Below are 116,246 nucleotides of genomic sequence, written 5' to 3'. Positions count from 1 at the left end.
CCACTACAAAGTCACAAAAAAGGAATAAAACTGGACAGACAACCCGGCATCAACCTAGGCACCAACAATGGCAATCTCAGCCCTGTCCACCTTGCAAAGTCCTCCTTACCAACATCTTGGGGCTAGTGCCAAAATTGGGAGAGCTGTCTCACAGATTAGTCAAGCAACAGCCTGACATAGTCATCCTCACGGAATCATACCTTACAGATAATGTCCCAGATACCACCATCACCATCCCTGCGTACGTCCTGTCCCACCGGCAGAGGTGGCGGCACAGTGGTATACAGTCGGGAGGGAGTTGCCCTGGGAGTCCTCAACATTGAAATGGCTGAAGGCACTGGATAGTGCAAAGGCTATGGGCCATGACAATATTCCAGCAATAATACTGAAGACTTGTGCTCCAGAACTTGCCACACCTTGTTCCAGTACAGCTACAACACTGGCATCTACCTAACTATGTGGAAAATTGCCCAGGTATATCCTGAACACAAAAAGCAGGACAATTCAACCCGGCCAATTACTGCCCCATCAGTCTACTCTCCATCATCAGTAAAGTAATGGAAGAGGTCATCAACAGTGCTATCATTTGGCACTTGCTTAGCAATAACCTGCTCGCTGAGGCTCAGTTTGAGTTCTGCCAGAGCTGCTCAGCTCCTGACCTCATTACAGCCTTGGTTCAAACATGGACAAAAAAGCTGAACTCCAGAGGTGAGGTGAGAGTGACTGCCCTTGACATCAAGGCCGCAATTGACAGATTGTTGCATCAAGGAGCTTGAGGAAAATTGGTGTCAATGGGAATCGGGGGAAAACTCTCCACTGGTTGGAGTCATACCTAGCACAAAGGAAGATGGTTGTGGTTGTTGGAGGTCAGTCATCTCAGCTCCAGGACATCACCACAGGAGTTCCTCAGGTTAATGCCCTCAGCCCAGTCATCTTCAGCTGCTTCATCAATGACATTCCTTCCATCATAAGGTCAGAAATGGGGATGTTTGCTGATGATTGCACGATATTCAGCATCATTCGCGACTCTTCAGATACTGAAGCAATCCATGTCCAAATGCAGCAAGACCTGGACATTATCCAGGCTTGAGCTGACAAGTGGCAAGTAACATTCACGCCACACAAGTGTCAGGCAATGAACATCTCCAAAAGGGAGAGAATCCAACCATCGCCCCTTGATGTTCAATGGCATTACCATCACTGAAGCCCCCACTATCAACATCCTGGGGGTTACCATTGACCAGAAACTGAACTGGACTAGCCATATAAATACTGTGGCTACAAGAGCAGGTCAGAGGCTGGGAATCATGCGATAAGTAACCCACTTCCTGACCTTCCCTAGGCCTGTCCACCATCTACAAGGCAGAAGTCAGGAGTGTGAAGGAATACTACTCACTTGCCTGGTTAAGTGCAGCTCCCACAGCACACAAGAAGCATGACACCATCCAGGACAAAGCAGCCCACTTGATTGGCATCACATCCACAAACATTTACTCCCTCCACCACCGACACATATTGCAGCAGCGTGTACCATCTACTAGATGCACTACAGGAATTCACCAAGGCTCCTTTGACAGCACCTCCCAAACCCATGACCACTACCATCTAGAAGGACAAGGGCAGCAGATAGATGGGAACACCATCACCTGGAAGTTCCCCTCCAAGTCACTCACCATCCTGACTTGGAAATATATCATCATTCCTTCAATGTCGCTGGGTCAAACTCCTGGAGCTCCCTTCCTAACAGCACTGTGGAGGTACCTACACCACATGGACTACAGCGCTTCAAGAAGGCAGCTCACCACCACCTTCTCAAGGATAACTAGGGATGGGCAATAAATGCTGGCCCAGCTAGCAAAGCTCAGATCCCATGAATAAACTTTTTAAAAGCCAATGAAATACTTTTGAACTTTAATCACTGTTGTAGGAAATGTGACAGCTAATTTGAGCGCAGGTAGCTTCCATAAAGAGCAATGTGGTAATGACCAGATAATCCATTTTGTGTTGTTGATTGAATGATAAATATTGGCCAACACCCTCAGGATAACTTCCCTTCAAAATAGAGCCATAGTAGCTTTTATGTCAATCTGAGAGAGCAGAGGGGACTTGGTTTAATGTCTCATTCAACAGTGCAGCAATTACTACAATGTCTGTTCAAGTTCTAAAATTGGATTTAAACCTACAACCTCCTGACTCTGAGGCATGAGTGTTACCAAGTGACCCATACCTGATACAGAAGATTGAAGCCATTGTCTGGTCCCTGCCACAAACTTCATTTCCTAGCCACCAACTCTAGCCCCCTTTTTGAGCAACTCCTTGAGGCTGAACCACACTTAACAACTTTGGAGTCATATTTTACCCTGAGGAAAGATTGAGCATGTTGGCTCTATTATTGGAGTTTAGAAGAATGAGAGGTGATCTTATTGAAACATATGCGATTCTGAGAGGGCTAGACAGAGTAGATGCTGTGAGGATGTTTACTCTCATAGGGGAACCTAGAATTAGGGGTCATAGTTTAGAACCTTACCATCACTAAGACTGCTTAGTTCTACCTGTTTAACACTGCCTGATTTCACCCCTACCTCAGTGCTTCTGGTGCTGAAAGAATAGTAGAAACACAGGGGGCAAAAGGGAGGGAGGAAATTAAAATAATCACGATCACTAGAGAAAAAGTACAGGAAAACCAATGGGACTAACATCTGACAAGTCCCCTGGATTTGCATCCTAGGGTCTGCAGAGATAGTGAATGATTGGTTGTAATCTTCCAAAATTCCCTAGATTCTGGAAAGGTCCCAATGGATTGGAAAACCACAAACATAACACCACTATTCAAGAAAGGAGGGAGACAGAAAGCAGGAAACCATAGGCCTGTTAGTCTACCATCAGGAAAATGCTAGAATCCATTATTAAGGAGGTAGTAGCAGGACACTTAGAAAATCATAATACAATCAGGCAGAGTCAACATGGTTTTGTGAAAGGGTAACCATGCTTGGCTAATTTATTTGGCTCTTTGTGGATGTAACAAGAAGGATGGATAAAGGGGAGCCAGTAGATGTAGTGTATTTGGATTTCCAAAAAACATTCGATTAGGTGCCACATAAAAGGTTATTGCACATGAAAGGAGCTCATAGTATTAGGGATGATATATTAACATGGATAGATAATTGGCTAACTAATAGGAAACAAAGAATTGCGATAAATGGGTCCTTTTCAGATTGGCAAACTGTAACTAATGGAGTGTCACAGGGATCATTGCTGGGACCCCAACTATTTAGGATCTATATTAATTACTTGGGTGAAGGAACAGACTTTATTGTAGCCAAATGTGCTAACATTACAAAGACAGGCAGGAAAGCAAGTTGTGAGGAAGATATAAAGAGTTTGCAAAGGGTTAAGTGAGTGGACAAAAATTTGACAGTTGGAGTATAATGCAGGAAAATGTGAAGCTCTCCACTTTGGCAGGAAGAACAGAAAACAGAATGTTATTTAAGTGGAGAGAGACTGCAGAATGCTGCAGTACAGAGGGACCTGCATGTTCTTGTAAATGAAACACAACAAGCATGCAGGTACAGCAAATAATTAGGAAAGCAAATGAAATGTTGGCCTTTATTACAAGAGGGATGGAGTATAAAAGTAGGGAAGTCTTGCTACAGTTGTACAGGCATTGGTGAGACTGCACCTGGAGTACTGTGTACAGTTTTAATCTCCTTACATAAGGGAGGATATATTTGCATTGGAAGCAGTCCAGAGAAGATTCCTGGGATAAAGGGGTTGTCTTATGAAGAAAGATTCAACAGGTTGATCCTATTACTGGAGTTGAGAAGAATGAGAGGTGATCTTATTGAAACAATTGCGATTCTGAGGGGGCTTGACAGAGTAGATGCTGTGAGGATGTTTCCTCTCATGGGGGAATCTAGAACCAGGGGGCATAGTTTAAAAATAGGGGCTCTCCCATTTGAGATGGAGATGAGGAGAAATTTCTTCTCAGAGGGTCTTGATGTTTGGAATTCTCTTTCACAAAGACCAGTGGAGGCTGAATCATTGAATATATTTAAGGTAGAGTTCAACAGATTTTTGATAGACGAGGAAGTCAAGAGTTATTGGGAGCAGGCAGGAAAGTGGAGTTAAGGCCACAATCAGATCAGCTATTATCTTATTGAATAGCGTAGCAGGCTTTCTGGACCGAATGGCCAACTTCTGCTCCTATTTCTTATGTTCTTAATGAGCCCTCATCCATGCCTTTGTTACCTATAGTCTTGACTATTTTAATGCACTCCTGGCTGGTCTCCCATGTTCTAGCCTACATAAACTTGAGGTCATCGAAAACTCTGCTGTGCGTGTGTTCTAATTCACAGCAAACCCTTTCACCATCATCCCTGTGTTTGTTGATTTACACTGGTTCCTGGTTAAGCAAACCTCAATTTTAAAATTCCGTGTCTTGTTTTCAAACCCATTCATGTGCTTGCCCCTCCCCCTCTCTGTAATCTCCTCCAGTTTTACAACTCTCAAAGATATCCACACTGCTCCAGGTCTAGCCTGTTGAGCGTCCTTGATTTTAATCATTCTAACATCCGCGACCATGCCTTCAGTTGGTAAAGCCCTAAGCTCTGGAATTTGCTCCCTGAATCTGTCCTTTAAAATGCTACTTAAAATGTCTTTGACCAGGCTTTTGGCAATCTTCCCTAATCCTTTATGCAATTTGATTTCAAATTTTGTTCCAATAACTCAACTGTGAAGTGACTTGGGACGTTTTATTTTGGAAAAGGCACTATATATGCAAATTGTTGCTGTTTTTCTCTAGAGGGTATTTAAAGGATATAAAAAATTGGCTGGAAATTGGAATTAAAGGCATAGGACTACTAAGTCAATCAGAGTTGCAAAGAAGATTTTGTAGATTGAATAGTATGTTTATATTCTGAAAGAGGGATGCCTGAAATCTCTGATAAAGAGATAAGACCATAAGACATAGGAGCAGAAATTAGGCCATTCAGCCCATCGAGTCTGCTCTGCCATTCAACCATGGCTGATAAGTTTCTTAACCCCATTCTCCCATCTTCTCCCCGTAACCTTTGATCCCCTTACCAATCAAGAACCTATCTATCTCAGTCTTAAATACATTCAATGACCTGGCCTCCACAGCCTTCTGTGGCAATGAATTCCATAGATTCACCACTCTGGCTAAAGAAGTTTCTCCTCATCTTTGTTCTAAAAGGTCTTCCCTTTACTCTGAGGCTGTGCCCTTGGGTCCTAGTCTCTCCTACTAGTGGAAACATCTTCCCCATGTCCACTCTATCCAGGCTTTTCAGTATTCTGTAAGTTTTTGTAATAACTTTGGCTGCATTAGCTTCTTATGGGACTATTAGAAAGTGAGAATCTGGCATATCTTGATTTTATTAATTTAAACAATTTGTCAACTCTTCATTGAGCCTGTTATTTCACTGGGAAATAACAGTACGTTAAATAATCCTGTCTAGCTGTCATCTGTAAAGCATGCCTAATCATTTTAATCTGTAATTTTCAAAATGGTGTGGCCATCTAACATTTTCAACAAATTGAAGAAACATTCCCAGTAAACTGCTATCAACACTGTGCCAGTTTTTGATCTCAAAATAAGGTTGTGGTGTATGATGCTCACTGTTAATTATGCGTAAGTGTAATAGCAACTTCAGTCAAGTGGCAGACACATGTTAAATGCCAATGTCCAAATGTGTTGTTCTACCTTAGCTTTCCAAAAACAGCATCTTGCTGACTGTCTTACCATTGAAATACATTGAATGCTGTAAGGTTGCTGCATTTGTGTGCAAGATACAAACTAAACTTGCCACAGTAAGTTAAGTCTTGTCATTTCAAGTCTAAATGCCCTTTCAATAATGGGATATTAATTACTCCCCATCACCCTCTCTGTCACTGAAAATAAAATGTTAATTATGTAGAGATTCATTCATTGAGGCATTTATTGTTGTTGATGTTTAATAAAAATGGTAATTTTTCAAAAAAACTTTCACTTTATCTTTTGTCTCTCTATCTAATTTTTCTTTCCCTCTCTTTATTTCACTTAGTCTCTGATTTGACACTGAATTCACCCATTCTAATTTACACTTCCCTCTCAGTCTTGTTCTATTTATTTCTCAATTCTACAATATGATTGTTTAAGGAGATAAACAATTGCTTGCCTTGTTCACTTAGGTCCCAGGTGCCCTGTTTCCCTCACTGTCCTGTTCTCATTTTCAACAACACACGATGCAAAAAACTTAAGAGCCTAAATATGCAAGGCCACAGTTAACTAAGGGAAGACAGCATTAGATGCATTGCTGCAGCAAAATTTGGTCCTATATGTTTAAGTCACATTTGTGCCTCAGTTGAAAGCATTGATGTTTGGACTGTACAGCTGAATCAAAAACTAGAATGAAAATCAGAAAAATATATCACAAAATATTGTGATGCTACAAGAGGGACATAGAATGCCCTACCAAAGACAATAGTGGAAATAGATTTAAAAATAATTTTTACAAGAGAACTGGATCAGTACTTGAAAAAGAAAAGAGATTGAAAGTGTTGGAGAATGGGCAGGGGAATGATAATAATCAGGAAGCTCTTTCAGATGTCAGCAGATACAATGGACTGAATGGCCTGCATTCTGTGATGTAAAACTCTGATTCTGTTATAGTTTCTCCCACAGCACGAACTTGCTCTGACAGCTAAATCTTAGCAAGATTTGAGTGTGAACTATTTCTGACGTTTCTGTACTACCTTTCATAAGAATAGAGGAGGAGACGCCAAACAATAGAGAGTGCGGATATCCAGGACTTCAAGGGATGCCCAGCCCTCCAGGTGAAACAGGAGTGAAAGGAGAACAGGTAAGGGCACGGTGATGTAAAGAACAGATGCTGAAAATAGAAAGGAGATGAGCCATGAGCTGAGGGAAAAACAAAGGAACAGTGAAGTAATCAAGAAAGAAAAAAAATTAGAAATGACAGGTCTGAATGAAAACTGATTGTTAGGACCAGCACTCATTGGATCATATGTTTGTTGGCCCTGATTATAGTTTAGCTGGTACAGGTGAACACCTTTTGCTGTTCGATGGACAATTCTTTCACCTCTAGCCTCCCTTCTCCTCTGAATCTCCTCATAACTTTCTTGTCCTCTTCATCCTTCACCCCACCCCACTCTCCTCCTCCCTGCATTTGAACATCGAAACAGGAGGAGGCCATTCAGCCCCTCAAGCCTGTCTGCTACTCAGTGAGATGATGGTCGATATGTATCCAAACTCCATCCACTCACCTTGTCTCCATGTCCCTCAATACCCTTAGATGGCAAAAAGCTATCAATCTCAGATTATAATTATCACTTGAGCTAGCATCTACTGCTTTTTTGTGAGAGAGAGTTCCACAATTCTAACATCCTCTGCATTAAGAAATATTTCCTGAATGGCCCAATCTGATTTTAAGATTATGTCCCCATCTCCTGAATTCCCCCACCTGTGAAAAATGATCCTCTAAGCAACCCATCAATTTGTTTCCAAAACCCTAAAAGTCTCAATAAAAGCACCCATTACCTTTCCATGTTTCAGGGAATATAAGTCTTGATTAAGTAATCTCGCCTCAGTATAATCCATTATCCTCCCTTTGTTGAATTTAAGATTCTTAGCTCCATCCCTTACTTTAGTCCATTCTTCCACAGGATCTACAAGTAGTACAAATCAGTTACCCCGAAGAACCCAGACACTTTTGAAATCCAAACTTGCTGACATCACTACTTGTTAAGTTTTCTCAACTGCTTTCCAATTCTCTTCAACTTGCCTGTTTCCTAGTTTCTCAACAACATCACGTTTTTTAAAAAAAGTACTGTTGCAAGTTCTGAGAGACAAAGGGGATATTCAGTCACTGCAGGGTGTGCAGGGAGGAAACACGAGGCGATCCCAGTGTCAGAGTGAAGAGGAGAGACTTGGATATGGATTTTCATGTCCCAAAAAAGTCAGGAATGTGTGCGATAATCACCCAAGCTGAGGCCGCAGGACCATAAATTTGAATTTTCCCCCTCAAAAATAGCCCACACAACTTCCCATGGGTGGGGAAAGGCTCTGTTTGCAAAACCTGTGACATGTTTGAAACTTGAAACCACCTGATTGAAACATATAAGATCCTGAGGGGTATTGACAGGTTGAATGTTTCCTCCTGTGGGAGAATCTAGTACTAGGGGTCACTGTTTAAAAATAAGGGGTCACCCATTTAGGACAGAGCTGAGGAGAATTTTTTTTCCTTTGTAGGGTTGTAGGTCTTTGGAACTCTCTTCCAAAAAGGCAGTGGAAGCAGGGTCTTTGAATATTTTTAAGGCAGATCTAGGTAGATTTTTGATGAGCAAGAGGGTGAAAGGTTATCAGGGTAGGCAGGAATATGGAGTTGAGGATACAACAGATCAGTCATGACCCTATTGAATGGCAAAGCAGGCTCGAGGGGCCGAGTGGCCTACTCTTGCTCTTAATTTGTATGTTCGTGTGACATCAGGATTGCCATTGACAGGCCAAGGGAAAACTTGTATTTAGTGTTCCGCAGTATTTTTATTGAGTTGGGTGGGTTTTGGAAGCTTTGGGAAACCCACCAGGTATGAGAGAAAACTTAAGCAAGGAGTCAGGAGGGCTAAAAGCGGTCAAAAAAGTCATTGGCAACCAGGATTAAGGAAAATCCCAAGGCTTTTTATACATATGTAAAACACAAGAGGGTAGCCAGGGAAAGGGTAGGCCCACTCAGGGACAGAGGTGGGAATCTGTGTGTGGAGCCAGAAGAAATGGGAGAGATACTAAATGAGTACTTCTCATCAGTATTCACCAAAGAGGACTTAGCGGTCGATTTGTCTAGGGAAGAGTGTGTAGATAGCCAGGATCATGTTGAGATCAAAAAAGAGGTGTTAGGCATCTTAAAGAATATTAAGGTGGATAAGTACCCAGGGCCAGATGGGATCTACCCCAGAGTACTGAGGGAGGCAAGGGAGGAGATTGCTGGGGCCTTGACGGAAATCTTTGTATCCTCACTGGCTATGGGTGAGGTCCCAGAGGACAGAAGAATGGCCAATGTTGTTCCATTGTTTAAGAAGGGTAGCAGGGATAATCCAGGAAATTATAGGCCGTTGTGCCTTACGTCAGTGGAAGGGAAATTATTGAAGATTCTTCGTGACAGGATTTACTACCATTTGGAAGCAAATGGGTGTATTAGTGAGAGGCAGCATGGTTTTTTGAAGGGGAAGTCGTGTCTCACTAACTTGATCGAGTTTTTCGAGGAAGTGACAAAGATGATTGACCATGAAAGGGCAGTGGATGTTAAATACATGGATTTCAGTAAGGCCTTTGACAAGGTCCCTCATGGCAGACTGGTACAGATGGTAAAGTCGCACGGGATCAGAGGTGAGCTGACAATATGGATACAGAATTGGCTTGGTCATAGAAGGCAGAGGGTAGCAGTGGAAGGGTGCTTTTCTGAATGGAGAACTGTGACTAGTGGTGTCCTGCAGGGATCAGTGCTGGGACCTTTGCTGTTTGTAGTATACATAAATGATTTGGAGGAAAATATAACTGGGATAATTAGTAAGTTTGCAGACGACACTAAGGTTGGAGGAGTTGCAGATAGTAAAGAGGATTGTCAAAGGATACAACGGGATATAGATCGGTTGGAGACTTGGGCCGAGAAATGACAGATGGAGTTTAATCTGGACAAATATGAGGTAATGCATTTTGGAAGGTCTAATACGGGTAGGAATTATACAGTAAATGGCAGAACCCTTAAGTGCATTGACAGGCAGAGGGATCTGGGTGTACAGGTCCACAGGTCACTGAAAGTGCAACACAGGTGGATGAGGTAGTCAAGAAGGCATATGGCATGCTTGCCGTCATCGGCAGGGGTATTGAGTGTAAAAGCTGGGAAGTCATGCTGCGGCTGTATAGAACCTTGGTTAGGCCACACTTGGAATATTGCGTGCAATTCTGGCATTACCAGAAGGATATGGAGGCATTGGAGAGGGTGCAGAGGAGGGTTACCAGGATGCTGCCTGGTCTAGAGGTTATTAGCTATGAGGAGAGGTTGGAGAAACTCGGATTGTTCTCACTAGAGTGACAGAGATTGAGGGGTGACTTGATAGAAGTTTACAAAATTATGAGTGGCATGGACAGAGTAGATAGTGAGAAGCTTTTTCCCAGGGTGGAAGAGTGAATTACTAGGGGACATAGATTTAAGGTGAGAGGAGAAAACTTTAGAGGAGATGTGCGGGGCAAGTTTTTTTACGCAGAGGGTAGTGAGTGTCTGGAATTCGCTGCCAGAGGAGGTGGTGGAAGGTACGATAGTGGTGTTTAAGAGGCAGCTTGACAAATACATGAATAGGATGGGAATAGAGGGATACAGATCCAGAAGTGCAAAATATTTTAGTTTGACGGGCAATACGATCGGCGCAGGCTTGGAGGGCCGAAGGGCCTGTTCCTGTGCTGTACTTTTTTTTTGTTCTTTGTAAAAATGACTAGTTTCTTGACTAAATCAGGAAAAGAGATTTATTGAACTGATTCAATTTTCACTGAAGAAATGAAGATCAAGTCGAAAGATGAGTAGAAGATTAAAATTTCGACAGGCGGATAATTTAAACATGTAACTTATTTTAATTGGACCTCGAGTTCAAACAAATATAAATTAACAAACTTCACGCAATGTTAACCAAGAAGTAGCCCCCTCCACCACCACAATCGATATGTGGAAAATCATTGTGTAATTCAATTAGCATATTTCAAAGAACTAAATGAGTATCTGGCAATGAATAGGACTCAGGGTTGAGAAGATAGGTGTAGACCAGTGGTAATTGCAAATCCTTTGAAAAAGTTGTTAATGCTGTCTTGGAATCTCATTGGCAAACATAATCAACATAAACATCCCACTCATGTTGTTTTCTAATAAATCTCTGTGTGCCAGTAACCATTTCTGTGGAAGGGTCATGAAGACTCGAAAAGTCAACTCTTTTCTTCTCCGCCGATGCTGCCAGACCTGCTGAGTTTTTCCAGGTAATTCTGTTTTTGTATCATATCACCATGTTGATTGTTCAATGCTTAATTGACAGGATTCTAGACAAAAGTTGGTAAAGGTAGAATAGGTAGGGCCAGAGTGTCAGTAGATTTGTTTATCCAGTAAAATCTTATTGGTTCCTAGATGCCATGGGGCAGTTTGAACAGTTTTTTTTAAATGATGCAACAAAAATTATATTTAAAAGTGTGAGACCAATGTTGTAAAGAGAAAATAAATTAGAGGAGGATTCAATATATTCTTCCCATTATAAAAGTGACGCAGTACAGTTAGGGGAGCCAATGGAACAGTAGGGAAAATCTCTCTAATCAAATGTGTCGAATCTAGATTGTGATCTGAAAGACATGTTTTAACTCTATGTTATAATTTTCGATAGATATAAATATTTTGAGTAAGTCATGTTGATTTACTGAAATAACCAGAAAGTTAATATTACCAATCAGAAACAATCTATGCAAAACCACCCAATTAAATCAATAATTAATCTGGAGACATCAATACCATAAAATGCATTAATCAATCACCCAAATAATGTTTACAACTCTTTCAAATATTTTAATTTCTGATCTAGCTGAATATATTCTTTTTGTTTGGCACTCAAGTGGTTCTGTTACTGGACTGTCTAGAAACCATGTCTTCAAATCCCACCATTGCAGTTTGAGAACTTGGACTGAGTATTAAATATCTGAAATGAACAGCTGAGATTAATAAACATGATCATGAGGCTATCAAATTTTCATAAAGAACCATCTGTTTTATTAATGTCTTTTAGGGAAGGAAACATGCCATCTTTACCTGGTCTGGCCTGTACATGACTCCAGTTCCACCTGAACATGGCTGACTCATAACTGTAATATTAAGTGACTTAGCAAGCCATCCAATAGTACCAAGTAGCTACAAAGAATAAGAGCATTTTGGAAGCACCTTCACCACAGTGATGACAACAGTTCTTTCTCAACATTTTTTCTCATGGCATCTAGGGATGGGCAATAAGTACCAATCTCATCAGTGGTGCCAATATCCCACAAATATGATTTAAAAAAAAGAATTGCCTTCATACAGATTACACTACGAAAGGCAACCATTCAGCCTGTTGTGCCTGCCACACAAGATTCGTGCTAAAAGCATTATCCCTTACCATACAATTCCTGAGTGATGTTTGAAATTCCTATAAGATTATTTTATAGACTTTTTAATATATTCATTTAAGGGGTGTGGGCACTGCTGGCAATGCCAGCATTTATTGTCCATCCCTATTTGCCCTAAGAAGCTGGTGGTGAACTGCCTTCTTGGACAACCGCAGTCCATGTATTGAAGGAGTTCTCATGGTGCCGCAGTCCATGTAGTGAAGGAGTTCTCATGGTGCTGTTACATCGGGAATTTAATTCAGCAACTATGAAGGAACAGTAACATACTTCCAAGTCAGGATGGTGTATGACTTCAGAGGGGAATTTGGAGGTGTTCTCATAGACTCACCACCCTTGTTCTTCTAGATGGCAGAGATCATGGCTGTGGGAAGTGATGCTAAAGTTTTGGCACGTTACATGTATTTATGACATTTACTCCCTGTAACACTTACATCTTGTAAAAACGTTAAATGATAGCATCTCTATTGTTGAAAAATAGTATATACTCCTGCTTACCCCAATTATTTCAACAGGTTTATGGAATCACAGAATAATTGTAGCAGTGAAGGAGACCCTTCAGCCTGTTATGTCTATGCCAGCTTTCTGCATGAGCAAATCAGCGAATTCCACTCCCAGTCCTTTCCTCATACCCCTATAAATGCTCTCTTCATGTGCTTATCCAACTCCCTTTTGAAAGCCACTATTAAATCAGCCTCCACCACAGTCTTAAGCAGTGCATTCTCGATCCTAATCACTCACTGGTATAAAAATGCTTTTATTCAATGCCATTGGTTCTTTTGCCATTTACCCTGTCCTCTGGTTCTTGGCCCTAACTCACTGGGAACAGTTTTTGGTATTGACTCTTGTTTAGAGCCATGATTTTGCACACCTCTATCAAATCTCTCTTCTCTAACAGCCCCAACTTCTCCAACCTATCCACATAACTGAAGTCCCTCAACCCTGGAAACATTCTCATAAATCTATTCTGCACCTTTTCTAAAGCCTTCCTGAAATGTTGTACCCAACTAGGCAGAATATTCCAGTTGAGGCTGAACTAGAGTTTTGAAAAGGTTCATCGTAGCTTCCTTACTTTGTAGTCTATGGGCAGAGTTTTGTTGCAGTGATGACTTTCCTGATGACAGGACCAGAAGTGTGCAGGAATTCTGCTTGAATGCAGGACATCTGGCCACAAGCTTTCAGATAGCAGTCAGCCAATTACGCATTCAGAGGCAAAGCGTCCGGCCAATTCCACGGCGGAGTGAGCAGTAAGTCGCCAACTCTGCCGTTTCCTTATGGGTTCGAATGTCTGGCCGCCCTATTTAAACAGCACCCTGCATGCCAGCATCATTATTCTGCCTCAGGGTTTTTTTACCCCCTGAATTTGCTTACAGTCCCTCCCCACCTGCCACATCTGGATCCCTGACATCTGCCACCTGATCTCCATGGACAGCTGCCACTTGAGCTCAGTGCAACAGATAAGCCTCCTCTCCCAGATCCAAAAAAGCTCCCATGCAAGAGAAACAACCCCTACTCACTCAAAATCCACTATGAAGACTACCTCATCTACTGCACGCCACCTGTAATCAGCCATGAATCTGAAGGTACATTTCATGTTGCCAACTTTATCGCAAAGATACAATTTAATCTGGTGACCATGTGCTTTAATGAGTATGCATAACATGTTACTCTATTAAAAACAGATTCCCACCACTTGTCATCAGGAGCCATGTTACCTTTAATCTGCTGCCAACTTAATTCACAACTTTCATACAATTGTTGGGAAGCTGACATTTTGCCTCCCACACAATTAAATGCTCACTTCCCACTCCCAGTGTCAGCATTAGATTCCATCTTACACCTCTAAAGATATTTATAAAATCCAGCATACCATATGTCCTTTCAACTGATTCAATGATTTGTACACATATATCCCCAGGTGTCTCTGTTCCCGCACTCTTTTTTGAACTGCACCCTCCATTTTATTTTGCCTCTCCTAATTCCTCCTACCAAATTGTATCACTTCACACTTGTCTGCATTAACTTTCATCTGCCATGTGTCTGTTCCACCAGCCTATGTTCTCTTTTAGTCCATCACAATTCTCCCCACAGACCTCACAATACTTCCAAGTTTTATGTCAAATGCAAAATTTAAAATTGTGTCTTATACACCCAAGCTTAGGTCATCAATATATTATCAGGAAAAGCAGGGGTCCCAACACCGACGCCTGGGGAACCCCATGCTATATCTTCCACTAGTCTGAAAACAACCATTGAACACTAATTTCTGTTTCTTGTCAGTCAGTCAGTCAATCTCATATCTATGCTGCTACTGTCCCTTATAGTCCTTAAGCTCTAACTTTACTGACTTAAGATTTATGTGGCACTTTATTAAATGCCCTTTAGAAGCCTATATAGACCACATTACACTGCATTATTCTTATCAATTCTCTTTTACCTCATGTGTACACCAGCGATAACTATTATGCTATCCGTCTAATTGTCAGGCATAGGTTTAAAATAAACATTCAATTTTTAACACAAACAAAAGCAAAATAATTTGATTTGAGCCAGGATTTTCTGGCCCTGTTGTGGGAGATTCAGCAGCCTACCTAAAAGTCTACTGACTTTAGGCAGGACCAGACGATCCCAACAGCAGGCAGGGCTGGAAAATCCTACCCCAGGTCTCACCAGACACACTGCTCCTGAAATCCAATCTGTACTCCTGCCTGGCAGTAGATACTATAATTTTGCAGTATGGAATTCTCTTGCAAAAAACTTCACTTTGCAACATCTCTCCTCCATCTTCCAAAGCTTCCTCAAAACTTCTATCTTCCATCAAGCTCTTAATTCCTGCTATGTTTGTTTTTCTTGCCCATTTCCTTTCATGAAGTGCCTTAGTACACTTAGCTATGTTAAAAGTACGATATAAAACGCAAGTTGCATCAAAGCTGTCCTGCAGTATCCCTGTTTGACTGCTTAATGAAAATACAAATTTATAGTTTGAGATACTCTAAAAACATCATTAATTTAAAAAATGCACAAACCACAGCTATAAAAGCAGTGTTTAAAAAGTTTCTTAATAAATAATGATTTGCTAGGAAGTATATGTCTTTGAAGGCAGCAAGTTTATAATGACACACTGGTGGAATCAATCAAAATACTCAAAGACTTATAACTTAACCACTAAATGTTTAACTCTTAATCAAATAAAGCCAAGATTTCCTACAACAATCTACATATTTTGTAAAACTAACCTTAGAGTTTTTTACATTATAGGCAACAATGCAGACTGGTTGTAGACTTTAGCTTTCAATATTTGACAACTTTTGATCTTCATTAAAGCAAGTTGACAGTGGAAAGGTAACTGCATTGATTTGTGTCTGGAATGTGCAGTCTCATGCACTGCACAAGCATGCAGTGCTGCATCAAGGAACCAGCTGTTTTATTTTCCCCTTAATGACCAGAATACAGAAGTTCGGCAGTGAGAGATAGGTCTTAGTACAAACACAATTCAAGAACTTGATTCTTAAGATTAGAAGTGGGGATGTTCGCTGATGATTGCACAATGGTCAGTATCATATGTAACGAATCAGATACTGAAGCAGTTGGTGTCCATATGCAGCAGGACCTGGACAACATTCAGGCTTGGATTTATAAGTGGCAAGTAACATTCACACCACACAATGTCCATCTCTAACGAGAGAACCTAATCATCTCCCCTTGACATTCAACGGCATTAGCATCACTGAATCCTCCTCCATCAACATTCTGGGGTGTTACCATTCATCAGAAACTGAACCGGATCAGCCATATAAATACTGTGGCAACAGCAGATCAGAAGCTGGGAATTCTGCAGTGAGAAACTCACCTTCTAACACCCAAAGCCTGTCCAGCATCCACAAGGTACAACTCAGGAGTGTGATGGAATACTCTCCACTTGCCTGGACACAATAAGCTTGACACAAACCAGGACAAAGCAGCCTGATGATCGGCTCCCCATTCACCACCGTCAACATTCAGTCCTTCCAATACTGATGCACAATGGCAGCAGTGTGTACCATCTACAAAATGCACTGCAGCAACTCATCAGGGTTCCTTCGACAGCACCTTCCAAACCTGGGGTAGCAGACAAATGGGAACCACCACTTGCAAGTTCCCCTCCTAGCCACATGTCATCCTGACTTGGAACTATAATTGCTGTTCCAGCAATGTTGTTGGGTCAAAATCCTGGAACTCCCTTCCTACACCAGAGTGACTGCATTGGTTCAAGAAGGTAGCTGACCACCACCTTCTCAAGGGCAATTAAGAAAAAGCAATAAATGTGGGCCTTGCCAGAGAAGCTCACACACCATGAAAGAAAAAAAAAATCGCAGGAATTGTGGCGTGGAGCTGCCCCATCTGCTGGGCGGCTTACTATCTGTAACTATGCTAGTTTTTATTTATTGTACATAAACAAATCAAATTTTATGTGCCCATATAAGACATAAGGAATTCATAGCTCATCTCTCCACAATTTTTGGTATATGGTGAGGAGATCAGAGAGTGGCTATTTAGGACTAAATGTAGTTAACCGAACTTGTTGGATACAGCCAAGTGTTCAGATTTCAGTCTCTGAGTGAATCCAGGAACCCAAGAGCAACCACTGTTGTTTAAAGACAGAACCAGTTTGTTATGAATCATTTATAGTCAAGTCAGATGTTTTGCAGTCATTTTGATCTCCAATTTCTAGTATAAGACTTAGTCCAAATTAATTTACAAACCATTTGTAATAATTATTTCCTTCCCTAAAAAGTGAACAGTTTGGGATCAAAACTCTCCACTTGTAAAAGAAATGAACCACTGGAGATACCTGCAACACTTGGATTATAACTCATGCTATATACCCAAATCAGTTCTTTACAAATATTATTACTTTACAAACATACAGTTCGGTACTTCTTGCAAGTTTTCAGCACAACTAGTATGACAATTTAATATATAACATATCTGGTGAAAGTATATTAGAATTGTATTTTACAAAACAAGTCTTAAAAAATCCACTATATCTATATATGCAGCGAGCCTACTTTGAAGTAAATTTGTTTTGAAAACTGTCCCGTAATAAATACAAATCTGATTCTAGGATCAAGTCAGATGAGCCCTGATAGACTAGATGCAACACTTTGCATCATGCTTACTGACAAATAAAACCAGATTAAATACAATTTGGTGTGTTTTGAATTACAAATGATAGCTTGAACTACTTTCAAGTAACTACTACAAACTAATCCCAAGTTACAAAGTTCAGCATATCACTCCTGCTATAAGTTCAGCTTCTAATTTCACATTTCATATAGTCAATTTGACACCACGAAGGTAGAATTAACATTTTACACAAAAGCAGCAATAGGCTTAGAGAGGGAAAAAAATTGTGGTGAATAATAGCTACTGAAAATGACATTCACGTCTAAATGTACATTACTTCAGGCCCTTTCTGGAAACAGTCTAAGAAAGAAAGAGAGATTTTTGCATACAAAATTAACAGAGGCAATGGTATTGATTACAATTAAAGTTCTTCCTTTATATTGGCTGTTCTCTTGCAATTACAGAAAGATTCATTATCAGTTGGCTGAAGAACATACTCCATTCCTTCTCGAATTTCAGGCTTAGTAGCCTGCCTTTTGGCATACTCCTAAACAGTAAAAATGAAAAATAATTTGAATTAGAAGAGTTGCTGCCAGTTTAACAATTGTGATTATAATATTGTAGTATAGAGAGGTTAAATTACTTTCTAAAGACAGGCAGTGACAAGACAGCACAAATATGTTAGGTGTCCCAAATCATGATCAATGTTGTGCTACTCCAAATGGAGGGATTTATTACAAGTGGAAAAATAACTTGTCCTGTTACAACCCCTAAACTTGATGGAAATTGAAAATTCTGATCATTTTGTCAATATATGAGTAATTTCTGAAGGGCAGAGATAGCGTTGTGATTTTGGTCAATCAGATATACCTACTATTTGCAGCACATCAAACAAACCATTGGAGAATAGCACAACGGAATCTATGACAATGGCATTAGTCAACATTTTCAAACAAATATTTGAATGATTAGCAGTCTGTAAAGAACAGAGAATCGCATTTAGTGAGAAAGGTAAGGAACCACTCTCTCCACTTCATAATGCTTATACAAAATAAAAACATGAATCATTGGGAGGGTCTTAGGAATCATTTGATCCAAAACCTTACTGGCAACAATTGAGAATACTACTTCCATGTCATATCAAACTAGTTAAATGATGTACATCCTCTTTTCTTTTCCTATTAACTCAAAGAATTATAGAAATATTAGTTACACCTTATTAACAGTCTAAAAGTTGTTCATAATAAATGAAAAGAAAGATTTTGTTAGTAATTTAGCAATCACTTTGCAATGTTATAGCCCCTTTCATAAACATTGGAGAAAAAAATCATTGCTAGATGTGAAACACCAGAATAGGATTCATAAAGCTCAAACCACAAGATTATAACTTCCCAAAGAAAATCAGATTTTGAAATACAAATTACTGTAACATTGGGACAAAAACAGAAAATGCTCAAAACAATAAGCGGGTTTATCTGTAATTATTATCCAGTTCTGATGATGGGTTCACAACTGAAGTATTAGCATAAACGTTCTCCCAATGATTCATGTTTTTATTTTGTATAAGCATTATGAAGTGGAGAGAGTGGTTCCTTACCTTTCTCACTAAATGCGATTCTCTGTTCTTTACAGACTGCTAATCATTCAAATATTTGTTTGAAAATGTTGACTAATGCCATTGTCTGACCTGCTGAGTGTTTTTGTTCCAGCTTTCCTGTATCCCCAGTTTTTGAATGGCCAATGACTTTGGAAATTTAAGTTCATGATCCAGAGAACTACTGTATCAGTGTGATCATCTATATAATGATCTTCTCTTTACTGTGTCAGCCATGGCCCAGTTGGTAGCAGTCTCGTTCCTGAATCAGAAGGTCCCACTGCAGAAACAGGAGCTCAAAAATCTAGGCTGACACTCAGTGCATTACTGAGGGAGGGCTGTGCTGTCACAAGTACTGTCTTTCGGATGACAAAACAAAAACAGAATTACCTGGAAAAACTCAGCAGGTCTGGCAGCATCGGCGGAGAAGAAAAGAGTTGACGTTTCGAGTCCTCATTACCCTTCGACAGAACTTGAGTGAGTCCAAGAAAGAGTTGAAATATAAGCTGGTTTAAGGTGTGTTGGGGTGGCGGGGGGGGAGAAGAGAGAGAGAGAGAGAGAGAGAGAGAAGTGGAGGGGGTTGGTGTGGTTGTAGGGACAAACAAGCAGTGATAGAAGCAGATCATCAAAAGATGTCACAAACAACAGAACAAAAGAACACAGGTGTTAAAGTTGGTGATATTATCTAAACGAATGTGCTAATTAAGAATGGATGGTAGGGCACTCAAGGTATAGCTCTAGTGGGGGTGGGGGGAGCATAAAAGATTTAAAAATATTTAAAAATAATGGAAATAGGTGGGAAAAGAAAAATCTATATAATTTATTGGAAAAAAACAAAAAGGAAGGGGGAAACAGAAAGGGGGTGGGGATGGAGGAGGGAGCTCAAGACCTAAAGTTGTTGAATTCAATATTCAGTCCATAGGCTGTAAAGTACCTAGTCAGAAGATGAGGTGTTGTTCCTCCAGTTTGCGTTGGGCTTCACTGGAACAATGCAGCAAGCCAAGGACAGACATGTGGGCAAGAGAGCAGGGTGGAGTGTTAAAATGGCAAGCGACAGGGAGGTTTGGGTCATTCTTGCGGACAGACCGCAGGTGTTCTGCAAAGCGGTCACCCAGTTTACATTTGGTCTCTCCAATGTAGAGGAGACCACATTGGGAGCAACGAATGCAGTAGACTAAGTTGGGGGAAATGCAAGTGAAATGCTGCTTCACTTGAAAGGAGTGTTTGGGCCCTTGGACGGTGAGGAGAGAGGAAGTGAAGGGGCAGGTGTTGCATCTTTTGCGTGGGCATAGGGTGGTGCCATAGGAGGGGGTTGAGGAGTAGGGGGTGATGGAGGAGTGGACCAGGGTGTCCCGGAGGGAACGATGCCTACGGAATGCCGCCGGGGGGGGTGAAGGGAAGATGTGTTTGGTGGTGGCATCATGCTGGAGTTGGCGGAAATGGCGGAGGATGATCCTTTGAATGCGGAGGCTGGTGGGGTGATAAGTGAGGACAAGGCGGACCCTATCATGTTTCTGGGAGGGAGGAGAAGGCGTGAGGCGGATGCACGGGAGATGGGCCGGACACGGTTGAGGGCCCTGTCAACGACCGTGGGTGGAAAACCTCGGTTAAGGAAGAAGGAGGACATGTCAGAGGAACTGTTTTTGAAGGTAGCATCATCGGAACAGATGTGACGGAGGCGAAGGAACTGAGAGAATGGGATGGAGTCCTTACAGGAAGCGGGGTGTGAGGAGCTGAGTCGAGGTAGCTGTGGGAGTCGGTGGGTTCGTAATGGATATTGGTGGACAGTCTATCACCAGAGATTGAGACAGAGAAGTCAGGGAAGGGAAGGGAAGTGTCAGAGATGGACCATGTGAAAATGATGGAGGGGTGGAGATTGGAAGCAAAATTAATAAATTTTTCCAAGTCCCGACGAGAGCATGAAGCAGCACCGAAGTAATCATCGATGCACCGGAGAAAGAGTTGTGGAAGGGGGCCGGAGTAGGACTGGAACAAGGAATGTTCCACATACCCCATAAAGAGACAGGCATAGCTGGGGCCCATGCGGGTAACCATAGCCACACCTTTTATTTGGAGGGAGTGAGAGGAGTTGAAGGAGAAATTGTTCAGTGTGAGAACAAGTTCAGCCAGACGGAGGAGATTAGTGGTGGATGGGGATTGTTCGGGCCTCTGTTCGAGGAAGAAGCTAAGGGCCCTCAGACCATCCTGGTGGGGGATGGAGGTGTAGAGGGATTGGACGTCCATGGTGAAGAGGAAGCGGTTGGGGCCAGGGAACTGGAAATTGTTGTTGTGACGTAAGGTGTCAGAGGAATCACGGATGTAGGTGGGAAGGGACTGGACAAGGGGAGAGAGAAGGGAGTCAAGATAACGAGAAATGAGTTCTGTGGGGCAGGAGCAAGCTGAGATGATCGGTCTACCAGGGCAGTTCTGTTTGTGGATTTAGGGTAGGAGATAGAAGCAGGCCGAGGTTGGGCGACTATCAGGTTGGAAGCTGTGGGAGGAAGATCCCCAGAGGAGATGAGGTCAGTGACAGTCCTGGAAACAATGGCTTCATGTTCAGTGTTGGGGTCATGGTCCAGGGAGAGGTAGGAGCAAGTGTCTGCGTGTTGACGCTCAGCCTCCGCGAGGTAGATGTCAGTGCGCCAGACAACAACAGCACCACCCTTGTCAGCGGGTTTGATGACAATGTCAGGGTTGGACCTGAGAGAATGGAGTGCAGTAAGTTCAGAGAGAGAGAGATTAGAATGGGTGAGAGGAACAGAGAAATTGAGACGACTAATGTCGTGCCGACAATTCTCAACGAAAAGATCAAGAGAAGGTAAGAATCCAGAGGGAGGCGTCCAGGTGGAGGGAGAATATTAGGCTGAGCATCAACTCGCAGACACTTACTCCTACCTCTCCCTGGACCATGACCCCAACACTGAACATCAAGCCACTGTTTCCAGGACTGTCACTGACCTCATCTCCTCTGGGGATCTTCCTCCCACAGCTTCCAACCTGATAGTCGCCCAACCTCGGACGGCCCACTTCTATCTCCTCGCCAAAATCCACAAACAGAACTGCCCCGGTAGACCAATCGTCTCAGCTTGCTCCTGCCCCACAGAACTCATTTCTCGTTATCTTGACTCCCTTCTCTCTCCCCTTGTCCAGTCCCTTCCCACCTACATCCGTGATTCCTCTGACACCTTACATCACATCAACAATTTCCAGTTCCCTGGCCCCAACCGCTTCCTCTTCATCATGGACGTCCAATCCCTCTACACCTCCATCCCCCACCAGGATGGTCTGAGGGCCCTTAGCTTCTTCCTCGAACAGAGGCCCGAATAATCCCCATCCACCACTACTCTCCGTCTGGCTGAACTTGTTCTCACACTGAACAATTTCTCCTTCAACTCCTCTCACTTCCTCCAAATAAAAGGTGTGGCTATGGGTACCCGCATGGGCCCCAGCTATGCCTGTCTCTTTATGGGGTATGTGGAACATTCCTTGTTCCAGTCCTACTCCGGCCCCCTTCCACTCTCCGGTACATCAATGATTACTTCGGTGCTGCTTCATGCTTTCGTCGGGACTTGGAAAAATTTATTAATTTTGCTTCCAATCTTCACCCCTCCATCATTTTCACGTGGTCCATCTCTGACACTTCCCTTCCCTTCCTTGACCTCTCTGTCTCAATCTCTGGTGATAGACTGTCCACCAATATCCATTACAAACCCACCGACTCCCACAGCTACCTCAACTACAGCTCCTCACACCCCGCTTCCTGTAAGGATTCCATCCCATTCTCTCAGTTCCTTCGCCTCCGTCGCATCTGTTCCGATGATGCTACCTTCAAAAACAGTTCCTCTAACATGTCCTCCTTCTTCCTTAACCGAGGTTTTCCACCCACGGTCGTTGACAGGGCCCTCAACCGTGTCCGGCCCATCTCCCGTGCATCCGCCTCACGCCTTCTCCTCCCTCCCAGAAACATGATAGGGTCCATCTTGTCCTCACTTATCACCTCACCAGCCTCCGCATTCAAAGGATCATCCTCCGCCATTTCCGCCAACTCCAGCATGATGCCACCACCAAACACATCTTCCCTTCACGCCACCCCCCCCCCACCCCCGTCAGCATTCCGTAGGCAGCGTCCCCTCCGGGACACCCTGGTCCACTCCTCCATCACCCCCTACTCCTCAACCCCCTCCTATGGCACCACCCCATGCCCACGCAAAAGATGCAACACCTGCCCCTTCACTTCCTCTCCTCACCGTCCAAGGGCCCAAACACTCCTTTCAAGTGAAGCAGCATTTCACTTGCATTTCCCCCAACTTAGTCTACTGCATTCGTTGCTCCCAATGTGGTCTCCTCTACATTGGTGAGACCAAACGTAAACTGGGTGACCGCTTTGCAGAACACCTGCGGTCTGTCCGCAAGAATGACCCAAACCTCCCTGTCGCTTGCCATTTTAACACTCCACCCTGCTCTCTTGCCCACATGTCTGTCCTTGGCTTGCTGCATTGTTCCAGTGAAGCCCAACGCAAACTGGAGGAACAACACCTCATCTCCCGACCAGGCACTTTACAGCCTTACGGACTGAATATTGAATTCAACAACTTTAGGTCTTGAGCTCCCTCCTCCATCCCCACCCACTTTCTGTTTCCCCCTTCCTTTTGTTTTTTTCCAATAAATTATATAGATTTTTCTTTTCCCACCTATTTCCATTATTTTTAAATATTTTTAAATCTTTTATGCTCCCCCCACCCCCACTAGAGCTATACCTTGAGTGCCCTACCATCCATTCTTAATTAGCACATTCGTTTAGATAATATCACCAACTTTAACACCTATGTGTTCTTTTGTTCTGTTGTTTGTGACATCTTTTGATGATCTGCTTCTATCACTGCTTGTTTGTTCCTACAACCACACCAACCCCCTCCACTTCTCTCTCTCTCTCTCTCTCCCCACCCCCCCAAACACACCTTAAACCAGCTTATATTTCAACTCTTTCCTGGACTCACTCAAGTTCTGTCGAAGGGTAATGAGGACTCGAAACGTCAACTCTTTTCTTCTCCGCCGATGCTGCCAGACCAGCTGAGTTTTTCCAGGTAATTCTGTTTTTGCTTTGGATTTCCAGCATCCGTAGTTTTTTTGTTTTTATCTCTGCCTTTCGGATGACCCATTAAACTGAGGCCCTGTCTGCTCATTCAGATAGACATAAAAAGATTCCACAGTATAATTTCAAAGAGCAAATAAATTCTCCTCATTGAGGGATAAACATTGGCCAGGACAATCAACATCATTAAGAGAGATAATCTGGCCATTGTCACATTGCTATTTGTGGAACCTTGTTTGTGTGCAGATTGGGTGCTGCAGTTCCTACATTTTAAGAGTAACTACACTTCATAAGGTTATTCACTGGCTTTGGGAAGGACTGAAGGTTATGAAGGCAAGTCTTTTTTTAAAACTTTTATGTTCGATCTGTCAATTTTGTCCGTCTCTTTTTGTCTCACCACCAGGAGGAACACAGAAAAGTAGAAGCAAGAACCTACTTCCAAGATCACTCACTCCCCAAATTATCTCTAAGCAGAAGAAAATTGAAGTCAAAAGTTGTCTTACTCCTTTAAAAAGGCCAGAAAGGTAGAAACATCCCATCCATTTCTATTAATGAGATCGTAATACAAAAGTTTTTCAGAAGGAATGTCAATTCACACCAAACCTACATCCAACAACTCACATTTTTGTGGAAGTGCAAGCGATGAGAATTAACTTATTTTCTTTATACGCAATTTTCATTAAGGGCGTATTTGGTACAATAATGTATTTTAATAATATCCTAGTATAAGGCATTTGCCCATCCTTTAGCACCAATACCCTCAATGGAAAAAAAATGACGTAATAGATTATTTTCCAATTTGGAAACAATTTAGCTTCGGCAGAAGCTTCACCTTGACACTCGGGGTATAAATGTACCAAGTGTGGATCATATTAGTACATCTTCATCTCTTTCTCTGCAGAGAGTGATGTCTCTTGGCTTCCAGGCCAATCCAACATCAAGTCACGCCACAATGGTGCAATTTCACACAAATTCCAAAGATTATCTCCTCCCCTCACCACTAGATGACCAAATGAGAAAATTAGCAAGTTATTAGTACATAGAAATGACTATAATTTAAACACCATCCTTAATTTTTGGCAGAGATTGAGAAGAGTATAAAACTGCAGTTTACAATCAAAAAAGACAAAATAGATGCAACACTGAAAAGTATAAGCATTCCAGTGACTTTCCCTTTGTTGATTTTATCCCAGTAAATCCACATGACTATTTTACTAACAAAATTAAGGATGTACAAGGTTCCATGTAGGAACCCCTAAGTTTGTAAATATTAAAACATATAAAAATGACAAAAAGTGTTTTTAAAGAAATTACCAAGGATCCATCCAGAATGAGTAGTTATCCCTAATGTTTCCTTCCATTAATGTTATCATCCACTGATCCAGTTGAATCAGAGTACCACATCCTAGATAATTCAGCAAAAAACTGCCTTGCAGGAGTATGCAATTTAATAAATGGATCTATTAAGTCTCTCAAACCTGTAAGACTATGTAATAGTAACAGTAAAGACTTGAAGGCTGCAGGAGCTCTCTAGCTAGAGCTTGTCCTGATCTGGCAATTTTCTGAGCTTCAGCATCATTATCCTAAGAGAAGACCAAGTAAATGAAAAAGATTTTAGCAAGATGTACATAGCATTCCATTCAGCAATTTCTGTTACCCATTGTGTTGTTACAAATATAAAACAAGCTTTTGATGCATACCTTGTGCTGGGATTGTATCCATCAAAAAACAAGATTACTATTTTTACTCATTGTGTATTCATGTTCTATATGTTATACTTTCCTACTATACTGTATTGCCAGAATTAATTTCATGTTAAAAGATGGAAAGTAAAGGTTTACAAAAAGAAAATATTCAACAATTCCACAAACATATTGCTCCATTAATATGTATAAAGAAATCACATGTTCCAAGCAACAACTGCAATAGAAAATTAAGTTGCTTCATAATGACAATCTGCTTCACTCTCTTGTGGTACAGATTAGTGCATTTATTGCAAATGAATAAGCCTAATAAGGTAAAAATTAAGTTAAAGTCTGGCCAAAGTGACAGAATGATATAGTACTATCCTAACATTTGTCCCAAGGGTAGATAACTTGCAGCTGTTATCAATAAAACTATGTATTCCTAGAGGAAACTGCAAAGTGATTATATTAACAGGCATTGGACTCAATAATTTATAAAAACTCAAGCCATTATTACACATGATTCATACTGAAGGAGTTTGCTAAATTTAATTATTGCCTTATAAACTTCACTTCAGAAAAGCTTTCTGGATAAAGTCTTTTGAGCTGTCTGAAGAAAAGTTTATAAAATCTAGATACTTTTCCTGATAAATGAATTGAAAAACAAATCTGGAAACACTTAGATATCAAAAGTGCTGACATTTTGAATAAATTTGCTTTAAAATATATTGCTCGGTTATGTTAATTATATCTAGGTTTTGAGAAGTACTGTATTTGTTCTGCTATTACATTTGTGCACAATTTGCTTTGTTTTACTGCATATTATATTAAGTAACATCAATAAATACTAACTTTTGCTCCTTTCCCACCCTCAGATATTTGTACAATTTTTAAGTTGAAATTAAACAGGACATAGTAATAATTAGTGCGGGAAGTGTAGTGAACTTCAGATTAAATGACAGGAGCCCTTCCCCATGGCTCAGTGGGTGAATAGCACTGAGACTTGAAGGATTGGAAGTCCTAAGTTTGACCCCTATGATTAAATTAGCCAATCACAAAGTCAGGTCTCAATTTCTCTTCCACTTTCTGTCCTTTCTTTCCTTTCCTTAAAAGGTGCTAATGCAGGTTGTGGTGTGGTGTGATTCTAGGTAACCAAATGAGTATCAAGAGACTACTACAAAATCAACTTCTGTTGTTATGTGGCCACTTGTTGAACTGTGGCCATTTTATTCCCTATCCAGCCTATGAGGTCAAAGCTTATTGTAGCACTTATATTGAATAGAGAGAGACTTCTCTCCTTCATGTGTGCTCTGCCTGAAAACAGGTTCTTCCATGGCTCTTTGTCTGCTGATGCTTCACTCTGAGCTGTTCTCAGTTGTTTTTTGGTCAGTGATGGCTTGCCATTGTCTTCTACTCTCAGGGTCAGGGAAGGAGGCAAATCCACCTCAGCTGGAATGAGAGTTGAACCCATGCTGTTGGTGCCAATCTGAACCACACGCAAACCATCTAATTAACTGAGCTAACCGGCCCCCAAAGAGAGACTAACTCAGCATAAATCGGAATCTGAGCAAGGCCTTCCAACGCATAGTTCAGTGACACATCACATTTACCCACTGAGCCCTTGGGGAGATTCTACGCATTAAAATTGAATAACATTGCAACTTGCTTACTTACCTTCACCCATTTAATCCTCTCAATAACATCACTCATATCTCTCTTCAGTGGAACATAATGTTTCCATGGCTTCAGAGATCTGTAGAAGTGCTCATAATATTTAGAATCCTGCTTCAATACAAGGCTGTCACCCAACATAAGGTATGGGAACCTGTAAGCTGCCACAGTACCATCCACATTCACTTGGTATTTATACTGGAAAAATGTTCAGAAACACATCTCATCTCAATAAAAAAAAAGTTCACATGAATATTAAAAAAAATTGCAACCACAAAAACCCTTCTAAAAGGTCTAATTTTTTTTAATAATAATGGTATTAATGAGGATTTACCTTAAAAAGTGCCTAAAAGTTCAATTTTAATAATTACAAGTCACTTAATATAATGAAAAATATAGTTGGCCTGATGTAACATTTTGATTTGAAGCTCATTCTTTGCGAAATTTTGTAAGTTTAGATTCACAACGGATAACAATATATGTTAATACAAAGCTTGCAAGAAAATTATTTGAACATCTTTTCCAGAAACATAAATTAACACATACAAGAGATAAAGCTGTTGGTGTTGCTGCTGAACTTCAGCACACTGATCTGTCTTTATCCCATAGATAGATCCTGCTTCATATTTAAAAAGGTGGGAAAAGGAAATGGAATATGGTCTAATTCAACATTGTTGCACCTGCTTTTCAGGTGTGAAGTGGGCACAATGATAACCAACTTATCAGCTAGAGACCCGCACGTGAACTGCAGGACGTTTGGTTTGATGCAGAACAGTTGGAGCTTCTATTTAAGGTGGTCTCAATATTTAATTAAAGGCTCCTGGGCCCATTTTTGACCCAGATATCCAAAACCATTTAGACTATTTGCTGATCATCATTTCTGAGTAATGAGTTGCCTACCTAGCAATCCCAAAAAGGACCACTACAAGCCATTCAAGAAGACAGCCTCAAATCTCCTTGTAATGCCCTTTTTGTGACTGGAAGGAGTAGCAATGCTTCTCCTGGCTCCATAGAACAATGGTGAGCAGCTACTGGCCTGCCATGCCCTGTCCTGATTGGGGAAGAGGGGAAAGCCAGTAGACCTACCTGTAGGTCTGACCAAAATTAGTTAGGTTTTCACAGCTCACCAGAACAAACGAGTCTAAGGACAAATGTTGGGTGATCCTCAGGCCTCTCTAATCTGGTGCATGATCGCTGTGCGTCACTGGAATTGTGCAGTTTCAGGTGTTACCAAATTCAGGATCCAATGGATTCATACTTTGGAAGGCTACTAATACTTATGAACCCCAGAAGTATTTTTCAGGCATAAAAGTAATTATTGATGACATCTTATGACTGCAGCTAATACAACACCTGGTTGTAGTGCAGAGTTAGTGGAAGGAGTGATAACATACATAGCAAATCATATCACACAAGGCAACACAATTCTCTCCCATGCCTGGTGCTCTCCCTATAGAATGCTTCAGAATTACTGTGTCCACTCAAACCCCTGCAATATTAATAGCTAGGCTACCAATTTGTAAAAGTAAACCTAGCATTTAATATCTTTTCTTTTTAAACACTCTGTCCATCCACCATCTGTGATCAGATCTGTACCAATAAGCCTACAACCCAAGCATTGACCATCCCTCCATCCCATACCTCTCTACATCTATGTGAGTGAGTTGAGGAATTCAGCAGGGTGAGGGAAATTGAAACCATGTCCACCAGTACATGTAAGTGTATGCTGATACTCCAATTTTGCATCCTAAATAACCTTGTAAAATGCAATCAACTTTGGAAATTAAAATAAAAACACAAGATTTTAAAATAATTGTTTCATTTGTCCATCAATTCATACCTTAAAGAAGTCAAAGAAACTGATCAATTGCGCTTTTCCAAGTTCTTTCTCTTCTTCACGAAAGAAGAAATAGGCAGTTATTCCAGCATCCAACAGCTCAGGATTGTTTCTGGAGATCCTGACTAGTTTCAGCCTCTCTTCGCGACTGTCCCTGCCTCGCCAAAAAGCTTGCTCTGTTTTATTACACCAGGCAGGACCTTGTATTTTGCAAGGAATAAAAATAATTTAAGCAATTTTAAATAAAGGGAAAAGTTCTTAATCTCTCAACTTCCCCTTCTGCTTCCCATTTCAACCAACAGTGTTAATAGTTCACTCTCTTAAGGTGTTGGCCCTCTCTTTTAAATCTGCTGTCAATGCCCCTCCAATCAAAAATAAACCCCTAACCCTACCATCCTTTCAAACTATCACCTTATCTCCAATCTCCCCTTGTTCTCCAAAATCCTTGACCGTATCGTCACCGCCCAAATCAGTGCCCATCCTTCCCGGAACTCCATGTTTGAATCCCTCAGGTTTCTGCCCTCACCACATTACTGAAAGTTCTTATCAAAGTCACAAATGACATCCTTTGTGGCTGTGACAAAGGTAAACTTTCTTGACCTGTCTGCAGTCTTTGACACAGTTGACCACACCATCCTTCTCCACTGTTACCCAGCTGGGTGGAACAACTCCCACATGGTTCCATTTTTATCTATCTAATCATAGCTAGGGTATTGCTCGCAATGGCTTCCTGATCCTGCAGAGTTATCTCCTATTTCTCATCTACATCTGCCCCTCAGCAACATTGTCCAAGAACACATTAGTTTTCACATGTATAATGATGACATCCAGCTCTTCTTCCCCAATTGACTCCATTGACTCCTCTACTGTTGCTAAATTATCAGACTGCTTACCCGACGCCGAGCACTGGATAAGCAAAAATTTCTTTAATTAAATATTGGGAAGACTGAAACCATTGGGCTGGATTTAATGAATTCCTCACCATATGGGGTGGGGCCCATCAAATAGAACAAGTGGCTCGCCCACTGCTTTCCTACCCACCTTGACCCAGTCCCCATGACGTAGTAGGTGGGCGGCCTACCAATTCCATTTTTAAAAAATCATTAACAGGCAATTGAACTGGTTAACAAGTCACTTGACCCAAATATTACACTGCCCGTGCCATAAAATGGTTGGTGTGGGCAAGCAGTCATTTTTAAAAAATAACTTTGTTGAAAAGGCGGGAAGGGTGGGGGTGGTGCCCTGCATGTATAGGGGACACTTCCCCTCCCCAAGCTTATGTCCCTCCTTTTTCCCTCCCCTTTTGGCCTCCAAAACCTGATCCCCCATCCCCCCTGATCCTGCTCCCTATGCTCCCAGGCTCTGTTCCAGCCTAAAAGCACGCAAATTATCTTAGTTCTTCCTAGGGTCTGCTTGCTGTCCTGGCAGTGCCCACAATCGAGTTCTGGTGCTGCTGGGACTGCTGGTCAATCGGATTGGCTGGCAGATCTCAAGTGCTGGACTTCCTCCCACTTGGAGTCGGAAGCCCCACTCTCAGGTACTTAAAGCTGCCCACAGCACGTTATTACTGTGGGGCAGAGTTTTTTTTTATGTCAGTCGGTTTGGAACTGACTTTTGAAACATGGGCGTGAGCAATACACTCCCCATAAACTTCAGCCCATTATTTTCCATCCACACTCCAAACTCTGTTTCCTAGCTAATGACTCAATCCCTCTCCTTGGTAACAGTCAAAGATTAAAACAGCCTGTTCACAACCTAGGTATCAGATTTGACCCCAAGATGATCTTCCTCACACATATTTGTGGTATCGCTATTACCAATTATTTCCAACTCCGTAACATCTCCTGACTTCGCACCAGCCTCAGCTCATCTGCTGGAGTCCTCATTAATGCTCCACGTGACATTTGAAAGCACTCCTGGCTGGTATCCACACTCTATCCTCAGTAAACTTGAAATCATCCAAAGCTCATACTAAGTCCTGTTTTCCTATCAGCCCTGTATTTGTTGGCGTACATTGGTTCTTGGTCAAGCAACACCTTGATTTTAAAATCCTTATCCTTGTTTTCAAATCCCTCCATGATCTTGTCCTTTCCTATCTTTGTAATCTCCTCCAGTCCCACAACCCTGCAACATATCTGTGTTCACCTAATTCTGGCCTCTTGAGCATCCCAAGTGTAATCTCACCACCACTGGTGGCCATATTCCTAGGATCTGGAATGCCCTCCCTATACCTCTTTCCTCTTTAAAGACAATGCTTAAAATGTACCTATTTGGTCAAGTTTTAGGTCATCTGATCTAATATTTCCGCATGTCGCTTAGTGTCATATTTTGTTTTATGCTGCTCTCTTGTGAAGCACCTTGGAGCATTTATTAAGTTAAAGGCGATATATAATTATAAGTTGTTGTTGCCCTCCAACAGTAACTTGGAATATAAAAGTGTCACCTGCAACTAATAAATGTCACATAGAATAAGTTCCCATTATGCAAGAGTTAGGAGGGACAACCAAGAGCTTGATCGAAGAGTTGTATTTTGAGAAGGTTTTTAAAGGTGGTTGGGAAGCTAGAGAGAAAGAGGAATTCCAAAAATTAGAGATGAAGAACAGTTGTATTTTTATGGAAGTACTTTAATTCAAATACATTGCTTCAAAAACATTTTTCTTCTGTTATACAGGATGTACATCTAGTATGACATTAAAAGGTCAGGAAATCTTGTTTTATGCTTATATTAGGCATCAACTAACAATCAACTGACAAATTATGTGACAAGTTATATAGCTAGTGGCTGAAGAACAGTTCATAGATCCATTCAGATCAAGGATCTGTCCTGCCTAATTTTAAACTATTGCCCAGATTTTGTGGTGGAAATAACAGTGAGGCAAATTATGCTCAACTTTATTAAGGAAGGAAAAGGACAGCGATTTCTGGCGTTCCACATGCACAGTTAAATGCAGGAATTAGGAAATTGCTGTCAGAATTGCCGTGCTTCTCAAAAAGCTTTGCTTCAACAGTATTGTACCGAGACACTTGGCATCGAAATTGAAATACTTACCCACTAGATACCCATTAAACACAACAGAAAAAAAGTAGTGTTTGTCCATTCAAGTGTAATTAAATTTTTAATAGTGGATAATTCTAAATTACTGTAAAATAACCTTCTGGCACTGAAAATGTGTTTTTACAAGCATGAAGCCACATTCCTACAGATTGCAACCATTGTTGGAAATTTTTTAAAAATTAAAACAAAAATGTTTTACATTTTCTTTGTCTCATATGTCTCCCATGTTTCTTTATTTCACTTTTTATACATTATTTTACATTAAATTGGGAGTTCAAACACACACTTCCTAGTTTAGACTGAGTTTATCAGTGAGGCTTTTTCAATCTGATTGTTTAGGAAGGTAGGTCCCAGATCCCCTGCAGAGGGTGTTGCACTGTTTTAACTGATAACTGCACATAGCAGACTAAAAGCCAGGACAAATTCTGTGGGCAACTCTAAGTGTAATGAATGGCAAATGGCAGTTATTCGGTGCTAACCATAAAATCTGGACCAAAATGTACATTGCAAGGATACATCAGTTGAATTACATTCTGGTGGCTTATTTAGAATACATTTAAGTTCTGAAAGAAACTTAAAATAGGGGATCAGAAACTATAATATTAATTAATTTAGAGTTTTTTCTTTACTTAATTCAGGAATGTGCAATTAGCTTTTGGAGAGGACACAATGACCACAAGTTTTTCCATTAACTCATGTGATATAGGTGTAGCTGGCATTTATTGACCACCCTTAATTGCTCAAAAAGGTGATGGTGAGCCACTATAGTCCATGTACTGTTAGGACTAGTAATCCCAAGGCCTGGACTAACGACTCTGCAATATGAGTTTAAATCCCACCAAGGCAGTGGGAATTTAAATTCAGTTAATTAAATAAATCTGGAATAAAAATCCTGCATCAGTAACGGTGACCATGAAACTCATCTGGTTCATTAATGATCTTTAGGGAAGGAAATCACCATCCTTACCTAGTCAGGCTCAAATGACCCCAGACCCACAGCAATGTGACTGACTCTTAATTGTCCTCTGCAATGGCCTAGCAAGCCTCTCTGTTGTACTCCACCTACTCAGAACAGTTAGGGATGGGCAATAAAAACAACATCCAAAAGTACCTCCCTCATCCCCTCCACTTCTACTGTGTGCTTCTCCTTGATGGGATCACCAAAATTCCATTGAGATTTTGCTACAACTGTCCAGGGCATTGGTGAGACCGCACCTGGAGTATTGTGTACAGTTTTGGTCTCCTTACTTAAGGAGGGCCATACTTGCATTGGAAACAGTTCAAAAAAGGCTCACTCGGCTGATTCCTGGGATGATTGGGTTGCCCTGTGAGGAAAGTTTGAGCAGGTTGGGCCAATACCCATTAGAAAAATGAGGGGTGATCTTATTGAAATATATGTTATTCTGAGGGGGCATAACATGGTAGATGCTGAGAGAATGTTTCCCCTCGTGACGGTATCTAGAACTAGGGGACACAGTTTAAAAATAAGGGACCTCCCATTAGGACAGAGATAAGGAGGAATTTCTTCTCTCAGAGGCTTGTTAGTTGTAAGAATTCTCTTCCACAGAAAGTAGTAGAGGCTGGGTCATTGCATATATTCAAGGTTGAGTTAGACAGATTTTTGATCAACAAAGGAGTCAACGGTTATTGGGGACAGGCAGGAAAATAGAGTTAAGGCCACAATCAGATCAGCCATGAATAGTTATTGAATGGCAGAGCAGGCTCAATGGGCCAAATGACCTATTCCTGCTCATACTTGTTATGATTTTATATTCCTTATTCAACAACCTTTAAGGAAGCCTATTATTTACAAAAGCAAGTTAACAATGACTTGCATTTTTATGGCACCTCTAACATAGAGAAATATCCCAAGGCATTTCATTGAATCATGATCAAATAAAAATTGGCGCCAAGGAAAGAGCGAGCTATTGGGGAAAAATGACTAGAAGCTAGGTCAGAGAGATAATATTAAGGGTCTTAAAAAGGACAGTGAGGTTTAGAGAGGCTATTTCAGAGGTTAGAGCCTCATGGCTGAAGGCACAGTCACTAATGGGTATGGCAAAGGGAAGGAGGGATGCAGAAGATGCCCAAATTGGAGCAAGGCTGAGTTCTTGGATGATGGTAGGAGTGGAGGTGGTTACAGAGGTAGGAGATGCAAGACCATAGGAGGGATTTGAACATGAGGATGAGAAGTTTTACATCATGTTGATGGACCAGGAGGTTAGTGAGCACAAGGATGATGTGAGACCCGGGTGGTTTCAGGAAACAAGCTCATTCAAAACTGTCGGTGTTTATGGAGAATGGAAAATTGGGTAAATCAGCAGGAAAGTATTGAAATAGAGTCTGGAAGTAACAAAAGCACAGGTCAGAGTTTCAGCAGCGGATAAAGTAAGGCAGACATGCAGACTTGTGATGTCTCAGAGGTGGAAGTAGGCTATATTTGTGACACAGAGGATAAGTGCTTGGACACTCAGTTCAGGGCTAAAGGACAGGAAGATTGCAAAGATTCTGGTTCAGCCCAAGGTAGTGGCCAAGGAGAGAGAATGGAATTGGTGACATAGGAATAAAGTTTGTGGAAGGAACCAAAGACAACAACTTCAGTCTTCCTAATGTTTAACTGGAAGAAATTGTAGCTTATCCAAGGCTAGATTCTTGGACAAGCAGTCTGACAACTCCGAGATAGTGCAGCGGTCTAGAGTGATGGCACTGGGTGTCATCAGCATACATGCAGAACTTGATGTCATATCTTTGAATAATGTCACTGATGGTAGCATGTAGAAAAGAAATAGGGGGAGAAGAAGGATGGGTCCTTCAGTAGATTGGGGTCTGAAGAGAACACCTTATGAAGCTTCTCTTGGCTGTGATTGGATAAGTAAGACAGGAACTAGGTGAAGGCAGAGTCATTTGGCTAGGCAATGGAAGAGAGAAACTGGGCAGGATGGTGTACCAATTGTGCAAAAAAAAAGTGGCAATGTTCTGCAGGAGCAGCAGCATTTGGTCACAGTCACATAGAATGTCATCTGTGACTTTGATTAAGGTGATTTCATGGCTGTGGCAGGTACAGAAACACGACTGAAGAAGTTCACACAAAGAATTAGAACAGCTAGGCATGAATTTGAAACATGACAATTTGTTCAAGGGCTTCAGTGGTTGGAGGTGGGGTGAAGTCTGCTGAGGTTGGATGAAATTGAGGCTAAAGTACAAGAAAGAGGGGATGGAGCACATGAAGATAGTGGCCACATTTAATAAAACAGAAAATACTGGAAAAACTCTTCAGGTCAGGCAGCATCTGCGGAGAGAGAAACAGAGTTAACGTTGCAAGCCCATGGCTCTTTATCAGAACTGAAAAAGCATCAGCCTAAAATGTTAACTCTGTTTCTCTCTCCACAGCTGCTGCCATAACTGGTATTTCCAGCATTTTCTGTTTTTATTTCAGATTTCCAGCATCTGCAGTATTTTGCTTTTGTATTGGTGGCTGTATTTCTCTGATTAAACCTCAACTGTGTTTAGCATAATGGAAAATCTCCAGCCTCTGCAGAACTGACCAATTTCTAAGTACAAAGTAAATGAAGAAAAGGGGAATGGGTGAATGGGAATGAGGGACAAATAAAATGGTTAGTAAATATGGTCCTGTATAGAAAATTTCATTTTAAATAAAAAAAAATCTGTTGCAACAGTAGGTGTCAGGTCATTGATAAAATTTAAAGGTAAAAATATACAATCAGATAGAAATATAAGCAAACAACCTACCAGTCTGTCCTTGAATGGAGAGAAGATCATTTGTTACACCACGCAGTGTTTCTAATGTAGAGCGTGTGATGTCATATGTTGGAAGGACAATATCTGCAGTATCCTCAGAGCCACACCAAGAAATGATGGGCAAGGGATTATCCTTCATCTGACGGGTTTCTAGTGGCCAATCTCCAACATTTACATAAAATTCAACATTGGGCAAGCGAACCTAAGGAAAGTCCATAAAAAAAAACAAAATAATGAGCCGTTTCGTAACAGATTACAGTGTAAAGAATAACGTTTTTAGATTGTGGTTTTATTAACACATACTTTCCTTGTTAAAGAAAGCAGCATTTCATCTGAAAACATTTTGAAGTCAGTGTATCGTCCCATGGTTCGTCGATAAATCTGGTTATCCAATATGGTGTAGTGAACAATTCCTCGATCACCAAATCTGTTTGGTACTTCTTCTAGAAGGAGTGTGAGATCTATACTGGGAAAATTAATGAAGTCGCTAGAAATCTGTTCCTCTTCTGCAGGACAAGATACAGTATCTTTCCATTTCTGGGGCTCTTCTTCTGGACAGTAACAGTATTCATGATAGACTGGTCCTGATAACAGAAGCAGGAATACAAAATATTACTGTTACATGCAACTACAAATTACCTCTAATAATAAGCTCTATCAGAAGTGATTGTTCAGCAGACGTTTCTTTATATTAATTCCCCACAAATATTAAGCTATGTAGTGGCAAAGCTCAAACAATTTTCATAGGTTAGCAAGGTAAATTGTTCACTAAATTTTATAAAAAAAAATGCCTCTACGCATATGCAAGAACAATCAACGATAATGCAACTTGTCAATTTGCAAGTCTTTTTCTCCTTGTTGCAGCCGGAAAGCAATTTGCCTGCAGCAAATTAGTAACAGGGCAGTAAAAGGGTGCACAAGATAACCTAAAAGTCATCTCTGTAACTTTACATTTTTGGACAAATATCTTCCCCGAATTTGGGGAAAAAGGATGAAAAGACCAATAACAACAGCTACAATAAAAATGAATTACTGTGTATGCTAGAAATCTTAAATAAAAACGAGTGTGGGAAAAAACTCAGCTGGTCTGGCAGCATCTGTAGGGAGAGAAGCAAGAGTTAATATTTCAATTTGAATATGATGCTTCTTCAGGACAACTGCAACTTGCATTTATATAGCACTTTCAATGTAATAAAAATAAATAAACAAAATAAATTGTTTAGCAAATCAATAGCTGTCAAAATATCATAATGGATTAAAGACCGAAGTCTAGATAGTAGGGTTTGACTGTGCAGGGTTAAAGGGCTCTGGGGAGAGAATATTTTCCAGGGTCCAGAATGAAGTGGGCTTGAGAGGGAGGAGGGGGATGTGGGCAGAGAACAATATGAGAGGACGATCAGAGGTTGCTTATCATTGTTGTTTTTTTAAATATTAAAAGTAAAGCAAGTTAAAAACAACTTGGCAGCTTTGACACCCAACCATTTATATTTCTTACTACTGGTAGTTTACCTTTGGAGACTAGGAGATCCAAGTCCCCATTAGAAGTTAGATTGTTACAGCACCTGAAGAGGACATTTGCCCACAAAGTCCCACTCAGCAATGTTCAACGTCAAACACCTGCATCCTTTGGAGAGTTTAAATAAAACTTGGCTGAAAAGAATTATCAGCTAATTAAAGTCTCACACAACCAGTTCCTGTTTGGGAGGGCGTATGCCCAGTATTCTGGCAAGATGCCCAAAGAGCTACAGGAACAGAAGAAAAATCTCATTAATATAGTTCTGTGTTCCTCAGAAGCAACTCAAAAGAAAGTCAGATGCAATTCTAATGTTGCCTCTGGTTCTTGCCAATCAGCTTAAAACTGTACCTTCTGGTCACCAACCCTTCTATCACTGGAAACAGTTACCCATCATTTACTTTATTAAAACTATTCCTGATTTTGAGGACCTCAATCAAATCTCCTCTTAACCTCTCAACTCTAAGGAGAATGACCCCACTTTTCCAGTCCATCATTCCTGGTACTATTCTAGTAAATCTCTTCGGCAGCCTCTCTAAGGTCCTGACCTTCTTTCTAAAGTGTGATGCTCAAAAATGACACCACTACTCCAGCTGAGGCCTACCTGTTTTACAAAGATTTGGCATTATTTCCTCACTTTTGTACTCTACGCTGCTATTAATAAAACCAAGAATCCCACAGGTATATTTTTTATTAAACAGTCTTCTCAACTTGTCCTGCCACCTCTAAAGATTTGTGTACTCGCCCCAGTCACTCAGTTCCTACACCTTCTTTAAACTGTGCCATTTAGTACACATTGCCTCTCCTCAGTCTTTCTTCTAACATGTATCACAACACTTTTCTGCATTAAATTTCATCTGCCATACACCCTACTGAAGTCTGTTATCCTTCTCAGTGCTTCCTATATTTCTGAGTTTTGTGTCATCTACAAACATTGATATGCTGCCCTGTAAACCCAAGTCCAGGTAATTAATATATATCAAAAAGAACAATGGTCCTAACACAGGCTGCTTGGAAATACCATTGTCTACCTCCCTCCAGTGTGAAAAACTGCCGCAAACCACTGATCTGCTTTCTGTCCCTTAGCCAATTTTGTATCCACACTGCCAGTGCCCCTTTAATCCCACATGGTACTTTGTCAAACGCCTTCTGGATCCTGAATTGGCTGAGTGGCAGGAATCAGAGGGTGATGGTGGAGGGCTGTTTTTGTGACTGGATGCCTGTGTCCAGTGGGGTTCCACAGTGATCGGTGTTGGTTCCCTTGATGTTTGCGGTATATATAAACGATTTAGACTTGAATGTAGGAGGGTTGATCAGTAAGTTCGCAGATGACACGAAAATTGGTGGGGTGGTAAATAGTGAGGAGGATAGCCTTAGATTACAGGAGGATATAGATGGGCTGGTCAGATGGGCTGATCAGTGGCAAATGGAATTTAATCCGGATAAGTGTGAGGTGATGCACTTGGGCAGGTCAAAAAAGGCACAGGAATACACAATGAATGGTAGGACCCTGGGAAGTACTAACGGTCAGAAGGACCTTGGTGAGCATGTCCACCAGGCCCTTAAGGTAGCGGGACAGGTAGATAAGGTGGTTAAGTAGCCATATGGGATACTTGCCTTTAAGAGCCGAGGCATAGAATATAAGAGCAGGGAGGTTATGCTGGGACTGTATAAAATGCTGGTTAGGCCACAACTAGAGTATTGGGCGCATTTCTGGAATCCGCATTATAGGAAGGATGTGATTGCACTAGAGAGAGTGCAGAAGAAATTTACCAGGATGTTGCCTGGGCTGGAGAGTTTTAGCTATGAGGAGAGATTGGATAGACTGGGGTTATTTTCCCTGGAGCAAAGGAGATTGAGGGGGGGCATGATTGAGGTGTATAAAATTATGAGGGGCATGGATAGGGTAGACAGGAGGGAATTGTTCCCCTTGGTGGAGGGATTAATAACCAGGGGGCATAGATTTAAGGTAAGGGGCAGGAGGTTTAGAGGGGATGAGAGGAAAAACGTTTTCATCCAGAGGGTGGGGGGAATCTGGAACTCACTACCTGAAAGGATGGTAGAGGCAGAAACCCTCATAACATTTAAGAAGTATTTGGATGTGCACTTGCAATGCCATGACATACAAGGCTATGGGCCTAGTGCTGGAAAATGGGATTAGAATAGTTAGGTACTTGTTTGACCAGTGCAGACCCGATGGGCCGAAGGGCCTTTTTCTGTGCTCTAGATCTCTATGACTCTATATACAACATCAAACTTGTCAACCATTTTCATTACTTCAAAGAACTGGTAAGTCAAACAAAATTTGCCCTTAACAAACTTGTGTTGACTTTTGTTTATTAGCCCATACTTGTCCAAATGTCAATTAATTTTGTCCTGGAGCATCATCTTTTAACTGGTTCTATGCCACCAATATTGGGCTGCCAAGGACATGGTGAGAGATGAAATAATTCAAACACTTGACGGGTTTAAAATTACTAAGGAGATGGTATCAGATAGCCTCTCTATACTTAAAGTTGTTAAGATACCAGGACTAAATGAGATGCATCCAAAGATACTGAAGGAAGTGAGAGTGAAAATTTCAGGAGCACTGGCCATAATTTCCCAATCTTCCTTAGATTCAGGAGTGATGCCAGAGGACTGGAGAATTGCAAATGTTACATCCTTGTTCAAAAAAGGGTGTAAAGATAATCCCAGCAACCATAAGGCAGTCAATTTAACCTTAGTGGCAGGGAAGCTTTTAGAAGCTACAATTCAGGACAAAATTAACAGTCCCTTGGGCAAATGCAGGTTAATTAAAGAAAGGCAGCATTGATTTGTTAAGGGAAAATCATGATTTACTAACTTGCTTGAGTTTTTGATGAGCTAACAGAGGGTCGATGAGGGGAATGCTGCTAATGTGGTGTACTTGGACTTCCAAAAGGCATTTGATGAAGTGCAGCATAATTTGTGAGCAAAGTTAGAGTTCATGGAATAAAAGGGAGTGGCAGCAACATGGATACAAAATTGGCTGAAACAAACAGTAGCGGTGAATGGTTGTTTTTCAGACTGGAGGAAGGTTTATGGTGGAGTTCCCCTGGGATTGGTGTAGGGATCCTTGGTCTTCCTAGTGTATGTTAATAACCTAGACCTGGGTGTTCAGGGCAAAATTTCAAAAGTTGCGGATGATACAAAACTTGGAAGTATTGTGAATCATGAAGAGAATGGTGTAGAACTTCAAAAGGACATAGACAAGTTGGTGTAATGTGGGGACAAGTGATGTGATGAAATTTAATACAGAGAAGTATGATGTGGTGCATTTTGGTAGGAAGAACACAGAGAGACAATGTAAAATAAAGAATACAACTCTAAAGGGGGTGCCGAAGCAGAAGGACCTGGGTGTATATTTGCATAAATAATTGAAGGTGGCAGGACAGGTTGAGAGAGTGGTGAATAAAGCATACAGCATCCTGGGCTTTATCAATAGGGGCAAGAGTACAAAAGCAAGGAAGTCATGTTAAACCTGTACTGGTTAAACTAGAGTACTGAGGCCAGTTCTAGACACCACACTTTAGGAAGAACGTGAAGGCATTAGAGAGAGTGCAGAAAAGATCCACAAAAATGGTTCCAAGGTGAGATACTTCAGTTACACAGGAAGATTGGAGAAGTTGAGACTATTTTCCTTGGAGAAGGTTGAGAAGAGATTTGTTACAGCGCATCAAAATCATGAGGAGCCTGGACAGAATAAATAGGGAGAAACTGTTTCCATTGGTGGAAGGGTCAAGAACAAGAGGGCACAGATTTAAGGCAATTGGCAAAAGCAGCAATGGAGACATGAGGAAAAACTTTAATGGAGCGAGTTGTTAGGATCTGAAATGCACTGAGTGTGTGGTGGAGGCAGGTTCAATCGAAGAATTCAAAAGGGAATTGGATCATTGTAAAAAATGGCAAGACTATGGAAAAAGTTATGGGCGTGGCACTAGATGGAGCGCTCCTTCAAAGGCCAGCACAGATATGACAGGCTGAATGGCCTCCCTTCCGTGCTGTAACCGTTTTATGATTCTACGATTCCGGTGGCACTTCCTCTTGTCCTGAGCCACCTCCAGAACATAACATTCCGGGCTCCTACAGCATGCAGTTTCCCCAATTATCTCTGGAACTCAATAACTCATCCGTGGTTTTCAGCACCCTCCCCCTCTTATGCGGTTCCACTGTCCCAGCATACCGAAATAGCATTGTTGTAACAATGTAACGTCAAACCAATTACATTTCAGTGCTGAGCTCCAGTTCAGGCCAACTTCCATTCACCAAGATATTTGCTTACTGCAGATTTCTCACAACTCCTCTACCCAAATGTTTTTTTTCCAATCTGAATTTACCTTTTAAAATATATGGAGACTGGCCTACATGTTGACCTTGAAGAAATACTTCAATCTTTAGCCCCTCACTGGCAGTTCCATACATTCGATACCTCATAAGAAAAGTTCCATCATTTCGATCCAAGGGTGCTGGTACGTAACGCCGAACATGTTCTCTGGAGGACAGCACTTTGATCACCACATTGAATGTATTACTTCCTGAATAAAAAGGGCAAAATGAATGACTTTACTTTTCCATCTTTATTAACTTATGCATATAGTTTTTTTAAAAAAAAATGTCTCGTTATAATTCTGTCATTTTAAAAGATTTTGGTCGGAGAGGAAAGTCTTTAAAAGGAAATCCACTTTAGAGTGGCTTTTAATTTACACAAACATGTGAGCATGGAAATTTGATTACAGTCTTTAAATGACTCCCAGATGTCTGATGGTGGTCATGATTCCGTTATAATTCAATGTGGGGAATCTATTCTACTGTACTACAACAGGGTAGATGCAGAGCAATACTGACAGAAATGCTTAAAAATTATGACTGTATTGTTGGACTTCAATGAAGTTAACCTACATCTGCCTGCTCGGAAATGTTACAATCAATATAGTTATTAAAGTGAATAACAGCAACAGACTCAAAACATGGTCCAAAATGCCCAAATTCCAAGGAACAATTTACATACCGGGAGAATAGGTGACATTTTCTCCTGTGTAGGTAACTGCCTGGATATAGAAATATCGAACCGGCAGCACAACATCAGCCCTCAGACCCGGCCCCCAGACTAAACTTTTTGCAGCACTCACTTCCTCTTTCCCTGTTTCACATTTGCCAACAGAAACCATCAAAAACAACCCCACCGAAAACACCCATAATAAACGCTGCCGCCGCATTTTTTGATTTGCCTCCAATTCACCCCGAATGCATTTGCAAGCCACACCACCCAAAAACTTCAATGCCACCCGGGACTGCTCAACATCGTTGGCCGCCTTTGAGTGGAGCGCGGAAACCCCAATGGCTGCTTCGGAATGAAAGGAAAACCTGGAACGGATCCCTGGTGGAGCCGAACCGAATAACAACAACTTGCATTTATATAGCGCCTTTAATAAGTAATATGGCCCAAGGCTCTTCACAGGTGTGTTATCAAACAAGAAGTTCTGAAGGAGATAGCTGAAGAGATAGTGGAGGCGTTAGTGGTGATCTTTCAGGAATCACTGGAGTCAGGGAGGGTCCCAGAGGACTGGAAAATCGTTAATGTAACCCCCCCTGTTTAAGAAGGGAGTGAGGCAAAAGACGCGAAATTACAGGCCGATTAGCCTGACCTTGGTCGTTGGTAAGATTTTAGAGTCCATTATTAAGGATGAGATTTCAGAATATTTGGAAGTGCATGGTAAAATAGGGCAAAGTCAGCATGGTTTCATCAAGGGGAGGTCATGTCTGACAAATCTGTTAGAATTCTTTGAGGAGGTAATGAGTAGGTTAGACAAAGGAGAGCCAATGGATGTTATCTACTTGGACTTTCAGAAGGCCTTTGATAAGGTGCCGCACAGGAGGCTGCTCAGTAAGATAAGAGCCCATGGTGCTAGAGGCAAGGTACTAGCATGGATAGAAGATTGGCTGTCTGGCAGAAGTCAGAGAGTGGGGATAAGGGGGTGCTTCTCAGGATGGCGGCCGGTGACTAATGGAGTTGTGGGACCACAACTTTTCACTTTTTACATTAATGATCTAGATGAAGGAACTGAGGGCATCCTGGCTAAGTTTGCAGATGATACAAAGATAGGTGGAGGGACAGGTAGTACTGAGGAGGTGGGGAGGCTGCAGAAGGATTTGGACAGGTTAGGAGAATGGGCAAAGAAGTGGCAGATGGAATATAACGTGGGGAAGTGTGAGGTCATGCACTTTGGTAGGAAGAATAGAGGCATAGACTATTTTCTAAATGGGGAGAGAATTCAGAAATCTGGAGCGCAAAGGAACTTGGGAGTCCAAGTCCAGGATTCTCTTAGGTTTAACTTGCAGGTTGAGTCGGTAGTTAGGAAGGCAAATGCAATGTTGGCATTTATTTTGAGAGGACTAGAATATAAAAGCAGGGATGTGCTGCTGAGGCTTTATAAGGCTCTGGTCAGACCACATTTAGAATATTGTAAGCATATTGTGAGAATTTTGGGCCCCATATCTCAGGAAGGATGTTCTGGCCCTGTAGAGGGTCCAGAGGAGGTTCACGAGAACAATCCCAGGAATGAAAGGTTTAATATATGAGGAACATTTGAGGACTCTGGGTCTATACTCGATGGAGTTTAGAAGGATGAGGGGGGATCTGATTGAAACTTACAGAATACTGAAAGGCCTGGATAGAGTAGATGTGGGGAAGATGTTTCCATTAGTAGAAGAGACTAGAACCCAGGGGCACAGCCTCAGAGTAAAGGGAAGACTTTTTAGAACAGAGATGAGGAGAAACTTCTTTAGCCAGAGAGTGGTGAATCTATGGAATTCATTGCCACAGAAGGCTGTGGAGGCCAGGTCTTTGAGTGTATTTAAGACCGAGATAGATAGGTTCTTGATTGATAAGGGGATCAAAGGTTACGGGGAGAAGGTGGGAGAATGGGGTTGAGAAACTTATCAGCCATGATTGAATGGCAGAGCAGACTTGATGGGCCGAATGGCCCAATTTCTGCTCCTATGTCTTATGTCTTATTTGACATCTCTGGTGCGAAAATGTCCTGACATTCCTGTTGTTGGGTGGAGGTAGGGGTCTGCAGTGGAGGGTGATCTATGCTGGAGTCCTCCCTGCCCGATTGGGGATCTGGCGTGGAGAGTGTTGCACGGTGAAGTGCTGTCTAATATGTGTTTATGTCAATTCACAGAGTCCAGGGCTGCCTGTAATTTTTTCCGGCCTGGATGAGTTTGTGTTTCATGATTACACTGAGTTTGAGAGGGTTGCTCCTCTACTGCTGACTGCTCTTTAGTCCCATGCTTCTGATCTTTGACCACCTGATAGAGAGAGGAGCAGGCGTCTCCAAGGACCCCCTTACAGACTTGCTCTTGGGCCTGTCCAGTTCGGTGAGCTTTAACAGATCCAGGCATAGCGCAGTTGATGGGGGTGCTCACTTAAGATACCTGTCTTTCTTCTCCAGGTATGTCCAAGTTCAGGTGTGCCTGGAAAGGGAGCATATGGTGTCTGCTGTTATACTTGAGGCTTTCTGCAACTGATAGGCAACTGAGGGATTGAAGTGCATTGTGAATAAAGGACATAAAATTATAATTTGAAAAGTTTTTATTAGTTAGTTTTGTTCTAATTTCAAACTTAGGTTTGTGTGCCTCTAAAAAGGGGGCAGTTATGGTTTATGTGTGCCTGTTTGATGATTTAATTATTCTTATCAACTAACTAAAAGCATCAAATAAAATTTGACATTGATACAGGCAGGAGATAGTAGGACAGGTAATCAATGATGGAGTAATATTATAATCGGGAAATGTGCAAGAGGGTAGTATTGGATGAGCACAGAGATCTCAGAGGCTTGTAGGGCTGGAGGAGGTTGCAGCTATAGGGAGGAATAAGACAATGGAGGGATTTGAAAACAAGGATGAGAATTTTAAAATTGAGATGTTGCCAAAGTGGATAAAGAAACACAAAATTGAGAGGTGAACTGGATTTGCTGTGTTTAGGATATGCAGTTTTAGATGAGTTTACGTTTGTGAAGGTCAGAAGATGGGAGCCTGGCCAGGAGAACATTGTAAGTAAGTCTGGGTATTAGATTTTAGTGTAAACCACCCATTTTCAGGTTAATTTAAGTTATATTCATTGTATTAAGCTAACAAGGTCAAAATGCCATTTTGTGCTAACACTGAAATAAGAAGCCATTTTGATGTTGTTAAACTTTTACAACGAACTAACCCAAAACAGTCACTGGCTAGCCATAGATGATTTCATTAGAAGGAAGTACATCAATTGAAGGATAAGTAATTAATAATCAGTAGTTAATTAGAAGTCACTTTATGCCATTTCTGTATTTCTCCATTAGATTTTCTTATGAGAAAATATGATTGAAATTTATATCCAGTTTGAAAGAGAAAAGAGTAGGTCAAAGACTAGTAACGTAAACTTAAATAAGGACAACTATGTGGGAATGAAAGCTGGGCTAGCTGAAGTGAACTGAAAAACTAGTCTAGAGGATAGATCAATAAAGAAGCAGTGGTAGACATTTAAGGGGATATGTCAGAGTATTCAGAATAAGTACATTCCTACTATAAAGAAAAATTCTAAGGGGAGGACCCACCATCCATAGTTAACTATAGATGTTCAGGAAAGCATCACACTTAAGGAAAAAACATACAAATCCACAAAGATGAGTGGCAGGACAGATGATTAGACAGAATATGAAGAACAGCAGAGAATCACTAAAAGGTTAATCAGGAGAAGGAAATTAGAGTATAAGAGGGAGCTAGCTAGAAATGTAAAAACAGATAGCAAGAGTTTCTACAGGTACTTAAAAAGGAAAAGAGTAAGTAAAGTGAGTTTTGGTCCTCTACAGAGTGACAGTGGGGAGTTAAGAGTAGATAATAAGGAAATGGCAGAAGAAATTAACAAATATTTTGCTTCTGTGTTCACTATAGAGGATAGAAAAAACATTCCAGTAATAGCTGCAAATCAGGAGATGAACAGGAGAAAGGAACTTGGTGAAATTGAAATCACTAGGGAAATGGTACTGAGCAGATTGATGGAGCTGTAGGCTGGCAAGTCTCCGGGTCCCAATGGACTACATCTTAGGATCTTAAAAGAGGTGCCAGTGCACTGGTGTTAATTTTCCAAAATTTGCTAGATTCTGGAAAGGTTCCATCGGATTGGAAAGTAGCAAATATAACCCCTCTATTCAAGAAGGGAGGGAGGCAGAAAACAGGAAACTGTAGGCCAGTTAGCTTGACATCTGTTGTGAGGAAGTTATTAGAATTAATCATTAAGGAGGTTATAGCTGGGCACTTAGAAGAGCTCAAGACAATTGGGAAAAGTCAGCATGGTTTTGTGAAAGGAAAATAATGTTTAACCAATTTATTGAAGTTTTTTGAAGTAGTAACATACGCAGTGGATAAAGGGGAGCCTGGAGATGTACTGTATGTAGATTTCCAGAAGGCACTTGATAAGATGCCATATCAAAGATTATTACAGAAAATAAAAGTGCATGGTGTAGTGGGTAACATGTTAGCATGGATAGCAGATGGCTGGTTGGCAGAAAGCAGAGAGTATGCATAAATGAGTCTTTTTCTGATTGCTAGGATATGACAAGTGGCATCCTACAGCGATCTGTACTGGGGCCTCAACTTTTTACGATTTACATCAATGTCTTAGATGAGGGGAGTGAAGACATGCTAGCTAAATTTGCAGATTACACAAAGATAGGTAGGAAAGTATGTTGTGAAGAGGATGTGAGGAGGTTGCAGATGGATATAGGTAGGTTGAGTGAGTGGGCAAAGATCTACCAAATTGAGTTTAGTGTAGGAAAATGTGAAGCTGTTCACTTTGGCAGGAGGAACAAAAAGCAGAGTATTACTTAAATGGAGAACGGCTGCATAATTCTGAGGTGCAGAGGGATTTGGGTGTTCTAGTACATGAGTCATGAAAAGTTAGTATGCAGGCACAGTAAGTAATTAAGAAGTCTAATAGAATGCTATCCTTTATTATGGGAGGGATTGAACATAAAAATAAGGATGTTATGCTTCAGTTATACAGGACTTTGATGAGACTGCACTTCGAATACTCTATGCAGTTTTGGTTTCCTTATTTAAGGAAGGATGTAAATGCTTTGGAGGCGGTTCAAAGGAGGTTTACTAGATTGATACCTGGAATGAGTGGGCTGTCTTATGAGGAAAGGTTGAACAGACTTGGCTTGTTTCTGCTGGAGTTTAGAAGAGTGAGGGGTGATTTGATTGAAGTATACAAGATCCTGAATGGACTTGACAAGATGGATGTCAAAAGGATGTTTTCTCTTATGGGTGAGTTGTGGGCAAGTCCAGAACTAGTTTTAAAACTTGGGGTCGCCCTTTTAGCACAGAGTTGAGGAGAATTATTTTTCTCTCAGAGGGTTGTGCAACTTTGGAATTCTCTGCCTCAGGTGGTGGTGGAGATGGGGTCATTGAATACTTTTAAGGCAGAGGTAGATAGATTCTTGTTAGGCAAGGGAATCAAAGGTTATCGGGGTTAGGTGGGAATGTGGAAATCGAAACACAAGCAGATCAGCCTTGATCTTATTGAATGGCAGAGGAGGCTCGAGGGGCTGAATGGTCTTCTCCTGTTCCTATTTCTTCTGTTCTTGTGTTCTTTTGTAAAATTAAAGTGCTGGGAAAGAAATGGGATAAGCCGTGGACTTCCTCCATATCAGGAATACAAACTGTCCTTGATTGTTGAGTCTGTCTTAATGAATGGGACTGATGTAAAAATATCAAGATAAGAGACATAGCTTAAAGGAAGGCATTGTCCTGAGTTTAAGACAATGTGCGTAATTAGCTAGAATCAATGGAGTTAATGCTTATCATATTATTGACAAATTACAGACCAATTAGTCATTTCCAACAACTTGGCTAAGGTGGGCTTACAACATCTATTAAGTTCTGGTATGATAGCCAAGTGGTTATGGTAAAGGGCTTGTAACCCCAAGATCAAGAGTTCAAATCTCACCATGGCAAATTGTGAAACAATGTAATTTCATCTGGGCAGGAAAAGATCCAGAGTGAGTTTCACTCCAGGTGGGTTTCCTATTTGGCTTGGCCTAAATAGCCAAGTGGTTATGGTACTGGGCTTGTAACACCAAGATCAAGAGTTCAAATCTCACCATGGCAAATTATGAAACAATGTAATTTCATCTGAACAGGAACAGATGGAAACGTGTTTGTACTTGAAAGAGTTACAACATCTATTGAGCATAAAAAAAGGAATGTGAGAACCATCTTTGTGTACATCAAGTGTTGAAGTACCAGTTTAGATCTTCGGGGATAGTTGAGTATCTTAGCACGAAGGTCGCTTCCAATAAACTTAAGGGACAGATGAGTAATTAGTACTGGGAGTGGTTTAGTGACGGATTCCCTGCCAGTAAAAATCCCAGGAAGGTATAGTGCTTCTCAGAGGCAGTAATTATCATGAGGAGTTCAAGTTGTTGTCCACTTCTCCAGGATTGATCACCCATTTGAAAGCGTGGAGTTGGTAGAGTTTCATTGACAAGTATACTTTGTCTCTGTTAGTTAGTTGATTAGTTTCTAAAACTTGCTTATAATCAATAAACTTAAATACTATTTACTGATGTGGTGTCTGAGTTTTTGCCTTATGGTTACATCTCTGTCAAATTCAGACAGTTTAAAAGGGCAATTTAGGTTCCAGTTGTGCACAGCTAAACTGGAATAGTCTGAAATAACATAGACCCCATTTTATGCTTGTAACAGCATTGTAGGGGTGACAAAGGCATGGATGAGTGTCCCAGCAGCAGATGAGCTGAGGCAGTTCGGCGGAAACAGGTGATGTTGCCGAGATGCAAGTATACACAGATCAAATACATTGGAAACAGGATTTCTGATCAGCTCCCTGAGCTAGCAACAAACAGTGGGGTGGAATTTAGAGGCACAGGACAGAATAAGAAATGATGCAGTGGGTAACATGTTTCTTTAATACACACACTGGGCAAAGGCAGCTCCTCGACATGGAGCTTTGAGAGGGGCTGAAGAGCCATGTATTGCTGAAATCCATTGTGAAACTTTAAATCAGAACTATCTGTCATTCCAACTTAGAATCGTAACATGTCTATGACTTAAATGCATTTCACATGAAAAATTCACACCGCTCCATATGTTTATAATTGTGTTTCTAACTGAGGTCCTACTTTTTGTTTTATGTAGAATGACAATGTAGAAGGGAGGGCTTCAAATTCTCAGGGCATTGAAAGAAGAGGTCGTAGGGCGTAGGTAGACCCTGTACAGATGGAATAGGCTTCTTCTAAACTAGAGGGATATCAATGTATTAGCAAATGGGATTAATGAGGAAATGAGGAACCAGTAAGTTGGATGATGGCCAAAGTAATTAATAAATGAATGGTTGGATACCCAGAGGGTATCAGTTAAGAAGAAAAATAGTAAAAGAAAGATTAAGAAAAGGGAAAAGAGTTCTGAGGGGGATGAATACATTTATATGTGAATATACAAAGCATTTAGAAATGATGTCAGAGACCCAGAAAAAAGGATTGCAGCTTTGATCAAAATTTGACTTCAATGCCACCCTGCATCATGGAGAAGTCTGCAATCCCATCACTCCTCGTACTTCCTTCACCTGCTTGTTTCTGGCTACAGAAAATTAAATATAGTTAGCTCTTTTTGAATTGAGAGCTTCAATGAACTCCCTTGCACAACAGTGGTTGGAAAACTGCAGGATATCACCAATATCTCCAGCTTGAAACTGGATGGAACCAGATGCATTAATGTTTATCATAGCAAGTGGCATTGCAGTCCACACCCTGCCCTGAGGTTGGAGTTGTGGATGAAGCAGATGGCAGATTTCAATGAGCACCTCCTTAGTGAAATGCAGGTGTCTCACACATTGTTCTTTGCTGAGATTCAGGTAGGAAAATTGCTCCCTGAATACTCGGGGCAGATATAGCCTCCTACTGACCTTCAGGCCTTCCTTCTTCTCCTCCTTCTCTTAGCAGCTTGTCCTACTCTTTCTGCCCTCTGCTCTTTCTCCCAGTCATGCTCTATTCCGAGAGGTAGGTCTAATATTGCAACCATGTCAGGGAGCAACTGATTTGTGCAAAAGCAAAAAGTACTTCTGCACCTGCCACACCACACCCTGTACACTTTGGAACAACTATGCAAAGCTCCAAAAACATGTAGAATTGTAGCAACAGCCAGAAAAAAAATCAACCAGTAACTAAGCTGTAATTGGTCGACGATCCTATTAGTTAGTACAGATGGGGGCATCCTTCCTGCACTTAACACATGTTCAATTGGGTAACTTTAAAAGAGGACATGCTGATTGACGTCATGATCTGCCTACTCTGCATATGGACATTCACTGCATGCACGCTAATGCCTGCACCAAGATGGTGTCCAACACTTTGTATCACAAGTGTGCCCGCGTATTTTGCATGCCATTTTGGATGCCTAATTGTCTATCTATCGGTAGTGTTGAGAAATAGGTTGAAATTATTGCCAATGGAGTCTGCCCAGGTAGAGTTTCCTAAGAGATCCTTAACTTTGTTATAAGTATTTGATTATGTATTTTTCAATATGTTTCATATCCAAAAGTGACATTTGCATTGCTGGATTTGGCTCTGACTATTGGATGAAATAGAAAAAGTAATTGTCCTGTAAGCAGGAGGACACTTAAGGATGAATGGCCATAACCATTTTTGTTTCTGCATTAATAATAAAGAAATATACTATTGGAAAATAAATCAATTCTGATAAGTAGTAAAGAGTTTACAACAAGGCAGGGATTCCATTGATAAAAAGCAAAAGAAAAGCAAAATTTCCATTTCAAAAAGAGACATGAGAAATATAGAAAGGTATAATACAGAAGAAAACAAAATTATTGAAGGGAAGCAACTCAGATTGATAGTTTTGATTTGAGTTTTCCATGTCCATCAATACCTTTATGATACTGCTATAAAATATATGGAGCTAAAAAATTTATTGATGCTGTTTTTTTGGCGTGAAGTCATGATTTGTACCACAATGTTGAACAGTTCAGTTTTGGATATATTATTGGATGAGTTGTTGGAAACAGACAGCCATAGATAAGTAAAGAGGTAAGATACAACATATAACTAAAGGAAAGCACATACAAAAATGCAAAAAAAAAATCATAGATCCTGGCAAATGGGAAAGATATAAAGAACAATGTTATGACATGGCAAGTGATATGTGCCAGTCAGACCAAATCTACAAGGGAAGCTTGGCCACATTATCACAATGGTTTTGCAATTTCTATTTATTATGAGGAGACTCATGCACTGAATTCAGAATAATTGAATCCACTGACACCTTTAGAGATTTTAAAATTAAGTTAAACCATTGATTAACAAAAGGAAAAAAAAAACAAGACATACACAATATTACAGTTACACAGTTATTTAATATTAACAGTTCCCAAAATTCTTAATTAAACAAGCTCCCAATTACACCCTCCCTTTACGGCAACAATCCAAAATAGATGTGAAATTGTAAAATTAACCCAGCAAGGTTACCACAGCACCCAATGGACAGTGGAATTCCAAAGGCTTGTAACACAACTTTAGTGACTGGACACAACAGACATCTGCGAAAGTGCCTGGAGGCTTTTCCCCAAGGAGTGCTTCACATGGCGTACCTTCTGATTTCCCACAGCCACACCCCCTACATAGCCTTCTATCCTTCATATACATTTTCTCTCTCTTTAATTTGTAAATTCCATTGTTCTACAGGTCTTTGGAAATTTACTTTTCCCATAATATAAAAATATTTCACGTTGTCAATATGGCTCCTTTCCTTTTGGGAAAAATAAACATAATAACCTTACCCTATTTATCTTGTTGGTTGTAAATATCTTACCATCCCTTTGAAACCCAAACCCCTTTCCACTTATCTTGAAGTGCAAATTTCCTTCACATCCTACATGCTGCCCTCATCCATGTTTACTCATTAGCATTTCAAATGCCTTTTTACACCTAACTTCTTTTGATAATTTCAACCTTGCAGCCTATCTGACCATAATTTAATTAAATCAGCCACACAGAAAACCATAAACCTAGAATAATACTATGAAAAATATTATAGTTTCATGACAACAGCAAAGGGTGTCAAAGAAGATAGTAGGGGATACAAAAAGAGAATATGAAAAGAAACTCATAAGTGATATCAAAATTAACACAAAGATTTTGAACAATTACATTAGGAAAAAGAGTGTGGTCAGAAGCAATGTGAGCCCCTGGAAAACTAATAACAGTAATGTTGTCAATGAAAATATGGAAATAGTTTACATGCTGAATAATAACTTTACTTCAGTATTTACAGTAGAGGAAGAGGCCAGAATGCTGGATATCTCAAAGAAATTAATATTAAATCAGGGACAAGGGCTCAACAAAATTAACATAAGTAAGATAATGAAGAAAGTAATAGCACTAAACAGGACCAGATCATTGTCATTGCAGAGTTTAAAAGGAAATAATAAGAACATTCCAGATGTCCTAATTATAATCTTCCCAAATTCTTTCAATTTAGGAACCATTCCTTTAGACTAGAGAATTGTCACTCTGCTATTTAAGAAAGGTGAGAGTGAGAAAGGAGGAAGTTATGCTCCAGTTAGCCTAACATCTGTTATTGGGAAATTGCTAGAGTTTATAATTAAGCAGCTGAACACCTTGAAAATGTTCAGCTGATCAGAGAAAACCAGCATGGGTTTGTAAAGGATAGGTCATGCTTGACAAATTTGATTGAATTTTTTGAAGAGGTGACTGAAGTAGTGCACAGTCTATAAATGTTATTTATATGGGCTTCCAGAAGGCATTTAATTAAATATCTCATAATACTATTAGATAAAGTTGAAGCTCATAGAATGGAAAGCAAAGTAATAACCTGGTTAGGAAATTGGCTAAGTGGAACAAGAGTAGGGATAATGGGCAGGGTACTCTAATTGCAGGATGTGACAAGTGGTGTCCCACAAAGGATTTGTGTTGGGGCCTATTCACTCTATTCATTAACCACTTAAATGGTGGGATTGATAGCTGCATATCCAAATATACTGTTAACACAAAGATGGGTGGCATTGTACTTTTTATAAGCCTTCTATAGACAGCCTTCCTTCTTCTCCATCAGTATATTGTTTCTGCCCTCTGCACCCTCAGATCTGTCATGTTGCAGACCCAGGGACACTATAGCACCTACCCCCCAACTCCCCTTACAGTCCTCCTAACTTTACTAATGACACAAAGGTTGGTAGCAAAGCAAGTTATGAGGAGGGCACAAAGGACTGGATTTTATGTGCCTCCGCTGGGTGTATTTTCGGCACAGGGGGCACGTAAAATACGTCAGGCGCTCACCTCATGACCTTCCTGCCCCCTCTCTAGCTCACCCCCATAACAGGGTAGGTGGGTGGATGCTGAAATCGGCAGTCCACCCACCATATGTAAATAAATAATGTTAACAAGCCAATTGACCCTGACAATACGCTGCCCACACCATAATATGGTTGGCATGGGCAGTGGGGCGGGAGTGGGCAGGCCAATTTTTATAACAATCGTGAAAAAGGGCAGGAAGAGAGGATACTATCTTTGGGGGATACCCTTTGCAGCCCCCCTAAGATATTATCCCCTCCTTTCTTCCTACCCACTTGCTCTCCAAAAACCACCCCCTGCCTCCTTCTCCCTAAACTGGCCAAACCCTTACTACCCAAAATCCCAGACTTACCTTGCCTTCTTCTTGGGACTGTTTACAGTCCTGGCAGTGCCCACTAATGCGCTCTTGGCACTGTCAGGATTGTTGGAACTGTCGGCCAACCCAACTGGCCAGCAACTCTCAAGAACAGGACTTTCTCTCCCGTGAGGGGTGGAAACCCCACTCGCAGGCAATTTAGCCTGCCTGCAGTGCACTATGGCTGTGAGGCTTGCTGGCATGGAGTGAGTCAGCTTCATGCTGACTTTGTTTCTGGTGGGGGTGAAGCAAGCCACCCATGCACTGCCGTCCCCCCACCCCACCCCTAATAATATGCAGCCCAAAGACTCTGCAGGGATATAATTAGATTAAATGAATGGGAAGATATTTGGCAGATGGAGTATAATGTGTGAATGTATGAGGTTGTCCACTTTGGTGGAAAGAATGGAAAAGCAGACTATTATTTAAACGGAGAGACTACAGAATGTTGAAGTACAGAGGGATCTGGGTATCCTTGTACCTGAATCACAAAAAAGTTCGCATGCACATATAGCAAGTAATTAGGGAGGCAAATGGAATGTTGGCCTTTATTGCCAGGAGCATAAAATAGGGAGGTCTTGTTACAATTGTACAGAGCATTGGTGAGACCTGGAGCACTGTGTACTGTTTTGGTCTCCTTATTTAAGGAGGGATATACTTTCATTGGAGGAAGTTCAGAGAGGGTTCATTAGGTTGATCCTGGGTTGAAGGGTTTGTCTTATGAGAAAAGGTTGAGCAGATCAGGCCTATACTCATTGGAGTTTAGAAGAATGAGAGGTAATCTTATTGAAACAAATAAGATTGTTAGAGGGCTTGAAAGGGTAGATGCTTAGAGGATGGTTCCCATCAGAGAATCTAGAACTACAGAGGACAGTTTCAGAATTAGGGATCTCCCATTTAAGATGGAGATGAGGAGCAATTTCCTCTCTCAAAATTAATTTTTAACCTTTGGAATTCTCTTCCACAGTGAGCAGTGGAGGGTGGGTCATCGAATACATTCAAGACTGATTTAGACAGACTTTTGATCTAAAAAGGAGTCGAGGGTTTTTGGGAGCCAGTCAAGAAAATGGAGTTAAAGCCACAATCAGATCAACCATGATATAATTGAATGGTGGGTCAGACATGAGGGATCAAATGCTCCTATTTCTTATGTTCATGCTATGCTTCTTATGTGTTCAGTGAACCTGCGCAATATTTGACTTTACATCTGCCCAGTGTCAAAGCTTTTGTTGTATCCATGGCATGCTTACATTAGCACCCTTCCAAGCATGGGACGCCATGCAGCCTGTGCCGCGGGGTGGCTGGAAGTGCTTCAGCTAGCAGTTTGAGGCTGTCTGGTTTCTGTAAAGCAGACTCCAGTGGCACTATTTCGTGGGAAAGTTTGAAGCAGGACGAGATCACTTCCTAATGTTTCTCTGTACTCTACCAAAGTTAAATAGTGTCATTCTGCTATGAATATTTCAGGATAGGGAAATTGTTGCATATAATTTAAGCTAAGCGGACTTTCCACCTGTAAAACTAGCAGACTTTCCTTGCTTTCTCCCTTTCACACACACCTAAATGTCAAAAGCTGCTCTGCAGTACAAACTAATACTTCAAACAAAATGCTAAAGATGCAATTACATTTACTATTTCTGTTTTCAGTAAATTCTCTCTTTAGCTTTTCTGTTCAACTGCTGAAACCTTGGAGCTATCTGATACCCCTCGAATGATATACTTGCTAAGTAGATGTACTTCAATAGGTATAGAAGCAATATTATAAAACAATAATGAACAGTTTCATTATCAGCCAGAGATTATCTATATTATCATAGAATTTAGCGTGTGAACATTTTGAAGGACATTCTTTCTTGCCTAGAGGAAAGATGGCCATAGCTTCACCAAACTGACAAATCCAGTCGCAAGAAAAAGAAAGATAAGGAGCAGAGGCAGCTCCTCAAACATTGCATAGAAAATGGACTTTTTTAATGCCCGATCTGCTGTACCTTCTCAACATTTTTCTTCAGTTCAGAAAGTCTGTGCCGGATTCTAATGGTCACCTCTTCTTCTGCGTGTAGAACTTGCCCAGTGTTAACACCTGAAAGTGTCACTTCAACACAGGTTCAAATTCAGTTAAAAATACTTGATGAACTATGGCTGCCAGAATGCATTAGGCTAGGATAATTATGACTGGTACCCAATTTCTCCACACAGCACCAGCATTCTCAATGGTCAATTTCCTGAGATACAGATGCCTCCCACACCATCCTATTGCTACGCTACCTATTATACACACAGAATGTGTGTATAATATTACAGTGTGTAGTAGAGGGTGCTTGTGCCTCCTAATAATGTACAGACAGGTACCTATTTCAGAATTTTCATACATAGGCCAGAAACAATATGTTTTAGAAAGGTTTTATGATCATTGCAGTATTGAGCAAACATTATTTGAATAATGGCAAATCAACTACTGATGCAGTACTCTATGTTTCCATTGTTAGAGTCAAAGTGCTTGATGTCTATTTGAAGTTGTTTTCTTCCATATGCAACAATTTGAGTCACCTTATGCTGGACACAATTCCATAAAAGACAGATGATCTGCTTTCAGGTTTCTGCTAATGCCAATCTGAATCCAACTATACACAGGGACTTGAGAGAAAACCAGGGTGGCTTATCCTATTTCCCTATGAGCTAGTTTCAGCTTTATTACTATGTCACATCTGAGATTGGATAATCAGTGTACAGAGGCATTAGTGTACGTGCTATATATAGTTCCAGTGCTCAACACCACTGCGCAAAGTTTATTATAGACTTAGTAAAAATAAGTGGCTTTTGAACTTCAGTAGTTGTATTTTTGAAATATGTTTTATAGTATCATAGTTTGACACAATATTTAGCCATTTAATGTATGCATACTGAACTTTTCTTTCATATGTTTCATTGAGTTTACTTTTTTTGTTAACCCTTCACGGTTCTGTATGACATTTTTCAGTTGTGTGTGTGGAAGCAGGAAGCTAGTGAAAATGTTGATGTGGAGAATAGTGTTATCTGACATTTTCTATGTTTGTTACTTTGTGTAAGCAGATGCAAATCAGTACAGAATACATCATTCTTGACATATAAGTTCCCCTCAAATTTTATTTCCCCAAATTCAGTGTTGCCAGTATCATGGACTATCCTTTGGCTGAGAAGTTGAACAAACAGGCAAGTGACCTGTTTCTCTGTTGATGCTGCTCTTCTGGCTGCTTACAATGAAAGATATGCCTTATGCTGTCTGCCTTGTCAGATATGGGCACAAATAATTTTGTTCAAAATGAGCACAAATGCTCTGAAGCAAAATTATTTTTCTTATTATTTTTGTAAGGGGGCAGTGCATGGGGGATCTGAGGGGGCATGGAGGTGGTGGAGGTTAAGGGGGCTGAGGGCCAAGGATTGGGGGACATAAGAAAGATGAAGAAAGCTAGGACGATGTCCCCGGGAACTAAGTCATGCCTTCCAACCAGCCCACCTTGGCACCTGCACTCCTCCAACACTACCTCAGGCCTGTCTAGAGAGGTGGCAGACCTGAATCTTGCCCATCCACGTCTAGAAGATGAAAATATGGTGGTAATGGGAAGAGGTGATGGGCTGTGGCTGGCGAAGTTGGGAACTGCCCTGACCTTTGTTTCCCAAACCTTGAGATGAAAATCTAGCCCAAGTAGTTACACTTAAAGTGCAGTAGAACAATGAGATTGTAATAGCATTAATCTGCTGCTTAATGACTTGCACTGTAGGAAAAACATTGCAAATACGTAAAAGCAGATTTAAAAATTTATGAAGGGGACTGCAAATATGGCTCATCCTGGTATGATCCCCATTTTCACTCTCATGAGCCAAATGGCACAGACTTAAGTGAATAAATTATTCTTAATATCTGTTTTGAATTTACTATTCATCAGTTTTCAGTTATGTCTTTAGGATGAACTTTCCTTGATGAATTTTAAAGTGATATTCTGCATCTATCTATCAATATGCTATTTAATATTTTTGTGCCTCGATTACCCTTAAACACCTCTTGTGGACTGCAGAGTTTGAAATTCTCCATTTTTTTTGTCATGGCTTATTCCTTTTATATTTGGGATTGTTTTATTCAAGCAATGGTCAAGCAATGTCTTGTCTTTAAAGTCCTCACCCTTGTTTTCGGGATGCCCCATTGCCTTGCCCCTCCCTATCTATGTAATCCACCCCCTCCCCCCCTTCCCCCAGTGCCACAAGTCTCTGAGATATCTGCATCCCTCAAATTCTGGTCTCTTGTGCAAAGCAAAATAATTTGTTCCACTTTTGGTGGCCCAGACGTCAGTTGCCTAGGCCCCAAGCTCTGCAATTCCCTCCCTACACCTCTCTGCGTCCAAACTTTGCTTTCCTCCTTTAAGGCACTCCTAATTCTTACCTCTTTGACTAAGCTTTTTGTCATCTGATCTAAGATCTCCTTATGTGGCTTGGTATCACACTTTTGTTTTATAATGTTCCTGTGAAGCACCTTGGGATGTTTAATCAGATTGAAGGTGCAATATAAATGAGTTGTTGTTGTTATTCCTCTTCCTTGCTTAGTCTCTGATTTTTGTACATTTTTTTGTGGAATGGTGAACAAACAATCCAAAGATGGTCTTACTACTGTGTTATCAAACTCCTGTATAACATCTGGAACTTTATACTCCACTATATTAGCTATTGATTCCAGCAATTTATCTGTTTTTAATTGCTTTGCTACATTTTCATGATATTGAATGTAATCAGTTGATCATCACTACCAGGTACTTTGCCCAGTTGCCATCAATCAAGTCAATTCAAAGACAATAGTCAGATAATATGTTGCTAACTCACTTCCATGTGCTAGTGAGAGAATAAGAAGCCCAGTCTGCCCTCTCAGGTGAACATAAAAGATCCTATGGCATTATTCAAAGAGGCACAGGGGATTTCTCCTGGTGCCCTAGGCAACATATATTCCTCAACTAACATCTAAAAACAGATTACCTGGTCACTTACCTCATTACCATTTTTAGGACATTGCTGTACAAAATTGACTGTCACGTCTGCCTGCATTACAACATTGATTATGCTCCAAAAGTAGTTCATTGACTGTGAAAGACAGTGTGACATCATGAGGGTAAAGTTGCTGTATGAATGCAAGATCTTCCCTTTTTTATTATTGACTTAGTTTATTAAGCAAGCCATTGTACAAAAAAAATCTAAATTTGTATTTCTCATTTATAAATGAAAATCTCCCAATCTTGTACTTATATTCATAGCCTCAACATACAATAGAAGTGTTGCATGTCTTTATTTATGTATAACTTATATATAGGAAAATACGCAAAGAAAAAGTGCATACTTTCTATGATACAAGTACTTTGTTCATGGCTCAAACATTTGGAAGTTTATACAAATGCAAAAATAATGACACCATTTTATTAGCAGCATAATTTCCTATCTGACTATTTTAACATGTATTTCGTGGACAGTATTATTTATACATACTGTGTAAAACCTATGATCAAACAAGCAGCATGTTCTATTGCAAAACGTGTTGGCTTGCCCCTTAAATATATTTTTGAAGATCATAGAATTTAGAGCAAAGTAGACTTGAAATCACATATAATAAAAAAAGAAAATTGCAGAAGATGAAAACATGAGAACAGAAAAGACTTGCACAACATGTCCATCAGTATTTGAAAGATAAAGATAGGTTAGTGTTACAGATGAGATCCTTCATTAGAAACCTGACAAAAAGATCTTACACAAAATGTTAACCTATAATTTTTTAACCAAAACCCATGTATTTATGCTTATAGAGTAGATGGCCTTTTGTGCATATTGATAGAATTATACAAAACTGCAATAAAATATACATTTTGTATCACTATTCAGCATAAGGGTATGAATTAAGTCTACTTAAAAAACATAAGAGTAAAACATAAATGTTTCTAACAATAAAACAGTTGGGTCCCACCTTGGAAAATGTGTCAAATAACTGACAAAAAGAAGGGAAAGGGACAACTGTGGTATAAATTTTGAAAACGCAGACAAATAATATCAATACTACTAAATATTTTAGTAGCATACTTGACAGCATATTAACACATATTGGGAAGACTATGACTACCAACAACAAGGATCATAAAACATGATTTGCTACAAATCAGTAAAATACACTGCCATTCAGAATTATATATGGTGAACAGTATTATAATGCAGATTCCTTTACAGTTTCATTGCCATCCAAGAAGTACTCATCATCAGTAGTAGTGTCTGAGTTTGTATCAGAGTAACTAGAGAGATTCTGTTTGCCAAACACAGCTGGTGTACGGTGATGCTGTGGTGAAAGACTGTCTTCTGATATTTTACTCCCTGTGGATGATGAACTCAAAAGTCTTATTATATCTGTGGGATTTTCCTTGGGCCAGAATATCTTAATGTCTACAGGAAAATACTCATCATTCTGTTCTGGATCATCATTCACCCCTGGATCCTGGTTTACTCCACTGGTACATGGATTGAAAATATCCTCACTTCTCAGAGATGAGGCTTCCTTGTGAAGATATCCAGGTTTCCACAATCTGTCCACTACCAATACTCTATTCAGGTTCTCAAGATGTGTTTCTTTCCTTTTCTCTTCTTTAGAAACATTTCTTGTGTCATCATTTCCAATTACTAACTCACTGAATTTACTGCCATGGTATGAAGTCCAATTGTGAGAGTCAGACTCATTCCGATTAGAAAAAGGGAGATCAGAATAAGATCGATAAAGTCTGCTAGATTTTATACGATTTGAAAACTGGAGACTTGGGTGAACTTGTCTGTTTCGAACAGTTAGTTTAGAATTATGCAAACTGTTTGTGGAAAATAAATGTTCATGATCTTGGAGAGAGGATTGGTTGTAATCTGAATTTATATCTTTCAAACTTTTTGCCTTATACATATTACCACACCTATTTTGAATATCCTGAGGGTTGGCTCTCAGAGAACGTGTAAACCTGAAATAATTTTTTGAGAATCTGGCTGTCCCTGCCTGATAGTTATTGTTTTCTGTATCATCTTCATCAATACTAGAGGAACTTGCTCTGTATTGAGAAAAATCACTGTAGGCATTTAACCGATTCCGAAAGTTATTAATCTCTGTGATATCTGAATCAATTTGGTTCTCCTCTGGAGAACTTTGCTGCAGTGTGTTATAACCATTTGTATTTTTCATCCATGTTCCAAATGTTTGATTCTGAACCATTTCTCCACCGAATGATTTCCTTTTACATCTGAATATTTTGCCATCTTTTTTTGCATTCTCACGGTCTTGTGCAGAGAGGTCAGCACTAATTGATGAATGGTCACACATTACATTCCTGTTGTTATGTACAATATTAGCAGGAGACAGAAGAGTGGGTGACAAATCATGTGATGAAGAAATGTTGTTGATTGAATCCTTATTGATTTGTTCACAGCTGCCATAAAATCCTCTGGCTGGAGGGGTACCTCTACTTTTTGTTGACTGTCTCGAATACTTACTTTTCTTGCTGCAGGTGATATCCATAAAAGATTCTTGATCAATCAATAGATCCAGTGATGAAACAGTAATGTCAGTTTCTGATTTATAGTGCTTCATATTATCACCACGTTGAAGACTCAAAGACATATTACTGGTTGGAAACCAATTCTGAAACTTAGTGTTCTTGCCACATGCAATGTCTGTATCAGGCCATAAGAAAGCTTTTCTGTTGCTTTCAGGCTGATCATTTTGTAGATTCCTGCTAACTGCTGAGTCCATTATGAAGCCACTTCTATTTGGAGAATGAGCCAGTGACTTGGCTTGTTTGCTTTTTATGATATTTAAAGGAGACTGTTGTTCAGCCAATGAAGTCGAGAATGAAAATTCATTGTTAGTTCCAGAGTTGAACTTCTGTAAATAACTATTATTTCTTCTGTTCATTATAAATTCACCACTCAGTGTGGAATGAGTTGATGACTTGTCTTGATTGTTGTGAGTGATATTAGTGGTAAGCCATTGTTCAGTTACCTTAGGTGGGGACGAGGGTGCATTATTTGTTTTATGTAAATCTTTAAACTTTAACCGTTTGTAAGGTATTTTATCTTGATAGGTTTCACTACGATGTGATGAATAATTCTGCCTGGTATTTTTCTTAATATCTGTGGTCGTGGACTGTCTGTCACTTAGTGAATCTACTGCTGGAATTTTGTTTGTTTCTGGTGAGTCCTTTTTTAAATGTTCATTGACTCCAGTATCTGCAGTGACAGTAGCACAGTTCAGTGAATAACTCAGTGTCTTACATTTACTGCTATGTGTCATATTCTTAGAAGAATGGTGCCTGGTCACTGGATCAAGTGCTGCAAGTATGTGGCTTGTCTTAAATTTGTCCTGATTATAATCCTGATTCATTGCACTGACATCAGTCGTGACTGATGAGTGACTCAGTGGCTTGTCTTTGTAGCTGTATGTTGTACTTGTAGGAGATTTTTGTTGAGCAACTTTATCTCCTGACAAAAGTACACTTTTAGTTTCATGTTTGCACTTTTCCAAATAGTCAGGGCTTTCTTGGTATACAGTGACAGCAGCACTGTTTAACAAATGACTTAATGGCTTGTGTTCATTGCTATGTGCAATGTCTGTAGGAGATAACTGGCTGGATACTTGATTCAGTGCTGAAGGCCTATACTTAGTCTCAAATGTATCTACTACATCACAAGTATTATTAACTTCTCTGTCCACAGTGATGCCATCAATATTTAGGGAGTAATTCTGTAATGTATTTTTTCTGCCTTGTGTGATATTTTTATGGGCCCATTGTCCATTCAGTTTATCTGCTGATGTAACTGCGCTGCTTTTGTCAGATCGGTAGTTTTCTATATTTTTGCTATTTGCCAACAGACTGATGTCATCTCTGACCAGCGAAAGAGCCTTTGATTTGTCTTGGCTGCTGCTTTGTGAGATATTTTCAGGGAGCCACTGGCTGGTCACTGCAGATGATGGTGAGGGGGCACTCTTTGCTTTATGCAAATTTAATTTGAATTTACCAGAAGGTCTCTTACGATGATAGATGTCAGTTACCTTCGTTATGTAATGCTGCAATGTATTTTTCTTCACATTTGTAAGACTTACAGCAGAGCGTTGGGTATTGAAGGGATAGACTGGTGAAGTCACACAACTGATTTTAGGTTTGTGCTTCTGTAAATTCTTATTTATATCTATGTCACCGCTTTCCAAAGAATGAGTCAATGGCTTGCCTAAGTTGCTGTGTGAATTATCAAGAGACTTTTGATCAATTAGTGCACCAGGTGATGGAATCGAACTGTTTTCTTCAGTTTGATAACTTTCAGCATTCTTGGTAACTTCTGCACTCAGATTGTTGTCATCACTGATTGGGAAATGGGTCAATGGCTTGACTTTGTTATGTGTATTTGTAGGAGACGGTTGTTCAGACAATGAATCAGGCAGTATAGGTCCAGTGTTTTCCTTTTGTAAATATTTATTGCCTCCTCTGTCCACAATGACAGCTGGGCAGTTTGGTGAATAATTCAGTAACTGATATTTACTCCTGTGTGGAATATTTGTTGAAACTTGTTGCCCAATCACTGAATCCGCTGCTGATGATATTTGGATAGTCTCTGAATTGTTTTGTTGTACATTATCTTTATTCAACCTTCTATCCAAAGTGATGTCATCATTAATTGAGGGCAAATTCTGCTGAGTATTTTCCCCTCCTGGTGTGATATTTGTTGGATTTCTCTGGCTAGCCACTCTACCTGGTGAAATTCTACCATGATGTTCTGATTGGTAATTTTCTAAATTATTGACACTTCCTGGAGCCACAAAGATGCCACCCATGAGCAGAGAATGAGTGGGTGACTTATTCATGCCGTCACATGTGCTATTTGTAGGAAACTGTTGGTCGGTCAATGAATCTGGTGTTGAAAGATCACTGTTTTCTTTTTGTAAATACTCAACACATCCCCTGTCCATCGTGGTATCTCCACTAAGTGGGGAATGAGACTGCGAATAGCTTTTGTTGTTATATGACAGAATTGTAGGAAAACACTGACTGGTGACTGGAGGTGGGGATGAGGGTGCACTATTTGTTTCATCCGATATTTCAAAGGTAAGCACACAAAAAGACTTCTTAGCATGAGCAATCTCAGTTACCATTGATGGACCATTCAGCAAGGCACCTTTCTTGATATCTGTGAGAGTGGTTGTGGACTGTATTTCACTTAGTGAGTCTACTGCTGGAATTTTGTTAGTTTCTGGTGAGTCCTTTTTTAAATGTTCATTGACTCCAGTATCTGTAGTGACAGTAGCACAGTTCAGTGAATAACTCAGTGTCTTACATTTACTGATTTGTGTGATATTCTTAGAAGAATGGTGCCTGGTTACTGAATCGAGTGCTGCAAGTATATGGCTTGTCTTAAATTTGTCCTGATTATAATCCTGATTAATTGCACTGACATCAGTCATGACTGATGAGTGACTCAGTGGCTTGTCTTTGTAGCTGTATGTTGTACTTGTAGGAGATTTTTGTTGAGCAACTTCATCTCCTGACAAAAGTACACTTTTAGTTTCAGCTTTGCACTTTTCCAAATAGTCCGGGCTTTCTCCGTATACAGTGACAGCAGCACTGTTTAACAAATGACTTAATGGCTTGTGTTCATTGCTATGTGCAATGTCTGTAGGAGATAACTGGCTGGATACTTGATTCAGTGCTGAAGGCCCATACTTAGTCTCAAATGTATCTACTACATCACAAGTATTATTAACTTCTCTGTCCACAGTGATGCCATCAATATTTAGGGAGTAATTCTGTAATGTATTTTTTCTGCCTTGTGTGATATTTTTATGGGCCCATTGTCCATTCAATTTATCTGCTGATGTAACTGCGCTGCTTTTGTCAGATTGGTAGTTTTCTATATTTTTGCTATTTACCAACAGACTGGTGTCATCTCTGACCAGCAAAAGAGCCTTTGATTTGTCTTGGCTGCTGCTTTGAGAGATATTTTCAGGGAGCCACTGGCTGGTCACTGCAGATGATGGTGAGGGGGCACTCTCTGTTTTATGCAAAGCATTTAATTTGAATTTACCAGAAGGTCTCTTACGATGATAGATGTCAGTTACCTTCGTTATGTAATGCTGCAATGTATTTTTCTTCACATTTGTAACATTTGCCGCAGAGTGATGGGTATTAAAGGGATAGACTGGTGAAGTGACACAGCTGATTTCAGGTTTGTGCTTCTGTAAGTTCTTATTTATATCTATGTCACCGCTTTCCAAAGAATGAGTCAATGGCTTGCCTAAGTTGCTGTGTGAATTAGTAAGAGACTTTTGATCAATTAGCGCACCAGGTGATGGAATCGAACTGTTTTCTTCAGATTGATAATTTTCAGCATTCTTGGTAACTTCTGCACTCAGATTGTTGTCATCACTGATTGGGAAATGGGTCAATGGCTTGACTTTGTTATGTGTATTTGTAGGAGACGGTTGTTCAGACAATGAATCAGGCAGTATAGGTCCAGTGTTGTCCTTTTGTAAATATTTATTGCCTCCTCTGTCCACAATGACAGCTGGGCAGTTTGGTGAATAATTCAGTAACTGATATTTACTCCTGTGTGGAATATTTGTTGAAACTTGTTGCCCAATCACTGAATCCGCTGCTGATGATATTTGGATAGTCTCTGAATTGTTTTGTTGTACATTATCTTTATTCAACCTTCTATCCAAAGTGATGTCATCATTAATTGAGGGCAAATTCTGCTGAGTATTTTCCCCTCCTGGTGTGATATTTGTTGGATTTCTCTGGCCAGTCGCTCTACCTGGTGAAATTCTACCATGATGTTCTGATTGGTAATTTTCCACGTTTTTGTCACAAGATTTCTCATCATGAGCAATTTCATTTACCTTTGCTGAATCAATGTGCAAAGCACCTTTCTTGATATCTCTGCTAGTGGTAGAGAACTGTAAAATAGTTAATAATTCTAGTGGTGGATCTGCAACCTGGCTTTCAGATTTGTTCAACTGATTGCCTTCTCTGTCCACATAGATGTCACTGCTGAGTAAAGAATGAATCAATGGTTTGTTTTGGTTGTTATGTATGATACTTGAAGACAGCCACGGACTGGTCATTCCAGGTAATGATGAGAATGCATTATTTGTTTTACCCAAACATTTAGATTTGTATTGATCACAGGGCCCTTCATCACAGCAGATATCAGTTATGCTTGAATATTTCTGAAGTCCATTTTTCCTTTTTTCGGTGATTGCTGTAGGAGATTCTTGCAAGTATTCAACAGCAGTACTGTGCAGTGAATCTGCTGAAGGATCTACACCACTGATTTCTGGGTCGTCCTTTTGCAAATGCTTGTTTATTTCAGTATCCACAATCAATGGAGAATTGTTGAATGAGCAATTCGGTGACTCGTATCTATTTTTGTGTGTGATATTTACAGGGGATGGTTGCCTAATTACTGGACCCAGGGATGAAGGTGGATTAGTAGCTTTTGTTTCATCCTGCTCTGCAAGACCTTTAACTTCTCTTTTTATTTCAGCACTGTCGGGCAAATAATTCAGTTGCTTATCTTTGTTGTACGTGGTATTTATGGGAGACAGTTGATGAGTCCCTTTATTTGACACAACTGTAGAGTGGGTTTCAGATTCACAATTTTTCGAACAGCCAAGATGTTTCCTCTTCCATGTGACATTGGCACTGCTTAGAGAATGACACAGCGGTTTGTGATCATTGCAATGTGTGTTATCTATAAGCGACAACTGGTTAAAAACTGGATCCAATACAGAAAGGGCAATATCTATCTTAGGTATATCCGGTTCTTTGTAATCTTTAGTAATTCCTCGCATAGTGGTGTCAGCACCATTTTGCTCCCAATTTTGAAATGTACTTTTTGTATCATATATAATATCTGAAGGAGTCTTCAAGTCAGTTGCTGTGTCTAACAATAAAACAACTTTGTAGTTTTCAGTTTGGTCATTTTCTAAATTCTTGATAACACCAGGCTTCACTGGGGAATGAATCAGTAACTTGTCCATATTACGATGAGAATTTGTAAGGGACTGCTGGTAACTCATTGCATCATGTGGTGAAATTGGAATATTTTCTTCAGATTGGTAATTTTCTGCATTGTTAATAGTTCCTGGATTCATGGTGGTTTTCCCACTGAGTGGGAAATAAGGCAATGATTTATCTTGGCTGTCTCTGAAATTTGTCAGAGGCTTTTGGCCGCTCAGTGAATCTTGTGCTGAAAGTTTACTGTTGGTGTCAGATTTATCCATTGGCAAATATTCATTGCCTCTGTTAAGGGAGGAATATGTCAATAAAGTATTTTGGTTCAAATGGGATGTGATATTTGTAGAAGACTGTTTTTCATTTACTGTTTCAGATATGTTTTTCTGTGCCTTTTTGTTGTTTCTACGGTTTGGGTAATTTTTTGATGACTTGCCTTTGTTGGTATTTGTAGACAAACATTGTTTAAATACAACTGATGACGGTGTACTTGTCTTTTCAGATTTATAATTTTGAGCATCATGAACACTATGTATTTCAGGCAAATTGTTACTGATTGTGTGAACTGGCCAATTCTGTAAAGTATTTTTCATGTTATTTTTGGTATCTGAAGGAGATGCTTCTTTTGAATCTGATAATGGAAGTGCACAGTTTGGATCAGATTTATGCTCATTACCTGTTCTGTCCGATGTTATGTCAGTACTTTTGGTTGAATCATTCAGTAAATGGTATTTGTAGCTGGGACATATAGGAAACTTATAGCTGAGCACTTGATCTGTTGACGGTTTTATGCCAATTGCCTGTCTGCAGTTTTGTTTAGAATTTATATCCAAATTAAGGGCGTTGCTGGTTGATGACAGACTTTGGGAAGCAAATATTTTGTAAGCATTGTTTGGAGATTGTGTTATAGCTGTTTCTACTGCATAACTTGTTTCTGATTCACCATTTTGTAAAGAATCATTACTCACACTTTCAAAGGAGACATCATCAGTTTTTAAATGGTCGCTCAGTAATGCACTGTTGTAATGAATTATATTTGTTACACATTTTGGTACAGGTTTTGGATCTACTGCAAGTTCGTGACCTGTTTCACGTTTAATTTTTTGTAAGCAATTGTTACCACCTGATTTCAAGGCAGCACTGGTTCTATTTGTCTGTAACACATTACTGTCTATGCATGTATTTACATGTGTAGGAAGCTGTGAACAAATCAGCTCAGTTGCTAATGAAGATGTGCTTTTTCCATCATTTTCACAATTGTATTTCCAACTATTATTTTCGCTTTCTGGCAAAGGGCCATCAGCATCTCTTAATGTGACAGGTTCCATTCTAGTTTCGCTCAATCTGAGATTATTTGAAGATTTTTCACCCTCTATGTATGTAAACAAAGTGGTTCTTTCTCTTCCGTCCCAACTGCTTTGTAAATGATCATCATTACATGTACTTTGTGTAGCAATGTTAATGTTGTCTGTCCCAGAATATTGCCACCTATTTTTGCTGCTCATTGTGATAAATGAACTAGCCCTTGGTTGATACACTGGTTCTGACAGGGAAAGTGAACTAATGGGTTTATGTTTACTGGTTTGCAAAGAATCGTTGCTACTGCCTCTTTGGAAAATGGTGTTATTACAGCTTTGTGAATGAATATTCCGCCTGCTATCAGTATATATGGTAAACAGAGGAGTGTGTGACGTATGTGCTGGAACAGATGATGAAATTGGAGGGATGGATTTTGATTTGCTGTCATTTAAGTAAGCAGCTGTGTCATTTTTTTGTGAAATGTTGAGTGAACTATTTGACAAATTCTGTTGTAGCACATCTCTGTTGCCAATGTTAAGACTTGGGCCTGTAATTGAGCTTAATGATGAAGGCTCACTGTTGCTTTGTGAATAACTTTCGTCTCTTTGTGAAGGGACACAAATATTGTTTGACGAGTAGCTTTGTTGACCATTTCTGTTGCTGTTGGAAACAACTGAAAGAGATTTGGTTTGTAGGTCCAGTAATGATGTTCTTGCGGTTTCATGCTTACTGTTCGACAAACAACCATCAGTATTTGTTCTCAGAATGTCATCAGTACAGTTTATTGGATGATTTTCAAACATCTTTTTAGGCTCAGTAACGGAAGACCAAGGGCCAGATGCTGAATTTGGTGATATTGCATTGTCAGTTTTGTATTGACCTGTTTCAACAGAAGCATAAACATTTCCTTGCCGTTGAACAGCATGAAGGTTTCTCGTTGAAGGAGTCTGTCTCACATTTCCAATGCTGCACCAAACTGGCAGTGACTGTAGTTCAGCATTTTCACTTAACTCAGAAGAATTCAGCACAGCGTTGGTTTCATTTTCATTTCTGTATTGTTTTGCTAGACGGTTATAACTTTTAGCACCTTCTTCATTTGTGATGTTTCTTTGTAACTCGGAATTACTTAAATCTTCAGTTCCCAAGATCTTTTTATGTTCATCCACTACAACTACAAAATGATCAAGAAAAAGCATTAACATATGGGAATAGGTATGCACTGGAACCACAGAACAGAATACACCATGTATTTATCTATATAAAGATGAAACATTTGACTGCACAAAAATGCTTTGCAATATATTGTAAGCAAGATTGATACTGGCAAATGTCTTGGAACAAAACATCTGTTCACCTTCTTGGTTGTTGAATAATGTGTGTCCTGGAGGCATCATAAAATTATATTTTGTTATTTTAAAATATATAAAATCTTTCATTATTTTAAAATAGCATAACTGCTGTTTACTTACCACTGATGGTCTTTGTTTCTAAGTCTTGACTTAGGAGTTCAGAATGTATTTGTTTACCAAAGTCACGATACACATGTATTTTTCTTTCAACTTGGGGGACTACCGCTGTCTTCAATTGTACCTGAGGTAAATTACATTCTCTTAATTAATGATTCATAGAACTTACAGTTTAAGTCACAAAATTATGAAGGGAGACTACACAGATCATATAAACTACAGCACAGGTATATTTAAAAAAACATAATATGCTCCTGTTTCTAAACTTTACATAGAAAATAGGAGCAGGAGTAGGTGGTTCAGCCCTTCGAGCCTACTCTGACATTCAATATGATCATGGCTGATCCTCTATCTCAATGCCATACTCCCACACTCTCCCCATACCCTTTGATGCCTTTAGAATCCAGAAATCTATTTCCTTCTTAAATATATTCAGTGACTTGGCCTCCACAGCCCTCTGTGGTAGAAAATTCCATAGGTTCACCACCCCGAGTGAAGATGTTTCTCCTCATCTGAGTCCTAAATGGTCTACCCATATCCTGAGACTGTGACCCCTTGTTCTAGACACAACCCCCACCCCGCCGACACACACACACACACACACACACACACACCCCCACACACACACACACACACACCCCCACACACACACACACACACACACACACACACACACACACACACACACACACACACACACACACACACACACACACACACACACACACACACACACACACACACACACACACACCACCCCCCCCCCCACCAGCCAGAAGAAATATCATCTTTGCATCCAGTCTGTCCATCCCTGTCAGAAATTTGTATGTTTAAATAAGATCCCCCCTCATTCTTCTTCTAAACTCCAGTGAATACAGAGATCAAAACAAAAAACTGTGGATGCTGGAAATCCAAAACAAAAACAGGCTGAGTTGGCCCAATCTCTCCTTATACGACAATTCTGCCATCCCAGGAATCAGTCTGGTGAACCTTTGCTGCGCTCCCTCTATGATAAGTATATCCTTTCTTAGGTAAGGTGGCAAAAACTGCACACAATACTCCAGGGATGGTCCCACCAAGGCCCTGTACAACCGTAAGACATCCTTGCTCCAGTACTCAAGATCGTTTGCAATGAAGGCCAATATACCATTTGCCTTCTTAAGGACACCCAAGTCCCTTTGTACATCAACATTTCCCAATCTATAACTTTTTAATTATTCTCTGCCATTCTGTTTTTCCTACCAAAGTGGATAACTTCACACTTCTCCACATTATACTGCATTAGCCATGTATTTGCCCACTCGCTCAACCTGTCTAAATCACCTTGAAGCCTCTTAACACTCTCCTCAATGCTCACATCCCCACTGTTTCGTGTCATCAGCAAACTTGGGTCCCTCATCCAAATTATTGATATATATTGTGAATAGCTAGAGCCCAAACACTGATCCCTGCGGTACCCCACTAGCCACTCCAAAAAAGACCCACTTATTCCTACTCTATGTTTCCTGTCTGCTAACCAATTCTCAATCCTTGCCAATATATTACCCCAATCCCACGTGCTTTAATTTTATGTGGGACTTTATCAAAAGCTTTCTGAAAATCCAAATAGACCACATCCAGTGAGTGTCCCTTATCTATTCTGCTAGTTACAGCCTCAAAAAACTCCAATAGGTTTCTCAAACATGATTTCTCTTTCCTAAATCCATGTTGACTTTGCTACCATTGATAATTTCTAAGTGTCCTGCTATCATATCCCTTATAAATGACTCTAGCATTTTCTCTACTACTGAGCTAGGCTAACCGGTCTGTAATTTGCTGTTTAATCTCTCCCTCCTTTTTGAAATAGTGGAGTTACATTCGCCACCCTCCAATCTGCCCGGACTGTTTCAGAATCTACTGAATTTTGGAAGACGACAACAATGCATCCACTATTTCCATGGCCACCTCCTTTAGTACCCTGCAATGTAGATTTTTGGATCCTGGGGATTTATTGGCTTTCAGTCCCATTAATTTCTCCAGCACTATTGTTTTAGTAATATTAATTTCCTTTAATTCTTCCTTCTCACTAGACCTTTGATTCCCTAGGCGTGAATATTTCCTGCGCCGGGTGGGCTCGGCAGGAGTGGTCGCGATTGGCTCCACACCGTCATTTTATGCGGGTGGGCCAATTAAGGCCCACCCAGCATAATGGTGCGAGCAGTAGCGAACACTACCTATGAGGGCAGAGGGAGGAGGGAGAGTTGGATCCAGCGCTCTATCTCACATGCGTGCGAAAGAGAGTTTCAATCTTTCTGAGGTACGGAGCTGCCTCAGGGAGATTGAAGCACTTTTTAAAAAAATAAATAAATGAAATAAAAATTTAAGGAAACAGGTCCCTTCATGTGAGTGTGTCACATGAGATGGGACATGTTTTTACTTTTTCACAATAAGTCTTTATTTAATTCGTAAAAGCTTTAGAAAACCTCATCCCACTTGTGGATGAGGTTTCCTGAGAAATGTAAGGGCCACTTGGCCTTTTGCCTGCCCACCAACCTTTAGGTTGGACGGACAGTGTAAAACTCATATTAATTACCTGTTTAATGGCCTTAATAGGCTTATCAATTATCAGCAGGCACACAGCTGACTCTGGTGCACCGCCGAAGAAACACAGCGAGAGAGTGTGATGACGTCAGGACGCATGCCCGACGTCATCACGTGTCATTATTACATGCCGGCTTGTTGGGCCCGCCCCCGCAAGCCGACTGTAAAATCCTGGCCCTAGTATGTCTGGAAAGTTATTTGTGTCTTCCTCTGTGAAAACAGAACTAAAGTAGTTGTTTAGTTGCTCTGCCATTTTCTTGTTCTCTGTTATAAATTCTACTGTTTCAGACTGTAAGGGGCCTACATTTGTCTTTACTAATCTTTTTCTTTTTACATTTGTATAGAAGCTTTTTTGGTCCGCTTTTATGTTCCTTGCAAGTTTACTCTCATTCTCTATTTTTCCCCTCCTAATCAATCTTTTGGTCCTCCTTTGCTGAATCATAAATTGCTCCCAAGCCTCAGGCTTGCTACATTTTCTAGCAACATTATATACACACAAACATATGAATTAGGAGTAGGAGTAGGCCACTCGGCTCTTCGAGCCTGCTCCACCATTCAATAAGATCATTGTCGATCGGAATGTAATCTCAACCCCATATTCCTGCCTAACCCCGATAACCTTTCATCCCCTTGTTAATCAAGAATCTATCTAGCTCTGCCTTAAAAATATTCAAAGACCCTGCTTCCACTGCCTTTTGAGGAAGAGGGTTCCAAAGACTCACAACCCTCAGAGAAAAAATTTCTCCTCATCTCTGTTTTAAATGAGCGACCCCTTATTTTTAAACAGTGACCTCTAGTTCTAGATTCTCCCACAAGAGGAAATATCCTCTCCACATCCACCCTGTCAAGACCCCTCAGGATCTTAAAGGTTTCAAATAAGTCACCTCTTACTCTTCTAAATTCCAGTAGATACAAGCCTAACCTGTCCAGCTTTTCCTCTTAAGACAACCTGCCCATTCCTGGTATTAGACTAGTAAACCTTCTCTGAACTGCTTCTAATGCATTTACTTCTTTCGTTAGGTAAGGAGACCAGTGCTATACACAATACTCCAGATGTGGTCTCACCAGTGCCCTGTATAACTGAAGCATAACCTCCCTATTTTTGTAATCAATTCCTCTCACAATAAATGATAACATTCTATTAGCTTTCCTAATTACCTGCTGTACCTGCAAACTAACCTTTTGAGATTCATGCACCAGGACGCCTAGATCCCCCTGGACCTCAGAGCTCTGCAATCTCTCACCATTTAGATAATAAGCCTTCTTTCTATTCTTCCTGCCAAAATGAACAATTTCACATTTGCCCACATTATGCTCCATTTGCCAGATCTTTGCCCACTCACTTAACCTATCTATGTTGTTTTGTAGCTTCCTTACATCCTTTTCACAATTACTTTCCTACCTATCTTTGTGTTATTAGCAAATTTAACTGACATTCCTTCAGTCCCTTCATCCAAGTCATTTATATAAATTGTAAAAAGTTGAGGCCCCAGCACTCATCCCTGTGGCACACCATTCGTCGCATTCTGCCAAACAGAAAAAAGTTCATTTATGGCAACTCTCTGCTTTCTGTTAGCTAACTAATCTTCTATGCATGCTAATATATTACCCCCTACACCATGAGCTTTTATTTTCCGCAATAACCTTTGATGCGGCACTTTATCAAATGCCTTCTGGAAATCTAACTGTTACATACACCGGTTCCCCTTTATCCACAACACATGTGACTCCTTCAAAGAACTCCAATAAATTGATTAAACATGATTTCCCTTTTACAAAACCATGTTGACTCTGTCTGATTGCCTTGAATTTTTTTTAAGTGCCCTGCTATAACATCTTCAATAATAGCTTCTAACATTTTCCCTATGATAGAAGTTAGGCCCATAGTTTCCTGGGGCTGAATTTTGCCCCCGTTACGGGGGGTGTGTGGGGGCGGGCGGGAACAAGTGCATACCCAATCGATGTCACCGATCGGGTCTGTGCTGCCATTTTATGAGGGCGGGCCAATTAAGGTCCGCCCAGCGTGACGCTCACCTGGAAGCACTGAGCATTCCCAGTTTGATATTTGAAAATTTAACTAAAGGAAAGAAAACTTTTAAAACATGTGCCCTCGTGTGATAGTGTCACGTGAGCTGGGACATGTCAATGAATTTTTAAAATAATTTTTACTGAATTTTAAAACACTTCATGAAACCTCATTCCGCCAGTGGATGAGGTTTCATGAAAAATGCGAAGGCTGCATGGACTCTTCGCCTGCTACCAACTTCACGGTTGGACGGGCAGCTCATTTAACTGTTTTAATTAGTTTTTAAGCAGGCCTTAATAGGCCTTTGACAGTTCAGTGGGCGCGCAGCCGAGTTGGCTGTGCGCCCATCGAGCTGAAAATCTAAATGATGCGCGATAATGTCGGGACATCCGCCTGATGACGTCACTACGCGTCAGCGAGCGGGTCCTGGAAAATTCTTCCCCTGCTTTCTGTCTCCCTCCCTTTTTGAAATAAGGAGTTATATTTTCTATTTTCCAATCTAATGGAACCTTCCCCAAATCTAAGAAGTTTTGGAAAATTAAAACCAGTACATCAACTATTTCACCAGCCACTTCTTTCAAGACCTTAGGGTAGCTCCTCTTTGGATTTAATACAATCCTTACTTTCTTTTGTTACCCATGGTTGGGCTGCTTTTCTTATGTTTTTGCATCAGAAAGGAATGTATAACAGTTGCAATGCACATATTCATTCCTTACATATTAGCCATTATCCACCGTCATGCCTTTTAATGAAGTTCTCCAACCTATCTTAGCCAACTCATGCCTCATACCTTCATAGCTCCCGTTGTTAAGATTTAGGACCCCAGTTTCAGATTGGACTACTTCACTTTCCATCCTAATGAAGAGATCTATCATGTTATGGTCACTGTTCCTGCACAACAAGATTATTAATTAAACATTTCTCATTGCACAATACCAAATCTAGGATAGCCTTTCTCCTAGTCAGTTCCTCGACATACTGGTCTAAAAATCCATCTTGTACACACTCCAGGAATTCATTCACCACAGTATTATTGCTAATTTGGTTTGCCTGGTCTATGTGTAGATTATGATTACTGTAGCACCCTTGTTACATGCATCTCTAATTTCCTGTTTAATGTCATCCCCTACCTTACCACTACTGTTTGGAGGCCTATAGACAACTCCCAGAAATGATTTCCGCCCTTTGTTGCTTCTTTGTTCCACCCAGACTGATTCTACATCTAGATTTTCTGACCCTATGTCCTCTCTCACTATCGCACTGATTTCATTGTTAACTAACAATGCCAAGCCACCTCCTTCTCCTTTTTGCCTATCCGTCCTAAAGATTGAGTAACCTTGGAAATTCAGTTCCCAACCTAGGTCACCCTGCAGCCATGTCTCTGTAATCACAATCATATCATACCCGTTTACATCTATTTGCTCTGTTAATTTGTCTACCTTATTGTGAATGCTCCGTGCATTCAGATACAGTGCCTTTAGACTTGTCTTTTTAACATTTTTACACACCTTTTTTAAGTACTATGATTCTATTTGCTGCTAGCCTTTGTTTCCTTTGCCTTCCACTTTTGCTTTCTACTTTTCTGTCTTTCATTTCTATCTTTGTTTCCCTCTCTTATGTCTTTCTGCTCAGGTTCCCATGCCCCTGCCAATCTAGTTTAAACCATTCCCCATAGTACTAGCAAATACCCGTGAGGATATTGGTCCCGGTCCTGCTGGGATGCAACCCACCCAACTTGTACAGGTCCCAGCTTCCCCCAAATTGGTCCCAATGCCTCAGGAATCTAAATCCCTCCCTCCTACACCATCTCGCCAGCCACACATTCATCTGGTCTATTCTCCTATTCCTGATCTTGCTAGCACATGGCACTGGGAGTAATCCTGAGATTAATCCTGTAATCCTTTGAGGTCCTGCTTTTTAAATTATTTTCTAGCTCCCTATATTCTGCTTTCAGGACCTCAATCCTCTTTTTATCTATGTTGTTGGCACCAATATGGACCTCAACCTCAGGCTGTTCACCCTCCCTCTTCAGAATGTCCTGCAGCCACTCAGTGACATTCCTGACCCTGGCATCAGGGAGGCAACATACCATCCTGGTGTCACGCCTGTGGTCACAGAAAAGTCTATCTGTTCCCTTAGGATAGAATCCCTTATCGCTATTGTTCTCCCACTCTTTCTCCCCCACTCTGTGCAGCTGAGCCACTTGTGGTGCTGCGGACTTGGCTCTTGCCGCATTCCCCTGAGAAACCATCTCCCCCTCGCAGTATCCAAAACGGAAAATCTGTTGGAGAGGGAGATGAACCCAGGAGACTCCTGCACTACCTGTCTAGTGCTTTTACTCTGTCTGGTGGTCACCCATTCCCTTTCTGCCTGTGCACTCTTTACCTGCGGTGGGACCACCTCACTGTATGTGCTATCCACAAAGATCTCATCCTTGCGGATGGTCCCCAGTGATTCCAGGCACAACTCCAGCTCTAAAACATGGATTTCAAGTAGCTGCAACTGGAGACACTTCCTGCATACATGGTCGCACTGGACACTGTAAGTGTCCCTGGCTTCCCACATTGCACAGGAGGAGCATTCCACTTGTCCAAACTGCCCTGCCATGACACAGCCTTAAATCACTCCCTTTACTTTTACTTCCTCTAGTTTAGAGAATATTAAGGACAGAAGAAATGCTTACTAGGTCCTACTTACCAAGGCCACCGCTTTTCTTACTGAGGAAAGGTTAAAATGAAAGAATGACCTCCTTCCCTCTTCACTGAACTCTGTCTCTCACCAAACTCCAACTGAAGCACTCTAATACAGCCCAAAGAAAAAATCGGCACTGTAGACGGCTTGCTTTTATGCTGTCTGAATCTAGCTTCTGAATACCTGTTTAAGCCAGTTAACTGATTTACTAGCTGCAGCTGCACGCAGAGCCTGTATAACCCTTGTTTCAAAGCTGGACTAAAAGTTACCTTCCCCCAACCCAAAGAGAAAAAAGTTAGTTACTTGCTAAGTTAAAGAAAGATTAGACTTTTAAGGGTTCATTTGTATCTAAAGACCCTCTCTCATGACTGAGTGAATGTGTGCATGGTTCTAAAGTCGTTTAGCTTCTGCTTAAACCCTTGTATACTATGTCGGCTTTGAACCCTTAAGAGATAAAGAACTTTGCTTTCAAGGGAGATAATTGTTTATGTGATTACTTTGAAGTTTACCCCAGCATCTGAGGGGGTTATCTGCAGACCTCAATGACTAGGACAGGTGATGGGCTAGTCTCACTCAAGATTCTTCAGCAGTCACTGCAACAAACAGCCAAGATTTTGTTTTTAAAGTATTTTTTCAATGCAAAAGACTCCCTGAGCAGTTGGCCCCAGGCTGCCCGGTTATACAATCCTATTCTGGGCCCGTGCTATTTTTTAAAAAAAGCTTTATGACCAGGACTTTGCTATCCTGCTGTGGCGTGTCCACCCCACCACCCCTGGCAGATGCTGTGAGCCATTTAAATCTCCATTTGAGTTCGGCAGGACCATAATATCCCACTGGGTAGGAGGGGCCATAAACTCCTGGCCTATTTATTGAATCTTTGTGATTGGGTTTCAAGAATTCCCAAATACAATCCTTTCTAATGTCACTGATGTCAAAGATGAGCATATTTCACCTAAGTGAAGGGGAAAGCTCAGTTTATGTTTCCTTCTAGTAGTAAAGATGTATTCATTCATTAAATCTTTCTTGTAAATTGCAAGGATCAGTGGTTATGCAAGGTATTAAAGGTTCTAAAGTTTGTTAAGCATAAGGAAGCAAATAATCTATTGAATACAAGACTTCAGTCCCAATCTAGTCATATGCATGTTATTTGGGGAATACAACATATTGAGCTGAATAAGATTAGAGAGTATTCCGTTCAATTGCTTTTAGGATCAGAATTTTTAAAAAATTTTCTCATGTAGGTGTTGCAGGCAAGACCAGCGTTTGTTGCCCATCCCTAATTGCGCATGAGAAGGTGGTGGTGAGCCTCCTGCTTGAGCCTCTGCAGTCTGTCTGGTGCAGATAAACCCACAGTTCTGTTAGGGAGGGAGTTCCAGGATTTTGATCCTGCGACAGTGAAGAAATGGCGTATAGTTCCAGGTCTGGATTGTGTGTGGTTTGGAGGGGAACTTCCAGATGGTGGCTCTCCCATGTGTCTGCTGCCCTTGTTGTTCTAGGTGGTAGAGGTTGCGTGTTTGGAAAGTACTGTCGAAGGAGCCTCAGTGAGTTGCTGTAGCGCCTCTTGTATATTGTACACACTGCTATCACTATACACAGGTGATGGTGGGGGTGATTGTTTAAATTGATTGATGGGGTGCTGATCAAGCGGGCTGCTTTGTCTTGGATGGTGCCAAGCATCTTCAGTTTTATTGGAGCCACACTCATCCAGGCAAGTGGAGAGTATTCCATCACACTCCTGGCTTGTACCTTGCTAATGGTGGACAGACTTCAGGGAGTCAGGTGGTGAGTTACTCGCCGCAGAATTTCCAGCCTCTGACCTGCTCTTGTAGCCACAGAATTTGGTTTCAGTTCACTTTCTACTTATGGTAACCCTCAAGATGTTCTTAATGGGGGGAATTCAGCGATGGTAATGCTATTCAATGTCATGGGGAGTTGGTTATATTCTCTCCTGTTGGAGATGGTCATTGCCCAGTACTTACAAATGTTACTTGCTTATTATTGGCCCAAGCCTGAATATTGTCTAGGTGTTGCTGCATATGGACAAAGACTGCTTCAGTATCTGTGTGGTTGCGAATGGTACTGTCCACTGTGCAATCATCAGAGAACATGCCCACTTCTGATCTTATGATGGAGCGAAGATCATTGATGAAGCAGCTGAAGATAGTTGGGCCTAGGTCACAACCCTGAGAAACTCCTGCAGTGATGTCCTGGGACTGAGATGATTGGCCTCCAACAACCACAACCATCTTCCTTTGAGCTAGGTATAATTCCAACTGGAGTTTTCCCCCTGACTCCCATTGACTTAAATTTTCCTGACTCCTCGATGCCACACTCAGTCAAATGCTGCCTTGATGTCAAGGGCAGTCACTCTCACCTCTCATCTTAAGTTCAGTTCTTTTATCAACGTTTGGACCAGTATCTTCAGCCATTTTTTGATATCACATAGAGTAAATTGAGTTGGCTGAAGACTGGCATCCTTAATGCTGGGGGCCTCAGGAGGAGGCCAAGATGGATCATCCACTCGGCACTTCTGGCTGAAGATGGATGCAATTGCTTCAGCCTTATCTTTTGCACTGATGTGCTGGGCTCCCCCATCATTGAGGATGGGAATTTGTGAAGTCTCCTCCTCCAATTGGTTGTTTAATTGTCCACCATCGCTCATGACTAGATGTGACTGTACAGCTTTGATCTTATCCATTGGTCGTGGGATCACTTAGCTCTATCAGATGCTGCTTCTGCTGTTTATCATGCAAACATTCCTGTGATTTAGCTTCACTAGGTTGACATCTCATCTTTAGGTATGCCTAGAGCTGCCTGGCATGTCCTCCTGCACTTTTCATTGAACTAGGGTTGATCCCCTGGCTTGGTGGTAATGGTAGAGTGGGAAATATGTCGGGCCATATGTTAGGGATTGTGGTTAAATATAATTCTGCTGCTGCTGAAAGCCCACAGCGCTTCATGGATGCCCAGTTTTGAGCTGCTAGATCTGTTCTGAATCTATTCCATTTAGCACAGTGGTCGTGCCACACAACATGATGGAAGGTATGCTCATTGTGAGGACACAAGTACTGTGCATTGGTCACTCTGCCTATACTAAATTGTTGGGACAGATGCCAGTGCATGTAAACTAGCCCAACCCAAAACTCTGTGCAGTACCCTCCCAGTCTGAAATGGGGAGACCATGGCCTGTATCAGGTCACAGACAGAACTGTAAAAAATTTCTATACTCTGTGTTTAGGTTATTGATCTCCCAGAGGTTGACTTCTTTTTGACTCTTGGGACCTTCACGAGGTCCAAAAAGGGATCTTTGCCTGTTTGAACTAGGGCCGATAGGAAGATAGGAAGACTTGGGTAGAATTCCTGGGGAGAAGTTAGAACACCACTTGAAAATAGCCTCAGGTTGTTTTCTAGCATGCTCGGGGATGAGAGAGTTCTGCCTCCTCTCATGGACAGGGCAAGGTTAGAGAGGTGAAAACCACAAAGGGTTAATGATTATGTTAATTAGACAATGATGTTAATGATGATGTAAACGTGACTTCAGGGTCAGATAACCAAGAGGCTCCATGAAAGCAAGACACTGAACTGTGTCCAGAGAACAATGTACTTCCCATGAGGCTTTTCATTAAATAGTTTTGTAATGTTCTTTTAGATAATTTAATGAATAAAGCATATTTTTGAAAAAAAAAAATGTAATTAAAGAGTTTAAGAAGAACTACATGCTGGTTATCTCCAAGGGGTCACTCATAGATTAAGTAAAACTTCAACAAAATAGAAACCTGGTGAACACAGCGTCTGTCTGGAATCATTGCCTTATTTTGCTCCTCATTCATGGCCTTAATTGTTTAGTAGCAGTCCAATTGTGTGTGACAATTAAGTATATTAAATGTTTTTGTAAACAATAGTCTTACCAAAGCACTGCTGCTTGCCCTGCATATTTAAAAAATATTAATAAAACTCTTACCTGGAGTTGCGGAAACATGTTTGATGATTCCAATTGCAATGAATTGTAGTTACTGCATCTGCCAAAATAAACATTATATATTAAGAACAAACTTGTGTTTATATAATATCATTCACATCCTCAGGATATCCCAAAGCATTTTACAAGCAATTAATTACTTTTGGAGTGTGGTCGCTGTTGTTGGGCAAGCAAATTTGGGAACCAATTTGCACAAAGCAAGGTCCACAAAGCAAATTGGATAAATGACCAATTAATCTGTCTTGTTTTAGTTTGGCAAGGGATAAATGATGGCCAGGATTCAAAGTGTTAATTCCCCTGCTGTTCTTCAAACAGTGCCATGGGATCTCTTACTTCCACCCATTGAATTCCTCTGATGTGGTGATATTGGCCAAAATCTTCCAGTCTCCAGATAGCCAGAGACTGGAGGTACCCTGAAAGATACGCGTGGGACCCATCGGAAGTCCTGAAGTAAATCCAGCCCTGGTACTTACGTGGGAAGTTTAAACTTCCGATTGCTGGTTTTACCCTGCCCAGATTGCTCTGTGATTGGTCAGAACCTCCCAGACTTGAGCTGTATGCCCTATACATACCCTGGTTTTTACATGGATTTACGTAGCAGGTAGGAAACCTGCAAAATTCTAAGTAAATCAGGTACAGTGTCAAAGCACTCACAGCAATATTAACCACACCCCCTCCCTCAGGACGGTGCTCATCCCACTTGCCCCAAACTCCTGGACATTGCTTAGTTCCTCCTTCCCAGAGAGTGCTCACATTCAACCCCCACACCCTGGACAGTGGTCGACCCCCAACTGCACCTCCAAGCCTCTACTGCCCCCCGAATTCCCCCCAACCCCTCCTAACCACCTAACACGCCCCCACCCTCTCCCCCTGAGCACTCAGCCCATCCTAATCCCTCACCCACTTATCTTCCGTCCTGTCAAAGCGATTGGGACCTTTGAACTTACTAGTTAACAGCAACTAGTGCCATAAAATGGCGGCGCGTCTTCACGTCTCCTGCACTGCACAAAAGGGAGTCCAGGAGTTGCTGCACTGCACATTTCTCAACAGGCTGGGGTGGGAAGTCTGGGCGGGAAATATGCAGCTCCAGTCTAAGAAAAGTAAAAAGGACCAGTGTGGCAATCTTGTGGTGGTTGCCACTCTGCAGAAGATATGGTCCATTCATGGGAATATAAATTCACTAATGGCTGCAGGCTCCATTTAGGGTGAAGTTTATGGAGAAAATGTGGCCCTCAGTGTCTCCCTTCACCATTCCTTACCCCAATTCCCATTGTACCCTTTGCCCGTCAGATCCCACTACACAATTCCCTTCTTACCATCTGCACACTTGCCCTTCCCCCATTTGAACTGCCAATTCAATTCTGTATTCACCCCCTTGCTCTACTGTCACTCATCTGATTCAATCCTCCATCCACTCTCCACTCGTTTCCACTAAGGCAGGTGGTGACTGCCAGAAACTCCCTCACCTTTCTATCCTTATCCAACTGTTTATCTGAAGAAGAATTTGTTTGTTTTCAAAATTCAGCATTTTTCAATGGAACTCGAATTAGAATAAGGAAACAATTTGCCTTCCTGCCTTTGTCTTAATTGAGTTTTATCTTTCTCTCCCTTTAGAAATTTGATTTTGTGTCACAGGTCTAAGCGATCGGCATTAACAATAAGACAAAGTTGCAGACAATTAATAAACTTCAAAGTTCAATTGGTGTGTTTTGAAAATGAATTAAATATTAAATGAATAAAGGTACTTTTTCACTACCTCTCCTTGTCCTTCTCTCAATTTGTAATGTTTATGGAACACAGAAAGAAAATAAATATAAAACTACAGACCTACAATTTGATTATAGACTTTCAGCTCTGAGGCCTATGAATGCCATTTATGAGCAATGCTTTGGACTATGATGGTCATAAAATTGAAGGATTGGTAAGGATGTGTCAGGAATCTCCTCTTTGTAGGCTCTAGTCATGCCTCTGCTGCTGTGTCACCAGACAACAAGCAGACTACTCCATCCCCATTACAGTCTTACGAAAGGCAGGAATCAGTACAATCCCATGATTTCTGACACTCCTATTGTTAATCCCCCTGGACCATACTTGTCTGACCCATGGTTTGCAATAACTGAGGATTGCTGTGGGAAACTTGTACATTGGCCAACCCCTAGCTTGGATGCAGGGCCAGACAGAAGCTGTAAGTGGAGGTTTGACTATTCTTGGGGAGAGGAATGGCTCCTCAAGACCTAGTTCTAGATTAGAGTCATATGTGAGGAAAAAGTTCAGGAAGTGTTGCAGTCCAGCAGCAGAAAGCTTGGGTCTAGAGTCAATTTGTGGGTGGAAAAACAGCAGGTTAGTCAGCATCTGGAAGACAAAGGTAGGTTACACCTGAAACATTGATCTTTCTCTTTCAAATGCTGATTGACCTGTTGGGTATTCCTAATATTTTCTACTTTTGTTTCAGACTTTCAGCACTTACAATTATTATTTAAAATTATTACTCTATTTTAAATAGCAAACACACTGATCTAGAAATAAACAGTGTATCAATTACACTTACTGGATTTGTTCTGAATAAGACTCTGTGTTTTGGTTTGCAGATTCAGAAAAAGCAGTGGGCCTAGAAACAGGATCGAGACTGTCTTCTCCCCTGGAATCACCTGAAAACTCTATATGATTTTTGCTTTGCCGACAGCTTTTTGATGGTGGAAGCTTCAAGTCACTTAAAGCTGGAAGTAAAACAAACAGGTGGAAATTGCATAATGGATTAGAAACTGTCTTCATGATTCACTGTGAAGTGTTCTTCTCATGGAATTGGGCTTAAAGTTCAACTAAATTATAATCTAAACAAATGCTTACAGCAGTGATTAAATACAGCTATTAGTAAAAATGCATGATCTCTGGATAAACTATTGTATATTATTATCTATAGCATCTATTAAGATTATACTTTACTAATGAGAATTATATAATATAGCTATTATATATAAAAAACAGCGTGATCTCAGCATTTTAAAGGTGCTGCAGCTGAAGATGATTCTGTGAATTGAACATCACGTGCCTAACTGATTACAATGGGGTACCTCCTAAAATTATGTGACAGCCCCAAACTGGATCCTCTCATCATAAGACAACTCTCTCATCCCAGGGACCAATCTAGTGAGCCTTTGCTATACCACTCCCAATGCAAGCCTATTCTTCTTTAAATATGGAGCTCAAAAGTGCACACAGTATCTAGGTGTGGTCACACCAAAGCCCTATATAATTGTAGCAAGTCTTTCTTTGTCTTGTACTCCTATCCCTTTGCAATAAAGGCCAACATGCCATTTGCATGTTGGGTGCTTTACCTACATGCTAACTTTCTGTTTTCCTTGTACAATTACACCCAGTCTCTCTGCCTTTTAAAAAAGATTCTGCTTCTCTACTCTTACTACCAAAGTGAATAACCTCACACTTCCCCAGATTATACTCCATTGTCATCTTGTTGCTCACAAACTTGTGTTTATATTTCTTTGCAGCTTTTGTGCCCTCCTCAAAGTTGCATTCCCACCTAGCTTTGCGTCATCAGCAAACTTAGATGAGACACTTTTGGTCTCTTTGTCACAGTTATTAATATAGATTGTAAATAGTTGAGACCCCAGCCCTGATCCTTGTGTCAGTCCACTAATTACAACCTGTCAACTTAAAAATGTATGTTTATTCCTACTTGATTGCCTATCCAGTAACCAATCCTTTGACCATGCTAAATCCACGAGCCCTTATCTTGTGTATTAACCTTTTGCATAGCACTTTTGAAAACCCAAGTATACTATATCCAGTTCCCTTTGTTTACCCTACTAGTTACATTCTCAAAAACTCTTAATAAATTTGTCAAATACAATTTCCCTTTCGTAAAACCATGTTGAATCTGTTTGATCATGATATGATTTTCTAAGTGCATTGTTAAGATTTCCTTCATAATAGATTGCAGCATTTTCCAGATAAAGGTTGTCAGGCTAACTGACAAGATAGATCCCTGCTTTCTCTCTCCTTTTTAGAACAGCGGTGTTACATTTGCTCATTTCTAATCCACAGGGGCTGCTCTGGACACTAGGAAATTTTGGAAAATCATACCTGTGCAGCCACTATCTCTGCAGCTACCTCTTTTAGAATCCCAAGATGTAGGCCACAAGGTCCTGGTGATTTGTCAGCTTTTAGTTCCTTAAGTTTCTTCAGTGCATTTTCTCTGCTGATAATAATTACGTTAATTTCCTCAGTCTTTTTAGCCACTTGGTTGCCCATAATGTATGTTAACATAATGTTAAAATGTATCTTCTACTGAAAGGGTGTGACTAGTGGGATGTCACAAGGATGAGTGCTTGGGCCCCAGCTATTCACAATCTATATCAATGATTTGATATGGGACCAAATTTAATATGCCCAAGTTTGCAGGTCACATAAAACTTGTAGGAATGTATATTGTGAGGTTGATGCAAAAAGGCTTCAAGGGGATTTAGACAGGCTTACTGACTGGGCAAGAACATGGTTGATGGGGTAGATGGAATATAATGTGGAAAGTGTGAGGTTATTCACTTTGGTGGGAATAATGGAGGTTCTGAAATGGTAAGAGGTTGGAAAGTGTTGATGTCCAAAGGGACCTTGGTGTCCCTAAAAGCTAATATGCACGTGCAGCAAACAATTAGAAAGGCAAATTGTATGTTGACTTTTATCGCAACAGGATTTGAGCACAGGAGTAAAGATATAAAGAACTAGGGGACACAGTCTCAGAATATATGGGCAAGCCATTTGAGACTGAGGTGCAGAGGAATTTCTTCACTCGGAGGGTAGTGACTCTTTGGAATCCTGTACCCCAGAGGGCTGTGGAAACTCAGACATTGAGTACGTTCAAGAAAGAAATCAATAGATTTCTAGATACTAATGACATCAAGAGATATGGGGATAGCACAGGAAAATAGCTCTGAAGTAGATGATCAGCCGTGACCTGGTTGAATGGCGGAGCAGACTTGAGGGGCTGAATGGAGTACTCCTGCTCCCATGTTCTGTGAAGACAGATATGAAATATTTCCTAATTCCCCAGGATAATTTCTCCTGTTGATGCTTCAAAGGGATTAATGTTTACTTTAGCTAGTCTCCTTCATTTTACATACTTATAATAAAAGCTCTTACAATCTGTTTTTATATTCCTGGCTTATTGCTTCTCATACTCTTATTTATTCCCTTTTTATCAACTTTTTTGTCACCTTTGCCGGTTTCTATAACACCCCCAATCCTCAGACTTACAACTATTCTTTGCAACATTATAAGCCTCTTCTTTTAATATATAATTCAATTAGCTGCAGATGTACCTTTCTTGTTGAGTTTTTGTGTTTTAATGGAATGGAATTTTGTTGAACGTTTTGAATTTTTTCCTTAAATTTTTCCCACTGTTTATTTACTACCATACCTTTTCCTCCATTTACCCATTCAACCTTAGCCAGCTCTCCCCTCATACCTATGTAATTGGCTTTGTTTAAGTTTAAGATTCTTGTTTGGGCCTGGAATATGACACTTTTAAACTTAATGTGGAATTCAATTGTATTATGGTCACTTTCTCCCCAGAAGATCTTTTACTACGAGATTACTAATTAGACCTGCCTCATTACACAATGCTAAATATAAAATAGCTTCATTCCAACAATGACACAAAAGTGAAATACTGCAGATGCTGGAAATATGAAATAAATCAAAAAATTCTGGAAATACTCAGTAGGTCAAGCAGCATCTATAAACAGAGTTAATGGGTGGGATTTTCCATCTCAGTTGGTGTCGGGTGTCATGGTGGGCATGAGTGAACAAAATGGCAAAAAGGCCAAAAATCGGTTTCATGTTATCTGTGAAACCAGTTTGCGATCATCCGCTCTGCTCATCAATGGCAGGTCGTGTTTCCTGCCGCGCCATATTGAGAAGTTCATTTTAATACATCTGCACATCCTTATAAGCCCTGCTTGCCGGAATCATCCCCCTGTGCTGGATCATCCGAGCAGGTTGGCGAGATTGCACACTGGCGTGTTTCACAACTGTATATAAGCGACGTGCACCTGGCGAGCTGCACTTCGTTTGGAACTTCGAGGTTTGTCTTGCTTCGGGCAGCACTCGTGGTCATAAGTGTCGGCTTCACAGGCAGCACAACATCGCTTTTAGGAGGGCTCACAGGTAGGTCTCCTCCTATCAAAGCAGCTGTAAGGCGGGAGTGGCTTTTCAATAGCTGCAGGGCTAGGACTTGTTTGGGGAAGGGGGATAAGTGGCCTCAGGCAAGGGAAGAGGCTGCAGGGTGACGGCTGTACTGGGGAAGGAGGTGTCCCAGTGTGCATGTGGGGGCACATGTTGATCTGTGCAAGTGGCCTCAAGAGGGTGAGGGCTGAGGAAGCATTCTCCAGAGGAGATGAGGCCAATTGGGGATGTCAGGGTGTGTATGAGAGAGTGAGTGATGTCCCTTGAGCTGACAGTAAGTGAGATGAAAGTGAATGTATGATGGGTTTGTGAGTGTGTGCGTTTAGATATTGAGATGGTTGCCTTACCCTGGCGGCACGGATAAGATCATTCATCCTCTTTCTGCATTGGGTGGCCAACCTCTTCTGTGCAGCGTTGGCACTGGTCACCACTGCCACCACCTCCCAAGCTGGAGTGACGAGATTGCTGGACCTCCTGCGGCCAGAGCAGGGGTGGAGGACATCACAGTGGCCTCTAAAAGGCATTCTAGTGATGGGTCACTGAACTGATCTTGGCTTTCAGGGCCATGTCTTCACTGGAGCAGTCGTGGGCTGCAAGCATTGAGAACTGTGTTTAGACGCAGTTTAGATATGGCAGCCGGAGTGAGGAAACAGTGAGGTAACGGTGTGGTGAGCGATTCAGAGGCCACCCACCAGTGAGACTGCGTGTTTCCTGTGGCTTCATAATTAATGAGCTGGAAAGTGGATGATATGGCATGAAAACCCGCCATTGCAGCCAACAAGTAAGATGTTCTTTTCCCCGCCCACTACTGCACTTAGTGCAAATCTGGGATAATTTCATCCAATGTTTCAGATCTGTGACCTTTCAAAAGAACTGAGTTAAGTTAGAAATGCAATAGGTTTTGAGCAAATAAAAGTGGGTTGGGGAAGTTTTATCCCTAGTTGGTTCCATAATGTATATGCCTCCTTGTCCCAGCCTCCCCCACCAGCAGAAATATTTGCTCTCTATCTACCCTATCTAGTCCGCTTAATATCTTGAAAACTTTGAAAACTGAATCAGCTTTACTCATCTAAATTCCAGGAAATACAACATTAGCCTGTGTGATCTCTCCTCAGGGTTGTTGGCACTGTTTTCTTTTTCTAATTTATTTAATTACTTTAAGCAACAGAGTAAATAGGCACCACCACAGAATCAGGTCTTTAATGAGGCATTACACTACAAGATCCATTATGAGTGCTCAGGTTTTTAACGAGCTCATATTATAAGATCCGACACTCAGGTATATCATATTCTACAACCAGCATGAATACAACAAACTGATGGTTCACTCACAACACTTACCCTAATTCTACCATTGATCTCTACATCCATGCATACTACCACTAAATTACAGTACAAAGATAGATAAAAGTGGCAACAGAACAAGAACATGGAGGCAACAAATTACATTTAGATCCTCTCGAACTCTTCTAATTACTCTAATAGGAGTAACATAGTCTATTTAAGCTCTTCCAATAATTTTATTACTATGAACACAGAGACCAGATCAACATCTCCCAGATCATTGGGTACACAGGTCAACCTTCAGATCTGCAGAGATATCTTTTGATTAGGATGCATTGTGTAAGTGGGCCTATGTTCAGCCGAAAGCTGTTTTAATTCCCCCCACCACACCCTTGCTCCCAGCCACTGAACAGGAATCTGGCTACTAATTCCCTTCCATCATCAGGTATTACTAATTCCCTTCCATCATCAGATATTTGGCTAAACCTACTAGCAAGGATAAGATTAACTTTTCCTGTACCCTAACCACCCACCACTAATATAAGGACAAACTTGGCCTTCCATCGAATCTCTGCTGAGGACCATACCACCGCACCATTGAAAAAAAATGTTCAGCTTCCCTCCCCACAGTGAGCACAATCTAAGTGACCCCCATTTTTCCAAGAAGAACAAGTTGACCTCACCCAAATCCAATTTAGAACAATTTCCACCTTGCCTTCTGAGAATGGGAAATTTAAACTCAAGGTGATGTTGGAACAGGAGTCAATGTATGTCAGCAAGCACAAAGGTGATGGCTAAGTGGGATGTGGGGCAGGTTAGGATAAGGGCAGCAGATTATTGGATGAGCTCCACTCAATGGAGGGTGGAAGATAGGAGGCCAACTGGGAAAATATCTGGATTAAAAACAAGTCAGTGTTGGAAAAGCTCAGCAGGTCTGGCAGCATCTGTGGAGAAACAAACAGAGCTAATGGGCAGGATTTTCCCCTTGGTGATTTGGGGGCGGGGCCTACTTGCCGAGGGGAAAATGACACAGGATGACATTGGGAGGAATCCCCGACATCATCCTGGTCACTTTAAATTTTTAGGAAGGCGGGCGGACAGTGAAATCAGCTGTCCACCCACCGACCTGTCAATGGCCAATTAAGGCCATTGACAGGCTAGTTAAGATAATTAAAGACCTGCCCGTCCAACCTTAAGGCTGGGGAGCAGGCCAGGAGCCCCAGCGGGCTCCAGATTATTCATGAAACTTCATCCACTGGCAGGATGAAGTTTCATGTCTGCTTTTTAAAAATGTAATAAATTTTAAGTGTTAGATATTAACATGTCCCATCTCGTGTGACATTGTCACATGAGGGGGACATGTTAATAATTTTTATATTTTTCTATTTTTAGATTTTACTTACCTTTCACGAATCTCCCTGAGACAGCACTTTGCCTCAGGGAGCAGTGCGCACTTTGACAGATGGGGAATCCCTCCAACCCCCCACAGAGGAAGCGCATAGCGCCTCCTGTCGGGCAGGCCGCTGGGCGGGCCCACTCAAAATGGCTGCAGGCACTGTTTCAGTGGCAGGCGTCGGCTGCCTGCCCGCTGCCGAGCTAATGGGGCCCGCACGCCCACCAAGGGCAAAATTCTGCCCAATTTTTCAACTGAATATGACTTCTTCAGAACTGAAGGGAAATAGAAAGGTTTTGGGTTTTATGCTATTGAAAGGCATGGGGTGGAGTAGGGAGGGGGAGGTAGGACAAAAAGAAAGGTCTGGGAGAGGTCAGAGGGCCGCCCCACCATTATTTCTTCTGGGATCTTGCAATTCCGGCTGACAGAGAAATGGACAGTGCAGCGTCTCCCATCCAAGTCCAGCAGATCGCAGTGGAGTTGGGGGAAGGATGATACAAGCTGCCGTATTCAATAAGTTTTTATTTAATGGTCCAGTCTTTTAATGAATGGGTACGTGAATGAATGGGTGAATGACTAAGTGAGTGAATGGGTAGGAGTGTAGGTGGGTGAGTGGGTTTGGTGGGTAGTCGGGTCAAGGGTGTAATTGGGTAGTTGGGGGTGCGCAGTTGGCTAGGGGGTTGGTTGGTTTGGTGGGTAGTCAGGTACGCTGGGGGGTTTGGATAGTTGGGTGCGTGGGAGGGTAGTCAGGTTGGGGATAGTTGGTTGGATAGTCAGATTGGGTTGAAGGAGCAGTTGAGTGGTTGGGGTGGTAGTCTGGTTGGGTTGGGGAGTAGTTGGGTTGTCAGTGGAGTAGTCGGGTGGTTTAGCAGTAGTCTGGTTGGGTAGGGGTGGTAGTCAGGTGGTCGGGGGCTTAGTCTGGGTGAGTAGTAGAGTAGCCGGGTGGTCAGTGGAGTATTCAGGTGGTTAGGGGGATAGTCTGGTTCGGGGGCTAGTTTGGTTGGGTTGTGGGGTCTTTAGGGGATAGTCAGGGGTTAGTTGGGTAGTTGGTGGGGGAGTGATAGTTGGTTTGGATGGACAGAGGGGTGATGGGTGGGGGTTGTGGGGGAGGGGGTGGCTCGTGGAGTTATCCAGTTCTTTGACTATGTTTTCAACTAACATTTCCAGTGTAAATATACAGGTAAGTCCTGTGTAGCTAGCCCAAATCGCCGCCCTAAGCTCAGGATTGGAGACATTCACGAAGGGCCCCGGGACTCAGGAAATCAGACCATTGGAAGTTTAAACTTCTGGGCAATTCCCACATAAGTCCATGCGTCATGACTTCAGCAGGGTCCTGACGTGCATCTTCCGGCTTACGTCTAGCTCCGGTTTGGGCCTTCTTATTATATATTTCATTATCTCATTCACTATATTGCAAAAAATCCTCCAGTTGCTCTGCACTACTCCAATTAGATTACTGCAAAAATTCTCCCCAATGACCTTGCAGCAAAATAAATTCCCAAGATAGAGTGATCATGACAGTTCTTTATCCATTAAGCTACTGATGCTATCATCCACTACACACCAAAACACAATCTTTGAAGTGATCAATATCCTCAATGCCAAGTATGCAATCTCCTTGTCTCTCACAGGCTGTTCAGCTGCAGCCTGCATCTCAGGCCAAATGTAAACAGTGGATATGCATGTATAACAAAATACAACCTTGCTCTTAATCTCAAACTTTATTATTAGTTCTACTCCCTTCCGCCTCCATACAGAAGACAGAAATAACCCTTTTCTTCCATTTGCTTTGAAAGTTTTATGTGAAGAAAGCATCCACTTAGAATAAAGCTTTTAGCTTAAAAAATAAAGCTTCCTTGTTAGAAAATAGCTTTCCAAATAAACTTTGTACATTAATCAAACAACAAATGACTGAAACTTTGTCTAGTTAAATCTGTCCTTGAAACATTTAGGTCACACCCAAACATTCTGGTTATCTTAGGATTCTGGTTTGGTTTAGGGAGGTCAGACCTGATGGGATGGAATGAATCAGGCTGACAGGAGCCTTGCCCACTGGAACCCCCTTCAGTCCCATGGGGAGGTCCAAAGGTATTAAGTGCTCTTCAGCCACATAAGTGGTCACCGTCAGGTCTTCCCCATGATTGAGGTCTCTGGCAGCAGAAGTCCTGCTCACTTACAGCTGCTGGCCAATCAGAGGCCGGCAACTCCTCATTGCCATCAGCAACACCAGGGGAGTGGTGGCAGCTGCCAGAAATACACCTACCAGAGGTCCAGGAACAGTGAGGGACCCAGGGCTCAGGTGAGACAGGATAGATTGGGAGTCACAGGGGTGGGGGCCGCAGTGCAGTCAGAGGTAAGGGCAGGATGGTGGCTTTCAGCAGAGCCCCCTTCCTGAGTGTCTGATGATGAGGGACATCCCACACCTAGTAGGCCATTGGTTTGCTGGGCAGTCTTTGTGAGGTGAGGGAAAGATGTGCTTAATTTCCCTGAGATACCACTAAATTGTGGTGGGCTCAGGGATAATGGGTGTCAATTGGCTCTTTAATGATCCTAATTGACATCCCACTGTGGCCATGGGGATACCAGGCCAGCCCTTCTCTCCAACTTATTCGGGGGAGGTTCTGCTGCCGCCAGGAGACTGGCGCAATGCCTCTCCCGAGATTAAGTGGGCCCCGTCACCATGCTTTGCCCCACAACTGGCTGCATTAAATACAGACTATTGTGTGTTATTTATCTCAGATGATATTTCCATCTAAATATCCTGGTGCAACTTCTTTCTGGGTTGAGATAGATTAATAACCTAAAAGCAAGATTGTACACCAATCACAGGTATTAGAAATGAGAAACAGAATGTAGCCTCATCCAGTCCAGAACCTGACCTTCAATGGGTGAGGCATTTACCTAGGGCTGTGAGCTGAATATGGCTCCAATCATTTAGTTTATCTTAGCAGTTTCTCCCATTCAGCTCTGCACTGGCTCCATTGCTTCATGGAATAATTACATAGCATAAAACAGATATACACAGAACTGTAACTTCAGCCAGGTACATGAACTATATCATATTTTGCTGCAAATTAAATATGGATTAATGTCTATTTTAAAAAGTTACCTCTCCTAGTTGGATTACATATGTACACACTAATATTATACGCAGAACAGCAACTGAAAAATCCATAATCATGGTGAAGATATACAACAGTATGGCAAACACTAACCTTATTCTTTAACAAATACTCACTGGCCTTATGTGTATTCCCAACAATTTCATTTTTAAATCTACATTCTTATTCAATTCTGTAGCTTATTCTTGTTTTATTTATGAATGTATCTGTTGGTAGATCATGTGGGTCATGTTATACACTCATTGGCCCCATTTTATAGGAGGGTGAGGTATGTTGTAGTGAGCCCCAAAGCTGACGACAAAACCAGCAAGAGGGGGGATATTGGAGTTCTGGTTGATGACAATTGCCAGGCCGCATTATCGTTAATTTTCTTATTGACTCACCCAAACCTGGTCAGATCCACTTCCTGATGTTAACCTGCTGTTTAGAGCAGGTATGCGCAAAGGCAGTGGGGTCCCTGTAAAATATGAAGATTGGTGTCCAATGATGTCATTGGCACCTGATCCCCTAAGTAGCCATGGTGCGGCCATACTGGGGAGACGGCAGTGCAAATTGGGTGGCAGGAGGCAACAGCCAAAGAACCAGGTAAATGGTTGGAGGAGTGGTCTCTGGACATGATCGAGAGGATGGCTTGAGGCCCTGAGGAGCATTCCTGTCTCTCTTCTTCCACAAGGAAACCTAAAATTAAATTCACTTACTCACTTGTCTAGCTCTTATTGGGCCCAGCAGTTCTGACCTGATGGGGAAATCTTCACTGCACCGTTAAGGTCTCCAACTACTGCAGCATTGGACCCTGACCTGCATATTTAAAGGGATCCTGCTGTCTTCCTGCATGCCCGCTCTAAACAGCAGGTTAACATCAAGGTAAGGAGAGAAGGCCAGAGAATCAGAGGGGATAAGGACTGTCCTCATTTTAACAAGCCCCTCCTCCCACACCACGGTTCTGATAGATGGGGCAAGGGAGTTGAAATTGAAGGCATTAAGTATAGTGAAAACCAACCCCTTGACATTAGTTGACAAATTTTAATGGAGTAGTGCTGTCATCTCATCAAGCAACTTTAAAAGATTCTTCTCATTGCACATAATATTTTTTGCCTTTCTGATTGAGTCAGAATGGGCAGGAATACCTTCAAAGTTAAAGAAATTTTTTAATGTAACAGTGGGAAACTGATAAGATTAGATTGACCTCCTGTTTCCTGCCCGGCGGGAACAGTTAGAAATCAACCTTGTCCCATAGTTTTTAAATATTCAATTTTATTCATATTTGGACTCAATTCATTTTCCTGCTTCTGAAGCCATCTTATGTGTAGACACAAGTAAGATCAACACGCATGACCTAGCCTCATGGTCTCTGAAGTGCATCATCATTTAGAGATAGACATTCAGCTATCCCCGAATATTGCACCCTTGCCAATGTTTCCAGGTACCTTATGCTCAGCCTGTAATTGGATATGGAGGATCTCGTGAAGGCACCACTGGTGGTACTTCTCCAGTGCTTTGAGGAGCAGTTGCTTCATGAGTCTGGTGTGCAGGTATACAAACTACATGTCCAACCCAGTGGAGCTGGTTCCAAATCCAGTGGCAAGAAAGGCAGTCCAACAGCAGCATCCTCTCCCAAGCCAACTTGCCCAGCATTGAGGCGATAATCACTTAAAACCAGTTCCGCTGGGCAGGACATGTCATTCATATGCCTGACATCAGACTCCCAAGGCAACTGCTCTACCCGATACTCAGTGGAGGCAAGAGACTTCCAGGAGAACAGCAGAAGTGCTTCAGGGATGTCCTCAAAGCCTCTCGGAAGAGATCAAACATCCCCGCCGACTTATGGGAGACCTTGGCTTGTGACTGACCAAGAAGGTTCATCCAGGAGGCACAGAATACAAAACTTTGTTGGGAACGTGCAGAGGTGAAGTTGAGACATCGAAGGGAGCACACAAACAAACTTCCAAACAACCCATCTACTCAACCCGCCAAACACCAGTTCTCCTGCATGTGGCAGAGTCTGCGGATCGTGCATTGGACTCATCAACCATCTCAGTACCACTCAAGCTGGAGTGGAAGAAAGTTTCCTCAATCCCAAGGGGCTGCCTAAGGAGAGGAGGATATGCTAATATTGGGATTAGTTGGGACAATGGAGAAGCAGGAACAAGCAGATAGGTCTGCAACATCTCATGTGAGGTGTTAATATCAGATTGGCCACTATAGTGGAGGCATGGAAGCCAGCACACAGACTAGCTACAGATCACATTAACCATCCAGGGTAGTTTTCATTTGCTCTCATGTTCCTTTGAAATGTCAGGCAGGGAATTAACAGTTTATGTCGAACAATAGTCAAACAAGAAGGATGACCATTATTTTTGTCCACAAATGCCAACTACAGTTGTGATAGTTCAGGACTTGCAGGGCAAGAATACGGTTCCTTGAAGCTTCCTTGTTCCCTGGGTTTTAAAGCAAAGTCAAGTTTACAGTTTAAGTTATAGGTTCTGAAGAATGAGTCTGATTGAAGGAGTGTGGAGATAAGGCGGTGCAGGAAGCAACAGATTGACAGCAAACGGGATGAGAAACTAACACAAATTAGGAATCATAGAATGGTTAAAGAAAGAAAGACTTACGTTTATACACGACCACCATACATCTCAAAGTACCTTACAGCTAATGAAATACTTTTGAAACGTATGAAATGCGGTAGCCAAATTACACACAGCAAACACCATAGTTAAAGTAGAGAAGAAGGCTACTCGGTCCATCGTGTCCATGTTGGCTCCCTGCAAAAGCAACTAGTCCTGAATCCTCTGCCTTTTCCCTATGGCCCTGCAAATGTTTTTCTTCAGGTAACTATCCAATTCCCTTCTGAAAGCCATAATTGAATCTGCTTTCCAACCATTCCATATGTATAAGAAGTTTTGCCTCACATCGCCACATATCAGACATAGGAACAGGTTTAGGGCATTTAGTCCCTTGGACCTGTTGCGCCATTCAATGAGATCATGTTGATCTGCGACCCAACTCCATGCACCTACCTTTATCCCATATCCTTTTATACTTAATGGTTAACAAACATCTATCAATCTTTGATTTAAAATTTACCATTAATTTAGCATTAACTGCCACTTGTAGAAGAGAATTCTAAACTTCTATTATATCCTTTGAGAGTGTTGGTGTGTTTTCTAACTTCACTCCTTAAAGTCTGACTCCAATTTTGAGACCCATGTGCCCTTGTTCTAAACTTCCCAACCAGTGGAAAATGTTTCTTGCTATCTACATTTTAAAAAAATAAACAATCCTTTCTTTCCACTTTAAATTTGCCTTCAATCAAATAACAATATGTGAGAATCCTCAGTAACTGGCATCGTCACATCAGCTTTCATAACATACTTTTTTAAATAACAGCAGAAGAAAAACTGGGTTAATGTTTCCTCTGTTGTGATTTGTGCCAAAACTGTAAACGTATCCCTTATACTCAGCTTTGTGATTTTGCCACCAAAAGTGAAAGAGTAAATATTCTCAGCTGTATTTCCAATTCTACACAAAACAAGCTAAGACTTTTCTGATAGATGTAACAGTTGCTATATAGAAAGTTCCTTCCTTATGAAAAACAAACTGTAACAATTCCTGTACGTATTCTGTTATAGAGAAAATGACAAATGTTTTTAATGAACAATCTAGTTTATTAAGGTTGAAAAACTCAGTTTTCAATTACTGTCAAATATTGAAAATGTTAGCTGTATTAAATGTTCATGCTGAGACAAAATCATAGACTATTCTCGGTCTCGATCAAGTTTTGTTAATAACAAATTATTTACTAACCTGTCCTGTTTTTCTTCCTCAAACTCCAGGTATGGGGCACTTTAAGTATCCTGGTTAAGTCGGTCTGATCTTTAAATTTTGCTTTCCTAATTTCTTCAAACCATTGACCTGTGACACCTTTCAACCATGATTTGTCTTGACTTGCCTTCTTGATTTCCCTAAAAATAAAACCAACTATTAGTACTGTTACAGAGAAAACAGTTGCACCAACCACTTAAGCTAAATGTTCTTTCCAGAAATGTTAAAAATTTCTATCGTTCGTGACACCGTCATTATGTGTTTCAATATTTTTTTTCTTTATGGCAGGATTTTCCAGCCGGTGAGCAGGGGGCAGGGCCTGCTCGCCAAAGCGTAAAATGACATGGGATGACGTCAGGCCATTTAAATTTTCAGGTAGGCGGGGGCTCAGCAGAATCAGCCGTGCGCCCGCCGACCTATCAGTGGCCAACTGAGGCCATTAACAGAGTCATTAAACTAATTAATGGACCTGCCCATCCAACCTTAAGGTTGGCAGGCAGGCCCGGAGCCCTGGCGGGGATTAGAAGAAGCCTGAAACCTCATCCATGGGCGTGATGAGTTTCATGTAGGTTTTTAAAAATGTAATTGAAGTGTATTTAAAAGTTATGGACATGCCCCAATTCAGGTGACAGTGTCACATGAGGGACATGTCAGGGAATTTTCTTTTCTATTTTTCAGATTTTTAATGTGGAGCGGATCTCCCTTAATTGGCCCGCCCAAGTAAAATGGAGATTGGAGGCGTGCCTCCGCGCACCCGCTCCTGCACTTCCCCCTCGATGGGGGGGGGGGGGGGGGGGGGGGGGGGAGATTTCTGTGGATGTAGGACATCAGAGAATAGCCACGTTTCACTATTACTAACATCCAGATAGTATCAGAAAACTGATATGTTGATTTTCAAATGATTTTCAGGGCTTTTGTTCTATTTAGAAGTAGACCATAGTCGAGATGACAATTTTTTAGTGACGGCAAAGGGGAGAGAGGGGAAGTTGTGGCCACAATTCTTTCAAATATCTGCAGGATGTTTTCCATATCAGAATTATGGGCAGTTCCTCCACTATCAGAATGACATATCAATACTCTAAGGCTAATATAATCACACCCAAACCATGACAGGCCATTGCATTTGCTTGTCCCAGCACAGTTATAATACACTGTAACACCATAGGTTTATAATAATACAGAACAAAAAAATTAAGCGTTTCTATTACCTGCATGAAACGTATGAACATACAAATTAGGAGCAGGAGTAGGGCACTCGGCTCTTCAAGCCTTCTCCGACATTCAATAAGACCATGGCTGATCTGATTTTAACCTCATCTTCACATTCCTGCCTATCCCCGATAACCTTTCACCCCCTTGCTTATCAAAAATATATCTACCTCTGCCTTAAAAATATTCAAAGATTCTGCTGCCACCGCCTTTTGAGGATGACAGGTCCAAAGGCTAATGACCTCTGGGAGAAAAAAATTCTCCTCAGCTCAGTCTTAAATTGGCGAACCCTTATCTTTAAACAATGACACCTAGTTCTAGACTCTCCCACAAGACCATGTCAAGGTCCACAAGAGGAAACATCCTTTCCACATCAACCTTGTCAAGCCCAGTTATTAGTCTAGTAAACCTTCTCTGAACTGCTTCCAACGCATTTACATCCTTCCTTAAATCAGGAAACCAATACTGTACACAGTACTCCAGACATGGTCTCACCAATACCCTGTATAACTGAAGCAGAACCTCTCTACTCTTGTATTCAATTTCCCTCACAAACAATAACATTCTATTAGCTTTCCTAATTACTTGCAGTACCTGCATACTAACCTTTCAGCACAAGGCTTTTATGAGTTTAAACTCAAATTATTCACTTACTGTGCATCATAAATTCAAACAGAAGTTCATTAGTTATGATTTACAACTATTTTGTACTTCTTACTGGGTCTTCCATTTCAAACATGCAGAAAGGAATTAACACCCAGGCAGTGAAGAAATCCAGCACTGATCAATCTGTCAGAGAATAGCAGTGGAAAGGCCATGTTAATATGCCACTGGGTAACTTTTCACTCAAAAGTTAATTGATGGGAAATGGTGGCCAGTCTCAAGACATGTGAAAATACAAGAGGGAATCAGAAATTCTGGGATAGTCAGCAGCTAACAAAAACAACAACATATATTTATATAGTGTGTTTAATTAATAAAACATCCCAAGGGACTCCACCGGAGCATTATAAAACAAAGTACGACACCAAACCATATAAGGAGATATTAGACCAGTTGACCAAAAGCTTGGTCCAAGAGGAGATTTTAAGGAGTGTCTTAAAGGAGGAAAGTGAGGTAAAGAGGGGGAGAGGTGGAGATTGGTGCCTAGCCAAATAAAGGTGTGGCCACCGTGATGCAGTGATTAAAATTGGGGATGCTCACAATGTCAGAATTAGAGGAGCTCAGATATCTTGAAGGGTTGCAGAGCTGTAGGAGATAGGAAGGGTGGGTCTGGGCAGCATGGGCACAATGGAATGCTGCTAGAGTTTTAAAAAATTATCCCTTTCCACCTTAGGTTAAAACAGCTGCATTTCATCACTTGGGGCTTTACATTTTACTGCTAATGGTGGGCTTTACTGGTAGGATGTGAAAGTTAACAGATGTTTCCAAACGCAAGATAAAGTTAGCAATGAGCTGTAGGAAAACTAAGTGAAGTAGCATGAAGAAAGTAATATGTTTTGCAGTTTTTTTTATTCTTTCATGGGATGTTGGCATCTCTGGCAAGGCCAGCATTTGTTGTCATTCCCATTGCTAAGACTCTCACTATCGCCCATATACCACAACCAAATTTTTCCTTACCTCACAGTGCAGTCAGAAGAAAGATTCATATCTCAAAAAGATGAAATGCTGATCAGAATTATTTTGTTACCAGCCATAGTTTATGCACTAGTCAAGTTAACAAATTTGAACCTGCGTATTTCAAACCAATTCTCATTTCCAGACACAGAGGGAAGTAAGGAGTTCCCAGAGCCAAGTGTAAATATACAGCTCATGTTTATTTAGCTTTGCTCCAGGGATTACTCCAGTGTGAAGTGAGGACTCTGTAAATAAAGCTAAATTTCAAAATGTAGCAGCTACATTTGGTAAGACCTGTTTAATGACAATTAGGAATTGAAAGCAGTACTTCACTTTTGGTAAACAATTAGCGATGTGGCTCTTTAGGGTGGGAGTGGGGCAAAAATAAGAGCCCAACATTCAGTAAGGGAATGGTTAATGGTAGGTATTAGGATTTTACCACATTTTTCATTATACTTTCAGTTGCCCTTTAAATGCACTTCTGTTTTCAATTTAAGCAATGCTGGTTGCCTGTTTTATGCAGGGGATAAACTTCCAGCATAAAACAGACACTGGTGATGGAAAGAAAATATAGGATGTTACTATGTCAATTACTGCCTCATGCCACAGAAATGATGCTGGAAACAAAGGAATGGATGGCAATCCAGTTTAACTGGTCTGTACCTGACTTTCTGTTACCGCCTGTGATTGTGTGTGCAATAATTAGATGTAAGTCTATCCTACAAGGTACGGGCTATGGATTACATATATTCTTCCATGTCCGCACCTCCTTCATTAATTTGCTAAAAGCAGGAAACCAAAGGCCAGTCAGCCTAACATCTGTCATTGGGAAAATGCTAAAATCCATAATTAAGGAAGAAATAGCAGGACATTCAGAAAAGCATAACGCAATCAAACAGAATCAACATGGTTTTGTGAAAGGGAAATCATGTTTGACAAATTTGTGAGGGTTCTTTGAGGATATAACAAGCAGAATTGATAAAGGGGGACTGGTAGATGAAGTGTATTTGGATTTCCAGAAGGTATTCGATTAGATGCCACAAAAAAGGCTATTGCACAAGATAGAAGCTCACGGTATTGGGGGTAATGTATTAGTATTTATTGAGGATTGGTTAACACACAGAAGACAGAGTCGGGGTTAATGGGTCTTTTTCAGGTTGGAAAGATGTAACTCATGGAGTGCCACAAGGATCAGTCCTAGGGCCTCAATTATTTACTATCTAAATTAATAACTTGGAGGAGGGGGCAAAGTGTAATGGATCCAGATTTGCTGATGATACAAAAATAGGTGGGAGGGCATGTTGTGATGAGGACAGAAGGAATCTACAAGGGGATATATATACAGGTTGAGTGAGTGGGCAAAAACTTGGCAGATGGAGTTTAATGTAGGGAAGTGTGAGGTCATGCACTTTGGTAGGAAAAATCAAAGGCAGCACAGAGGGATCTGGGTGTTCTTGTGCATGAAACACAAAAAGTTAGCATCAGGTGCAGCAAGTAATTAAGAAGTCAAATGGAATTTTGGCCTGTATTGCTAGGGGGTTGGAGTTTAAAAATAGGGAAGTCTTGTTACAACTGTACGGGTGTTGATGAGGCCCCACCTGGAGCACTGTGTACAGTTTTGGTCCCTGTATTTAAGAAAGGAGATACTGGCATTGGAGGCAATTCAAATGATATTCACTAGGCTGATTCCTGGAATGAATGGGTTGACTTATCCAGAATGGACAAGCAGGTTAGGCCTTTATTCAATAGAGTTTAGAAGATTGAGGGGTGATCTTATTGAAACATACAAGATTCTGAGGGGGCTTGACACGTTAGATGTTGAGAAGATGTTTCCACTAATGGGGGGAATCTGAACTAGGGGACATAGTTACAGAATAAGGGGGCACTCATTTAAAACTGAGATGCAATGGAATTTCTTCTTTCAGAGGGTAGTGAATGTCTGGAATTCTCTACCCCAGAGAGTTGTGGAGGCTAGATCACTGAAAGTATTTAAAGAGGAGACAGATAGATTTTTGAAATATCAGGGTGTTAAGGGCTTTGAGGAGCTGGCATGAAAGAGTTGCTGAGGCCTGGGGCAGATCAGCCATAATCTTATTGAATGGTGGGGCAAGCTTGAGGGGCTGAATGGCCTACTCCTGCTCCTATTTCTTATGTTCTTGCCACACAAGCTGTCTCTGATTAACTTAGTGGCACATTTACAGCATTGCAGGATTAACAGGGGCAAATACCCACAAGATAAAGACTATTCTGTACATCCTGCCCAGAATTCTGACTGAGTTTTGTGCTGTGACCAGCAAGATTGATGTTCTTTTCTCTTTGCTGCCATTTTCTCAAATGCAAACATTGCTTTTTACATAATATGATTTACAGGTATAAATTGGCTAAATGACACTTGTCACATAGAAGAACAGTGCTCATTTGCTAATTTTTCAGTCAATCATGCTGAACTTGTGTTTGAAACATTTTAAATCCAGAAAATTGTTCTCATGGTAATCAATACCCTGGACACTAAGATTATACAAATAAAGTGTACAAGGCAAAATATAAAAGGAGACTTGGACTAAACAAAAAAGACGAAAGACAAGAAGGTGATAACGTCCCCACCCAGTCCCACTAGACGATGGAAAGTGAGAAAAACTTAATTCTTCACTCATTCTTCTGCAAGAAATCTCCTGGATTTAATGATTAATGCCACCAAATTCCACCACATGAGCTATACTTTTTCCAGAAATGACACAAAAGCCAATTAATTAACACAATGAAGAACGAATGAGAAGGATTCAAATTTCCCTCTGTCCTGAGACAAGGCAACAACTTCAACAATTACTTGTATTTATGTAGTGTCTTTAACATCGTGGAATGTCCCAAGGTGCTTCCTGGGAGCGTTATCAAGCAAAATTTGACAATTAGCCAATCAGGGGATACTAGGGCAGATTACCAAAAGATTGGTCAAACAGGCAGGTTTTAAAGGGAATCTTAAAGGTGAAGAGAGATAGGGAGGTTTAGGGAAGGAATCCCAGGTTTTAGGGGTTTGGTTGCTGAAAGCCCAGCCACCAATTGATGAATGTAAACCGGTGAAATTAAATCCGGTTAAGTTCAAAGGCAATAACATAGCATTATTCAGTGCTGACAAGCTGCATTCTGCAAATTATACTTCTTTTGTGTCAGCAGCACATGAACTATAATTTTCCTCAGAACATTTGAGGTACCATGCTAAATTTCATGACTTCAGAAGGGTTGTGCTCCCATAGTTCAGGTTGCCCATATAAGACAAATTCAAGACAGATAAATGATTTTTTGAACCACTCCAATCAAGTTTTTGCTCCCACCGTAGTACTGAAATAGCCCTAGTCAAAGTCACAAATTACATCCTTTATGCCTGTGATCATGGTAAACTCACCCTCCATGATAAGAGCATAAAAATTAGGATCAGTAGGCCATATGGTCCATTGAGCCTGCCTCACCATTCAATATTACTATCATGGCTTCTACCTCAGTTCCACTTTCCTGCCTGCTCCCACTATCCCTTGACTCCCTGAGAGACCAAAAATCTATCTCAGCCTTAAATATATTCAGTGATGGAACATCCACAATCATCTGGTTAGAGAATTCCAAAGATTCACAATCCTTTGAGTGAAGAAATTTCTTCTCATTTCAGTTCTAAATGACCAGCCCCTTAGTCTGAGACTACGGGCAGAATTTTGCCCTCGGATGGCATGTGGGCCCCACTGGCTCGGCGGCGGGCGGACAGCCGACCCCCACCACCGAAATGGGGCCTGCTGCCATTTTGAGTGGGCAGGCCAATTAAGGCCCGCCCAGCGGCCTGCCCGACAGGAAGTGCATAGCGCTTCCTGTGCAGGGGGGTGGGGAGAAGGATTCCCCATCTGTCAAAGTGCGCTCTTTCACACACGTGTGCGAAAGAGTGCACTGCTCCCTGAAGCAAAGTGCTGTCTCAGGGAGATCCGTGAGAGGTAAGTAAAGTCTAAAAATAGAAAAATATTAAAATTATTAACATGTCCCCCTCATGTGACAATGTCACATGAAATGGGACATTTTAGTAATAAACACTTAAAATTTATTACATTTTTAAAAAACAGACATGAAACTTCATCCTGCCAGTGGATGAAGTTTCATGAATAATCTGGAGCCCGCTGGGGCTCCTGGCCTGCTCGCTAGCCTTAAGGTTGGAAGGGCAGGTCTTTAATTATCTTAATTAGCCTGTCAATGGCCTCAGTTGGCCATTGACAGGTTGGCGGGCAGACAGCTGATTTCGCTGTCCATCCGCCTTCCTAAAAATTTAAGGGGACCGGGATGACGTTGGGGATTCCTCCCAATGTCATCCCGTGTCATTTTCCCCTCGGCGAGCGGGCCCTGCCCCCAAATCGCCGAGGGGAAAATCCTGGCCTATGTCTAGGGATGGGCAATAAATGCTGGCCCAGCCAGCGAAGCCCACATCCTGTGAATGAAACGACAATTGTGCCCATGTTCTGGATTCCCCAGCTCAACTTCTTAGCTTTGACATGACAGCTGCAGTGTTGGCAATCCTGGTGCTGATTTCAGCTTCAGGGGTCATTTGCTGGTAATTGTTGATCTAAGGAATGTGAAGCTGTCGACGAGCCCCAAAGTGAGGTTGTCTGTGTTTATCGAAGGTGGAGTCTTTATGTCCTGACCCATAACATTAGTCTTTCTGAGGCAGATTGTCAGTCCAAACACCTTGCAGGCCCAGGAGAACTGATCGACAAGCTGTTGCAAGTGAACTTCAGTATGGGATGCCAATGCAGCGTCATCAGCAAACAGCAACTCACTGACCTAAGGTTGGACGGGCAGGGAAAAATTCTATTTAACTAATTAATTAATGGGCTCAATAGACCTCTTAATCGTTGGTGGGTGCACTGCCGACTCCCGCCGACTGAAATATCGGGCGAGTGCGCGTTGACGTTGGGACACTCGCCCGATGTCATTGCACACTATTTTTCTCCCGTTCTCCTGTGCGCCCACCTCACAAGGGAAAAAAGCTGCCCCTAATTTCTGGAATTCCCTCCCTAAAATCTCCCTCTCTTCCTTAGACAGCCCCTTAGGATCCAGGATGACTTACTTCTCTATTGTCCTGACTAATCCCCAATATTAACATATCCTCCTCTCCTTAGGCAGTCCTTCGAGATCGAGGATGACCTGCTTCCACTCCAGCTTGATGGGTACTGAGATGGCTGATAAGTCCAACGTGTGATCTGCTGACTCTGCCACATGCAGAACATGTGCCCCTTGAAGGGTCGGGTAGACGGATTATTTGGAGGATTGTGAGCTCTCTCTGACACCTCGACTTTGCCCCTGCATGTTCCTGACAAAGTCTCTCGATGTGTTCGGTGCCTTCCCAAATGATGCGTTCGGTGCCTTCCATTTTGGTCAGTCACACGCTAGGGTCTCCTCTGAGTCAGTGGGGGCTCGATCTCTTCAAGGATTGCTTTGAGAACATCCCCAAAATGTTTCCATTGTCCCCCTGGGAGTGACCTGCTACAACTGAGTTCCAAATAGAGCAGTTGCTGTCGGAGTCTGGTATTAGGCATATGAACAACAACAACTACCTAAACTACGCCACCTCTCTATCTCCCTTCCTTTGAGATGCTCCTTAAAACCTATCTCTTTGACCAGACTATTGGTCATCTGTCTTAATATCTCCTCATGATAAATGCACTATATGAATGCAAGTTGTTGTTAAAGTAGCTTTGTCTTTTTAGCTATTTCATATGGAGGATCAATTTATAAGGAAATTTCTTACACGGCACGTTTGCTGCTATTAATACCCAAGCACCTCAATCAGCCAAAGGCTGAGCTGGCACATTGGAGGCATTGATGAATTTCATTGTCTATGTCTGCTTTGTCAAGAAGAGACTCCCAAGATATGGAAAATGTCTGCAGAAGGCTCATTCGGGAAGGCACTGAGCACATCAAGAGGTTTCATCGGGAACATGCAGAGTGAAGTCATGTCAGAGGGAGTGCACAAACCTCCGAACAACTCATCTACCAAGCCCTTCACTGCCCCCGCACGTGACAGAGTCTGCAGATCATGCTTTGGGCTTATCAGCCATCTCAGAACACATCAAACCCAAGTGGAGGCAAGTCATCTTAAATCCTGAAGGACTGCCTAAGAAGAAGAAGGATCAGTGTTTAAAAGACTCCAACTTGTATATTTCAGAAGATTTAATTCAGAGACAGTGGCTGAGCTGTGCCAACTGCTGCAGATAGATTTCCTGACTGGGGTAGCTCTTTCTCTCCCTGTGAAGGTCAAGCAGCATTGGCTTATGTATTAGGATCCATCCGGACCACCTCAATATATACCATACAAATAAACCAATCTGCCCATATAAAGCAAATGATTAAAGCCATGCTTACCCTGGGAAATACCTTCACCACAGTCCATTATGGAATCAACCATTTTATCTCTTTAGCAGCTGATTAACTACTTTGCACAAGGATCATAGTCATGCAACTGATTGTTCATGTGTGTTCAGTCTATAAGGAAACACTTTTTAAAAGCATAATTTCAATGAATAAACAGAAATACTTTAGAAAAGGAAGTATTAGTTTCCACTGATCTTGAAGAGATAAACATCCAACAAGTATCATCTAAAATTGAATTGGCAGACATGCTGTTGGACTGCTCCATCCCCCTAGCAAGGGCATGGGATGGCTCTTAGCTGGTCCCCCTTTCCCAATGCCAGGTCCCTCAATGAGGTACTGAGTACCTTTGAAAGAGGGATTTCCACCCCCCGCCCCCCCAAACCAAGGGAGCCTACAGGCAAACATACCAGGGTTTGCTTGTCATGCTCTCTGCATGGTGAGACCCCTGCCCGCTGTTGGGTTAATACCAGCAGTGGCAAGACGAAATACTTGAGTGGGCACTATTTGCCCACTTCAGGGCCTCAAATGGCAGTAGAGCAGGAAAGCTGTCAACAGGCCTTCCCGCCCTAGACTTAATTGGGGTGAAGGCAGGAAGGTGGTGGTGTCACCATGTTATGACACAGCAGCTGGTAAATGCTGAGCTGTTCAAATCGCAGAAACTTGAAACAACTGTCACAAACAATTTTCAATTTGTATAAATTTCAAGATGTGTGTCCTAAATTCAGTAATAATAAGACCATCAAGTCTTATAGGTTTTTATGAAACTAGATTAAACATTTATTAATAAGAGAAATGATTTTAAATACATACATAGATCTACAAATTACTACTATGATAATTTCTAAATCCACCAATCAATGTAACTCCCAGTTACACTTTCGTTAAGGCAACAGTAAGACACACAGATTTTAAAAGACCCAGGCAAAGAAACATGATACCCTGAACAAGTCGGCTTCCAAGTGAGTTTTCTTAACTTTAGTCCTTTGAGGACAGCAGCTTGAGGCATAGATGCTGAAGGTTTTTCATACTTGTAAGATCTTAAAAATGCCATCTTATACACAGCCCTTGCATCTTCTTTATATATATATCTTCCTCTTTGAATACAAATAGCCATTGTTTCACTATGACTTTGGACTTTATCTCCCTGATAATAAAACCCTCTCATGGCACTAAGTTTTACCAGTAATCTTTGGGAAAAATAAACACACAGTTTCGAAACTTCACCTGGCTAGATGACACATTTCAACCCTCCTTTGAAAACAATGTCATCTGGTTTATTTCAAAATGCAAATGTTCCCTTGACACCTATGTTTCCAAACTTTCCCATGTTTGTCTAACACGTCAAACCTACCCTCTCTTCTTAGATCAAAGCACCCAGACTAGCTGCCTCTAATTCAATTAAATCACACACACATGCACTCACACGTGCACACGCGCACACACAATTGTACAATAAATTCCAAAAACATTATGAGAATGATTATACCTTCTTGACACCCCCACCACCATCCTCTCACCCGATTAATTGCCCCCACCACAGTGACCAAGCTCACCATGGGGGAGGGCACTTGCAGATTATGTTAAAAAAATAAGTAGAGTGCATATTGGATTAATCAATCAATACCAAATTTATTAGCCATAGAACCCTGCATACCCTTAAGATTAACACTAAGCAAAGATCAACAATAAAAAAACAAAAGGTTCACACTTCAAAAGTGAATCAATTTCTTACACCACAGCACTTTCACCAGCTTGGCATCAGCAGCAACACCATAAGATCGATGAGATGACACTACAGCCTCCTAAGGTGCTCAGAATGAAATGGTTTAAATGGGCATATCTGAGGCAGCAGCACTGTAGTAAAGTGTAAATAATGCCTCCAACTATGCAAGCTGTCATTTTCTGACCCCCCACCCCCACAAGCAATGCAGCTGCCCAATAACTGGTCTGTATGAATTTTCCTTGCCATTGAGGACTGAAGGTCAAAAGTGAGGCATCACTGACAAACTGGGCACTGGAAGCCTAGGGTATTTTTTATCATATATCCTGGAAACAGTTCTACAATCAAAATACATCACAAAAGATGTAATTCAGACAAAGCTCATAATTAAAGACACACCTGTCACAAAATGTAATGGGGTCAACTTTCCACACGTTTTTCACTGGTGCAACCTGCGTGGGGGTGGCGGGGGGGGGGGGGGGGGGGGGGGGGGGGGGTGGAAAATCAGACAAGAAGCTATTCCACCATGCACCCTCCAGCACCACCAACAGCAGGCTATACCAAGTCATGCATCAAATCATGAATCCTGGCACACATCATCCTCGTTTGGAAGCACTGACAACAATAGCGATAGTAACTTCACCTTCAAAGTACTGCATTGGCTGGAAAGCACTTTGAGATGGTCCTGAAAAGCACATGTATAAATGCAACACTTTTTTTCTCCTGGAAGTGACATTGGAAGTATAATAAATCTGCCCAAACATGGGGAGGTATACTATTATAGGATCCGAATGACAGGATCATAGCATGTTATGTACTTACCATCATTCGCAACTTAGCAGCTATGGGTGTAAGGAGCATTGGTATATTCCTGGCAAAATGTACTCAACATTGCCCTCATCCTGATGGTCATCTTTGTGTGCAGCTGGATTAAGCTATTCGTAGACCCTCGGTAAAAGGAGAGGGTGGATCCTGTGGGGTGGTTCCCTGAGCAGACTGACAAAGTCATTTGGCAGAATGCCTCATCACCAGAACTTTCCAACAAACACCAAGATGTAGCTTCGCTGGTGGTGAGAAAGGCCCTCCCTGTAAGATCCTTCCTATACGCCAGGAGTCTCACTCCCTCTGCACGTTGCCCTCGAGGTGGCTGTGGTGGGGAAGAGACCGTTGTTCACCTCCTTGTAGATTGTGTCTTTGCAGAAGAAGGTCTGGAGAGAGATGCAGTGGTTGCTGTCGAGGTTCATCCCGAGCAGTTCTGTGACAGAGGACTCTGTGCTCTACGGGCTGTTCCCAGGGACACACACCGAGACAAACATCAACTGCAGCTGGAGGATCATCAACTCGGTGAAAGACGCTCTTTGGTCTGCCCGAAACTTGTTGGTTTTCCAGCGCAAAGAGTTGTCCCCGACCGAGTGTTGCAGACTGGCACTTTCCAAGGTCCAAGACTACGTGCTGAGGGACACAGTTAAGCTTGGGGCAGCCGCCGCAAAGGCGCAATGGGGAAGGGTCGCTGCCTAAGACCTTTCTGCCACAGTGCACTGGGGGGCTGGGAACTGTAAAGAGCCCCTCAGGCTGTACAGATTAAAATGTATGTCTGCCAATGATTGAAATATTCATTGATTTTTCTGATACACCTTGTGTTTCATGTTGTAAAAGTTGAACCTGTTTGTATCTTTATAATGGTGATTTGAAATGTTTCGAAATGTTTTTGAAGATTTATGAATAAAGTATATTTTTGCAAAAAAAACAAAAAATTCGTAGACCCTCGGTACACAAATGCCAAGTGTCAGTACTTTCTGAGGTTCTACCTGTCCCTGCAATGGATGCATCTGACCATTCTGGGGCACTCCATTCAGTTGGACCATGCCATACCACCTAACTCATGGAAAAGTTTATGCAGATAAACACCTTTGACCACAAATCCACTAGGCAGCAGTCTGCATGTAATACCCTTGAGGTCTTGCAGGAAAAAGAGATGGTGGATTCTGTGGGATGGTTCCCTGGAAAGACTGTCAAAGTTTTTTGGCAGAATGCCTTATCATCAGAACTTTCAAACAACATGAAGACATAGCTTGGCTGGAGGTAGGAAGGGCCCTCCCTGTCAGATCCTTCCTATATGTCTGGACTCTCACTCCCTCAGCACATTGCCCTTGAAGGGGCTATGGTGGAGAAGAGACCATTGTCCACCTCCTTCTGGAATTTGCCTTTGCGAAGAAGGTCTGGAAAGAGAGGCAGTAGTTTTTGTTGAGGTTCATCCCGAACGGCTCCAGACTCATGACTCTGTGCTCCAAGGGCTGTTCCCAAGGATGCACACCAAGATAAGCATCAACTGTTGCTGAAGGATCATCAACTAGGTGAAAGACACCCTTTGTTCTGCCCAAAACTTGCTGGCCATCCAGTGCAAAGAGTTATCTATCACCCAGTGTTGCAGACTGGCACATCAAGGCCCTGGACCATGTGCTGAGGGATGTACTAAAGCTTGGGGCAGCTGCTGCAAAAGCATAATAGGGAAAGGCCACCATCTGATACCTTTCAGCCATAGTACATACAGGGGCTGAAAACTAGGTAAAACCTCTTGGGCTATGTGATATGTAATGAATATTATAAAGATTAACTCTAATTGTAAATGTAATGAGTAACACAGTTTTGGAAGAAACTGATTTGGTTTGTTTAAGTAATGTTGACTTTGAAAGGCCATGTAATGTACTTCTAGAAATTTTATGAATAAAGTATATTATTGGAAAAGAAATTCCTTGGTATCCACATTGTTAAGGACTGTCAGGGGAGCAGAGGTGCCTCTCCTTACAATTTCCCTCTATACATGGAAGTAATTGACTTTTTAGCAATTCACTACAGCAACATAGTTAAGATGCAGAACATAGCTAATGTGGGGGAGGATTGATCAGCACAAATCTGCAACCTGTCAGTGAACGGTCCGATATGTTAGCTTTATATGATTGGCAGAAATGCTTTCTTAATTCAAATATATATACACATAACAGTGATTTTTTAAAGTTACAGGACCCACATACTGGAAACAGTGGCCAAAGGAATCGGTGATGCTGCTTCATTGATCTTATGGTGCTGAGGTGGGGAGAACACTCACTGGAGGAGTTAGTAAACCGATAGGATTGAATGTGGGTGTGGAGACTCTCCTTGCGTAGTAGGCACACTCATCTGAAAGTATGTGGAGATTTATTAATACGCACTTCACTCAGGTCGAAGATTGGTGAAATTATTCTCATTGTTAGTGCTGCTTGTAATATTTTAACGATGTTAGTTTGGCAATTCCCCAAGATTAAATTTCCTTTATCATTTTGTACTTTAATAGTGTGGACGATTGATAAGAGATATCTTTACAACATGTTCTTATTAACTTTCATGAGTAATGGGGAATTCTGCTCTATGCCTTAGGCGTTTTTGTTTCGTGACCTTAAACAGGTCATTTTCCTGTTGGCTGGTATTTTGTTAAATTTTGGTTCTGTACCTTTCTGGCATCGAATTGGACAAGATCACTCGATTTCGAAAAGGAGAGTCTGGGAACATTAAAATCAGGTAATCAATGCATGACTATTATGACAGTATTTATAGCATACCAGAAAAGTAAACAATCAGTTTGCTTCACACAGCTACAATCAAAAGCATTTATGAGAAAACCAGAACATCCCTGATTCCACATTTCAACAAGCCTCGAGTTTCAGACAGCGCTGTCAGTATCAGCCCTGAGGCACTTCCCGAGCCTTAACAAGTAATGAAACAAAAGAAGCACACGGACTACATACTTCAACCTCTCGTTATTTATCCTCTGAACCTCCTTATCCCGCTCCAGCACTTTTAGGATCGCACTCATTTCCTCGCAGTTCAGAAAACTCAGATCCACTGAGTGCTTTGGTTTGGACGTCCTTCGGGAAAACATTGCCGCTCGATTGTGGATCTCGGCCACGCTCAGCCCCAGGTGAAATTGCTCAGATATCCAGGGCGGTCCCACTGAACGACCGCAGTTCCCTCGCAGCCACTGACAGGGCCGTTACTCGGGAAACCCGCGCTGACTGACATGGCCAGACCATTGCAATTGGTGCAGCTCTCAGGCAGCCGCCAATCAGCTCAAAGAAAGACTGGGTTTCACTCACCTTGACAAGGTGAATTCGATCGTACAACGCAGGAACTTACAGATCAATAACTTCCGACTTTGGTCGGAGAAAATGCAAAGTTAAGTAGCTGCTGCTAACTAAAGTAACAAATATTTGAATATATCCCTTTCTACTGTTGCTTTCAGACCGCAAATGTACATAAAGCGGCAGTAGAAAGGGATTAATTCAAATATTAACAAAAAAACTGCGGATGCTGGAAATCCAAAACAAAAACAGAATTACCTGGAAAAACTCAGCAGGTCTGGCAGCATCGGCGGAGAAGAAAAGAGTTGACGTTTCGAGTCCTCATGACCCTTCGTTCTGTCGAAGGGTCATGAGGACTCGAAACGTCAACTCTTTTCTTCTCCGCCGATGCTGCCAGACCTGCTGAGTTTTTCCAGGTAATTCTGTTTTTGTTTTTAATTCAAATATTTGTTATTTTAGTTATCCTTATCCCCAACATTATCCCCAAAGCACATAGAATTATACAGCATTTAAGCACAGAAACAGCAACAGATGTCTACACAGAACAGACTTTCTCCTGACTCCATCTCAGCCTTTCAACATAACCTTCCATTTCTTTCTTCCTCAAGTTTTTAACTCGTTCCACATTGTTTTTTCTAAGATGTTCTAACATTTTTCTCAGTAAAGATGTAAAGTTCGGAATTATTCGTGATCATCTTATAGTTATGGCCCGTGGTTTTGAACACCCCCCCCCCCACCAATAAATGGAAACATTTTCTCCACAATATCAGACGCCTTCATAATATAAAGACGTTTATCAGGTCAGGAAAAAGAGGAAGTAAAGAAAATTAACAGTTTTGAAATCTGATGCTTACGAAGGATCTAGGGGTAAGTTAGATAGAGAAAGGAAATCAGGAAGAAATACTAAACGAGGCCGGAGAAACAAGTGAACTCAAATAGTATCAAAAGAAGGCAAATGGAGTTCTTCACACATGTCATCCGTGCAGAAGGGTTGGAAACACCGAATCACCAGCAGGATTAATGGAAGAAAGGCAAGAGGCCATCATTGAAGGAAGCAGCTAGACAACATTAAGGACTGTCTTAACCAGAGCCCCAACAAGGTTGTCCAGTGTTGCTGTGATCGGAAAGTTTGGATGGTGTGGTGGTCCACACCCACTTGGCATGGCACTTTTCAGGTCACCTTTCAGTCTTCTCTTCCGTGTCTTCAATCTTGTTTGATTTATTCAAATATTTGTTACTTTTCACTGCTCTGATTTGGTGATTTTTAAGGAAAATTAAACCCGTGAGCCTTAACTGGCCAATGATACAAGAAGGCATCGTTTATTAACAAGTGTCTGTTACTTACATCATCAAACTTGGCTCTACGTTGCTCACGATTTATAAAATCGGTGTTGGTTCAATTTTTCTTTTTTCCTTTTGAAGTAAGAGCTTTTTGGGTAACCAGAATCTTATAAAAATAATCACAGAGATGAATTCTAGCCGAAGGGAGCTGAGGATCCATACATTTAAGAAATAACTATTGATAATATTTCTTCACAATGTACTAGCTTTAACTGAATTATGTAGTTATATATACAGTATCAACAAAACTACACTGTATCTTTAGGGGAGGGGCACTTTGTGAGAACTAGACATCTATACAGTGATTTAGCGAGCATGTAAGAAGAAACAATTCCAGTTCGCATTGTACATATTTGATATTCATTGCACAGTATTTGTACAATCGCTTTGCTTTATTCACACAGTGCAAATAAAGGAGGAACCCCAAATTTATGCTTTTGTTTCCAACTTATCTTTACTTAAAAATATTTTCCCCACCTCTCCATTTCTCTATTTAAAAGCCTTCTCAAACCCAATTTTAAAGTCACCTCTCCTTACTGGCCTAGTGATGGCTTGGCATCTGTTCACGGTCGGTGTTTTTTAGGAAGGAGTAGACCTTCAGTACATCTGGCCCACAGTGTCCCTTTAGTGCATTTCTCATAAAATTCTGATAATTGTAACTTCTGCTTGGTTTCTTCCACTCCAAAAAAAAAACAATTTTCAATTAGGGACCCTCTCTTCAGATGACTTTAAAAAAAACCCACATCATTTCCTAACCTGTAGGTTGGACTTGCAGTTTGTATCATAAGAGCTTCTTGGTTATCGTTTCCCAGGAGTGTTCTCAACAAATTTCAGATTTTATGTTGATGTTGTTTAGGAAATAGAAACTGTTAGATGAAGAAAGATCCATCCAGTTTGCCTTCTATATTCCTGGTAGTCACACAATACAATGATTCATACCAATCATTTTTCAGCTTGAACTTGATAGTTGACATCTAAAAAAAACTTGCTATGTCACATGCCTGCTTCATGTTGTATTACCACATGGCAGCTGAAACAACTCAAACTACACAGTTATAAATTCGTACACATTGAGATGTATATTGGGCTTTGGAATGCCTTTCTAAATTATTTTAGAGGAGAAAGTGGCACACACCACAGAGGCAAACTAATCTGATGGCAGACATGACAACTCCTATATTCTGAATCATCTTGAGGAATCAACCCCCCAAAATTATGACAATCAAGACAATAGAAAGTGTGGAGCAGGGAAAACTTAATCTCAACTCTAAACAAGGTAGATGTCCTTTCTAATACTTCCTTCTTGCTCCTTCTTGTAAATAAAAATCAAGTTCTGTCAATTCTGTGAAATAGAATTTCTTTCCATTTTAGGCACCCAACATCAATATCAACTCCCAGTTTATTTATAACAAAAACAAAAATACCTGGAAAAACTCAGCAGGTTTGGCAGCATCTGTGGAGAGGAATACAGTTAACGTTTCGAGTCTGCATGACTCTTCAACAGAACTAAGGAAAAATAGAAAAGGGGTGAAATATAAGCTGGTTTAAGGGGTTGGGGGGGGGGGGACAAGAAGAGCTGGATAGAGGCTAGATGGGTGGAGATAACCAAAAGATGTCACAGATAAAAGGACAAAGAGGTTTTGAAAGTGGTGATATTATCTAAAGGAATGTGCTAATTAAGGGTAGAAAGCAGGACCAAACGCAGACTGGGTGACCGCTTTGCAGAACACCTTTGGTCTGTCCGCAAGCATTACCCAGACCTCCCTGTCACTTGCCATTTCAACACTCCACCCTGCTCTCATGCCCACATGTCCGTCCTTGGCTTGCTGCATTGTTCCAGTGAAGCTCAACACAAACTGGAGGAACAGCACCTCATCTTCCGACTAGGCACTTTACAGCCTTCCAGACTGAATATTGAGTTCAACAATTTTAGATCATGAACTCTCTCCTCCATCCCCACCCCCTTTCTGATTTTCCCCCTCCTTTTTTGTTTTTTTCAATAATTTATATAGACTTTTCTTTTCCCACCTACTTCCATTATTTTTAAATGTATTTCCATCCATGGTTTTATCTCTACCTTTTAGCCTTTTTCGATTCCTTCACCCCACCCCACCCCCATTAGGACTATCTGTACCTTGTACCTTGCTCATCCTGCTTTCTACCGTTAATTAGCACATTCCTTTAGATAATATCACCACCTTCAACACCTCTTTGTCCTTTTGTCTGTGACATCTTTTGGTTATCTCCACCTATCACTGGCCTTCTAACCAGATCTTCTTATCCCACCCCTCCCCCTTAAACCAGCTAATATTTCACCCTTTTTCTATTTTTTCTTCGTTCTGTTGAAGAGTCATGCAGATTCGAAATGTTAACTGTGCTCCTCTCCACAGATGCTACCAGACCTGCTGAGTTTTTCCAGGTATTTTTGCTTTTGTTTTTGCTTTTGTTTTGGATTTCCAGCATCAGCAGTTCTTTGCTTTTATCCTAGTTTATTTATCCCAGGTTGGTTAGTTAGTTCTGAAGAAGTCATATTGGGCTCAAAAGGTTAACTCTGTTTCTCTCTCCACAGAGGCTGTCAGACCTGCTGAGTTTTTCCAGAATTTTATGTTTACATAAGAAAGGATGCTATAAGCACTTAAAGCGTAGAGGTATTTGGCTAGAGAAAGCTTGGGAAATGAA

The 116,246-nt window shown here is 41.2% G+C and overlaps 2 protein-coding genes across 3 annotated transcripts; both read right to left on the bottom strand.

Moving 5' to 3' along the window:
* Positions 1-17,123: 17,123 nt before the first annotated feature.
* poglut3 (protein O-glucosyltransferase 3) lies at positions 17,124-42,876 on the bottom strand. Of its 2 annotated transcripts, XR_005944423.1 has the most exons (9): positions 42,538-42,876; positions 41,867-42,064; positions 36,299-36,579; positions 35,987-36,197; positions 29,185-29,381; positions 27,348-27,542; positions 25,467-25,571; positions 24,821-24,988; positions 17,124-17,849 (listed from the first exon to the last, which is right to left on the bottom strand). XR_005944423.1 is itself a non-coding variant. In XM_041199030.1 (8 exons), the coding sequence occupies exons 1-8, from the start codon at positions 42,743-42,745 to the stop codon at positions 17,724-17,726; spliced, it is 1,521 nt and encodes a 506-aa protein (XP_041054964.1). In that variant the 5' UTR covers positions 42,746-42,876; the 3' UTR covers positions 17,124-17,723. The 2 variants fall into 2 exon arrangements, 1 of the variants encoding a protein (XP_041054964.1); XM_041199030.1 differs by lacking the exon at positions 24,821-24,988.
* A 16,681-nt stretch (positions 42,877-59,557) lies between these two features.
* Positions 59,558-112,039, bottom strand: LOC121284039. The gene is made up of 6 exons (XM_041199002.1): positions 111,894-112,039; positions 97,149-97,306; positions 83,893-84,061; positions 81,327-81,384; positions 70,072-70,192; positions 59,558-69,773 (listed from the first exon to the last, which is right to left on the bottom strand). The coding sequence occupies exons 1-6, from the start codon at positions 112,025-112,027 to the stop codon at positions 60,475-60,477; spliced, it is 9,939 nt and encodes a 3,312-aa protein (XP_041054936.1). The 5' UTR covers positions 112,028-112,039; the 3' UTR covers positions 59,558-60,474.
* Between the last annotated feature and the right edge of the window lie 4,207 nt (positions 112,040-116,246).

The sequence above is a fragment of the Carcharodon carcharias genome, chromosome 11 (assembly GCF_017639515.1).
Source record: "Carcharodon carcharias isolate sCarCar2 chromosome 11, sCarCar2.pri, whole genome shotgun sequence".
In the NCBI taxonomy this organism is placed as follows: domain Eukaryota; kingdom Metazoa; phylum Chordata; class Chondrichthyes; order Lamniformes; family Lamnidae; genus Carcharodon; species Carcharodon carcharias.
Note: the sequence above shows the minus strand (reverse complement) of the source record. Positions and strands in the feature narration are given on the sequence as shown.

What these genes read in the sequence shown, in the direction of transcription:
- poglut3 (XM_041199030.1), bottom strand. Translation starts at nt 42,745, where the DNA reads ATGCGGCGGCAGCGTTTATTATGGGTGTTTTCGGTGGGGTTGTTTTTG. An exon ending in GTCTCCATATATTTTAAAAG is followed by an intron (nt 36,580 to 41,866) that starts GTAAATTCAGAT and finishes TTCTGTTATCAG; the next exon opens with GACCAGTCTATCATGAATAC. An exon ending in AGAGGATTAAATGGGTGAAG is followed by an intron (nt 25,572 to 27,347) that starts GTAAGTAAGCAA and finishes GTCTTCTCTTAG; the next exon opens with GATAATGATGCTGAAGCTCA.
- LOC121284039 (XM_041199002.1), bottom strand. Translation starts at nt 112,027, where the DNA reads ATGTTTTCCCGAAGGACGTCCAAACCAAAGCACTCAGTGGATCTGAGT. An exon ending in GAGGAAGAAAAACAGGACAG is followed by an intron (nt 84,062 to 97,148) that starts GTTAGTAAATAA and finishes TTTTACTTCCAG; the next exon opens with CTTTAAGTGACTTGAAGCTT. An exon ending in AGAAACAAAGACCATCAGTG is followed by an intron (nt 69,774 to 70,071) that starts GTAAGTAAACAG and finishes ATCATTTTGTAG; the next exon opens with TTGTAGTGGATGAACATAAA.